Source organism: Temnothorax nylanderi, unplaced genomic scaffold (assembly GCF_030848795.1).
Source record: "Temnothorax nylanderi isolate EJ_2023f unplaced genomic scaffold, tnyl_v1.0 TNYL_tig0066_pilon, whole genome shotgun sequence".
NCBI lineage: Eukaryota > Metazoa > Arthropoda > Insecta > Hymenoptera > Formicidae > Temnothorax > Temnothorax nylanderi.
In genome coordinates, this window is record NW_027249128.1 from 1 (window position 1) to 105,909 (window position 105,909).

The 105,909-nt window shown below is 41.8% G+C and overlaps 7 protein-coding genes across 20 annotated transcripts; 4 read left to right on the forward strand and 3 right to left on the reverse strand.

Moving 5' to 3' along the window:
- Positions 1-10,160: 10,160 nt before the first annotated feature.
- Positions 10,161-25,705, reverse strand: LOC139773688 (uncharacterized). 6 transcript variants are annotated; one of them, XM_071708319.1, is made up of 7 exons: positions 25,566-25,705; positions 18,904-19,071; positions 17,417-18,637; positions 15,188-17,338; positions 14,914-15,095; positions 14,261-14,582; positions 10,161-14,138 (listed from the first exon to the last, which is right to left on the reverse strand). In XM_071708319.1, the coding sequence occupies exons 3-7, from the start codon at positions 18,585-18,587 to the stop codon at positions 13,936-13,938; spliced, it is 4,029 nt and encodes a 1,342-aa protein (XP_071564420.1). In that variant the 5' UTR covers positions 18,588-18,637; positions 18,904-19,071; positions 25,566-25,705; the 3' UTR covers positions 10,161-13,935. The 6 variants fall into 6 exon arrangements, with proteins under 6 accessions (XP_071564420.1, XP_071564417.1, XP_071564422.1 ...); XM_071708316.1 differs by lacking the exon at positions 25,566-25,705 and adding an exon at positions 22,729-22,876; XM_071708321.1 differs by lacking the exon at positions 25,566-25,705 and adding an exon at positions 21,300-21,450 and having other exon boundaries at positions 18,941-19,071.
- On the forward strand, positions 23,952-33,561 carry Inpp5e (Inositol-3-phosphate synthase). Of its 4 annotated transcripts, XM_071708324.1 has the most exons (7): positions 23,952-24,737; positions 25,347-25,853; positions 26,963-27,181; positions 28,080-28,392; positions 28,462-29,021; positions 29,139-29,607; positions 29,719-33,561. In XM_071708324.1, exons 2-7 carry the CDS (start codon positions 25,382-25,384, stop codon positions 29,831-29,833), a joined length of 2,148 nt encoding a protein of 715 aa, XP_071564425.1. In that variant the 5' UTR covers positions 23,952-24,737; positions 25,347-25,381; the 3' UTR covers positions 29,834-33,561. The 4 variants fall into 4 exon arrangements, with proteins under 4 accessions (XP_071564425.1, XP_071564424.1, XP_071564426.1 ...); XM_071708323.1 differs by having other exon boundaries at positions 23,952-25,853; XM_071708325.1 differs by lacking the exon at positions 26,963-27,181 and having other exon boundaries at positions 23,954-25,853.
- A 1,194-nt stretch (positions 33,562-34,755) lies between these two features.
- Positions 34,756-49,534, forward strand: Usp7 (Ubiquitin-specific protease 7). Of its 2 annotated transcripts, none has more exons than XM_071708328.1 (18): positions 34,756-36,360; positions 37,992-38,090; positions 38,367-38,642; positions 38,751-38,869; positions 39,380-39,514; positions 39,591-39,785; positions 39,900-40,071; positions 40,149-40,341; positions 40,498-40,651; positions 41,030-41,224; positions 43,782-44,003; positions 44,415-44,709; positions 44,850-45,069; positions 45,191-45,358; positions 45,462-45,966; positions 46,039-46,110; positions 46,178-46,274; positions 46,432-49,534. In XM_071708328.1, exons 1-18 carry the CDS (start codon positions 35,832-35,834, stop codon positions 46,533-46,535), a joined length of 3,750 nt encoding a protein of 1,249 aa, XP_071564429.1. In that variant the 5' UTR covers positions 34,756-35,831; the 3' UTR covers positions 46,536-49,534. The 2 variants fall into 2 exon arrangements, with proteins under 2 accessions (XP_071564429.1, XP_071564428.1); XM_071708327.1 differs by having other exon boundaries at positions 34,757-36,360; positions 46,172-46,274.
- Positions 49,535-52,694: 3,160 nt separating this feature from the next.
- Positions 52,695-57,325, forward strand: Shmt (serine hydroxymethyl transferase). Of its 3 annotated transcripts, none has more exons than XM_071708329.1 (6): positions 52,695-53,431; positions 54,958-55,151; positions 55,257-55,468; positions 55,544-55,868; positions 55,963-56,462; positions 56,679-57,325. In XM_071708329.1, exons 1-6 carry the CDS (start codon positions 53,255-53,257, stop codon positions 56,843-56,845), a joined length of 1,575 nt encoding a protein of 524 aa, XP_071564430.1. In that variant the 5' UTR covers positions 52,695-53,254; the 3' UTR covers positions 56,846-57,325. The 3 variants fall into 3 exon arrangements, with proteins under 3 accessions (XP_071564430.1, XP_071564432.1, XP_071564431.1); XM_071708331.1 differs by lacking the exon at positions 52,695-53,431 and adding an exon at positions 54,636-54,769 and having other exon boundaries at positions 56,679-57,086; XM_071708330.1 differs by lacking the exon at positions 52,695-53,431 and adding an exon at positions 54,707-54,865 and having other exon boundaries at positions 56,679-57,086.
- Positions 57,326-58,871: 1,546 nt separating this feature from the next.
- LOC139773695 (Golgi to ER traffic protein 4 homolog) lies at positions 58,872-61,890 on the reverse strand. The gene is made up of 6 exons (XM_071708337.1): positions 61,739-61,890; positions 61,567-61,645; positions 61,087-61,321; positions 60,875-61,013; positions 60,570-60,710; positions 58,872-60,492 (listed from the first exon to the last, which is right to left on the reverse strand). Exons 1-6 carry the CDS (start codon positions 61,849-61,851, stop codon positions 60,243-60,245), a joined length of 957 nt encoding a protein of 318 aa, XP_071564438.1. The 5' UTR covers positions 61,852-61,890; the 3' UTR covers positions 58,872-60,242.
- A 1,823-nt stretch (positions 61,891-63,713) lies between these two features.
- On the forward strand, positions 63,714-69,504 carry LOC139773692 (uncharacterized). 3 transcript variants are annotated; one of them, XM_071708334.1, is made up of 8 exons: positions 63,714-64,029; positions 64,733-64,975; positions 65,062-65,446; positions 65,545-65,710; positions 65,825-65,935; positions 66,028-66,150; positions 66,297-66,429; positions 66,519-69,504. In XM_071708334.1, exons 2-8 carry the CDS (start codon positions 64,734-64,736, stop codon positions 66,565-66,567), a joined length of 1,209 nt encoding a protein of 402 aa, XP_071564435.1. In that variant the 5' UTR covers positions 63,714-64,029; position 64,733; the 3' UTR covers positions 66,568-69,504. The 3 variants fall into 3 exon arrangements, with proteins under 3 accessions (XP_071564435.1, XP_071564433.1, XP_071564434.1); XM_071708332.1 differs by having other exon boundaries at positions 63,716-64,029; positions 65,545-65,935; XM_071708333.1 differs by lacking the exon at positions 63,714-64,029 and adding an exon at positions 64,138-64,559 and having other exon boundaries at positions 65,545-65,935.
- Positions 68,371-102,209, reverse strand: LOC139773694 (protein-L-histidine N-pros-methyltransferase). The gene is made up of 4 exons (XM_071708336.1): positions 101,758-102,209; positions 90,227-90,438; positions 72,123-72,335; positions 68,371-70,047 (listed from the first exon to the last, which is right to left on the reverse strand). Exons 1-4 carry the CDS (start codon positions 101,977-101,979, stop codon positions 69,594-69,596), a joined length of 1,101 nt encoding a protein of 366 aa, XP_071564437.1. The 5' UTR covers positions 101,980-102,209; the 3' UTR covers positions 68,371-69,593.
- Positions 102,210-105,909: the final 3,700 nt, after the last annotated feature.

Sequence of the window (105,909 nt, forward strand, 5' to 3'; positions counted from 1 at the left end):
ACTTCATTTGCAGCTGTCATCGTATATTTTGACAGTTGTGTGTATCAAGAAATTAATAGTGTAATAGTAATAGCATAATGTTAAAGCTAAATAGCGCGCGCAAAGCGCGCGTCTGTGGTGCTAGTGTTTCTAAAGGGTTAAAGAGTTAGAGGGGGTGAAAAAAACGCCAGCCCCCAACTTTAAGATATCAGAAAACGCCCAACGCCATTCGAAGGAGAATTGTTTGTACCCGTTTGTACCTCCGTTTAAATCGTTTGTTTCTAAAGGTTTAAGGAATTAGAGGGGGTGAAAAAACGCCAGGCCCCAACTTTAAGATATCAGAAAACGCCCAACGCCATTCGAAAGAGAATCGTTTGTACCCGTTTGTACCTCCGTTTAAATCGTTTGTTTCTAACCAAGAAATATTGGTTAAATTCGAACAAAGATAAACAAACGTTCTCACTAACATAACAAGATAAAAAAATTATACTCATATGACCAATAGTTCTACAATTCGACTTATTTTAAAATAATTCTCGTATAGTTCTGAACTAAACTAAATTTAGAAAATAAACTAACGTAGCGAAGTGTAAACTCTGTCGTCGATGTACAATAATTTCCAAGTAAATTAATGCGCGTCTTCTGCATCTCAGATTATATCTACTAGACTTTCAAACGGAAAGAAAATGCATGGAACGTTTCCGTAATTCAATCAAGTATAATACTTTTGTTCTGCCCGGATGAGCTCCAACGTTGCGTGCGTCGGGTTTCACGGCCGGCTTCTGTGGTGCAGCGGCGAATGTCACGACGCGCGCAGCGCGGAGTACTTAAATCACGGATTCGCGCGATGCGTTATAAAGAGCACGTTAAAATTGTATCGAATACGGGTTTCTCGTGCGAGCGGCGTCCGCTATTATCGCGCTCGTTGCACTCGCGACTTTAGCGCGTACCGTTATACCGCGCCTCGCTCTATTGGCCGTTTTGCGCGGTGAATCAAGGAACAATCGATGCGATCCTTATTCAGGTTCAATCCCCCAAACTCACGCCGGTTGCGAGAAACATTTAAAACAATTCTTTAATGTACTCGAATTAAATTATTCATCATATTATACGCGGAGCGTCGCCTTAGAAGTATATTTCTGTTCCTGATTAGAGCGCAGCATGAATTCTACCGATGTTGCCTGTAAGAAACTCAGCGCGTTTCTTTCGACACGGATGATATCCGTTAGAGAAGAGATGGATGTCGCGACGCGGCACAGTATGTTGACTTTGCTGATTTAATTTTTATCGCGCGGCACACAGGAGAGAGAATTTAAAGCGTCAGCAAGCCCGGCGTAGCAGAGGCTCCGCGCGCTGCACAGAGAAACAGATGGATTGCGCTAGATTCGTAGAAGAAAACGGTACTTTAGAAAATCAAATGGGAGCTCCTCTCTCTGGAGGAGAGAGAGAAAGAGAGAGAGAGACGAGGGAAGAGACTATCATATACCCCCCTCTAATCCACGGAACCGTCACCCGGACCGGTATATACCGGTCAAAAAAGTCTGGATTCCCGCTTACCTACGGTTCGCCGGAGATCGAGTAAGGTTCGAGATAAGAAGATCTCACGAGCGAACGCTCCGTTAACCTTTCCAGCCGCAGCCGACACTTGTACGGAGGCTTTTTGCTTCACCTCGTGGCTCGTAAATGAAGAGTATCGACGACGAAGAGCAATTACATAAATCCGATTGCGGGCAACAATATATTAATATAATTGTCACATCACAAAATCATTTTACTGCGAAAGGATAACATGGATCTAGAAGTTACAGTGTAAGGATATGCCAAATTATTGTATTATTGAAAGCTTTTATATATTCAAGCTTTTACATTTAAATAGGATATTTATACGAAAATGTATGCACTTGTAGAAATTCTAATAATTTTCTCATTATCACTTTAAATTTATATAAATTATGAGAGACGGACTTGTTTGAAGTCCATTTAATTAAATATCTCATTTGAACATCTGAAATATTAATTCTACATTTTAATTACTTGTTGACTAAATGCAATATGTATTATATAGCGACATATTTCATATCGTTATTTCCCAATCAGGCTGCAAATACTAATGATTGGCATTTGTAGGTGACCCAGGAATTAATAACTGTCTGCTAATTAAAAACGACTAAATAACGACGATGTGAGAAATGTGATAATATTTCAACAACGCAAGTGGAACACTTTACAAAGAAAGTTAATTAAATTGTATGTCATAATTGTACATTGAATATTAATTATTTACTGACAAATTGCCTTCATTAGAGATAATTAACCTATTTAAAATTGTTAAACATATGTATATTCATGAGTTGAAACTCTTTTAACACATTCATTAATGATACTTATTAGGTAATATACTCATTAAGGTATAAACAATTTTGTTATTCATTGAATTACTTTACGCTGGGTAAAATCTTTCAAGTTTTACGCATGATACTATAGCTGACGTTACAAGTTAAATACACGTAAAAGATTATTTTTGTTGTTGCGCCCTTAATCCAGCTAATCTTGAAAGTTACGTATTAATCATACTAATTAAGCCAGACGCATGTCTGGTGACTCAACGTGCGGACTAGTGACTCTCCCGGAAATATTGTGCCATTGATAAGCATTCCGCTACGATGATTTTGATAAGTCGTTGCGTTTACCGTTATCTCGAGAAGCGGTAACTTTATTAAAAATTTATAAATTATACGTATAGAATCTGTATTTCATCCTGTTAAACGATGGTTAGAGCTATATTTTCGCAATAGCGTGATATAGACAAGTTTAATCGTCTCAAAAAAGAATACACGATTCAACACACTTTCATAATTACACGAGCGATATTACGTGACCTATTCGCAAAGTTAGGTAACATTTTCGAATCAAGGAGGATCGTTCTCAGAGACGGCCGCGGCGGGGCGGACCGTCACACGGATAATTATCCGAACCGTGAAATACGTGGAATTCCTTTCTTCCTTCCAAGGATGAACGAGCGTTTCGCGTACTTCGTCTTTCATCGGGGCGGTGCTCGCGAAAGTGTTAATAGATCGCGCGCTGCGGGAACATAACTCGTCGCGCTCGTATGCAAAACAATAACCCTCGCAATAACCGGTAGAGCGGCGATGGTACGTGCGATCGGCGTTAATTACGAAAACTCCAGGCCAATCATCTCATCTGCGCGATAATGGCTAACCGGCGTGGCCGTCGTCGATTCGCATTGAGCTCACAGGATGCTGCCGCTCATCATCGTTGGGACGGCGACGTCACGTCAGTGACGCGTGTCGCACGCGGATCCCGGACATGGTGGCCCAGTGGACGCGGCACGGGAATGAGAGAGAGACAGAGAGAGATAAGGAGAGAGCAATTTTGCGTCGGGGAAATGAGCACGGTATAGAGCAATGTAATATGCAGAAAAGCGTATCCGTGAATTGCGCGCGCGCGCCCCGCGAAGAGGAAGGAAGAGGTTGAGGATTGCGAAATTGCGTTCGCGTCAGTAGAAACGGTATCGCAACAATGAACCGGAAACTTTGAAGAGAGTAGTATTCCGCGGCGAACTGTCGCACGATTAAAGCCGGTTACAAACGATCTGCTATTCACCGTCATTGATACAAAACGGCGAACGTTCCATCCTTCGATTCAAACACTTGCGGATAATTTTAAATCGAGTTCTGTCTGTTTTAAAATTATATTTTGAATCTTACTGTGAATCTGGCTTTTAAATCGCTGGGCTATAAATTTCTTATTTAACGTAAAGATAAAGACGAATTTTCTGTCTTAAAAGAGGCTTTATTCTAAAAATATTTTTACTGTAAGTGAAAAAACAATGAAATCTATCATATAGGAGGTATGATCCGATGTGATTAGATACTCGGCAATTCCAGATTTTCCCATTTGTCGTTTATGCCTTTTTGGGAATTTAATCGAGACTTGACCGGAGCGTTTATTTTCCTAATAAAACGACGGTGATCGTTAAACTTTCACTAGTGGAAAATAACTTGGCATTACGCTTACACTATGATTTTAACGAGAGTTCGTTTCAACTGATACTATTGGGTTTCAACTGATCTTTCATGAAATTAATATTGCGTGCAAATCTGTATTTTATACGCGGAACGGAATGATCATTAACGTCTTGGCAAAGAAAAGATAAAAGTGAAAACTACGGCTAGGAAAATTTATATACGTCACGGTGCGACGTACCGTGACAGTGATTAAAGGGGTAAATAGCAAAGAAATCCCTGTGCTTAACGACGCGACGTAAATCGTACTTAAATACAGTTCGCGATCAATGTGGTAAATAAATCTTTATATGAAATATCCAGCAGTTTTCGTACGCGCTGTATTGCTGTTTATATCTAATCCGACGATCGTGGAATAAAGATAGAACTTTCAACGAGTATACATGCCTTCCGTATCTGCAATAGGAAGATAATATACAAAGCGTATGGACTCACTTCGACTTCCGAAGTGCACGAAAGGGTCGAATCCCTTCAGCCGGGCATTCAGAGACTGTACGTTCGAATGAACTTTGGGAGGGTGCGATCGTGCAAATCGCCGGAATATCCTGCCATACAATTTTGCGGCGCGGCCAGGTTCCTACCGGTCGCAGGGCCGTGATCGCGGCTGAGTTTTCTAAGTCGCGTTTGCTCACGGCATGGCACATAGGAGCACGGTCGGGCGAACGCGAAAACGGTTCTCGTCCTTTCACTTCCACAAACGAGACAGACACATCGACCTAATCGCGCTCCGATAGCACCAGTGGCGTAAATAAGAAAGCGAACTTTTCATATCTTCTCCCCCTCCGAGTAAGCTAGACGCAATTATCATTCCGCGATTCACCAAAACGGCGAAAGCTTATTAGCGTTTCTGATCGAAGCAGGATTGCGTCAGTTAATCAACGTAGGAAATTGCATCGAGCGATGGTCAGAGGGTCTTCGAAGGAATAATCTTGCATGAGTTTTAAATGTGCAGCATAAAGTACGTTGTATCCTTCACGAATGCTCAAATAAAAACGTTGCATAATTCCAGCTACAATTGCATTTCGAATTATTTTTATCTTATTTAAGCATAAAGCCACATATCAGTAAGAGACCGGTTTTTCGTTGCGTAGCACGTTTGCCGCGGTTTTTGAAAAATTTCGATTGCGAAAGAAACGACGATGGAAGCTCGCGCTTTACGGATTACAGTATAGATTAAGAAATTAAGAGATCTCGCTGGAGACGAGATCTCTTATCCGTCACGTTCCTAGGATAGCTACAACGTTTTCGCAATCCTTCTCTAGCGTGGCATATTCTACGCCATTGAGCGGCGGCGCGAGCACGGGAGAGGCGAGCAGAGCGGGCACCGGGAGAGGATTTCTGGTGCAATGCACCTGTGAACTCGCGAGAGAGCATTGTGCAACAATTAGCGGTTGAGACGGCTATGCCGACCACCGGCCGATGATGGTCGAGCCACCGCGCTTCGTGCTCGCCTTCAGGAAGGAACGCGGCGTCCGTCACGCGCGAGATCGCGAGAACGCCGCCGCCGCCGTCGCGTTGCACACAAAGGCAGAAATAAACAGAACAGAAACCGAGCGCTCCAAAAAGATAGTCTCCCTCACGCGAGGACGCGAGGATGTTGCTAAAATCATCCGCAGCTACTTGCTCACCCCGTTTTAACATCGCCCTTTTAGAAATTGTCAAATACGCTGGTGTATTATTTCGCGGGAACTCATTAATTATTTAGAGCAGTGGCTTTATTTCGAATAGTTCTATATAGTTCTGAATAGAATAAACATGTGGTTTCTGGCCACTGAAGCAAGAAATTGGAGGAAGGCGCAAACTTAACGTGTTTACATGTAAAGTTCTTAAAAACTTTACATGTTTTTCACGATTAACTGCAACGTTCGTGAAATTTAAAGCGTCTAATAGGCGAGGCGATTGTAATTCAGGAAGTCACGTGAAACACAGAATGGAATTAACAGGTCTGAGGGTGATTACGCATTCCTCCTATCGCGCTCGCGTTTTGTTGACACGCCACGAAAGCGACAAGGATCCACGAACGTGACGCACTTACTGTTAAATTTGTAATGTTAAATTATATTTAATTTGAGTCATTTTTAACCATTCCTATATAGGTCGCCACTATTTCTACTCAATATGTCATTAATTTAACTAAACTAATGAAGTCACAATACTGTTTTGTATTAAAATAATTAAGTACGACACACATGGTAGTTAAAAATAACAAATTGTTATTTAACTCAAGGTATTGGCTTACATTTCATCCTTTAATATTTGACAGTGCTGCGACTCTCGACAGTTATTACGGACGCGAAGTCTCTTAACTTAAGAAGGCACGTAATTAAGCCCTAGAGTAGTTTAAACGCTCAAGGGAGGAGGATGAAGCTGTCGCTTTGAATACGGTATTACTTACGCTAAATGTTGCAGGAGCGAAAACACGCGAAAGAAATTTCGGTGCCAACTGCGATAATTACGCAATTTACTGATATTGAACGGAAAAGTGTCGAAGGTTACTTTCATTCGGATATTTTCCGTGTTGCAAGGAATTGCGTTTAACGTTACATCTGGAATGTAATTTATCTCAATTAATTACCGTTGGTTAATTCAACTCGATTAAAATTTTCGCCCGTATCTCGGAGAGAGAATATAATATATTGCTTTAATATTCTGCGTACTGCAGTAATTCTAACATATAATAGGCTCATCAAGTTAATGAGATCAGGCACTTCTAAGACTCGAGATATATACCGTGAACCTGAAATTATAGCGTCGAAGTTTGTTGATGAAGCATAGTAATTTAATCTCCATGCATGCAACTTTAATGAGACCCTTTAGATACCTATACGCTCCGAGATGCCGCGCTCCGAAACGGATCGTACCTCGCTGCAACGAACACTCGCTGCAATTTTTTCAAAGAAAACGGATCGAGCATGCAAAATTTTTAACGGCCGAGCGTACACCAGGCGCGCCTACCGAACGTATGGAAAAAAGCAGGAGTTAATAATGTTTAATGAATGTAATTAACTGATCTTCGCGTCTCGCGTCTACGTTAACTATCGGTATGCTCGGTAAGTATCTCGAGCGAAACGCGCGTTTTCCCCGATGTATTTCGATAGGGAAATTAAACACGCGATACAGAGATGTCGACTTTACTTGGCACAGTTAAAAAAAAAAAAAAAAAGTCATTTCACGGTCGCGAATTGAATCGTGCGTGATTTTCAGGTTGCGCGGACCGAAGATCGGCGATTTTCCTTTAAGCGCGGCGCAGCATTGTTGCAAAATAATGTTACACGTTCGCGCGCGCGCGTGTAAAAACACGTACAGCACGCGCGTTTTGCACCGAGCGTGCGCGCACGTAATCGCTTCGTATAATCGCTTACGAACCACGAAAACGTAACGTCTTGTGATGTATACAAGACGATCTGTTATTGGTGGCGTAATCGAGAGATCGCGGATAATTCCACGTGAGAAAGCAAGTCGAAAATGTAGGACGAAATCCCGTCGCGCTTTATTTCCGAGAGGCTCGTATTCGAAGTGTCGGATCGGACCATAACTTCTCTCATTTTTCTTCGACAAATTCACGTCAACATATTTCGGAATACCTAAAGAGAAAAATACTGTATTTAAATATGAAAATATCTATTCAAATGCGAAGAAAACGATCCTATTTAAGAAAAAAAAGGAAATCTCTTGATATTTTACAAATAATCCCGTTTGATAGTTTCAAAATTATCTTACCTGCCTCTTTTGTAAAATGTACCTTTTAATTCATACTTCGACAGTCGCCGATGCAAATAACAGTTAAAACGATCCAAATTATTTAAAAATGACACTATTAGTTAACCGATCTTTGAAATATCCACCGTTTCGAAGGGAGCGGTCGTTTTGCGTTCCCGACTTATTTTATCTCCATGCAAGATTCCGGTCCGCATTGTTAGCATGCTTCGGGCCGTCGCCGAACGCATAATTAAACAACCGAAACGTCCGGCTGTGTGTACATACACGCGGCCCCACGTGCGTGGCCGGCCGACGCGACGCGGGGGCATTGTCACGCGAGGCATGAAAACGCGCGGCGATGCGCGTCGCGTCGCGTCACTTACCCGTCGCGTTGTCCTGGGCCAGGCTGTAATCCGCGTGACAGGCGAGGAGGAACGCGGCACCGAACTTCACTAGTAGCGTCGCCAGGTTACCCATTTCTCCGTGTCGACATAATTCCCCGTTGCGGCGGCGAGATATTCACGGCGCGATACCGCGCGAGCTCATAATCGTTCCCTCGTTACATTCGCGAGCGCGCGCGCGACAACACGTCCACGCCGCGCGACGTCCGATGGCAAACTGGCAATGGCGTGGGCCGTGGGCGCTGGGCTGGGAGGGGATGCCGCGCGGCGCGCCGCGAAACGCTCGCGGTACATCGGCGACCTCTCGCGGCTCGCGGCGTCCCGACATGGCACTCCGATCGTCTCTCTTCAAATCATTAATGACCGCGTTCAGGAAACACAACTGTTGAGTGAGCGCTCATTATGATTGGTTCTTACACTTAGATCCGGAGAAGAACCAAAGGTAAGAACCAATCATATTAAAGAATCACTGACCGCTCACTCAACAGTTGTGTTTCCTGAATGCGGCCAATGTTCGTGACACGGAGAAGCATTAAAACGCTATCGACGATTACTTCAACTAAATGCAACATCAATTTTTGATGATTCTAAATTACTTAAGGGGTCATGCCTAGTTGGAAGATGAAAAAATGATTTTCGGGGATTTTTATAAGAAAGTTTAATTTATTTTTTCTTACAACAAAAAGTTGATATCAAAAGTACATATATTGAACAACATTCAGAATTTGTTTTTCAGAAAAATATTTCAACGTGGCAGGACGGTCCTCAGAAACTGAACGTGTTACTCTTCGTTTTATACATACATCTTTGTCCTTTTAATTTAACGCAAAACTATTAGACATTTTATAAAGAACTTTGGGTTACGAAAAAAGGTGAACATGAAATCTTGGAAATTATAATGTAATTATTATGTTAATTAATATATAGTTTGTTACCGTAACCTAAATTTCGCTCTTATAATTTCTCACGTAATTAATAGTTGCAAACAAAATGCTAGATTATTTCCTGCACTTCTTAATACTTTTAGAAATATTTTTAAGAAATATTGAAAATATTTCTATTGGCAAATACGTCAGTAATTTGCGGTAGAAAATATTTTTCACATTAAACAAATATATTCTATGGTAATTGATTTATATTGCAAAAGGCGAAACGGACAAAAGTGGATGAACATAATGATATAAATAGCCATGATAAAATAGTGTTTATTATTCGAATGTTTTCTTATTACTCGATAGAAAATAAAGACAGAGAAAAAAGATAGAATTATAATTAATCTTTTGTCGTTCAAAATGTTGGAAGAAAGATTAGATCAGGAACAATGAATTGTACAGATAGACAGCGATTAAATTAATTACTGATCAATTTAAATTCCAATTAAGTGACTGTTATGCGCTTTTAAATCCTTCATCACGCTTATTGAAAATTGAAAGCAGAAAAATTTAAAATATATATACATTGTACTACATATACGTACCTGACGATCATTTCTAAGGAAGTAACGTGGAAGAGACGAGTCAGACGAGGCCCATCGCAATCAGCATACATGAAAATAATCTCGAAATAAAAGCGGACGCACTTACGTATTTTAATGTTAAGACCCGTGCGAAGTTCCCTTTTGAACGATAAATGATTGCTGACACGATGCGCGTACCGTCGCGACGCGTTCCGTAACTAACGCGATTCGAAATCTCTATCAAAACGCGACGTAGCGACTCTTCTCGAGCGACGCTATTGAAATTGAGCCTCGTTCGATCCGGAAATACCTCTGAACCAGAACCGGAAGGCAATTAACGATAGGGCGTTAGGTGCACGGCGAACTTTTTTTGAATTCGCGCCAACCACGCGCGAAGCCCGTTGGATTATAACAAAAGATTTTGCACTAATGAACAACGCGCGAATCGCCATTACGACCGTGAAAAATTCTCGTTATCACAACAGCAGCAGTCGGGATTTATAATTAGGAGAACTTCGCTTAGACAGCTTACAGCACACGCGCGTACACGCATACACATACACACAGCAGACGCACATATCGTGTTTTATTATTTATTATATTTATATTACACAAAGATGTATATTTTTTTTCTCTCTTAATCGTATTATTGTATTGATCTTCAAATACAATTCGCCGATTTCTCTACCATTCCGTATTATTAAATAGAGTTTAACCAATATCTCTCTTAATAATTATTACATTAAACCAGGTCACAAAAAAGAAAGATTGGGTACATCTATCTTCTATCCGACTCGCGAAAGAAGAGGAATACGACAGGACAGACGAAAAGCCAGAAAGAAGAACGGAGAAAGAGAGACAGATGGAGCGGTGAGAGCCGGTGGGGGGAAAAAGGAAAAAAGTAAACTCTAAAAAAAGAAAAACGAATTAGACTTAAAGTATACGCGCGAAGATCAGGAATAAAGAGATACCTAATCCTCTCGTTCTCGCCCCTAACGATGATGCTTCCGTTTACCTGCTGCCAATTCACGTAGCGACCCTGTCGCTGTCGCGATTATTTTCCCTTTACGTCCACATATGACGCGACACACGTTCTCGTCTCTTACTATACAGATTCGTCATTTTTTTTCTTTTTTTTTTATACAAATTACTTAGGCATCGTGATATTCTCAGGTTTCTCCCTGCGCTCGACTACTTCTCTCGTTTTGACGCCTCAACGCCTACGCCTCTCACTCGTTAACGTGCAATTTACAAGCCGCAAGTATGTCCCATTTATACAAATCGTCAAGATAATAATAATAAACGCGACAAAGACGCCTGTTGTCCCGCAGCGCGCGTCTCGGCGCGCACGGCTCTGCGTACGGAACGAGGGACCGGACGGAGAGGTTTCCTAAGGGATTTTCTTTTCTTTCTCTACAATCTCGGTGATGCATTAACTGCCCTTAGACCTTACCTATCCGCAAGACATGCCTAAGTGACAATGTACACAACGCTATATTACTGACATGCTACAAAAGTTCTACTGTACACGGGGACGCACGCCGCGAACCCCCTCCGTGTATACGCAGGGCCATGTGCGCTCGACGACGAAAAAAAAAACGAGCTGAAATATATATCTCGCTCGTTGTTTTCACTCCGGAATTTGTCTCCTTCCTTTCTTCCTTCCTCTCTTTGTATCACAAGTAATGATTAATATTACAGTTACTCTGTCTAAGATAAAATTTTGTTTCCCTTTCATACACAATTGTAGATTATAAGCGTTTCGTTTACATTTCCATATCTCTCTTATTACATCTAAGCGGTATTTTTTGGCTGCATCCGTCCATTTTATACAAAGACCACCCTTAATGCCGAGGAGTGTCAGAAACCGTCTCGAAAAAGTCTCACAAAAAATAAAATTAGGCTTTATGCATTTTTTCTTCTGAAGTGTGAACGTGTCATTCCTTTTATTACTATTTCTTTAAAACATGATTTAAGCTTCTAAATAAAAGGTTCTCTCCGAGATAGTCTTTCTTTTTTACATTTGTTGCTACGCACTATATATGTACAAAGAATCTTTTTTACGCTCAATAATTTTATCTTTATCTCTGAATATATAGTTACTATTTAAAAATGATTATACCTAATTTATCGTACTCTGTGCTGTGTGGGAGACGTGACGGCTATTTTCAATATGTACTTAATTTGTGTGGTGTATATTTATACATGTATACATACATACATACATATGTATATAATCATACATAGATGCATATATATATATATATATGTATATTATATCATATTATACATGTATATATACTTTTTTCTATGCAAATTAATATTATATATATATATATATATATATATATATATACACACACACACACACACGCACACACACACATTGTATCTTTCTATATAATATTATTTTTATACAATTTTCTTGATCTTTGCTAGTTCTCCCTGATGTAGTAAGAGAATCGCTTGTTATATTCTTACATTTGTCGTAGCGAAAACCTGCCTCTCTTACACTTATAAAATACAATGAGAACGATGATGACGACAACAATGATGACAGCAAAGATGACGACAATAAATTTTCATATTAATATGAAAAAGAAAATTAATATAAAATATACATGTATATAAATCAGCAATATATAATCACTACAATTCCATAATAATCTGTAAACTATTAATTTAATCACTAACAATGAATCATATGTGGGACATTGGATCTGAATCACTGGTTTCACGACCGATGATAAAATGACAGTGAATGTGACGCGATACAAAACGCATCACTGAATGCAACGAGATGTGTTCTTTGTTACATTATATTATATACAGCGGCACTAAAGTCTTACAAGTGTTCTCATTTTAATCATCTCGCTCGATGCGAGTACAAAAATATTTCTCTATAAGAAATTGTCAACCCGTTATAACATGCAAAATTAAATAAAAATTTGATAGGATAAAGTAGCTGCAAAAGAAATATCAATATCAAAGTGTAACGAAAAATAGACTTTATATGGACGATCGTGTGTGCTAAGCTATATATATATGAGCTAATGACTCACGGAGCGACATAAACAAAAAGAAAATCAAATTCTTCAATATATCATAAAACTATTATACTTTGCTACTTGTCGTGAAACATATGTATGTATTATATTTTTTTCCAAAAACAATACATACAAAGTTTTCTAAAACTTCCAAGTATAATCATGATGCTTTAATAATACAATAGTCCCTTTATTCTTGCTATATATACAAACAGTTCTTTTTTTTATATGCATCAGAGAACACTTGCCTTACATTCTGAATCTTCGCGAAAAAGAAAAGAGAATATTCCATTTTCGCTTACATTACTGACTTATTCCGTCTTACTATATTTATAATGCATCCGATTTTTGCTGCCACAATTTTACAGATGTCGATATTATTAAATACAATATGCCCTATTTGTGTATTCCTGCGTACATGATGTTATTAAGAAAATCGGCAATATTTTTAGATCTTCAGAAACATGAATAAAAAAAGCAAACGTCTTTATTTTTGATTATCATTGTTCCTCGATATAGCGATCCGTTTATTCTACAAATTCGAAATTTAAAAAAAAATCTTGCTCTTTATCTCTGGTTTTTATATTAAAGTCGAAAAGGCCACTGTTCAAGGCCACACAGGCCAAGAAAATTAAATTAAATTCAATCACGAAGAAAAATACCTATTTCTTCATTCGTCTTTTTTTCCTTTCTATAATTCTCAGAAACAGAGTTGACAGAGTTTCCGTTTAAACATCTTGTACATCGGAAGATATTTTTCTCGAGCATATTGATTCTAAACTTGATGTCTGGAAATTAGTATAATTGCATTTATGCTTTCATGATACATTTACGCGTCAAATAATATAATGCAAGGAGCAATCTCAAAGCACCTTATAGAACAATTCCAATTCATCGTCAAATAAAAAAATCGATTTAAAAATGGATTTATCTATTAGAACAGAAAAAAATAGAATATCAAATCAACAATAATGTCATATATTTTAGTATTTTAATTTAAATTTTATCTATTTATAAATACGCTGATTACTCTTTCGCATCCGTTATGTACGTTTCGATCGCGACGTAACTTCGTTACGTTACACACAAACTGATTTTCTCGCATGAGGATATTTTGCTCCTTTATTAACTAGAACATACCTTACTAACTAGTAAGGCTATCTTCAGTCATAAACGGATTTATATACCTAGTCTCTTACATTATTGCCCATTATTCGGTGCATCTAATTAAAGCCGGATCTCAGTGTGATATAATGTGAATACGACCTACTTCCATATTAGCCTATGCTCATAGACTCACCGCAGTTTCACGTAACTCGATGAAGATTACACTTAGGTATGTACTGATTTGTGTCGAGGTGCCAGCCTTTCGTCAGCGCGCACGGATAATGCGAGACAGCTTTACAGCCACGTTTCACGCAACCGATATTCGCGCCTGTCAAGCCGCAAGCGTCGCATACTGATTTAGCGGCGTCCCACACAGCTTCTTGCAATCCTGTCACTCTGCCGCCTGCCAAACACAATTCCAATTTTCGTTACATATTACTTATGAGCTGTACGTAAGTATAATTATATTCGCTGCCGTTGTCTTGCCGTTCTACGTGCATCTCCGTCATTCTGATGTTGACTTACCCGCCATGTACACCCCGGCCGCCCATACCGCACACTGCTCGTGAAGCCACACCTCCCACCGTTGTTCCTCTCCGCCGGGATGGAGAGTCATACCCGTAAAAATGGTGTTTGTGTTACTTTCAACGGAATTCCGCTTCTTCTTGCCCATCTTCGCGGAAAACTGGTCAGCCAGACCCGCGTACCTCAAACTCCTCTTGTTCTTGCCGCCTTTCTTTTGTTCCGTTGTAATTTCTTGTTCGTCGGCCGATAAAATGCCATCCTCCAACCGCTCTTTGCCGATCAAATATGGTCCAAATAAATCGCTTAACACGCCGGCTGGAACCTGTCACAGGCATTTACCGTATTATTCGCACCGTTAGTGCGTGACTTCTCGCTTCTAATGGCACGTTGCATTTAGTGTCAAATGTCATTTTTAAAAACTTAGTTTTTTTTATCGTTTGAATATCATAAAAATCGTGATCATGCTCGATATGATATGAGAGAATCAGATAAGCATAAACATAGAATTAAAAATACAATATACAATACGGATAAAGTTTATAAAAATAGGATTTATATCAGATACAGGAATAACGTTTACTTGTCACAAATTAGACGTATCGAGTTGCTATCGTACCGAAGCATTAAGTCATTTAAAAAGAATGTACATGTACCGTGTACGTTCCAGTCGCGATATGCGGTCCGGCCAAATTCGGATGTGGTCTGGACGGATCTCCAGGTATAACAGAATGTGGACCTTGCTTGCAAAATACGCAGACCCAGGTCGAGTCCGTAGTGTGCGCGTCGTATCGCGAAGACAACGTTGAACTGAAGAGACCTGCTCTACTGACTTTACCTGCGGATAGACAAAAATGAGCGATAAAGTAAATCTAAAAATAAACAGTAATAAATTATAGAAATAATTTTTTATCTCGTAGATGTACGTACCCCTGTAATCTAAATCGTTTTGATGACTGAGCCTCTTGCTTCGGCCTCCATTTCCGTTGCCGACGCTTTTCCGCTTCTCTTTGCTCTTCTCCTCCTCCTCTTCCCGTGGTGCATTAACCACTTGGATACTCAACGGACTGTCCCTTGGCCCCTCCACGTGAACCACTGGCCCTCGCGACCTGATCGAACTCGCGTTCGAACCAGAATCATACGCCATCTCCCTCAGGCCGTCAATCTTGGTGTTTTTCTTCGCTTTCTTCGAAGCTTGATCCTGTTTCTTCGAACCTTTGGATGTCCGTCTCTTCTTCACCTCTTTCGGCGGAGAATCGTCCGTCGTGCCAAAAATGTTCTCTGTCGACCTGGAGATCTTTCTCTTACCACCCTGCATCTTGCCTTTCTTACCCCTTTTCCCCGATAGTTTCGTGTCCACCGTGGAGGAAACATCGATGGGATTGCTCTGAACGTTCTGAGAATCTGTCATCGGTAGAATACTATTTTCAAGACCTTCGAATTTCACAGCGGTGCTATCGCCTTGGATCTGCGCGCTCACGAGTTCCGCTTTTGATTCTTCATTTTTGACCTCCGGATCCGCTTCCACGATACCGGCGAACATCTTCGCCAGTTCCGACTCGACCTCGACAAAAGGATTTGTCGTCGCTGTCGCCGTTGTATCCTTTGGACTTATTACTTTCGGGAATTCGGACAATACATCCTCGCTGGATTTTCTTCGTGTTCTCTGATTTGTCAGTGTCGAGTTACTGGCCGTGGTTTCCTCGCTACTACTCCGCCTTCGAATCGGTCGACTTTCTTCTGATCTTTCCTCCGTGATCTCGTCCATTGTTGTCTTGTCCGATATTCTCTCGTCCACTCCTCTGGCGATCTGCTCCTCCGACGTTTTAACGTCGGCCGCCACTGTGGAACTGGTTGTCTCTTCCAATAACGGGTCGATAATCCTCGGTTCCGTCGGTTCCGTGGGCTCAAGTTCCATATCCTCGACCTCTGTTTTCGAGTCCTTGCTCAGCCTCACAGGTTTCTCCAGTTTTCGTTTCCTACGTTGCTTGGTGTTGTCGTTCGAGTCGTCATTACTGAAAGCCGGCGATACGACCTCGTCCTCCCGAGTCGGTGATTTAGACTTCTGCCTCTCCGGCGACATACTTTTAACGCTGGACGTGTCCTTTTCCTCTATCGGCATCACGATCACCGAACCGATATTCTCGGTACTCCCGAGCTTCTTATTCCCCCCTTCTAATTTCTCCAACAGAGAATCGACGCCTTTTTTGCCTCTCTTCGGCAAGTTCTTAGGTGACCTCACGCTCGTTTCCTCGTGTTTTCTGTCCCTCTCAGAAGATGATTCTCGCTTAGGACTGTCCGTGACATCTTTCTCCATCTTGGACGTGAGATTGACTATAACAGGTAAGACGTTCCTTGGCACTTGCGCGATAACACTCAACGTATCCTTAGCTTTTGCAGAAGCTTCGGATTCCTTTTTGTCAGCGACCACCCTCTCTATCGTTACACTCGGTGGCAAATTTATCACTTTCTGCGTAAAATTATCTACATTCATTTCCTTAATCTTATCATGAAGATTCGCGATTCCCTTTAGATTGCTCTCAAAGTTTTTCACCGTTATCTTAGGAGTGGTGACCTCCTTCGTCGACAGCGAGACTGGTTCACTGACGGAGTTCGGCGTCGGTACGGACGAACTGATTCCGCTGTCCGACGAAGTCTCCCCGTTAAGAGGTATCGGTGGTGAGATTATATTTCCGTTTCGACTACCTTTATCCACATTTCTCGCAGTCAAGCTGATGGGAATATCCTGAGTTATCCGAGAGTAATTCTCCGAAGTAATCTCCGATGTAGACGAGAGATCTAAGGTGCTCTGAGAACCAGGCGAATTTCTATATTGATTTTGATTTTGCCGATTGTCCACCAACATTTGTAAATTGAACAGGGGATTGCCCGGCGTGTTCGCCGGCGTGATGCTCTTCGAGGGAACCGTGGGTGTATGCCATGTCGGTGGTGCTTGCGTATGAGCAAGTTGCGGAGTGAGTTGAGACGGTAGATGGGACGCTCGTGCCATGGATGGATGTGTGTAGAACCCGGCTGGACTCAACGTAGCACCGGACAACGCTGTCGGGTGCATATTGATAGCTGAAAACGCAAGCATCATGATTAATTTGTTGCATTAATTAATTTGTCGCATTAAAAATATCCTGAAATTAAAATTACCTTGACCCGGCGTCATAGTGAGATGGTTCCAGACAGTTTGCGGTGGAGGTGTGCCAACCGGTGGTCGGCTATGACCTGGATACTGTCCTGACATTTCGAAACACGCCCAATTGCTTAATCTCGGGTAGCAGGCGGTCACTAGATCGGTATTTTCTGACTTGTGTACCTCTTCCTCACTGCAGCATTCTTTCTTGATATTGTTACATTTGACATTCGACTGTAAATATGTCCAGGACGATGCTTTCGATTTACTGCCACTTAAGCGTGATGGTAATACATGCGTGACGTACTTGTCCAGAACATGCACACTCTCTTGCTTCAAATCGCTGTTTGATATAACCTTCCCATTTACCTCACCACTACTGGCATGCAATTTACCGATGGTCTTGAATAATTCTTTACCTTTGTCCGAATTACATGACAACTCATTTAAATCGGAAAACTTCAATAAACCGTAATCTACTGTCTTGTACTTTGCGTTATAAAAACTCTGTACATTAGGGGAATGGTCTAATTGTCTTAAAATGGCACCATCTGCTGGAAGGGTCTTCTTATCGACACCTGACGAATGCGGATAATCGCAAAGTCGATCTTTCGTCTCACTGTAAGTATGGCTGCGTAGTGTACTTCCTTTCGAATTTACTACTAAATCAAGTGGCTCGTTATCTACAGAAGTGATGCAATTGGGGTCACAAGCTTCTTTACCGTGCTCAATATTGTCCGACGTGACTTTCAATCCAATACCTTGCGTATCGATTGAACGCTTCGACGCACAACCGAACAGGCTAATATTTGCGTCATAACAAATTTCTTTCTGCGATTCGGACAAAATTTTGATTTTATCTTTCACGAACGAATACGTGGGTTCCGTCGTTTTACTGATGGTTAGCGAGTCTGCCCCTTCACCGAAATCCTTCTGGCAGTTGCTCAGCCTATTCTTTTGTTCCTTCTGCAGGTTTCCCGTTATTTTGGATAGTGATTCATTAACTGTACCAGCTAGTACGTTAGAATTCACTATCCTATCATCGTATGGTGTTGTTGGTGATAACTTTGCAGAATATATCGAGTTTAGATTAATAGATTCCGTGGTATCTTTCGTTTTGTGATATAAATCAACAATGTCCTGCACAGTATTATGTGCTACCAATGCTTGCAGGTCGATCCACTGCATAAAATTGTTCGGTAGCGCCCATTGTGGCGCAATGTCAAGTACATGCAGTCCTGGAAACAAAAATTAATCGTGATTCACCATTCACCACAGATCCCATCATAATACAAGACAAAATAACACAAGCTGCTATAATTTAAAATGTCAGGAAGCAACAGATCGATAGACGACAATATTTGCATGAAGATTTATTTTACAATTGGAAATAAATGACGCTGCAATTTACATCGTAACATAGAAACGTTTAATTCTGCGGATTGCTTTGGTCCTAAATAAAGAACATATACAGAAAAATAACGGAACAATAATTGTATTTTACCATTGCTGGAAACAATAGAAGAGTCGTGACAACTCACACCATACTGTAGGTCTGGACTACGTTTATCTCTCTCATTTGTATCTTGACAATAGTGGTAATATCGCTCTATATCCGGAAACCTATCGAACCTCCCTTCTGGCGATATATGCTTAGACGTTCGCAGAGATTCTGTAATCATAACAGAAACATTTCTCTTACCGATCTAGACATATCGCAGGAACTTTTTACTAAAATTCTCACAATTTTCACACGATATTACAAACTCCGACTCGAGCAAGCTGCTAATACACGACACGAGATTCCAGGAATTTAAGCAGCAAATTAAATATAATGGGCTGTGAAATCGGATTTCTGATTTTTATCGATAAGAAAACAAAAGTCTGTCTTTGTATCAATATCCCTTGCGAACAGAACAGGCGAAACAGATCGGAACTTAGCAGCTTGCAGTCTGGGAATGTATATTACATACATGGCTCGTACGAATGAATAAAACGTAACAAACATTTACGCCGTTTACGCTCTCATTTATCCAGGTGAGTATTTCGAGGGAAAGGACGGGAGTCACAGGTAAGAAACACGGGTTATGTTTTTGTGTCTTTCTATTCTGAAACGCACACACAGACACACGATTCACGCTTCCACCTCTTCCGTCAAGAGTACTCGATTTTATTCACACGATCCATTGACGTCTACTATCAAAACAGCTATTAAGTATCCGCCGCGCGTATCGGCGCGTCGTCAGTGATCGACGTACTCCGCGATTTTCCACCTCGCGACGAGCACCAACATCGCGGATTTCTTTTCTCACGGCATCGCAGAGGTGCGTCGAGCTACCTATCGCCGATTCAACGACACTTGTTGGAAAGTAACGTGGCAATCGAGGTATCAATGTCGGAAAGGCAAGAGAGTGAGAACGATAAAGAAGATCCGTAAAAGTCGGAGCAGAAACGTCGCGACGGCGTTCGTTCCCGGAGGGAACGTGCCTAACGGTCCGCCCGCGCCGCGAGGTTGCGGATCGGCTCGTCGCCGTTTTCCGCGGATGTCAACGTTGCTCCTGGTGACATTCAGCCCGGTATATCATATGTTCGCTCGCGATTGCCTGCCTCCGTGAATCGGCCGCGTGCATCTCGCGGATTCCGGCGGCACGCACCGCGCGTACACGCCGTTCGGAGGGTGGAAGAGAGAGAAACTGAGATATCGAGACAGTGAGCGAGAGAGAGAGAAAGAGAGAGAGAGCGAGTACGGCGCATACACACACGGATGTACCTAATGTACACGAAAGCAAGCGACGGCAAACACGTTTATCCCGCACGTATTGTACACGTCGTAAACGTATTGTACACTTGCGCGGTCGTACACATCGATAGCGTCGTCGCGCGGACACCTATATGCACACCGCGCGAGCGAGAAAAAGAGTGATAGGGATGGACAAAGGAGAGAGGGAGGGAGAGGGAGATGCAGGGAGGAGGCAGCACCCGTGCCAGCGGGATCCGCGATCCGCGCCGACGGACGTTTCCGAAGGAGCACCCGCCGCGTGTCACCGTCGGCACGACGTCGTGTCGTCGCGCGAGCGAGCGAGCGGGTGCCGCTCGCGGATTCACCGCGCGAGTAATCTCACCGGGTACCTTATATCGCGGCGACGAGACGGGACGGCCGGCGTGCCTCGCGCTTTTCACGCCGCCCGCCAGCAGCACAGCGAATCCACGTATCACGTATACACATATACATACACACACACATACACATGAGCGTGCACGCACGCAACGCATACAATGCGCGAAGAATGAATGTACGCACGCACGCACGCACGCACGGCGTCGCGTTGCCGCCGGGCGGCACAGCGCGACGACGACGATCACGGGAGCGCCGGCGCCGGAGCGGCGGGAGGAAAGAAGGCACGAACGACGGCGGCAGGGAGGCAGGGAGAACGGAGGCGGCCGCACACGCACGATACGCACGCTCCGATGTCGCGCCGACACGTCGTCGTCGTGATCGTGGGCGCGATCCGGTGTGCGCGCCGCGCCGATCGCGCCAGCGACACAATCCGCACAACGACAACGACGCACCGACGGAACAGAAACGATCCGCGCCGACGGCGAGAGAGCGCGCCGGAACGCGCCGCGGACCCCCTTCCTCACCCTCGCGCACAAATGATCGCGATTTCACTTGCGTTCTTTTTCCCTGGCCGACGGTGGAGCTCGCCACCGTGCCTTCGACGACGACGACGACGACACCGACGACGATGACGACGACGTCGACGAGACGGAGCACGACGGTCGGCCCCCGAGACGTGCGTACCCGCGATATCGTCGGCCCCCCGTTCGCTCGGCACGGTTCGGCGGGCGAGACACGTACGCGGGCGCGATCGCGAGAGCGGAGTTTAACCGCGCACCTACCGCAACGAGGCCCTACCGCCGCGGGCACGGGCGAATTTACGATTTTCGGCCCAAAAATCGTCGGGGCATCAACCAAAGCAGTGTTTCAACAATGGTGGCCGTCCACACAGCGAGCCAGACCGTCGTGCGCCCGGCCCGACACCTAGCGGTGGCGGCGCGACCCACGTTTCCGTTTCTCGGGCGAGCCGACGCGACACGCGACGCGACGCGACGCGAGACGCGATTTGACGCGACGAGACGCGATTCACTGCAGCGATTCACGCGATGAAGACGCGACGGGAGCGGCCGAGCGCGATCGCTTTTCGACGATCGTATCTCGTTTTCCCGCGTTTTTTGCGGGGAAGATATGTTTATTGTAAGATTAATTCGTGGGAAGAAAAATAACGATGTTATTCTTCTAACTGGAACTGCATTTCAAGGAACTTTAGCTGAAATGTTCCGCATCGCGACGCATTCGATCGTTCAAACATATAGATTTGATCTGAAGTTGTACCTACTGATTACCCGAAATGCAAAATCTATTTTTTTTTTTTCGATAATTTGATATATTCAAGACGAATATCACAACAGCATTACAGCAAGTTCGTCTCTCTACGAAGATAATTGATATTTCGCGACAATCGATTTGAAATACACTTTTACAGCATCGGCACTTACAATTAGATTCTATCTCTGCCTTTTTCTTCTTTATTTTAATCATAATAGTCTTGCGACTCGCTTTTTCGTTCGTAAAACTTCTTCATCCTTCTCTTAAATTAGTTATATCGACGTCGGGGGGTCGAGGGTGTAACTTGAAACAAAGTGAAAATTACAAGAGTGAACAGATTTATTAGATTTCGACAAATGTCATAGATACTGTAGTAAATTTCCTCACTTCGGTAATTTTCACCTCGTTTCAGGATACATAATCGACCCCCTGAACGCCAATGGTCATATTCACTGTAAAATCTCAAAGGCTCCGAGGCACAATTCCTTCGATAATACTGCGATACTCACCGAACCGTGAGAAATTATTTGCAAGAAAAGCCATATTCGGCGAATTCGTCGACATTCGATCGAGAACGACAATCAAGGTCGCTTAGGCGGGGCGAGGCTCCGCGCGGAGGACGCACGTGCGTGACAGCTGCTCCTTCTCGAATGTTCCCGGGGGCGCGAAACGGCGCGTCGCGTCAATTGGCGTCAATCACGTTTCCCGCGGGAGTCGCGGGACGTCGATTCGGCCGATCTTCTCAATAGGATATGGTTCTCACGGTCGTCGGGACGCAAACGCGTTGTGATTCCGCGCGAATTCGCGAGCCGGTCCGGCCCGGTTGGCCGGTTGTCGTCGACCGGTATTTCGCGGGAAACGTCTATGATGGAGGGATGCTCAAGCGAGCGTGACGCGGCTCGATCTGACAGCCTTAATGGACAGAAACCAAGAAGGTTCTACCTTTGTATCTGCCACGGTCGCGGGTCGCCGATCCTTCATTCGCATTTTCGTCGAACATCCTAATCGCCGTTGTCGTAATCGCTCTCTTCGTCGCGCACCCGATGTAAACAAAACATCGTTATGGCGCAGCCCGCCACTGGCCACATCCGAGTATGCGGCGTGTGCGCTGGTGCTGGTGTGCACGTCACGTAGGGCTACGTTCGGATTCCCACCCGAGTGCTAAAAATCCTATAGTATATGTCACGTGCACTATAGATTTTCAGCACCCAGGTGGGGAATCGGAACGCACCCTAGTATGTATGTACAACGCGATAGGGTCGCGAGAGAGGAGAGAACGAGACGATCCGCCATATTTGGTCCATCGCGCTACGCGCGAATTTCATTCTCCTCACTCTTCTTTAACCTTCAAAGACCGTTGAAATTGACTTTACGCTGAAGCTACTCGTAATGCAAGTTTATTGCAAGGATATTTAAATTTTAAAAATCTAAATTTTGAAAATAAATTGTATTACGTTATAGAAATAAAGTCAAGAAATATTGAGGATAAAAAGTAATTTCTTTTCTAATTTATATAATAGGCCTGTCCTTTTTAGCTGAACTTGTTGCACGGTTCACCTTTCCTCTTTTACGTTGGAGAGAAAAAGAGAAAAGATGAACTATAATGCAAGAAGTTCAGCTAAATAGAACTGCAGACCTAATTTTGCATTTCCACGACAATTTCATTCTCATAACGAGGGGCCCGATTCTTGAATTTATTCACACGATAAACGTGTGTGCAAATTCCATTCTTACGAAAAATCTACAAGTTGATTGGTTAAAAGACATACGGTAGCCAATCAACTTGCAACTTTTCTGTAGGAGCAGAATTTGCACATGTACTCTTGAAAATAAATTCAATAATCGGGGTCCCAGCTGTCGGGCCGCGGTTGGAGTAAAGTCCCTTGCACAATAGGCGATAGCGACAGCGACAAAGTTGCCGACAAAGCTATACAACTTTGTCGGCAACTTTGGCTGCGTTCGGGGAAACGCGCTATTAGCGTTATTGCATCATTCTATTTTTATCGCTCATCAGGTGTAAAACAAGGATAGAATAAGCAAATAGCGCTAATAGCGCGCTCCCCGAATCCAGCCTTTGTCGCTATCGCCTATTGTGCAAGGGGCTTAAACATGGCGGTCGTGCCGTCCCCTCGCTCGGCGACGCTCGACGCTCGGCATTATAGCTCGCGCTTCGGGATCAATATGGCGGCCGCTCCTCTGTCGTCTGCTCGGTTTGACAGTCGCGCACTCGCTCGCTGATCGCGGATTCCAAGCTTCATCCGGGGCCTCCGGGGGTGCGTCGTCTCTGGTGGATCGCTCGCGGGCCCTCGCGGCGCAGCGCGTTCCATTCCGGGAACGACGACGCCTTCGCTTCGTTCCCCCTGAGTCGGGATCGCCGAGGACCCTCGCCGATCGTTAATCCGACGGACGACCGCCGTCGTCTGCTGCGGAGCGCGGAAGCGACGGCTGCGCGGAATCGGTGCGGGCGGGCGGCGATTGCGGTGCGCGCGAGGGTTCTCTCGCTCCCCCGGAGGGGATGATAAACGAGGGAGGATAGAGAGAGAGAGAGAGAGAAATGAATGCCCGACGCGACTACGCGAACGCGCGACGTGCCCGACGCGTCGTCGCCGTTGCGGGGACGGCGGCCGAGGTCCGGGTGCCCCGTAGACACGTTCGATCGAGTCGCGCGCCCCGACGGTTTGTTACGGATCTCCCTGCGTGAATGACGTGACGGAGAGTCGTCCGACCCCCGAGTCCCGCGAGCGTGGCCAGTAGGACCAAGTAGGACGAGGTTCGACCATCGGCGATTACCTGACCGAGATGGACCGAGACGTGTACGCGGAAACGTGTGAGACGGCCGACGAGGACGCCCGAGGTTCGTTTGGCCAACCGTGATGTCGAGCGAGAAGCTACGCCGTCGCTCGACGTAGCTCGAGTCCAAGCGGGACGTCCTCCTCGCGGAAGGAAAGAGGGTAATAAAGGGATTTCCGCGCGGCCGCGCGGAATCGCGTTGGACGCTCTCGTCGTATTCTAGTCAAATAGTCCAAAGAGTATCGCGCTCGTCGATATCCCCCAAGTACGATTACCTGGGTATCACCATGGATATCCTCCCGCATGACTGAACGTTCGACTTAACAGAGAGAGGGAGATAACAATACAATAGCGTTATGGCCGTGAATACTTAACGGGGGAGACGTTTGTAGCGATTGAGTCCGGCGGAAATTACATGCTACGGCTTGACAGTCGGTGAAGTGCGAGGCGCGACGTAACGATATTCTTAAAACGTCGCCAAGATGTGAGACACTTCGGATATTGAATGTACTTCACTTCGTACAGCTACGGAGGAAAGAGATAGCGCGTAAACCAGCGTAAACTATATATACTTTTTCTATTTATTGAGAGCTTACTGATTATTTGAAATATCGAAGGAATATTTTTGAGAGTTTTTTCTATGATACATTACGACGCGTACTGCGAATAGGGTAGAAGAAATTTTTTTTATAAGCTATAGAGGACGTGAGAATTGATCTTGTGGTCTCCGAGCGGATCGAGGCGTAACGTAAAAGGGTATACACTCGCAGATCCCCCCGCGCTAGATGCCCCAGCCGCGAGTATTATGGAGCAGAGCGAGGGAAACGACGTCTCTAGCGTTTCGAATAAGGTAGAGGTTTCCCCGAAGTCGAAGCAGAAGAAAAAGTCCCTCTGTCGCATGCTCATGAACAAGAAGACCAAGGTCGGCTGCCTGGAGTCCTCGTACAGGGACGGGGATTCGAATAAGAATTCTAAGATAGAGAACTCACAGTACGGATCTCAGACCAGCACCAAGCTGTCCCTGTGCTGCGCCATGACCGAACGTAGCAGGACGCCACCCCAGAGCTTGACAGTCAGCAGACTTTCCCCGACGACGTTGAGTCGTACCTCGGTCAAGTCTGAGATAGCCTCCATCAATGAGGATCGTCAAACGGACGTCCTGGTCGAGAGGGAAGATACGCCTATTGAAAACGATGAGGCTCAGGCGATTCAGGAAACTGTAGTCAGAAGGAGTAACGTAGCGATGGGGAGGGAGCGTCCTAGTACTTATATAGAAGGTAAGCTTGCAAACACTGCATTATAACAATTAAATTATTACTAATTTGTTTATATGTAAAATTTGTATTAAGAATGTCCCATTATGGCAAATAGACTAGTTTAGGAACGCCTAGCGATAACGAGATAATAAGCATTCGGAATAACGGCTGTTAACTTAATAATGCGAAGGAAAAAAATTAGAAAAAAAAAACTTCAATTACCTCACATCTAATTTCAACTGAGCGACACTCCTTCTTTTCCTAAGCGCATTGTGTAATATGGTTTGATGATGATGACCAGATGACCTTGTATATCCCCTCCATCTTACATTCTAAAGCCGTGTGTATAGAGCCGAATATAACGCTTCCAGTGACGCTTCCAGTGTCTTGATAAAGCTGTTGACGTGGAGTTTAGTAGTCTTATCTGCCGAAACACGTGCACTTGTCTCTCTTGGTCGTTGAGTGTGCGAGTAATTCACTGAAAATGTCAAGTTTGAGTAAGAAAAAGAGGAAAAGTTTTATTAAAAAGTTACGTTGCGTATTTACGAGGAACGACGACGAGTCAGGTGTTTATAGCGAGCAGGAAAAAGTACTTGATAGCGGGCAAACCGATCGTTTAGGACGTGCATCTTGTAGCTCAGATGAAAAGGTTGGATCGAAAGCTATTGGCAGTGAAATTCGTGTAACAGCCCCGAGAAATAGTTTGTCTGGAAAAGAAGAGCATAATGATAAGAATTTGTCAGATATGAGAGAAAATTGTAAGAACGTAGTTACTGTAAGAAGTGAAAGTTCCAGGTTTTCTAACGTAGGTGATGATATAAGTGAAAAGCGTCAGAATGTTACAAAAAATGAGCAGGGGGATACCAAGTTAGGATCGGACAGACATATGAGTACAAAAATTGCTTTTCTAAAACAGGATAACGATATAGGCGTAAGTTCTCGGTCATATCTGGGAGATACTGGGAAAGTGCATCACGATAATGGAACGAAAAGTTACAGTCCCGACTGTAAAAGCGCGCTGTTACAATCCCTCAATAATGCTAGCGTTACGAGCGACACGCGCAAATTTTTAGTAAAAGAAACAAAGGCGATTTCCCAAGAGAGTAGTGAAGATAGTGACTTCTCTGCAGACTCGACGGAAGACTCATTCGAAGATGACTCTTCAGAAGATGAGAACGAACTGATTGAGTCTGAGAAAGCTCGAATACACTTTAAGGATGAGTACTTTACAAAGGGAAAATTTATCACTTATTTCTTCCTGGAAATGGAACGGCAATTCTACAATCCTACAGATGTTTACAGTATGGTTCAGTATCATGATACTGCTTGCGAAAAGCCAGATAAAGAAGGTATAAAACGATATACGAAATTTATACGCTGCTTAAAATTTATAATTCTTTATGTTTTTTTTTTGCTAGTATTTTCCATTTTGTTCTTACGGGGTATTGAATTTTTCTCTTTGAAGTGTCAGCATAATAAAAAAATCATTAAATTGGCAAATATATGTGTGTTCCGTATGCATATATTAGTTCTATTTAAGAAATGTGTATATAGTTATTTTATATCTAGATTAGATTAGAAACATAAATGTTAAGTAATAGGCATACGTTTAATGCTGTGATGTTGTTTGTGCGCAGCTATAATTGTTTGTGTTTTATATATCTCTATTTTTCCTATTTAGAATACTAGGAAATATGTGTATATATTTAATAAGGTGACTTTACGTACATAGAATTTATATACCTATGTTTAAGTTAAACATAGGCTATTACCTATGTTGGAGTTAGAAGCACGATCATAGTACTACTTAAAGTTGATCTGATTAATTGCTTGATTCAATTTCACACAGCGCGCGCATTGGCTGTTTTAATTCTATATATATTTATCAAAGAATCAAATGGTTTTATGGCAATGTACATACACATATGTTCAATCATAAGAGACGAGTTCAAGGTATTCGTACCTATGCTAAGCTAAATGTCAACAAATCTCATAATTTCATCGTGTTACGAACTTGCACGTGCCAAGACTGCAATAGGTGGTAATTGAAGCAATTTGGTTTCATTACGGAATGCCGTAATCTCGTTATGAAACTGATTTTTAGGCACGAAGTATATTTGCTCCGTCATTGTATGTTCTTTGCTTTCGAAATAATGGATGATTCTTTTTTTTTTCTTGGCGCAATTACGATGCACGATTTCTATTAATAGAATCTCATGCGTAATGTACAATTCTAAACTGTTTCAGGTGAAAATTCTTCCTCCGGATCGCTATCGCCGAGCATATCGGGACAATTACGTCGTAGATTGCTTCATAGGAGATCCGCGGATAATCTGATCGTGAACTCACCTACAAACTCTATGAGACATTCTAGTCCAGACTCTATTAAAAGTGCACCGATCCAGCATAAGCCACGTTCAACGTCCCACGATGCTCTGTCTAAAAAGAAAGACCGTTACTTTTGTCAAACGACAGGGGCATCTATGGATAGCTTAGCAAAGCAATCGTTACTTGCCGCACAAGTACTTAATTTAATTCCTACTCAAAAGGCACGGGAAAGGTACATTTTCCTCTTAAGAAAATTAGCTGGCATGATTATTATCCGATGACTAACAATTGAATTTTGTAGGAATTTTCTTCACGGAAGAATCGCCGCCAATTCCTTACTCGGGCCAGTGGAGCTTGAGAAAGTATTGCCTAATCGGGAATTGAAAATTTTTATCGGCACGTGGAACATGAATGGTCAAAACCCGCCGAAGGAATTGAACGATTTTATGTTGCCCTGCGACATAGAGACCGTTCCTGATTTGTTAGTTATAGGAACTCAAGAGTCGTGTTCCGAACGAAACGAGTGGGAAGCCGCTCTGCAAGAGACCCTCGGTCCTTCGCACGTGCTGTTAACTAGCAGTAACCTCGGTACACTTCACCTCGCATTATTTATAAGACGAGACTTGATTTGGTTCTGCTCCATTCCGGAGGAGGATAGCTTCTCGACGAGACCCGGAACGGCATTCAGAACAAAGGGCGCGGTGGCTATAGCTCTCATGATATTCGGCACCAGCTTTCTCTTTGTCACCGCTCATTTGACCGCGCATCAAGACAAGGTAAAAGAACGAGTCAACGATATAAAGAGAATCGTTAGAAATCTAGACCTACCGAAAGAGTTACCCACCAGGCATAAAAGCAAAGGTATTAATGTCAAGCGTTATAACTTCGATAGTCTTGCATTTTGTATATTGCGCATAATAAATAAATAAATAAATAAATATATATATATATATATATATATAATCACAATTTTCACAGATGTAACGCAAAATTTCGACTGCGTGTTTTGGTGCGGTGATTTGAACTTCCGTCTAGCGCAACCGAGAGAGGAAGTGATTCAATGGATCACGAACACGTGTTTTCCGCAACAATCACCGATAAACATGCACAAGGATCAATTGAAAAATATCCTAAACGAAGGCGCGGTGTTGCGCGGTTTCGAAGAAGCCCCGATTATATTCCCTCCTACCTACAAGTACGACCCGGGAACGCAGAATTTTGATTCTAGCAGCAAGCAACGCACACCCGCGTACACCGACAGGATTCTCTTCAAGGGAAAAGGTCACACCAGGGGATATATCAGACGCGTCAGCTACGAGAATTCTAATTCGCAGAAGGACGGGGTTATAGAGTGCTTGGTATACGATTCTGTTCCAAGTATTTGCACCTCGGATCACAAGCCGGTCTGGGGAGTTTTTAAAGCCACGCTGAGACCGGGTATCGATACGTACGTGTCTATTATTTATTGACGTTTGAAGTGATGATGGTCGTATAGCTTAAATTCTATACATGCACCAGATAACATGCAATCTATATATGCACTGCTATTTATTTTTAGAATTCCGCTTGGTGCTGGACTTTTCAATCGCGAAGTGTATTTGGAAGGTATCAGAAGGCGTGCGGCGGCGATGGATGATTCTCTGGGAACTTCAAAAGTTTGTTCGATTCAGTAAAGACATTCGAGGCTATTGCGCAAAATGGGTAATGTATTTATAAATAGAGATTTGGTTTTTTTAGTGCGAGAGTATGTCAGGCGTACGAAAGAATGATCGCTTTGTATCGTTCTTATAATAGATACTACGTTTCTTTTGTACGATTTATGTACTCGCTAAGTCTGTCCATTTTTTATAGCGGTGACGGGAAACACTTTTCTAGTAAGATTTGTATAATAGATTACAATTATCAGTGAACACCGTAAAAGTCTAGTCAAGCCAGTGAAATAAATTGCTCTTTTAGTGAGAGAAGACTTAGATGAGAATAAAGATTTTATAAATGTACCGTCGGTATGTCCCCGACATTCGTATTGTGCCACAGTATTAGAGAAGTAAAATGTTATTTGGCTTTATGTGGCCGACATTGTCAAAAGATTACGAAAAAAAATTATATTCTTTTTGTAACGCTGCGAGTTTTGTTAGATAAATTTTTTATAGTAACTCTATATTGCAGTTTTATCAAAACATAACGACAAATATCTTTTAAATATTTTAAAAAATCACAAAAGTTTACATAGTATTCTAAAATAATTTTATAAACGTCAGGACATTTTTATATAATTTGCTGCTACTAATAACACTCGATGTTTACAGGTCAAATTTCTTATAAGATGAATATTCTGACTTTTATGTTTATCTTAGATGTAATACAAATTGTAGACCAAACTATCGGGCCAATACAATATTAGAGGATTAATAGTCGCAAGATTTAGATAATACTTTCGTTTATTAATTCTTTATATTCTTATTTATTGGGACCACCCATTGTGTCAAGTTTTAAAAAAAGGATTTAAAACGGTAGAATATCTTTCCTTAAGCGTTATATATATAACAACTACATTAGCACCTAGATGCTAAATAGCATTGTCGTTTCAAATAGTGTTGTGTTATCGGTTTTAAATAGTCTATAGTGTTAAAAGATAATACTCCTTGGTAATAATCCATAGCGTTAAAAAAATAATGCTCCTTGATAATAGGAGATTCCCTACTTCTACTTTGTTGTAGTAAGTTGTGGGTTATTGATAATGACGGTAAATCATGGCTAATTATAAAACCCCAAATACAATATTGTTACACAATAATAATATGTGCACAAATAAGGTGTCTATACAGTATTAGATTTAACGTTTGCTATACCAAAAATAATTAGCAGCATAAATGTATAATATGTGATATAAATTGTAGTCACGTTATATAATTTTTAAATAATTAACTATGAAACTTCTGTTTACATTATTTACTTAATTATGAGTATTGAAATGATTTCTTAAGTACAAATGCATATTTTTCAATTCGATTATGATTATTACGAATTTGTTATGTCTTTATGATGAATTTATATCGCTGTTACTTTTTGATCATCTTATACTCCACACTATTTTCAAGAATCTTATATCTAATACATAAAATAGACACAATATGTCATGTATCTAGGGAATGCTGTATATTCCTCTCTTCTTCTTAATATACTAATTGGGAAAGAAAACAGTAGCAAAGAGACTACTGCTTGACAAAAAGCAATATGCAAATTATTAACAAGATAATGTAATTATATTTATATGTTGAGATGAACAATATAAACAAACTATATATAAGAATTAAGCTCCACAACAAAATACTTGGAGTGGTGTTTAATACGCTTAAAAAGTTCCATTAAAGATATTATAAAACATGTATAAATGTTTAATAGAGAAGAAAGTGCTTAATTAAATAAACCTAATTAAAACATAAAGTATTGGGAAAAAAGACAGATATACGATGTGCTACATGTTAGGCGATAAGTGATGTTGAACTGTAAGTATGTTAAGGAAGATGTGATTCAATGACTTATCACCTGTATTATTAAAACGCAGGATGTATTCTATTCTATTATTCGATTACGAGCAAAATATTCAAAATCGCAATATAATTGTGGAGTATGCGCGCTCCGAACAAAGGATATAATCAAAGGGTTAATTTCTAATTGGAAAAAAGTACTTCTGTGTGTCTTGATGGAGGCATTTCGTGTCATGCATCAAGTGCGTACTTTAGTGACTTGTGATAACTTCTTCTTTGCAATTGCGTAGACAGGTTGCCAAACGAGGTGCCTAAAAAAAGCATCCTTTACTGTTTCTGAGCCTTCTACAATGAAGCGAGACTAAGAAAACTGTCGGGGTCAAGATCTTTAAGTCTGCCGAGCAGGTTGCCTTAATCATGCCTTACTTAAATCGTTATATATGTAATTATGTACTCTCGATCTCTGTGCGCGTACAATTATCTTGAGATTATATTTCATTCAAATCTCCGCTTCGATTAGAAGAGAAAGGGAAATTGCGGTACAATAAGTAATCTATGTTGCAGTCATTTGAATAAAAATTCCTGGAAAGCGAACATATTTTAATAAATATGACTTGGCTTGTAACATGTTGATTATTTTATCTAAAGTACGTCAATCAGAAGCGGCGAAGGAATAATGCAACGCTCTTATATATATAATCGCGCACAACATAGATTATTCATTACCTATTGTATCTGAAACTTATGAATTTACTTCAATGAGCGTTTGTTAAGTAAAAATAGTTTGATGCATTGCACAGCAAGATTCCTCTTTTTGGATATTTTATTCTTGTAGTGTATGATCTGAATAATGCTACCTGCCCCTTTTACAGCTATCTTGAAACTCTTGTACTGTGATACATTTTCAAGCGTACAAGATCCAGTAGTTGGATCTGACGATCTTTTCGCCTTTGTTGTAAAGAAATGGAAAAATCTAAAGCAACAAGTAACAAATAATCTTTCAATATTGCCATTTATTTGTAAGAATTCAAATCTTAAAATTAAGTAAACGAACACCTGTATATCCAACTACTTGCAATCTTTTATTTAAATTTTTCATTTACTTTATTCAGTAAACTTTGATCCAGATATTTTAGATTTAATTCTCGAATTCGCTGTCGCACATTATTTCTCAGTTGAAAAATATTTTGATCTTTGAACGCTTTTTTCTTGAGGTAAACCTTTATTCATGCCAACAAATTCGAGAAGTAGATTAAATCGAAATTTACTGAATAGATTAACGAAAAATTGTTATGAAGGATTGCCAGGATTTGTTAGATGTGGATGTTCTTATTTACAGGATGTTATTTCTAGAACTTGTCTAATAAATAAATAAATCAATATTGAAAGATTATTTTTCTTATATTATTCTTCTTATATTTTTTTTATGTTCTTCTTATTATTATACAGGTTTCCAAAATTACCATTCCACTTAAATCCAACTCTACAAATCCACGTTCCCTTGAAAGATCATTCCTTTTACTCCTTCATGTTTCGCGTGTGTTACTTTAGACTTTTACCACTCCTTTTACAAGCCTGAAAAGATCGTCGGATGCCGTCGTCGGATTCTGTACATAGCGATGTCCTGTTATCTGAATATACAGCGTGCATCCAATTTAAATTATTGCTGATCGAAAACGCACAGATGGCACGACGCAAAAGTCGCAACAAGCGCAAGGTACACGAGTTCCCTTTCGCCGTGTACCGTATAAAGAAAAAAAAAAGATACGGACGCCTATTCGGACGAGAATCGAATTCTCGTGACGATCGGCCAAGGATTAGCGAACGACAGGAATTCTATTTGAATGTACTCTGACTGTCTCTGACTATTGTTCAGCATGTGCTTGTACGTTTAAATAAACAGTTCAAACCTACCGACGTCGAGGTAATCTGCAATTTCCTCCCCTGTCCGGATCCGCGTCTCCCCGGTCGACTCCGAGCATTTTGAATTTTCCCGCCCGGCCGCGAACGAACGGGTGCACCTATAAGTGCACTCCGCCTCGTCGACGGCGCGACCCGGACCACCCGGACGCAGCTCAATCGAGAAGAGAGAAGGAGAAACAATAACGCGATCTCTGCGATACATGCTAACGACGCGGTCGAGATCTTGGGCCTTGGGGCTCATCTCTCATCTACGCTAATCTACGCGAGCTTTTTATCTTCTCATCTACGACTCGCGAACACCTCCCCCTCCTCTTTCCTCCTTCCGCCCCCGTGCACGAAGAGAATAAATCGGCGATTATGCATTTATGAGTAAACATTGACGTTTTTCTCCTGCCGGATGCATCTCAGCTGTGTCGAGGGAGAAAATTCTCATTGAGATCGCCCAAGAATTTCGGTTTCTTGTAGCTTTCTTATTGCCGCCATATTGAAGCGAGAAATCTCATGGAAATCTTGTTTGCGCCACACGTCGAAGTAAATCGATTGTTTCGTGCCGGCGCTCGCGACTACTCTTTCTTTTAATTAATGAAGGCGTATATACATGCAATTCGATCAACGTGTATCTTGCCTTCTCAATGAAAATGAATCTTACGATCGAGATTTATTATTTAATTGTTATCGATTCAAATTGAAACAAATTTTCGTAGATTTTCGGGGCGACCGATTAATTTGTGAAGTAATACTTGCGATATTTCATTAATATGGGTAGAATTATCAATTTCTTTTAATTGTCTGACATATGAGAAGAAAGTCTAGATTAGGGAAAAAAATTAGTCAGAGTTCGGTCGGAGTAACCCTTATAGAGTATCTAATCCTAATTCATTATAAAAATTTATTTTAAATATATAAATAAATTTTTAATATTTCACCATGTATAAAATTGATTTTATATTAAGTTTTATTTGCGTCCTAATTAATTTTTAGTTAAATTTTAATTTGTTTATAATTACTAGTTTAACCGCGAAACGGAATGGTGAGAATTTGAAAGTTATCTCGAGCGCGCGAGATTATTTTGGCCATTTTGGCTCGGTCCACCGCGTTGCATCGAGTGGACCGTCTACACGAATCTGGCTTGTTCGCGGAGAAGGTCGCTCGCGCGCGAGCGCGGACATGCGCATGCAGTACGTAGTACGTACGTGTATGCGCGTGGAGTCGCGCTGGTACGTGCGCGACCGCGTAGCCGAGCCGCCGCACTCGCCGCCATTTTGTTTATTTTCGCGTGACGGAGAGAGATCCGTGAGCGACCGATCGCGACGTACGGGATCGGCCCGCGCGCATTCGTACGTGTTGTTCGAGTAACGTCCGGCTTCACGGACGCTGGAGAGAGAAAGAGAGAGAGAGAGAGATATAGATAAAGATAGGGAGGAAGGGTAGGAGAATCCGCTGCGTGGACAACGACACAGGTGGGTTCGCTCGCAGACGCAGCCGGAAGTCGCGGTTGAGTCGATCGAGAATCAGCAGTGAACCCGATCGAGATCCGTGGCGGCGACGAGCAGCTACGTAAAGAGAGAGGAAGAGCGAGAGAGAGGGAGAAAGAGCGAAAGAGAGTGAGCGAGAGAGAGAGAGAGAGAGAGAGAGAGAGAGAGGGAGAGAAAGAACGCGAAGTGAGTAACGGGAGCAACGTTGTCAACGTCGTACGCGATCGTCGTTCTCGCGCATCGTCGTCAACGTAGTCGTCGGTGATCGCGTCGTCGACTCGTCGCTGAGCGCCGGTAAAAGCGCGCAGCGGAAACAGTTTTTCACGGATCGGCCGTGCGCGGGAGGAGGAAGGGGGGAGGCGGAGGCGGAGGTGGAGGTCGGTGCGCGAGGCGCCGCGCCGGAACGAGAGGCGAGACGACCGTCGCTGCCGCCGCCACCACTAACACCATCACCGACGTCACCAACACCACCAGCGGTGGGCATCAGCAGCACGCAGCAGCAGCAGCACACAACCACCGCGGACATCGTCACGGACGAGGTCGCCGTCGTGGTCTCTCTCGCTACCGCCAGTCCGCCAGTCCGCCACCGTCGCGAAGATAGCCGCGATCGTAGCCGTGGCTACGGGAACCTTTACGGGACACTACGGGGAGGCGCGCGTCAAGGGGAGTAATCGTGTAAACCGTGTAAGAACACGGTGTACTCGCGGAGTCGCGTATCCAGCGATTTAATAACACGAGGGTGGAATATATGCTGTGGGCGTCCCCCGTGCGAGTGGGGGCACTTGATGGCCGCAGAAATTGGGCGAACTGCGAGCAAACATCTATCGACGGAGTGCGGTAAAGCGACGTCGTTGTCGAGTCCCGGTGGCGACGTGGGCTTCGATAGTAGCCGGGTGATCGTGGAAACGGAGCAGCAGCAACAGCAGCAGCAGCAACAGCAGCAGGAGCAGTTACAGCAATCGCCGCAGCGACAACTTTCGCAACAGGATCGAAACGGTCGCAGATTGGTGCAGGTCAAGAAGTTGGGTAAAACGACGACGACACCACCTCCTAGCCGGAATCGCGTGCCGTTTGCGACCGCGCAGCCAGCAGCGGACAACGATCAGCAGCAGCAACAGCAGCAGCAGCAGGCGCTGATCAACGCGGACAACGTAACCTCGACGGCGGAGGCCGTCACCGAGGTACCCGGCGCCATCAAGACGACCATCAACATCGGCTTCGCGATGAACCACGTAAACGACCAGGAGAACCTCAAGCAGCTCAGCCTCGCGCCTGTTCAGGTTAACGAGGTCGAGGAGATGGACACGCAGGAGGGTGAGTGCGCTATCTATTGCACGATCTATCTCTGAAAATCTATCTGTGCGTCTATTTGTCTGTTTCTTTATTCGTATCCTACTTTTCTAGCTATTTAGCTATATATATAAATTTAGCTATTACACATAGCTATGTATATAACGTATATAATGTGTATATATATATATATATATATATATATATCTTTCGCATCTTGCCTCGCTGCGAACGTAAGTGCGAGTGCTTTCAAGGGGGGAGAGAGAGAGGAGTGAGAGGAGCTCTTTGTCGCGGCGCTTCTCGCCAACTTTCTTCGAATTTTCTTTCCTTTTTCCCGGCCGACGGTAACCGTATGTTCGCGGAGTCGTTTTTATTTTCGGAGAAGGACAAAACTTCTTCGCGCATCCGTAAGATTATTGTACGGTAACGATCTGGAGCAAATTCATTTCGCGCGTTACCGTTGTCCCTGCCAGTGACTTGATATCCTGCAGGCGCTCGCGATTTTATTTCCACGGATGTTGATTCGCGCGACCAGCGATTCGTCCGACTTTTGTTCCACTTGAATTTATATGCGCAAAAACGAGATTCGCGTTACCGACGTCGAATATTAGAAAGTAATTGCAAAAAATATATGTTTACGTACACAAGTCGAGAAAATTTATAAACACTTTTTTTACGATCGCAATAAAGGTCGCGCGACTTTTATAAATTATTCTTTATGGACAAACTGTCGACCGCATTAAATATGTTATTGTGCAAATCGTACTATATATTACATTATTATTTTGTTCCGCGCACTCGAAACTTGTCGAATTTCCCTCGTACGTTTATTCTATTTGAGAAGTGGCGTTCTTTTGCGTAAGAATGCGAAATGCCACAAAAGCGAATCTTGGAAACTACATGCACCGGCAAATCGAATATATCTGATTGTAGATAGATAATATAGAACGAGACATTACGTCACAGTTTCATTATCAGAAATTTTCGTGGATATATAAATGTAATCACCGTTGATAAAGATTATTGTACTACGTACAGCTGTCGAGCGAATAGTCGCTATTTGATTAGTCTTTTCCGCAGTATATGTAGTAATTGGCGATACCTTGGCGAATTTTTGCATTTTTATATAATATTTGAATTTAGAGTGAGACAAATATGTACTTAGTGCGGCTGCGAAGTGCAAATATTAACCTATAACTTCATAATCTTCATCTGGTGATCAATTCGTTTGTCTTCTCTTTGTATTCCCCCCTCCCCCTTCAATCATATTGTAATTATTATTTGCCATTGAAACATTCCACATGAGGTGTCATTCCATAAATTGTAATTTTCATGTTCTTATACAAAAGATCTTTCAGAATTGCCCTGCCGCTTTAGGTAAACTAATTGTTCCACATCAATATTAAATTATATTGCAGTTATTTGTACAAAAATGTGATACTTGTACTTTTAATGTATAACTTGATAGATATAAAAGTGGCATATTTATGTTGCAAATTATTTAATAAAACTGCATAGGCATTTATCGTTCATTGAATCCAGATTGCAAACTATAACTTCTTATTATCATTATTTTGTATGAGTCTTTTTCTATTTTTAAATGTTTGTTAGCTTTATACATTTGACTATTAAAAAATAAACATTAACTTTTGTAGAAACCCCAAATGATGGTGGGGGAGACGGAACTGACAACCGTCCTATAAATGGTGAACCAGAATTAGCATGTATAGTTCAGGATCAAGAAATGGAGGAAGGTATGATGATTCCCTGTTATATACCATGTTCTTTGTTTAAGTTGCTTTATAATTTAAAGATAATCTTACAATATAAATAATATTTTTATTTTTATAACTGATATATCTATAACTTATATTTTCTTTCTTCTTGTTATTATAGAAAAATTTAAGAAATTTGTGCTTTTCAAATAGCCTTAATTTTATTTTTGCCTATTTGAGTTATTTTTATGTATTTATTATTTTTTATCTTTATCACATCTATAAATTCTACATTCCCCCTTTCGTCTATATTAGATGAGGCCAGATCGGAGGCTACTTTTCGATATACTGTTGAGAATATATCTAAGATGAAGGACTCACAGTTGTCCCCTGCATGTTACGTTCGCAATTTACCATGGAAAATAATGGTGATGCCACGGTCAAGTCAGACACAGGAGAGACAGCCACAGCGTTCTCTTGGATTTTTCCTTCAGTGTAACGGAGAGAGTGAATCTACATCTTGGAGTTGTTACGCTGTTGCTGAGCTGCGTCTTCTTTCTTGCAAAGAAGGACAAGAACCATTTAGCAGAAGTAAATGTTATTCCGTTCTTCTTTAATTTGTTACACATTGGCCGGTCTTTAATTTTAATTTTAGAATAATACACATATATTTTTCAATAATGTATCATATTTTTATAGAAATTCAACACCTCTTCTACAGTAAAGAGAATGACTGGGGCTTTAGTCATTTTATGACATGGCAGGATGTTTTAGATCCTGATAGAGGTTTCATAAAAGATGATTCAATCACGCTTGAGGTTTGTAACATACCTTTATTAAGTAACTAACATTTTTAATAGCACTGTGATTTTTTGTAAATATTTCTCATTCTATTTAGTTCCATCAGTTTATTATTCTAGTTATTGTCAAATCAATGTAATTTCACTTTTTTGAAATTTTGTAGTTATGATTACATGTTTACGCAGTTTATATAATTTTTAAATATATTTACAAATATCTAACAAAATGTTTCTTGATTTAACAAGATGTAGGCGCTTTCTTAAACTGAATTTCGACTGAATTGACACATCGACTGCCATATATACGAACAATAATTGCCCTGAAGCATTATTTTAAGTTAAAATATTCTTATACAATTTTTTATTTATAAGAAAACGTGTTTTGCTTTGTGGGAGTTTTTCTTGAAATTGAGTGACGCGATATGAATAACTATGTAGTAGTCAGTGTGTTAAAAAGCACAGTTAATTCCATAGGATATTCATATTGCATATTTATATTAAATTCTTGTAATTTTTGTTCTAATTTAGGTTCATGTAGTAGCTGATGCACCTCATGGAGTCAGTTGGGACAGTAAAAAACACACGGGATATGTAGGCTTGAAAAATCAGGGTGCTACATGTTACATGAATTCTTTACTGCAAACTCTCTACTTTACAAATCAGGTTGGTGAAGGGAGACATTTTTGATAAATTATGTGACACTTTTTTTATTACTTTATCCTTGTTCGTTTTTGTTTAGTTACGAAAGGCAGTATATAAAATGCCAACAGAGAGTGATGATTCGAGTAAGAGTGTTGCACTAGCCTTGCAAAGGGTTTTTCATGAGTTACAGTTTTCCGACAAGCCTGTCGGTACAAAGAAATTAACTAAAAGTTTTGGTTGGGAGACACTGGATTCTTTCATGCAGCATGATGTGCAGGAATTTCTACGAGTGGTAAATATATTATGCACTTTGTTAATAAACTTGTGTATATTATGTTATACATTGTCTATTGCATTTTTAATATATATATATGCGTATATATAAACTAATTTTGTGAAAATTTAGCTATTGGATAAGCTGGAGAGCAAAATGAAGGGAACATGCGTGGAAGGTACAGTGCCAAAATTGTTTGAGGGAAAAATGGTCTCTTTTATCAAGTGTAAAAATATAGACTACAAATCCACAAGAGTTGAAACATTTTACGACATACAGTTAAATATAAAAGGCAAGAAGAACAGTAAGTATCAAGATTGACATCGTCATGTTTTTATGACATTTGAGTAGGAGGGAACTAATAGATTTTTTGTATTTCAGTTTACGAGTCTTTTAGCGATTATGTGAGTACGGAAAGTCTCGATGGCGATAATAAATACGATGCGGGAGAGCATGGATTACAAGAAGCGGAAAAAGGCGTCATCTTTTCGTCCTTTCCACCCGTTTTACATCTACATCTAATGCGTTTTCAGTATGACCCAGTTACAGACTGTTCAGTCAAATTTAATGACAGGTAAAGAACTGAAATCTATTAATTCGCTTACTTCACAATAATTATAATATAATTGTTTTATTTACGGCAAGAAATTACAAATTTCTATAAAGATAAAAGTATAAATATTATTTTATTTTTTAACATATAAGTAATTGTGCAAATTTATTTTTAAAGGTTCGAGTTTTATGAAAAAATTAGTCTCGGCAAATACTTGCAAAACAAAGAAGCAACAAGTGCGGATTACACATTACATGCTGTTCTGGTTCATAGTGGCGATAACCATGGAGGACATTATGTTGTATTTATTAATCCCGCTGGTGATGGCAAGGTAAGTAAAAGATTTGATGTTAATATTTAATGTTAATATCGTATGAATTAAGTATATATTAATTCATAAATCTTTTACATTCTCGATATATGTGATCTCTTTACTATGGATATAATAATTATCGCAAATCTGTCTTTACATTGTAAGCGAACTAAATTGATTTGTCCTCAGTATATTTTTTGCATTTATTTTTATATGTATTCATACTTGAAATAAAGTTCAGAAAGACTGAGTTCAAAAAGGAATATAATTTAAATTATGCAGAATAATCATATAGTATTTTCTTTGTACATTCAATAAAAATTATATAATTTAAATTTAAATTATATTATTATGTTGCAACATCTTCCTGAAACGTTTTGATCTGTTCTGTGGCAGTGGTGTAAGTTCGACGACGATGTTGTCTCACGATGTACAAAGCAGGAAGCTATCGAACACAACTACGGTGGTCAAGACGAGGACATGTCTATGGCTGTGAAACATTGTACTAACGCTTATATGTTGGTTTACATAAGAAATTCAGAGCTGGAAAACGTCTTGCAAGAGGTCAAGGAAGAGGATATACCTCAAGAGGTCAGAAACGTCCTTCAAAGAGAGCTTTCCCAGGAGTTGAGCGACCTTGAACGTGACAAAGACGCGACTGACTCAATTAAAGACTCTCATACAGAGACGGCGACTCTTCGTCCGTGCACTCAAAATCCTCGAAATCCAAATCTCTATATTCATGATTTTTAACCGATAAACGCTGACGGAGAAATAGGTGTAAGGAATTGTAAATTGCTTACGTTGCTTCTCGATCAAACTCTTCCCGAAGTTTCGATGTTATATTGAGCTATTACGAGCTTGTTCATAGCATAGAATTGTCAGGTTCGCACATCACACATTGTAATTATATATACATAATGAGAAAAAAGTCGAGGCGATTTTCGGTCCTCGTTGCGATATTTTGGCTACCACAACATTGATAGTTTAATTTTTGAGATTGTATATGTGTGTACAAATTAGAAAGTTTATTTAATGAAAATATTCGTTTTCGAGCAGTTGTTACTAACTTTGTTTTGAATTTCCTTAACAGAGATTTTACATTGATATCAGCTTTAAGCTGCTATACCGGTAAATGTTAACATTATATAAATCATATACATTTCTAAGTACAATGTTGGATTCAGAATAGTGTAATACTTGTGTAATACTTTGGTACGAAGTATTCAGACGCGCATTATCAGATTTTATTTTTTGGTGTATTTGAATATGCTTCGAAGTAAAGGTGAATCGCTTAACATCGGGAAAGATACAAAAGATGATACATCTGATCACACATGTATATTTGTATGTACATGGATGGAACTATATAATTCATGTTATATAGAGATTTGTTTTATATATTGACAAGGACATTTTTTTGACAGAGGATTTTTTCGGTACGGACGCTCGAGGCATATATGAGAATCATGTGATTTTTTTATTTATTGTCTTATTCATAATTTTATATCAATAACGCAAGGAATTAAAGAGAAAGATCCATGATTAATGTGCGTGTTGCATTTTTGTCACTTTTATCGGAAATACTTTATCTAAGATTGGATAAACTTCAAGTCTGATCGTCAGACTAATATCGTGATGAGCCTTAGGATTATTTTGGGAATGTTTATTGTAACAAACATTGTATAATACTATATAACAAATTTAATCATTGTATTGTAGTATATCGAAATCGTGAATGAAAAATGAACAAACATATCTCAAGAAAAGATTGGATATGTGTGAATAATTGTGTAAGAGAATTAGGGAAAAACAAAAAACAACAGTTATTAGTGAGAATATACTAAGTATCGATTCGAGCTAACAAGGTTCTGTTAGCTCTTGCAATACATACGAGAAAGAGAAGAGATAATCGATAAGTAGTACTTGTGTCAGAAACATCAGCTTCCTTGAAATGTCTTCTTTAGCGTGTTTGCTATTTAACTGGATTGTTTAGTGAGTGAGACATAATGTGATTTATATTACTCACCCTCGCAGTTTTCATCAACTAATATTTAAAGTCGATACAATAATGAGTAAAGTAAGAACTTCGTGTTTCAACAGAGAATGCAATCACTTAAGCAAGTCGTTGATTCATAAAATTCTCTTCATGTTAATAGTAATTATGATCATTGACAGATACTATCTATTTATTTGTTGTTACATATAAATAATTAGGGAGAGAGAGAGAGGGAGAGAGAGAGAGAGAGAAAAAGAGATGAAAGAACGCTAAAATATCATCGATAGAGTAAATACTTTATAATAGCTTTAATCGTGAGAAATACCTTTAAATGCTATATCACTATTTTATATATAAAAATAAAGAAAAAAAGGATAACGAATAAATTGTTGAATACTAGAAAAATTCACAGGCGGAAATCGCGTTAATTTTATTTATTTTTACCGCTATTCTTATCTATCTTATACGATTCAAATAATAGACATAAATCCAAGTTACAAAGCATCTCCACACTACTATAGTTACACATTACATTGTTATAATTATTTGGCATGGGTGGTGGTTACATAGCATTTTAATAGATATATATTTTATATATGCATGTACACCAATGGTTAAGGCACTTTGTTGTTTCGCTAAGATTTATTAATTATTTCTATACTCGGACGATTACCTTTTTGGGTATTCTTGAAATGGTAACACACATTATATAATTAAAGTAAGATTATTACAGAATTTACATATCGTCGTGTTTGTACACTATACATATTTGTGTTATCAATTTATTACCTTTAATTACTAATACTTATATATTTACTGTGTGCTTGTATTTATTAGCCAGGAAGAGATAACTGGGAACCATCACTCACCGCCAAATAATTTTCATTGTGTAATTGTTTGACTTGGTAGTCGATATAGCGGCAGATGAACAAAATTAAAATTACAAAAATGGAAAATGTACCGTCATTCTTTTGATGTTTCGAATACGATCTGTTCTCGAATCTCAAAAGCATGATAATGAGAGAAATGATCTTTTTCTAAAAGGAAAAAGAGAGTTCAAAATCATATAAATTGAAAAGAGTCGAGGAAAAATGATTAATGAGAACGAAATGAGTACACACGTGGATAATTTTAATTTTGTTGGTCTAGCTGGTGGAGAGGCTGCAAGAGGAGAAGAGGCTGGAACAAATAAGAAGAAAGGAGAGAACGGAAGCATACTTGTACATGACCGTCAATGTCCTTCTCGAGGATAGCTTTGACGGTCACCAAGGAAATGATCTCTACGATCCAGAGCACGCTTTATATCGTGTATTTCGCGTACGTAAGCAGGCCACTGTGCACGAGTTTCTCGAGCTGCTGAGTGATAGTCTGGTAAGTGAGTTTGACAAATTGCGCGTTCGGTATTTCTTCCGAAACGTCGTTATATTACTTAAATTATGATTTTGTGCTTATACATGTACATCAGAATTTATTTACAAAGTAAATTGATACTGATGTAATATCTAATACCATTATATCGTTTTTTTTCCTGCTATTATGGGCTATACAGTGTTTTATTAGACTATATTTCCATCACGGTAGGTAATAAAACTTGAAAAGTTAGTATTTCCTGTTTGATGTGTGAAAACGGGAAATAATAGAGAAAACATTTTATTTCTTTGCGAAATAATATGGCAAATGATATTGAAAAATTAATTTTGAAAACAGCTCATATTTCCAATGTTTTAGAAAAATGGTACGGAGATAATTAAAGTGTTTAATATTATCAAATTTATTCTACAGAAATATCCTATAGAACAGATTCGCATTTGGCCCTTCAGTACACGTTCAAATCAAACATGTAGACCTACGTTAATCGAGCCGGATGCTGATCTTCAAAAGCCCATCATCGACTGCGCGGAAAATCACAATCCGTGGAACGTATTTGTTGAACTTGTACCTCCAGACTCTGACATGACAGCGTTACCGCCTTTCGACAAGGACACTGATGTTTTACTTTTTTTTAAACTCTACGATCCCAAAAACAAGAAGATTCATTACTGCGGTCATCACTATATGCCTGTTGTAGCTAAAGTCCGTAAGTTGAAATTTTAATATATATATATATATGTATGTATTTAAATATTGATATACTAGAGAGAAGATATTATATATATATATTATATTTTGAGTGTAATTTAAAAAATGTAATACATATAAATATAATGAATTTTACAGAGGAGCTTATACCAATTTTAAATGAACGTGCCGGATTTCCACCAGACACAGAACTCGCTTTATATGAGGAAATTAAACCAAATTTAGTCGAGAAAATAGACAACCTATCGGAGCCTTTGGAAAAAGTTCTGGAGGAATTAATGGACGGTGACATCATCGTATTTCAAAAGGAAGGAGACAATGAAATGTACGAACTTCCAACGTGTCGAGAATATTTTAAGTAAGTAACAAGTGAACGCTCTAACACTTTCATCTTTTTGCCAATGTATCTTGAGAATCCTATCTTTGAATATCTATAATATTGCAATACGCTTGCTAATCTAACGCGATTTGCATTTCAGAGATCTATTCTATAGGGTAGAAGTAACGTTTTGTGATAAACTGATTCCGAACGACCCAGGTTTTACAATGGAACTTTCGTTAAGAATGACATATGATCAAATGGCAAAGGCTGTAGCGCAACGAGTCGGCACAGATCCGTATCTTTTACAATTCTTTAAGTGTCAAAAGTAAGAATTGATATTCCTGCTTCTTTGTACCAATAATGTTACATTAAAAGTTATTTTAAAGTGCTTTGGGAGAAAGGGTTATATTCCGAGATTCTTTTTGCAGTTACAAAGATTCTCCCGGCCATCCTTTAAAGTGTACATTCGACGGCACGCTCAAAGAATTGGTTGCGTACTGCAAAACGAAAGTAAAGAAATTATTTTATCAGCAGCTCAGTATTAGGGTGAACGAGCTAGAAAACAAGAAACAGTTCAAGTGCATATGGGTAGGGCCGTCGCTTAAGGAGGAGAAGGAGATGATTCTTTACCCAAATAAAAACGGCACTGTTGCTAATTTACTCGAGGAGGCTAAGAAGCAGGTAGAATTATCGGAAAACGGATCGGGGAAACTGAGGATATTAGAAATGACTTGCAACAAGCTGTCACCCGGCCCCGTGGACGATACACCATTAGATCACTTAAACACATCAGGCACCAAGTTGTATAGGATAGAAGAAATACCGGTTGACGAAGTGAATCTAGCAGAGGGCGAAATGCTAGTTCCTGTTGCGCATTTTCACAAAGAGGTTTTCTCAACGTTCGGTATACCCTTCTTCTTCAAGATCAAGCACGTGAGTGATGTTTCGAATTTAAATCCACGCGTAATGTAACACACGAGATATCAATAATCGTCGTGTTTGTAGGGCGAACCTTTTCCCAAAATGAAGGACAGGTTGTTAAAGAAATTAGGGGTCCAGGAGAAAGAATTCGAAAAGGTAGGCATCCTTAGTTAATCTTTTTTGATCTTTTATGAGAATTCATAAAAAAACTTTGAAGTTTAAGTTCGCGGTGGTGACAATGGGGAAGCCACAGTTCATTATCGACTCGCCGGAATCTTGTATCAAAATTGAGGATTTCCTTCCCAGATATACCAGTCAGAGTAAGTAGAAAAAAAAACACCCATTTATCTTTCCTTTTCGAATGTATAACGTAAAGCGAGCGTAGAATCGCATGACTACTATATTTGATATATAGTGTACTGCCGACCCAATGCTAGTGAAGAATAAATTTTCTAGTTTATCCACTTTTAAACGCAGGCACATCACCACACAGGCCTTGGCTTGGCCTGGAACACGTCAACAAAGCGCCAAAACGCTCTCGTATCAACTACCTCGAAAAGGCCATTAAGATTTACAATTAAATTTCCACCACACGAAGAAGAAATTAAATTAGGCAGCCACTCATAATAATTTATACGATTCTGTATAGTAAGAGAGCGTCGTCTGATATATTGAAGGTTGGAAAAATGCGTTCAATGTATTCGTTTCTTCAGCCAGATTACATACGCGATTTTAATACTGCAAGAGCGACATCGGAAGGTAAATCCATGCTTGGTATACGATGGAGTAAAAAAAACTATCGTGAAATGTGCAGTGCTATTTTATGCATCATGAAGAGCGATGATATAGTTCCTCAATTCGAATTTGTAAAGATTTTACGTAATGGCCCGATAGCTTATTTTGGCGTCACTCAGTATGGATTTTCGCCTAGACTTCGAAAACGATTTGATTATGAAATGCACGTATATTGTATCTAATATTATTGTCTGATAATTATCTCTAATAAACTATTTCTTTCTTTTTTTTAATTTTATTAGGAAACTGAGACTTAAAAAATTCCGGTTCTCTTACCCTATCATATAGAAGTTGTATGTAATCGTTATGCCCTAAGAGGTGCCGTATTATATTCTACATGATGTTATATTTAACGCTCATCGGCATCGAGAAAGAAATCGTTCGCCTTTTATGCCGTATCTGCAAGATGTTTGAAATGTAGATTTTTACCATTAAAAACAGGAACAGGGCAGAATTTTTAATTTGCATTAAAGATTTTAAAGGTTTCATTCAAATTTTAATATTTAACGAGTTTATTTAATTTAATTCGAAATGCACATCAAGGTTCTTTCAAATTTTCTTGTGTTTATAAACAAAGCATATAGAATTATGCTGCTATTTTATTTTACGTCACGTCATAAGAAAAATGGAGAAGAAAGTGCATAAATACAATTTCTCTAAATTGCCTTTCAAACATCCTGGAATAATTTTCTTTGCGTTTGAGTGTAATTTTTGTGTTATTTTCTATTATATGTTTTATGTTAAAACTGTGAAATTTTACAAGTATAAAAGTATGAAATAAGAGATCGGCGAAACGAGTGACTTAATTTAGACGAAAAAAAATTCTCGACGAGATGCAAACACTTGTAATAAGATATTCGCGGCTTTTTTCTTTTTTTTTTTAAATTTTAGAGCAGAATGAGCAAAACTGCCGGCCCACTTTTAAGGAATTATGTAGGAGTAACGATTCAATTAAGAAATTATAGCATTCTATTTGATCATAAATTAACGATTTATTTCTCTATTTTATATTTCTAATTTATAACACGGCAAAAGTAGGTGAGTCACTCTCAGCAAGGTAACCTGCGTCTTGTGCAAGATCTGTCGTTTGCGGATCCTTATTTATCGTTTTCTATACTTTACTGTGATCAACTCAACTTAGCCAACAGCATGTATTTAAACACCACGCCGGCTCTCGAACATTTGAAATAGCATAATTGTAAATGTCAAGGAGGATGCTGAGCTTTCTACGTGGATTATTTAATAAATTTCTTTTTAAGTTGAGGAACTGTTTACTGTGGCCGTCTTAAGGTTTTAATGAGATCCGTCAAGTTCGTAAGCTTAGACGTTAATTGAACTATTTTGAATATTTAAAATTATCGAATTACAGACTACGCGAGAACATCGCAAGAGAATCGTTTCGAGGGCATACGAGAGCAAAGTTTGCAGTACGGTAGTATACCGAATAGTATACCGATACATATATATAAACGTGAATTATATGCTAAGGTTTCGACGGATTTGCGCGGCAATTCATCGAAAGCGATGACGAAAGCTTTGCGCTATCTGATCGATTAATAATTCAACCGAGAGAAACCTACACAATACGTAATGATTCTTGAAGAAGACTGGGTGCATAAGTTAAGCGAGAGCGTGGCACACGCGCAAAGTATTTTGTAAAAACAAAACTAAATGTGGCTGTACAGGCTGTTCGATCGTTCGGTGGCGTATAATCGTAATCTCAATATCGTATATCTAAAGCTATTCCAAATTACGTATATCTACGTTTATTATTTACTGCAATCTATTCGGAATAATTTATCGGCATGCTTGTTAAATGAGTTATCAAGGTAAATGCGAGAGAGGGAGAGAGAGAGAGAGAGAAAGAGCGAAAGTGTGTGCGTGCGTATCGTAATGCGTGTCTGTCATAATAAATTTCAAATCGAGCTATAAAGAGCATCATCGAAGATCTAATCACAGAAGAGATATCTCCCACGAACACAGCTGAAATAGTATCTTTGTATGCCTAAAAGTTGGTGTTCGCAGTATCGTTACATCATAACCGCGTATGTTCCTGACTGCATTTCTTTTCTTTACCGCTATCCTTTTTAGGTGAACAAGGGGAAAAGGGATTGATCACTTTACAAAAGGTCTGTGCCGAATAACAAGTGGAAAATATGCTAACGATAGATCTCTTGTGGTAGAAGCGGCGGTAATGATGTTTTATTCGCAAGAGAAAGAGCGGAAGAAAAGAAAGCGAGACAGAATTGCAAGCATTAACGTAGCGGACGATCATGATAGATATCAATATGAGAATCACACATTTTATTGTTTATATTATTTATATAAATATACATATACATATATGTATATTTCGTTGTTAGGTTCCTCGGGGATAATTGCTAACGGCAATCCTGAAGTCGAAGCTGGCACACGAAACGACAAAAAAGTATACCTTTTTTGCAAGGGAAACCAAGAGAAAAGAAATCGTGTTAGATCTATCTGAAATAAAAAGCCGCATTTAAGTTAATTAATTGTACTGTCCACGGTATCGGCGACGCGCGATTGTAACGAGCGGCACGCGAGGGAGAAAACAAGCCGGGACAATCCGGCGTACGACCGCTATATAATAATAGGTTGTACACCAAATATCTTTTGCGTTTTTGTAGAGCTGATCTTATAAAGCAAACTGCTCAACACTGCGATTGTAAATCTGAATACTTGATAGTTCATTTCTAGGGAGGCGAAACAATTAAGTGCGATGCAGGTATGCGTAAGGAATAATAATAAAAGCAATACAACTGCAGGCGTCGTTATTTTTCAACATCACGTCGTCGTTTCTCAGCGAGAAGAGATGTCTTTTAAAACTTCTTTTGTATCATTATCTATTAGGTGTCGACGGTACGCTCAACGAAAACACGAGGTAATATAGTTCAAACGTGGTCATGTGGCGATAAGAAGAGGCATCTCACGGCATCAGCGGGTTAAGAAGAGAGATATTACGATTAAAAAGCTTCGACTGCATTCTTGTAACCTCGTGCTTTGCGGGCGTAGGCTAAACACGTTTGAGTAGATCTCGTTTTTACATTGAGTCAACAGAAATTTATATTTGCTTTGAAAAAGCACAGTGTATGCAAGCGTATCGTTAGTTGACTTTCTCCAACGTTACATTGGAATTTTCTTACGGTCGATCAACTTCCTTTCGCCTAAGTATCACGTTTTGCCACTGGTTCATGATATCATGATACAAATAACAGATTAAGAAACTGTCGAACTGAACACTAAAATTAATTGCGTGACAACGCGTGGGTCAGTGATAATAAGAGAAGTCGATGTTACGTACTCGTCGCCCGCTTTTTTGAAGATTCTTTGTGGCTTTTTCCTTTTAAATTGTACAACCGATATGTGATACATCACCCTCGATATTTAAATGTAATACGAAGTGCGCCTTTTTCAGATATAGGCTACCTAGAAAAACGTATTAAGTTATAACTATTATTATATTGAACGCCAGAGAAAGTCACAAAAAAAAAAACGTAAAAATTGACATCAAATTCTTTATATATTCATATAGGACTCTGTGAACAATTAACAGTAACCACAAGTAAATTTTATAGATAATTGACTGTTATAAACAAAGTCATTCTAACAAACTCAAAATCAACCTAAGTAATCTTATATTGATTCATGTTGAGCATAAGATTGAATATAGAAATGAGGAATTTGTTGAATCTTAATTTTGACTAACGTTTATATAAAAGTTCTACATAAGTTCTCGCATGAAGAATTATGCGAAACTTTCCTGCATTAGAGAGTCATCCTTCGCCGAAAGCGATCTGGACTAAAAAGTATTACTAGTAAGATTACTGGTACTTTCACTTCGGCGGAGAGCATAATTTTGCTACATCGTATTTCAGTCTTTCTCGGCTACGCATCAAGTGCCGCAGTTCGTACACACCGTCGATCCACATGTTATAGTGTTATACTGAACCGCGTCGGCGACTATTCCGAACTCCGAGAGAATAATAGCTCGTCCTATTGTGTGTCCTGGTCGCCCTCGTGTCCGTCGTATCGCCTTATCAGAGCGTCGCGTTATCAGAACGATGTAATTTTCAACTCTCTTCGTTCACGAGTATCTTTTGGACGAAACTATATCGTCAGACACAATAATTGTGTATCTCATATCCTTCGTTATATCCTGTTTTTTTTTTTTTTCAAAATCCATTCTTTTTCTCTTTCTGCCTCTTTCTCTCTTTATATAGACATGTTTCGTTATTGTCTCTATTCTTTTTTCTTTATTTTAATCTGTCCATTCTTTTTTCTTTCTTTCTACCTCTTTCCGTCTTTAGTTAGATGTATTCTGTTATTGTTTCTATTATCTTTTTTTTATTTTCGTCTCTTTCTTTCCTCGGATAGAGACTTCTATAGTCATGGTTCCTGTTCTCCTTTTTTAATTTTAATTTGTGCGTTCTTTTTTTCTTTCTGCTTCTATCCCTCTTTAGATAGCTATGTTTCGTTATTGTTTCTGTTCTCTTTTTCTTATTTCTGCCTCTTTCTTTCCTCAGATAAAGATTTTTATCGTCATGTCGTTTCTGTTCTCTTTTTTTTTATTTCAATCCGTGCATTCTTTTTTCTTCTTGCCTTTTTTCCTCTTTAGATAGATACTTTCGTCATGTACTCATTATATAAAAGAACTATATACATTTTGTTGCAATGAAAAAATACTTTTGTTATGATGTTGTTTGTTCGTTCGTACAATTATTTACTATAGTAATCGACTATAATCGACATTAATATCCACAAGATGTTTCACGACCCAAGTAGCAAAGATGACGTCATTAAGACGTTATTAAAACGTCATTTGACGTCATTTTGCTACTTGGGGAATGACAACTATAGTCTGCATTAATAAAGAATTAATTGCTCGTACACTTCTGCAAGACATATTTTTCTATTCGCGATCGATCCGTTGCGATTACTGTCATACATTTGTTACGCAATTTGCAAATTCGCAAACAAGCTATTCTCGGATATCGGGAATAGCGTGATAAAAAATATCAGAAAAGAAAAACATAACGAAAGAAGGAGGGACTTGATCGCATCTCTTTTCGGAATTTAGTTGGATCGAGGAGAAAGAAAACGAGAAAATCTTTAAAAAAGCGTGCGTCTTATCTAGATCATAAAATATCTCTGACAGGTAAAACGTTATAAAGCGTTTATAAAGCTGAACCGAGAGATCTCCAAATCGACGCGCTCTGTCATCGCTAAAGGCAAATAAGATCTCGGTAAGTAACAAGAGTAACGAGATTAGGAGAGGCAGGCGCGCGTGATAGGGGAAGGCATCCGGAAGTTTGATTTAAAAAAAAACAACGCTGACCGGACTGGCCGGTTTAGACGCGACGGAGAAAAAGTCGTCGATCATGCGCTCGCTTTCGAATCACGCGATTTGCCTTCACGAGACCACAGTATATACTGTGACGGGATCTACACAGCTGTCTGCTGTCCGTCGAAGCAATTTGCTTTGCGTATTGTGCATTGTGCATTGTGTCGCGCGCGTTACACGGTTTTCTTCCTTTCCTTTTGTTTCGCAATGCTGCCGATGGAGCTTTTTTCGTGAAGAACCGAAGATGCTTCGACGGAAATTCCGCCGCTGCCATCCGCGAATTTGAAAAAATAAAATAAAAATTGGAAATCTACGGAAAATCGGTGTTTTATCAGGATATCGTAAACCTAGTGATAACGGTTTGAAACATATTTATCATGCGCGTGTGTCTCGAAAAAATTCATATTGCGTGAGAGTGAAAACGTAAAAAAATAAAATCAAACTTCGAAATAAGTATAAAGGTGAGATAAGTGAGAAAATATCTTCCGTGAAACCTATCAAGCTTAATTCTTAATTTTTAAGTGCGCATCTTTGCATGTCTGTGTCTTTGCCTTCTCTGATCCTTCTTTAATTCTTTCTGGATGGGGAGGTCCAAAAAGTCATTTTTATTTTGAAAAATACTCAGAACGCTACGAAAAATGCGCGTTTAAGGGTGAAAAACACGTAAGAAGCATCGGAATATCAGTTCGAGGGATTCTGGAAAATATCTGAAAAGTGCGGAAACCATAATCGGCGCGCACGCGACGTCGTCGTGAGACACGTGGGCAACTGGGCACGACTCACGAGTCGCGGACGCCTCGCATCTGCGCCTTTATACCGGCGTCCACGAGACGAGACGTGCTTCGTCGCACGATATTTCGCGGCTGTCGTGTCGATAAACGACCCCGGGCGTTCGTGCCTCGATTCTGCGAGCAGAAATTGAGGAATTGCAAATATTGCAATTGGGTCTAGCCAGCCAGCCTCGCACGAAGTAGCGGTCTGTCTACAGGGACGTGCCGACGTGCGAGACACGTGCACAAACACCATCAATCGACCAGTCGCGATCGCTGTGATCGCTGATCGCCGCCGGCTGACTGCGTAGTGCGTGTCGCCAGCCAGTCGCGCACGCACACAATACACATACGCCACGTGCGCGCCACAAAGATGGCCGGGAATTGGTCGAGTTTGAATCGGCGCGGTTTTCAATTGGTCGAGAACCTGCTGCGCGCCCGCGGCCGACATATAAAGGACTTTGCCGATCAAGGACGCCTCGCAGACGCGTACGGCCCTCCGCGTAGCCGAGGTTATCATCTCTCGACCACGTGTTGCACACCGGAAATAGTGAGTATTTTTCGAGTAATCATTAATCAGTAATTATTGTTGATAGTTTTGTTCGCGATCGCCGTAACGATTCATGTGCGATAACCCGCAATTGGCGTGTATTTGCGCTATTTTTCGAGTTTACGAAAGTGAAAATTCCTCTTTCATGGACAACCGGCAGCTTAACAGCCGAAGATGATCCTCGAGATCATCTTCGGATATTCGTGTGAAATCAACGCAAAAGTCGAAACGATTTAAAGCTCTTGCAGTCATGGCTTCCGATAGCTCGAGAACGAGCGTTAGATTAGAATGCGTCTAGCTTCTTTGATTGTACTTGATTAGCATTTTGCCAGGGCCGTAGCTGAGCCGAAGCGAAATGGGAGGGTCCCTGCCGACCGTGAGAAAGAGCGGCAATTTTTATATTAATTATTAAATGAAATAGAATTTTCAGAGATCAGTCTGTGTGTGTGTGTGTGAGAAATTTATTTGAATTCTTTCTTTAAATTTATAAGTTTAATAGTTATATAAGTTTTACTAACATTCTACATTTAAAAGAATAATGCAGGTTTACCTGCATATTATACTTTACTTTCTTATTCGCGGCTTTGAACAGTTTTTTCGTAATTGAACTTTTAAGGCTGAACTTTCGCACATTTCCATATTGAGATATAATTTTAGCCTTTGACAATGATATTACGTGAATGCACTTGAATCGGAATAGATTTTCTCTTCGTCCTTGTAACATCGTAATCGATTAATTGTGTCTTTTTTTTCATTATTAAGATAACAGTAATCTCTTCTTACAAATGAAGAATTTTTCCTGTATCTTTGTTAGTTTATACATTTTATATTTATCTTATCTCTCTATTATTTCATGCGTTTTATAAGATTTGTATAAACATTATGCCTTTACTGTCGTATAAGAATCACGAAGCTGTTTGACGATATTTTTTCCTTAATAGCCTTAATTGATCATTTTTCCGGAACGTAATTTTAATTTACCGCGAATTATTTTATTATAGTCTTTACGTCACGTTGATACGTACATATCAGTATACATATTACATTTATCACGCAGAGAGAGATTGTTTATCCATTATTTGCAACGTCGACAAACGAATCATCGTAACGTTTTACGCTATTATACATCAATATGTTTGTCAATGTAATTACACCACGCATGGGGTTATCGTTGGAAGTATGAACTTTAGTGTGGTATGAGCTAATTCACACGATATTATATATCTACTTGGCGCATTGCACATCGGATCGCAGTCGAAGCAACACGCTACAAATTTTCTACTTTATCGAAACTCTCTTGTACAATTTAATTGATTTCTGTAAATTTATCACATTAAGGTATTGTCGGATCGAGAGAAAAAAAATACTCTGCAAACGCAAGAAGTTTAATAGCCAATTATTACGTTACCTAAATAATTGTCTAACTGTTCACATGTATGATAATATTAGTAGATATAAATAAATGTATAAATGATTAAAATTAATTACAGAGGATATAAACTAAAAATTGTTATGACTGTCGACAGGGCATGGCTGCGATACTTTGTAAGAATATTTGGGAGAGCGATCCCGAGCTCTTCGGGCTGATGAAGAAGGAGAAGAAACGGCAGGAATCCGGGCTGGAGCTGATCGCGAGTGAAAACTTCACGTCTCTCAGCGTACTTCAGTGCCTGAGTTCGTGTTTGCACAACAAGTACAGCGAAGGATTGCCTGGTCAAAGGTGAGATTACGTATCACGTACGATTACTTTTTCATACTGCGTTCCTCTTACGAGCAATTCCCTCGTTCAAGACTGACTATTTTTCTGTTGTTATTGCACTCGTAGGTACTACGGTGGAAACGAATTTATCGACGAAATTGAATTGCTGGCGCAGAAACGCGCCTTGGAAGCCTTCAATCTGGATCCTGAGCTATGGGGCTGCAACGTGCAACCCTATTCGGGAAGTCCAGCGAATTTCGCGGTGTACACGGGCCTGTTGGAGCCTCACGGACGTATAATGGGTTTGGATCTACCCGATGGTGGCCATCTCACTCACGGTAAACGCGAATAAATCAAAGAAACTGCACGTGCATGTTGGGCACTGTTTCGTTTAAACTGCGTTTGTGCGCTAGGTTTCTTCACGGCGACCAAGAAGATCTCTGCTACATCCATCTTTTTCGAATCGATGCCGTACAAGGTTGATCCTACGACCGGCTTGATCGACTACGATGGACTCGCGAAGCAGGCGAGATTGTTCAAGCCGAAAGTCATCATCGCTGGAGTCTCCTGCTATAGCAGGTGCCTGGACTACAAACGTTTTCGCGAAATTGCCGACGAGAACAACGCCTACCTCTTCAGTGACATGGCTCACGTGTCCGGGCTGGTCGCCGCCGGATTAATACCCAGTCCTTTCGAATTTAGTGACGTTGTCTCGACAACTACACATAAAACTTTACGGTATGGAGCCATTTCCTAATGATTGCGAGCATATCTCTTGTCGTAGTGATTATAATAATAAAGCGAGATGTCTTCTTTGTCCAATTCCTCACAGAGGCCCGCGCGCTGGCGTTATTTTCTTCCGGAAAGGCGTCCGAAGCGTCACGAAGGATGGCAAGAAGATTATGTACGACATAGAGAGTAAAATAAATCAAGCGGTCTTCCCGGGTCTTCAAGGTGGGCCTCATAATCACGCTATCGCCGCTATAGCTACCACTATGAAACAGGTGAAGACACCGGAATTCCTCGAGTATCAGAAGCAAGTGGTGCTTAACGCGAAGAGATTGTGCGCCGGTTTGCAAGAGCGCGGTTATAACATCAGCTCCAACGGCACGGACGTCCATATGCTGTTGGTGGATCTACGATCCGCGGGCGTAACCGGCTCAAAGGCCGAGAAGATCTTGGAAGACATTTCTGTCGCCTGTAATAAGAACACTGTTCCCGGTGACAAAAGTGCGTTGAATCCTAGTGGTATCCGTTTAGGAACGCCCGCGCTCACTACTCGTGGCTTAGTCGAGAAAGACATGGATAAAGTTGTGGACTTTATAGACAGAGGTATTACAAATATTTCAGTCTCACAAGAACTCGTTAGTGCTCAGTGACTTCGATCGCTAAATTACGAAAGAATACTATGGCGATTTATATTTGTTATTTGTGACATTTTAATGTCACGAAGAACAGTTTCTGAGCGCTAACGAATCAAACACTGTAACTTAAATACGTATAGCATATAATGAGATTAATAATAAATTCAATATTATTTCTGTATAGGATTGCAACTTTCGAAGGAAGTGAGTGCTATTTCCGGCCCAAAGCTGGTTGACTACAAGAGAGTATTAAATACCGATGAGAATATTAAAGCAAAGGTTGCGGCTCTGAGGGAGGAAGTGGAAACTTTCTCAAGACAATTTTCGCTTCCTGGTCACGAAACATATTAAGCACGAAACATACTTCGCTTAATGCTCCAATTTGAATTTTCATTATGCCATTAATTATAGGTTTAAATTATTGTTGTATTTTTCTACAAAGAGATCTGTTTCGTGACAAAGAGAGATATTATTCGTGTATCTAAAATTGTGAAATTCAACAACGCGACACATTCAGAATCATCTCTATTATGTATAAAGTGTTGCCTTGCTGTTATATAATTCTTTTCTAATAAATAGATCCTTTATTTAAGCAGGCACAAAATAAAAGTATCGTAAAATTCCTCCCAAAATAGTATCTGAAACACTCGAGCTTTCTTCTGGTACAAATCTACCAGTTTTATAATCTTACAGTGTTCTTACGCTCTACTTATAATATGTAAAAAAAATTGCATGCTAAACGAAAATGTAATTGTACAAAAAGAAAATTTATATGATTTAAGTAAGACGATTATAATAATCAGACGTGTTTTCTGATTTGCTATCTACAAATTGTTATTTATTTGATGACGAAAAGTTCGTTATTATTTTCAATATTACTTATGTCTCTCTTCAATATTATTTATGTGACGCGTGGCTCTGTGAGTACGTGGACCCCAGTTGGCAGATGTCAAGTTCGATCTCACATATGCCTCGTTTTTATTAGGTTTATTGAAAAACTAAAGGCTGCAAGTGAAGGAGGCGAAAATGATAATCCATTTTGGGATATGTCAAAAAGATAGAGTGGCCTGACGATACTTTTAAACGTAATAATACATGACTAAGGCTGCACGGTAATACTCACCGCCAGTGAGTAAACTAAAAATCTACAGTTTACGTAAAGTTATGTAAAATGTGGATTTAAAGTACCGGCGCGGCGGTGAGAATGTTGAGTCTAAGAACTAGCGTTTGCTAGTGGGCAATTTTCTTGTTATTTGAAATACAAAGTTCGATACATCTGGGTTTAATAATAACCCTCCGACTTTGTCGGAGCCTTTTTGATTTCTCGGAGACTGTCACGAGGCCATGTTTACATTGATTAAAAATTGCTCACACATTAGCATCAATGGCGTCAGTACGTGTATCCTCGATATTCGCGCAAATTCAAATTCCAGCCAAAAGTCATGCGTTATCATTGTCGCCGTGATTGCGGGATATTGATAAGAGAATGTCTGTCCGGTCTCTTTCCTCCTCCCTGAATTGACGAAACCGCAAGTTGCAACGTTCGTCACACTAAAAATGGACAATCATCGTGTGGTAGTAATATCGCGGGTCAACCATTTCAACACACTTTCGGTGTTTTATCAATTGGGTTCATATTACGTAGCCTTCGTTCTGCGTTATTAAATTGCTCTCGAGTTCACAATAATGCTCTAAGTACATTTCATACTGCGGTAATTAAAGTTAATTAACATAAGCTAGCTACAAATATTTGATTTGTACGTAACAACAAGAGTGATTTTGACCAAATTCTGATTAATTTAATTGATTAGCGTAGTCAATCAAACACTATTTTGCTTATTTAAATACAATACACACACATACATATATACACACACGCATACATCGCATGTATCATATCTTATATATCCCGTCCTCTTATGTTTAGCATTGTTTTTTATTTGTACAACATAATATTGAACATAAATTTTAAATTCTAACTTGTTTTAATTTTTTGACTTTGTTAATATATCACTCTTTTAATTATTTATAATCACTGATTTTGTCATTTCTCTATAACATATATCATCTTCATATTGATCATGTTCGCGAAAATTTTAACGTATTTATCGTTTTTGCTTGACGTTTCCAACATAAAATCGCATAGATATTAGCGAGATAAAAAAATATTTTGTAAAAAATATCACGTCATACGATTTAGAAATAAGTGTTGCGAGTATCGATAAATCCGTTATATTGTGAGATAGTAAGTATTTTAATTAGGAACATGATGACAGAGGCATATTTGCACGTTTCACTCAATTCACATACAGCTATTAAATTAAGTATTTCTATCGAATACACGGAGGAGGAGCTGCTATTAGAATAATATATCGGGTAACCATTATTTGTTATTATTATTTTTCAAGTATATAATTTATACAAATATAATACCTAAGTTAAATCTTCAAAAGACTAATCGCACACATACACATTCCAAAGTATTATCAAACGGACAATTAATATTACATCATTTTCATCAAATTAATATACCTTGCTTAATTTTTTTACAAAAGAACAATTAAAAAATGTAGAATTTTTCGATTATTCTATAATGCAAGTATCAATTATGATTTATCCTATGATGCAAGTATCAATTATAATTTATTATTATCATATTATTATAACAGTTTTGGTTTAAATAATTCTGATAACGTAATAGACAATGAAATATATAATAAAGGATACTCAGTATACATATACATATGTTTCTAGAGAGATATATTTATTACAAAGCTAAATTTATTAGTCGAATGTTGTCTATGGTTCCGTTTTCGTTTTAATACACAGCAATATTATATTACCTTTATTAGTTAATGCTGTGAAGATTTTTATTACACAGTGCGATGGTCATTTTATTTCCTTAGTTAAATATATGAATTTTATTTCTCTATTGTTTTAAATGATTACCCATATCAATATAGAATCCAATAAATAAATATATCGCTCGTTGCTCCGAGTATAATTCTCTTTCTCGATGTCCTAGCAACAAGCAGTCTCGGTAAGCATTCTTTTTTTTTCGGAAGCTACAATTATGTCACATTTATTTGTCCACACGCATTTTAGTTTATATAAAATAAATTTTCGATCCAGCAGTTACACGCAGGTATATATTCATGTGGTTATATGCACGGTATACAGGTTGTAGCTAATGGCAAGGATTTTATTCAAAGTCCAAGTATAATTGCTGAATTCATAACAGTATGTACGGAATGAAAATATTGACTTTTATCACAAGAGTTAACTCATACTCTTTCAAATTTTTACACGCAAATTGATCATTATTACACATTTCAAATATTATTCAATCAAGGCTTTTTATTTAAAATCATGCGTCTCATTATTGCACATGTACAAATCTTACTTGACTAAAAGTAGTATAGAAAATATTAGATATGTATAAAATAATAAAGATGCCTATCTGAATTCTACTATTGTGAATTCAGTGTACATAACTTACAACTTTGATAAATTCCCGTAAGAAGTCGTCCCACGTACTCTCAGGGTTCTACGTAGTTTTCGAATTACCATTTCTTCAAACAGTAATTCTTTTAGCTTTTTTTTCTTTTGTCGTAAACGATAACGTCCGCAATTTGAAATTTCATTGTCGGTTAACACAGGTGCAGTTAGTGAAAGTATTTGGGTCGATGAATAATATATAAAAGTTCGATATTCAGCATCACACTGCACAGTGTTGCCTCACCTTTAATCAATCAAGTTCTTGCGCGGCGTGCGACGTTGAGGCTGTATTTCGTTGCTCGTCGTCCGAATCGTCGTCCTCCAGGCCGTTGAAGAAGGATTGCAATAACGAGCCGAATAATCCCTGATTGCGCGGGCGCGGAGGTGGAATATTGAAAAAAAGTTGGCCTATTTTTTCTAAGTACTGTCGATAACACGGATCTCTGTTTAAAGATATCTGGTACTGTTCACAAAGTACTGTGAACACCGCTAGTTTACCACTGCAAAAATATCAGATCGGAGGAAAATGGAGGAAGTGCTTATATAATGAAAAATGTATATTGAGTATATGACGTACCTGTCAATGGTTTTGAGTAGAAAAAACAAGAAGTTTAATAAAGGAAGAAGATATGGCGGGCCGCTATTTATTTTTGGATGCCTCGAAGTGTAAGAATTGAAGGCCTCTTGCGCCGTTGCTTTGTTTTGTAAACAAAGATACCTGAAAGGTCGATGATTATATGTATGAAACTTGTATAATAATCTTAAATAATTCCAATATTTCTAGTTCCCTAAATCTGCTATATTGTTATATCTATTTATTCTTACTACGATACATTTTTAAGACTTCCAATATTAAAATTGACATAAAGTCGATCAACTTACTGTAAGACTGCTTGAGCTATAAAAAGATCTATTTCGTTCATGTATCCACGCTGCTCGTGAAGTTCGACCAGCATCGCGGCACATCCGGAACCATCTCTACTATGTATAAAGTGTTGCCTTGCCATTATGTAATTCTTTTCTGATCGAAAAATAGATCCATTATGTATAGCGCGTCCAAAACAAGTGTGCGGTAGAAATCTTCACAAAATTACCTCTCCAAAAGACCTGAGCTATCTTCTGGTGTAAATCTGGATGACCAGTTTTGTAATCCGTACCCTTTACGCTCCATTTAAGCGCAGACTGCACAAACACCTCCCTTTCCGGAGACGTAGGGCTCATTAAACTGAACAGGCTCGTGATCTTTTCGAAGAAGCCTTGCACAGGTACCGTTCCAGATTGCATTAAAACGTTGACAAATAAAATTCCTAAGTCGGCTCCACTTGCGTGCTGCAAGAAACGCACAAGTCGCAAACGTGGCGTAAAATATCATCGAAATTGCTCCTCACTTCCCTCGTGACCGATCATATCCGCGATATCGGCGCATCTCTCGGTTATTAATAACGATTTACTTGGAGACACACGGGCCCTACGGGCGTTCGGTCTCGCTGACAAAAATTGCAGAAATCGTTTTACGGGAAACACGTAAAAAAAATCCCTCGACACTCACGACGCGCACGAACAATTACGCGTACCTGTTCGTGCTGTAACAGAAGCATCGAGCCGTTGTAGAGCAATTCCAGGAGCTCCGAGTATTTTCTCTGACCGAGGTATCTGCAAGCGGAGGAGGTTAGAAACGGGCAGGGGTTTTGAAGGCGCGGAGGCGCGCTTCGACCGCGCGGGGCGGCCGGGCCCGCCGAATCTCACCTGAAATATAAAGTTCGATACATCTGATGGGCCTCATAATAGTTTTCGGAATTTATCGAGGCCTCCAATTTCGCTAGAACTCGCTGGACACCGTGACTGTACCGCGAGGCCATGTTTACACTATTTGGGAATCTCCGCGGCCTGCGCGCGCGCGCCGTTGGCACCAGTGTGCGTTTTCCCCCGTAACCCCCGTTCTTCGCGCGTGCGATTTAAATTTCGAAAAAGCCTTGCGTCGCTGGCTCGCTGGAATGAATTGTTACGTATGCGCGCGTATGTACGTGGGCGTGCGCGTTGGATTGATCGGGATATAATTCTGCCCACTGGCTCTCGACGAGACGCGCGAGCGGCGCTAAAAATGGACAATCATCGCTTCCCGTCGCGTTTTAATCTCATGCGCGCTGGCCGCGTCACGCGCACGAGACGGCCAACTATTTCAGTACTTTCGGTCTTTTATCGATTGACTCCGTATCACGTACTTAGCTTCACTACAATGTACACTGTTAAGCTACTCTCAAGTTCGCGCAATGATGCGCTAACAAGTATATTTCATACCGACGTTAATTAAGCTAATTATTATCACGAGCTATGTGACAACGCAGCGACAAGCGTTAAAATAAAAAGTTAAAATGAAAAATTGAAATTCTTATAAGACGATTATAGATTGTTTTATGTATATACGAGTATATAAGATTTGATATTTTTTTTTTCTGTGTAATTTTGATTGAATGATTCTGATTAATTTAATCGATGATTATAATTATCAAGTAATACTTGTGTTATCTTGCTAATACAGATAGAAGTACTAATTGTTTAATGAGAGAGAAGATTAGATTAAGAGAGCAACGAATAATATAGAATTAGTGTTAGAGTTAGAGTTAGAATTAGAATTATTCGAATTATATAGAATTAGAATTGTATATAGAATTTTTGCTTCAAGCGATTCTGCTAATTGAATCAATTGCTGATTAAGTTAATAGGTGGTTAATGTCCATTTTGTTAACGTGGGTAAAATTATTAATTTTTGTTGCTTACATGTAGAAAAAAAGATCACATTAAAAAAAACAACGAATTATATATTTCGAAATTTTGCTGCAAACAATTCCATTAAGTTAATTGTCGATTAAGTTAATCGTAGTTTAATCAAAGTCGCCCTAATGTTCATTTCTGTCAATGCAGATAGCTCTAAGAATTAGGAAAAGATAAAAAGTAAGTTGAACTGAGATTAAAGTTAATCTACATTGGTAGAGAAATGGACATTGAACATAAAAAGATATAAGCTCTGCGCGATTATAAATCAACAATCCACCGTGAGAATAATTGCGTTTCTAAAAAAACTACCATACAATATAAATAAAAAAACCTATATGCGCGTGCGCGCATGATTAACGTTAGTCATCATTAGTAGATTATGGCTGGATTCGGGGAGCGCGCTATTAGCGCTATTTGCTTATTCTATCCTTGGTTTTACACCTGATGAGCGATAAAGATAGAACGATGCAATAGCGCTAATAGCGCGCTCCCTGAACGCAGCCTATAACGTTGCGATATACTGCGTCGTTTCGCGTCAAATCGGAGCCGATACTTCGTAGGAAAATCGGGGATACGTTGGAAGGACAGTTTTCCGGATGATAAGGATCTCTTTTCAATGAGAATAGTGGAAGGAAGAGCGGATGCTTCCCAAAAGGGTTAACGCACGATAACGTTATCTCGGCCTTGCCCCTGCTTGCCCCTCGCGGGGACGTTTACTCGCAGCGGTTCAACGATCGCGCGCGAGTATTCGGCGCCGTGCCGCGATGCGACCCGACGCGACGCGTCGCGACGCACGCCGCGGCGTGCCGCGAGGCGGCGTAATATATCAATTGTAAAAAGTAATATTGATAAATGCGCAAAGTGGCGTCGCGTAAGCGCAGCCGGGCCGCCCGTGTGTACACACACGTCCGCGCGTACGCACACATGTATACGCGCGGCCGAAAAGCGCGTAGAGTGTAGAGCGTAGAGCGCGGTGCGCCGGCGGCGTACACACGCACACGCACACCCACGCGTACGCACACATTTATACGCGCGGCCGAAAAGCGCGTAGAGCGTAGAGCGCGGTGCGCCCCTGGCGGCGGACCGTGCAAGTGAGCCCTCGCGGAAATAATTATCGCGATTTATGTTATTTGCAAATGTGATCCGGGGGTTTAATTAATTAGGCGATGCCGAGGAGCGGCGACTGACGGCAACGGACGGGCTCCTGGGGCTACCCGGCTACGCCGCGAGTGGAGGTGGTGCAGCGACGGCCGCGGCACGGGGTGAGTGCACGTACCGGAGAGTAATGTACGTTCCGCGTTGTACGGCGGCACGTCCCCCCTGCGCGTGACGGAAAGGGGGGCGGTGGCTCGCCCGCTCCGCTTGCTCGCTCGCTCGATCGCACGCGGCGGCGTCGGCGGCAGCGGCCGGGGCACTTTTTTATCGGTTCTCTCGCCGGCCCGCTCGGCGATAACAATGGCCGTGCCCCTCGAGCCGCGAGCGCGCTCGGCTCGGCGTCGCTCGGGGACGAGTCCGACGACGAGCGATCCGCCGACGGTGCCGACGGACGCGGCTCGCCCGAGCGGCCCGAGGCCCGAGCAGGCTTCGGTCATCGGTGATCACCGTGCGATGCTGCGATGAGGCGTGCTCGGTGCGCGGCGGAAGTCCGCGCGCTCTCGATCACGCTCGCCGACGTTCTCGACCGGCCGGAGTTCGACGGCGACTCTTCCCGGAGCCGCGGAGTCGCGCGCGATAATGGATGAACGAAATTGTCGCGACGCGTATCGATCGCTGGCACTATCGGCGTCTATTTGTGCGTTTTTTTCCTCCTCCGTGTATATGTTGTATAAATAATTGACGATTAATCCTTTTGCACCTGATGTATCTGATAAAGATTGTGTATCGAATAGATCTTTGTGTGTAAAGAGATTTTACTCGCAATTTCATTGTGTTAAAAGATTCATGTGTCCGATTGTATGTATGCAGAATGGACCTGGCGGAAACTATGAAGAACATTGTTGCCAAAGGTATGCAAACTGAAATGGGTCCGCCGGGTGGAGGATCGGGTTATTCCGCGACACCGAGCAACGCCGGATACGTCACGGAGAAGATGTACATGTTGTTACAAGCGTATCTGCAAAATAAAGGATGGAATCCCAGTATCGAGCTCCTGCAGTGCTTCTCGGAATTCAAGGATGCCTCCATGATGCCGAGCGCCGCTTATTTACAGTGAGGATAAACGTTGTTTTTTACCAGTTAAACACAGCTTCTTTGCGTTTGTTGCAAAATATTCACTGTGTTTGATATGTTCACAGGATGATGGCATCTCGAGTCGCACTGGATTCGCAGGGAAGATTAGTCCTTAGAGAGAACGGCAAGATAATACTACCCTACGAACACTTCGCCAACGCCGTAATGTTGAAACACATGAATGGGCCGCACGGCTTACATCTGGGCTTGGAGGGTACGGTCAGAGCAGTCATGGAATCTTACACCATTGGGAGAGAGTGCTTCGGGATGGAGAAGGAATTTATTATAGAAGTCGTGCAAAACTGTCCGAATCCAGCTTGTCGCTATTACAAAAATCAGCTGGAGCTCACTCAGAAGATGGGCCACATGGCACCGACTTACATACAGGATAACGAAGCAACCGCGTCCCTTCTGCGTAGCGGTTTTCCACATAGTACAGATTTCCAGGCAGTGAGCAAACTTTTTATACGATATCTCCTACTTGTCGCTTGCTATTACATAAGTTGAGTTTCGTAACATTTTGTTATGTCTGATGTTTATCTCTGTAGAGCCTAAGCAGCGCTAATCCGAATACACACATGGGAGGAGGATCCGCGGCGGATTTATCGGAGATGAGGGGTGCTGGCAACCAAATGAATCTTCAACGTCCTCCAAGCCGTCCGTCATTAAATATTCCGCATCGGCCTGTATCGCAAGAGAAGAAAGTGCCATCCGGCAAGCAGCATTACGAATCTCTAATACCTAATATACCAATCTCCGATCACAAGTTGACGGACTTTTTACGCACCAATCTGGATAACTTGGACAATCTCACTTCTCTCGGTTTAGGGAACTTACAAGGATTAGGGAACGCCAATAAGGACCTATTGGCGTTGCACAACGGCGCATGGCCTTTAGAAAGTGAAAAGGGATCCCGGTCATCGTCTTCAAATTCGGAAGGTGATTAAGAACTCGCTGAATACGCGCGGCGTAATGCACGATTTTAACGTTTAAAATTAAGTTTAAAAATTAACGCGTGAATCTACTTTCAGGTGGTCAAGAGAAGATTGTGCGTACTTTTGCAGAAGTGATGAAGAACATGGCAAGAATGAAAGCTTGCGTACGGCCGGCAATGTGCAAGCCGTACGGCAAACAATCCGAGGCTCTGCAAAAAAGTAATTCTCAATTTTACCAACTGTTTTTCGTTTCTCCTTTTCCTTTCGTTCTCTAAACATTTATTGCACTGTAAAACTTTATTATATAAGTTTTCTTTCTCAAAGTAGTTTACAAAGATTTTCACGTTGCTTGTTCCCAATTGCAGCACTGGTCGATACAATACAGCTTGTACAATCGTTGAGAAGCTTCTTGCCGCCTCCACATATACCAGTCTCGAGCTGGAAAAACGAAGATAAACACCGATTAGATCACACCGGTACCCCTTACCTGTCAACGTTGTAAGTAATTTTACTGGGACTACTGTCTTTAACTCTATTACTAATATATATCTCTCCTACTATATACATTCTATTGGTTTTCTTAACAGAAAAGCTGGCGGGATGGAAGAATTATGCGAGCAGCGTAAGCTAGACTAACTGTCGTCTTCGCTTTACTCGCGACAGACCAAGTTTCGTCTTTTTGCGCTCTATGATGTTCTAGTCACAAGATGTTTATTGATTAGCTGGGTGTTTCGTATCTAAACAACCCGATGGATTGCTCAAAAAAGTTGTTGGCGTTTAGGACTTCAAATACTAAGAGACAAAATGAGTCATGCGTGGACTGTGATAAACGTGGGTAGCGTGAAATAAAAAGATTTATATGTAGGACTAAATTCACACCGCGTCATCTTAGGGATTCTTACTAGCTTTATTTCATCGCTGTAATTTGATTTCATATTGTCATTGCTCTCGATCTGCCTATGGGGCTTATTCGGAAAATAATCTATCGATTAATCCCGCGATTATACCGAAAGCCCAGCGACTGAGTTACGTAATTCACGATTACGTCAATTACATAAACAATGAATATTCGATATGAATAGCATTTATATTTACCGATTTAATAATTTGCCGTTTGTGTTCCAATAATTACTACCTGATTAATAACATATAAGGCTTTTTATATGTATAAAGCTGTTATGTAGGCGTATAAAAACTTAAGTCGAAATGAGAAGCAAAGACTAAATTGGTCTGGTACAAAAGCTTTTGCTACTAATCGATTGCTACTTCAACATTCGCGGCATAGGTGCATAAAGAAAGAGTTGACACTTTTCTCGATTATTGAACTCGTTATTTTGTTTTTAACTTGTTTGTTAAATATATATATTCTTTAGAACTTTGAATTAACATGAATCGAGTTATTCGATTAGCGAAATAATTACTGTGTTCAACTTATGTGTACAATTTATATGTTACACATACATATATGTATGTATACATATTTCCTTTAAAAAGATTTATATATATGCGTTATTATTTATTTTTAAGGGTGAGATGAACATATATTATTGTTATTTCTAGTACTGTTCGTTGAACAAGCATGCGTTACAAATGTTAAAAGATTTGTAATAAGCTCCATGGGCAGTATATGCGGTGTGCACGTAAAAAAAAAGAAATCATTGGTCAATTCATATAGGTATTTTTTAAAAAAGCAAATTATTTCTTAATATATACGTAGAAAAGGAAAAAGAACGAAATTGTTATGAGAAACTTTTAAGGGGGTGTGATTTGCACTGACGCTCAAAGACTTCACCGTGCACTAAGTATTATTACGCAGAAACGTTTTTACTCTTGCGAGGGAAACTGCAAATTAGAGGAATTGCGTTTGTGGCTTCGATCGAACACTTCCTCGGGCAAACGGCATATCGTATCGGTTGCAGGAGTAAAACCGTTTCCTTACTCGGTTGTTATATGCGCATATAAGCGGTATGATAAAATGTTTCCTTCTTTCTCGATAATGTAAAGTTACAAGACGTTCGTCTTTGGATGTAAGCGATAAATGCCGTGTATACCGCGCGAATGCAAGATCGCGCGCGCGACACTCGAATGCGTGAGCTCTGTTTTGCGGGCTGTGTGTATGTGTCTGCAAGAATGCGGAGTTTTGGCTATCAAATAGCAAAATTTTATATGAATGCGCGTATGTTGAAGATGTCTTTCTATACATGTATCTGTTATTATTTACTACACGTATGCAGCGAATGTGCCGATCGATTACCAATTAGGAGTCGGATCCATGATTTGAAAGACTATGCGAATTATTATTTTCTTTCGTTCTTTTCTTTTTTTTGGGACAAATTATTGCTCTCTTTCATGTCGTTTTTTTTATTTCATTCTGTATCCTATTGTGTTCGAAAATGGGAAGCATGCGGAGATACGATGACAATTAACAAGTCTGGGGAATAATTCTCGACAGTGATTCTTTATTTGTTTATTTTTTCCACGGCTATTATAGCTGTTTAAACGAGTGTAGATCCGGCTTCTATAGACTGCGTTTTTGTTGACATACATATATAATATATATATATTGACAAGAAGGCTGCTGCAATATGGTTCATAATTCGACGATAACTTGTTGCACACCAAAGTGTATTTCCAATAACTAGGTGGACTTATTTCTTATAATATTATATATTATTATCAAAAAATGCAAACGTAACGTCGTATGTTTGTATCTCGATCGGTCGGTCCGTGTGATCAACGCAATTAAGCATATCCATGACTAAGTCGTTGCAACTTATGCCAAATAGAGAAAAGGGAGCGCGGAAACAGAGTCTGACGGGAAAAGGGGTTGGTCAAATATACCAAAATAGAATTTTGAAATAGACGTTAGGGGCTGCGTCCGAGATAAATCTTACCTTATCGATGATTTGAATACTACAGCACAATTGTTCAAAATGTGACGGGGAGTTGTGCGTTTATTTTTTTTAAAGCAAAAGTTGCAGCACTGCAGCAAGTTTCTTTATTCTTTGCTTTACATTCGCTGTATTTCGATAGCGTCGTCATACACTTTATATTATAGATTAAATTATTATTAAAGTCTAAAAACATTCGTTTTCCATTATTCGTTTTGCGATTTTACCGCAGTTGCTGCAACTGACGCCATAACGTGCAATAGTTTAATATTCTCCTTTGTATACACCGTCCATTTATACTATTTTAGATAATTAGCAAGATTTGATTTTAAAGGGACGTTCTCTCGAACGGAGTCGATCACATCAGGAAAGGGTTAGAAAAAGGGCAGATTTCGTTTCCGGATCTCGTTACTCTCGCGCCATATCTATACCATAGAGACCGTGTACATGTTTCCGCACCGAATTCGACAGTAAGATGATAAACGATTGTAAAATGCGCACCGTTGTCGATCCGTCGTTCCCTTTTTAAACTCGGATCGCTAATTGATATTCGTACACCAAACGCTAACCGCTGTGTCTGCACATTAAGCTCGTCGTCGCTTGCCAGTATTGCTCTTCTGTATTCTCGCATAATTCTAACTCATGACAGCAATTATTAAAGTTTTTACAAGTGTGAAAGACACGCCTGGTATCACTTTCTTTCTCTCTTTCTCTCTGGCCCCCGTTATAATCATCCTTAAATATTATACACAGCCCGCTCGGTTTCGAGCCCTAAAAGTTCCTTCGCAGCGAAACATCGTCGTTTACCGCCAACTCGCAGGATCGTGTACTAACTGGCTGCGCCTCCAACACGAAGACCACGTCGTCCAGGAAGTAGTACGACTGTCCTAGATCGCCTTCGCACAGGTACGGCAGTTTGCTCCAGGCGAGGCATCGCAGACCCACCGGGGCGAAGACCCGGTCGATCAGACTGGCTATCTGAATCTCGAGCCCGTTCCCTCGCACCGGTAGGTACTCCGACGGTTTGTGATTATTCCTCTCGCCGACCTCGACGTAGGGACTGAACGGCAGTACTAGGGCGACGACCAGCCTGCCGCCGGGAGCCAGCGAGGTCCTCAATAGCCTCAGCAGGGTGTTTGGACGGTCGCAACGATCGAGAAGGTTCAAGCAGAGGATGACGTTGTAAGGACCGGCCTCCTCGTGCCATCTCTCCACGTCGAGTACTCTGCGAAAGAGCGAAGAACTTAAAAGGCACGTTCAGGAAAAGATTTTCTGTATCTTATGCAGATTATTCGGATATTTGCAGTTCTTATATTTCTAGCGTTCCATAGCACTATATACTCTTTTTATTTTATTTTAAAAGGAAATATAGTAAATTATAAGTGTAAAAAGAGGAGGGAAGTATAAAGAATGTTTAGTAATAGAGATTCCCTGCGTTAATCGTGATAATTCAAAATTACTTTTTTAATTGACACCAACTTGATAATTTTAATTTTATAAGTTTTCTGATTTTCGCCCGCTTTCTATGATTCCTAGTCTATCATGAAAAAAATCGACGAGAAGTTTCCCGATGATAATCCGAGATTTCACAAAACGTCGCGAGTCCATCGCGTGTTTGGTAGCAGATGCACGTGGCAGCCGAGCTGAGATTTCTCCTTGGCCAAATAGTTTTTCGGAAATGCAGGACATCGGCTAATTTTACCGCGGAGCGGACGGGGGGGGGATACCCGGAGATAGTCGGGAGTTCTATAAAACGAGTTACGGGGTCCGTCGCGTCCCACGGACGCTCATTTAAAATTCGAGTGGCGACCCGGCGTTGAGAGAAACTCGGGGCGGCGTCCCCGGTAGTGGCGTCCGCTCCGGTCCGCTCCGGGTGTAAAACCACCGTAAACTTCTACTCCAATCAATTCGGCGCAATAAACTTGTTAGTGGCGCATCGTGTTGAGAATATTACGTATCGACACGAGCGTCGACAAGTGCCGCTTTATGCATCGGTCCGTCGCGCCGCGTTGCGACCGGACGGCCGGCTGGCCGGCGCGAACGCGCGACCGGGACCGGCCCAGCCTGCCGATCAATTATCTTATCTCACTTTATAATGAAGCCCACGTTTTTGAGATAACCGTAATAACACCGCCCGTGATGGCCCCTCAATTCGCTCGGGAACGGCGCGCATAATTGCACGCGCTTATATTATCGAGGATCCGTATCGCGTAACCGCGAACCGTGCTCGCCGATCTCTTATTGATCTGATTCGCGCTACGTTGATTTGCATGAATTCGATACCTTCCTTTTTCTCGGCGTATTTACTCTCGTCGTAGATAATAGAGGACAATTATACATTTAATCGCAAAACAAAAGAAAAAAATCACGAAGAAAATGGATGTCGGGAAAGATTCTCGCGATGAAAAGATCGATTCCAAATTGATTACAGTTGTTAATTCATAAGACTCGATAATTCGTAAACAATAAATGTTGGGATTTTAAGTAATTTCCTCCGGGGATTGAAAATGTCGAGGGAAATGTCGTGAATGCGGCGCTTTAAGCTGTGATGAGGATAAAATGTGTCGCGCGCGAATCTACCGAGCGTGTGTCGCCGTTACGAGAAAATGTAAATGCATGCACGTTCAAGGAGCGAAGATTCCACCGCCCACCTTTGGCCGCACGTATTCGATTCAAAGAATGTAATCTGTTTCGCGTTCTCGCATATGCGACTCCGCGCGCTCGCAAGGGAGCTTTGCAGTTGAAAAATTTCCACCCAGCCAGTAAAGATTCCTCAGAATATTCAGATCGAATCGCCTTTGCATAAGCGCGTACAACGGCTTCAATAACGCTTGAATTCGGAAATATTCCCGTTTCTTGATTAGAAATATGCTAATTTTAGGCGAATTAAGTTACACGCCGCGCATTTTGTACATAAATTCCAGATACTTGCTAAAAATAGTAAAAAGAATATATTTACAGGAATCGATAAGCTTTTAAAGCTGGTCTCGGTATGTTACATTTTAATCATCAAATGGACCGTTGTATTCGTAAATTGTATAGTTCGTAAGAATGTCGTACATGGACAAAAAATGTATTAACAGCATTAGATCTAATTGGAAATAATCTTGTTAATTCAATAACAGTATTAATGAAAGAAATACTTATTTTATTAAAACAAGAACATGATATTGAATTAACAAGACTATTTCTAATTAGACTAATGCTGTTAATAACATTTTTTTCATATGTATAATTAAAAAAAAAGTACGGCCGTGGAAGAATAAAGACGGAGCTGCTACTTGATCGAAATTTACATACGTGAACTTTCTCTTCGCCAGAGCCCATTTCATGGGGGGTGAGATATCCGTGGCGTACACCTTCTCGAAGAGATGCGCCATGTGGGCGGTGGTTGCGCCATCACCTGCCCCGAGGTCCACCAAGGAATGCCAGGGACCCGTGAAGCCGCTCGCGTCCATTAGCTTTTGAAATTGCTCGCTGGAGAACACGTGCATGGAACCGCGGCCCAGCAGTCTGCGATAATATGAGAATTTTTCATTATTGTAAAACATCCCTCTCAGAGATAATTTAGTGTGAGCTGTTAAAATTTTACGTCGTGTAATGATATGAATAATATTTAAGTACTTTACAGGACTATTTATATACCTAAGACGTAAATAGCTAACAAAGAAGCTAATAAGGATAATACGTAGTAGATATATAATTTCGTGTGACAATAACTAATAGATTACAAATCTTAATTCATTCTTTTTGTTGTTCAAGTATGTGTCAAATTAAAATTATTTTTGTACTTGTAAAGTAATCCTCATGATACGTGTTTTGCTTTATAGGAATTAAAGCCTTCCAAAATTACATTCTAGCTAATCTCGTTTTACCAAAACAACGGCGTAGAATTTTAGAAAGAGACTGCTTGAAATAATTGTTAAATCTGTCCGCAATATTTAGATTCAAACTTATGATGAGAGTATTAAGGTACAAGTTGTGTACAAGTTGATGCGATATAAGCTCGCTTGACGAAGGCTGTGCTACCAGCGTTATCATTAGGCGCTTTTACTGCATATTACCGGCCGATAATGCATCTTCATTTCGCCATGAAACTTTACGAGCTCGAGCACGGGCTTAATTAGGCTCGTTATGTGCGCATAATCGCCGCGTGTTCCCGTTTACATTCCGTCTTGCAATTTTATCGGAAAGCAGTGTACTCCAAAGATACAAGAGAATCGAAGATTATCGGATTTGTCTTATTTTGTATCACGTCGTAATCAACGTAAGTATATCAAAAGCGATTCTAACTGATACGTATAATTATTTAAAAGCCAACAGCGTAACAGATTAAAAGTTCACGTTGGGGTAAAAAAAATTTACTTCAATTTGACGTACAGAGAATTTCGTCCTTTGAGATAAAAACCGATCGGGCACCGTGGATCCATTTGTTAATATAGCTAGACTTAAATCGAATTAAATTTATTCAAACTTATGTGTGTTTCATTAATTCTTACGATCTTTTACTTCTCGGATACAAACGTACAGGAGGGGGAGGGGAAGCATGTCCCGATCTTGCGGTTCTTCGCTATCTATCGATCGATCCAAAGAACGAACGAGCACCTGCATATAGAAATCGAATCCCCGAGGCATCTCCGCGGCAGCAGGTTGCCCCGCGGAATTCGTCGATGTCATCCGGGATGAATGGGGAGGGAGAGGAGAGAAAGAGAGAGAGAGAGAGAGTAAGAGCTCCGGTGAGCGGAGCAGGGGGGGAGGGGTACGGCTCGCTTCCACCCCTATCCCTCGACTTCTCCTCCGTGTGCGGAGGCATCATGAGGGAAAAAGGGGCGGGTTCATTTGAAAATACCAGAGTCGTCGCCGGCGTTGCGCGGCGCACGGCGATCCATCAATGCCGCGGAACGCGGGATTTTGATCGTGAATTCGGTTACCCCCCCGGCGTTATAAATAAGGCGATGGTGGTCCGCGCGGAGGCCGGTCCTCCCACCCCGCTTTCTCTCCTCCGTCCGATTCCGATTCTGCCTCCCTCCGCCCTTCCTTTCTTTTTCCTCTTTCGCTTTCCTCTTTCCTTCTTCCGCGCCGCTCGGCTATGGCCGGTGCCATCAATTAACGAGCACCTTCTGGCCCCATTGAATAATAAACAAGAATAAGAAGGAGATGGAAGAGGGACGAGAGCGTCGCGGGAGAGACAGAGACAGAGACGGGGAGGGGAAGAAAGGGGGAGACGGAGAGACCCGCGGACCCGGTTGGCGCATTGTTCGTAGTATCGTCCGGCTCCTCTACCTTGTTCCTTCTTTCTGCGGATCCTTAAGTCACCCCTCTCTCTCCTTTATCTCCCTTCCTCCCGTCTCTCGGAGCTCACCTTCGTGTACGTCGCGCACGGTCCTCTCGCTCCTGTTCTTATTCCTGTTTTCTCTCCTCGTCCCTCTTTCCCCTACCTCACCGCCCTCTCGCCTCCTTTTCTATCTCTCTCTCTTTTTCCCCTCTTTGTTTTCTATCTTTCTCCCTTGTGCACATATCCTCTCCTTTTCTGGGCTCGTTTCCATTGTCAGCCATCCAGCACCACCACCGTCTCGGTGCAGTCACATCGTCCTCGCAACTCCTCGCAGCCTCCGCTGCGAGACTCCGAGCGGAAAGGAAGGAAAGAGATGCGAGTATTAGAAGGAGGAAAAGGGACCCCATGCACGTACACGCGTGTGCGTGTGGTCACGGTGATATATACGCGCGGTCCACAAATCAGGTCCGTAGATCGTAGCGGCTTCGTCGGCGGCGCGAGCGACAATTAATTCGCCGCTTTTGCTCTCCCGGTTCCTCTTCCCCCGGGGGCCCCATTGTATGTGCGTACCCGCTCGCATACAACCCTCCCCTTCCTTTTTTTCTCGTCCTCCACGATTCGGAACACTTCCTTCTATCTCTCTCTCTCTCTCTCTCTCTCTCTCTTGGATTCTATCTCTGCGCGTTCTGTTTTATCGGGGACCACTAGGGCCCTTTTTGCCTTGTTTGGACTCGACGGAAGGGATGGGAGGGAGAAGGGCCAGACTCCCGACCCGTAAAAGCGCGGCTTTAATACGGGCCCGGCGTCATGCGGTCTAGCTATGCGGCCATGCCGTTACGAGCCTTAAAAAGGAGCGTCGAGAAACGCGAAGCAATTATATGTCGAGATACGGGGTGGCCGGTATCTCGATCACATCAGCTGTCGGTGTTAGAAACCTGTAGGAGATGTTAAGCTTGTTACAAAGATCTTTTTTAGATTGTAAAAGGACAAATTGTAATTCTTTCATTTTTCTGGAGCGCATGCAATATAATTTTCGAATATTTATGCTGTCTATAATTATCAGGCGAGAAGAGGGGGAGAAGAAAAATATAATCACACATCAATTTCTGACAATTTCAACAATTTAACTTCTTATTATCAAAATAACAAGAGCATATAAATTATGTAAATATTTTCATAAGTACTTCAAAATTATTTCAAGCAATACTGATCGATCGGCACTTTAATGTTCGTAATTAATGATGCAGCTCTATATTGCATATTCGGGAAACCTGTATGCGATCGCGTCCCGAGATGAGAATCAAAATTAAGCTCGACAAACATCCCCTTCATTAATACTCTCGACGCGCGGTCTCCTCACGTGTAGAGAAGCCGGCTGGATGGCGAAATCGATTTAGGAGGAGACGCCACGGACATCGATAGTCCTCGCTCGCCGGCGGCGAGGACAGGATAGCGCCGTGTACGCCCGATAACGATCTCCCCGCAGGACGATTATTTACAATTCCAGCCACCCACTCTAGCGGCCCGGGTCGTGCTTCAATTTTTGTCGCCGAGCCAGGCACACTGTCGGGTGAGAGCTTGAAGCTCGGGGCTTTTATCGGAACGCGCGGCGCGGCGAGAAAGGGGGAGGCCCCCCGCCCCCACGATCGTAAAATAGCCCGGAGGGCGAGAGAGCGAGCGCGAGCGGGTAGTGTTAAAGAGGCGCTCGGCGGAGGATCGTTTACCTAATAATAGCAATAATATGTAAATGCGATGCGTATCGAGCCGCCATCGAGAGAAGGGGCCGCGCGCTACGACGCCATTGTTTGCAAATCCTTGGTCGAACGAGCGATCCAGCGAGATCGGCACCGTTGGAGTCGGGCTCTTCTGCGCTGCTCGCGATGCTTGCGATTTTCTTTTGCGCGCGAACGATATTATCTGCGATCTGCGAGCGGCGCACGGTACATTAAAGATTATTAATTGAAAAGAATGTGTCAAATAAAATGAATTACTATTGTATTGATCGTATGCAATAAATAAAATGAATATATATTCTGAGATGAGATTGGCTTGGAACACCAGAGCATATCTTTTATTTTAATGAAATACATTTTTTTATCTTTCCAATTTAGTTGAGATATATATTTAAAAAAGGCACATGTTTCATATATTTTTCAGTGTTGATCTCGTATCAATGTGTAATACGCAGTACATAGGTATTATATTTATAGATTACGTGTTAAGAACATCGCGTGTTAGGATTATACATTTTAAAGGCTTATAGAAGGTGTGCGTGTATGTGTGTGTGTGTACGTATATGTAGCATGATGATAACTCGATTGGATCTCGTCACGCTCGAGAATACGCGCGATTCGGACGATCATTACGTATTCACGTTATTAAGCGCGCGAACGAAATGTAATTCCGTAATACGGCGCGGGGATGGAACTTTTCAGAGTTCGTCCTGAATGGATTAATGAACCGAGTGACATGGGATCTCTCCTCTCTCTCCCTCTCCTTGATTGGGGCAACACTTAAGGAATCTGGCCAGTCATCTTTACCTTCGTTTGTCGTCGTTCTGAACGAGCAACGAGCCGCATCCTGACCTTTCTCTCTCTTCCCTCCTCTTTTTTTCGATGTCAATTCTCTCGTCGGTTTCTCCGATACGTTCAAATTCCCTCTATATCATCGGGTGAGATTGCTTTTCGAGATCGTTAATGCACTCGCGTTATCGCTGCTTAGTACAAGATACAAAACCGCACACTTGTATTTATCGATGTTATTGTATTCCACGCAGCCGATAATTTTTAGCGAGGCTTAATGTATGAATTATGTAAAGAATTAACATTGATTTTTTGATCAGTGAGATTTGATACATGTTTCGTATCATATTAATGTTTTAATTTTTCTTTATTCTTGCCTTATAATTATCTTCCCGTAATTATGATTTTAGCGTTATATGTCATAGCGATAATTAATCAATATTTTTTTAACTATCGGTTAAACTACTAACTAACTACTAACTATTACGAGTTCAGCGGTAGGACAGTGTTAGGGAGGAGAGAGAAGAATCGCTCCTCTCCACTACATCTTATGCGGAATAAAACTTGGAGCCGGTAAATTCTCGCGATATTACTTTCCTTAGGTGCATTCAATCAATGTCCGCCAACGTGAAAAATGTATTTCGAATCGGAGAAAGCAAAAGGACCGGGGAAACTCGGAAAATTTCATAGATCATTGGCCATCGCCGAATGCAAGAGAGAAGTTATCGGGAATTCCTCTTAAAATATTTCCTTTGAGGTGTAACGCACTTGCGAAACAAGTCATAGCTTTTGCATTGAGAAGTCGAAAAATTGCTAATTATTCTCGCGTTCTCCGGAACGCAAAGCAACGTTCGTTGATGACTTTATTTCCTTCCGCTTGTTAATTAAAACTGATAAATTCGTCGTTTAAAAATCTGAAAATCATGGAGATGGACGTCGTTTTTAAGTTCAACGCTAAACAGTGTAAATGTGCCGGCGCAAAACGTAAGAAGGCAACGTATGGGAATACTCGCGGCAGTTCGCCACGGCGATGTCGTGGGGCTAGGTGAAAGGACGTAAAAGGGATGCGCGCGAAAGAAAACGCACGAGAAAGGAGCCGGAGGATCCTTCGCCCTGATATCATTGCGGCTCATCTTCCCCATCCCTTTTTCTCTCTTTCTCGCCGCGATTATACAATCGACGTTAGCTTCCCCCACGCGCGCATCCGCACACGGACGGAGACGGTAGAGAGCCACACAGACGCGCGTAACAAGAACGACATGCCTCGCGCGACGTGTGCGCTCTCGTAGTGACAATGTAAGTGGAGTCTTCGGCGAACATCGGCCACCTTCGCCGGGTCGACTCGGCGAGGGAGAAGAGAACGGCAAAGAGGGCGAATTTATCTCGCAGGGACCCCTCGCGCGCGCGGCGGGGTCCGGTACCGCGGGGGTGGGGATGTCGCGGTGCGGGAGAAAGAGAGAGAGAGAAATGTGGCGAGACACATGGAGTGATCGCAGAATCGACGGGGAGGGGGATGAAGAGAGAGGGATGGCGAGAGGGAAGCTACGAGGAAGGGAGCGAAGGGAGCGAGAGGGAACCGACGTGTATTTAGCATTCCCCATACCGGCATAGCGTCTCGTTAGCTGTCTTCTCTCCCTCTCTCTCTCTCTCTCTCTCTCTTTCTCCCTTTCGCTCGCGCTGCCTCCGCCGGTCTTTCTTCGTTGATGGAGCACATAGAACGCGCGGGTACGAGTCCGTAAGATCCGAGGGGGTGGGCGCAGGGGTGAGAGGGCGCGCGGAGAGGGAGGTGTACGAACGTCACTCGAAGCTGGGGATGCTGGGTAGGCGTGGACCATGGACCACCCTGTCCACGGCGGCTGGAGGGGAGACCACGCCACCGCGGCCGTCGAACGGGAGGGCAGACGGGCGGGAGGCATCCAGGGATGACGAAGGGAGGGGTGAGGGGCGCCGTGGACAATAATAATTATTATACACGGTGGAGTTTTGCAAATGCTGTCCTTCGAGGGTGGCTGACGACGTGAGGCGGGAAGAAAGGGAGGTCGGTGGACGGAGTAGGTGCCAGGAACGGCCGCCCGCTATCTCGCCCGGTCGCAAGCGGGGGCGGCGGAGGAAGGATGAGTGGCGAGACGCGAGGGAGAGAGGGGGGACGGGGGGAGGGAAGCGAGTGATTCTTAAACGGGATCGTTATGCGAGTCTTTCCCGTGCTCTCTTCCTTCTCTCCCGTGCTCTCTCTACGATTGCCTCGTTCCCCTTCCCCTCCTATTTCTTGCTCTTCCCTCATTCCCCACCCCTGTCCCTTATATACTTGGCCGTTCGTTTCACCCCTTAGACCTACCAGTGCGCCTCTCAGCCACCCCTTCGCTGCACAGTGGACGTATAGTAAGTGGACGACTCTGTGAATCCGTATTGGAAGAAAGTCTACGTATACGTATGCGCAAAAATCGACGTGTGAGAGCCGTGTATCTCTGTGTGTGTGTGTGTGTGTGTGTGTATGTGTGGCGCGGCGCAGATCACACGTCACATATCGAGTCTCGAGAGCAGACGTAGCCCCTTCCGTCCGCCCCCTTCTGACCTGACGAGACGTCCACGAGCGGAGGAAGCCCTTCTTCCCCTCGCCCCGCTTCGTCTCGTTAATTTTGTCAATTTCGTCGGGACGTCTCGAGATTCTTTCATCTTTCTTACCCTTCACCTATTTCTTCATCTACCATATATTTATCTCCTCGTATTTCGTTTAACATGGGAAAATTGCGATAAATGTAATCCGTTGCGAAATTGCAAAATATGGAACCACTTCGTTAATATGATTCCATCTTAATGGAATTCTTAAATAAAATCTAAAAGGTTCAAGTTAGCTTTTACATTTTAACATAATGTGACACGTGTTTTCGACCCAGAGATCAATCCAAAAAGTCTCGACAACGGGGAATCTTTACGATTTTGCAACACAATTCGTCGACATCGGTCAATGTTCTCGGCGATTTCGCGCGCGTTTTAAGAGCGTCGCGTAACGCGGCTGAAAAATATCCAATCGCTTTATTCTTGTAACGTGACAGAGAGGGCGATCGTTAATTTCGGCCGAAGCCACGCGACGCCGTTGGATTTTCCAAGTGGACGGGAAGTCGAAGAGGACGAGGCGCGCGCTATTCGCCAGGGAAACATACACTTTTATAACTCGTTTCTCTCCTCGCCGGCACTGGCAAATCTCTCTCTTGACGGGGACATTTCTGAATTTTAGACGCTTTAAACATCGTGATTTGGCGTACGAGCACCGTGCGTACTGCTGTCGTAAAAGAAGTCGACAGAAAGAGAAAGAAAGGTACGTGCCGTTGATCTCTTCAACGAAAATCACGCGAGTTTTTCCCCCCTCCCCCTCGAAATATTTAAAAAATCGTAATCCTGTTAAGGACGCAAGTTTCTTATATTATAAACTGTATCCGAAAAGCACCTCTGCGATTACGTATTCTATATACTATTGAGTTGAAGTTACAATAAAATCGAGTTCAAGTAAAAGAGAGATATACAAACGAAAGCACGATTGATCACAGGCATATTGTGTATTAAACTAGATATACAGATTTATATGAATTTAAACTTTATAAAGTAATATCGTATCGTATTCTCATCTCACTTGGAGTCGGCCGCCTCGAAGACAGCTGCTCGACAACTAAAGCGATTTAGACTTAAACTTGGCCGTTCCCGAAAAGCATCTTTATGCCACGACCGTCGGGACGACGGTGGCGCGGGCACGTGAATCAGGGGATTTATTATTTAGCCGGACATATTTAGCGGCGCACGTAGTAGACAGGGACGTATCCTTCCTCCACGAGCTGTGCGCTCGTCTCTCGGCACGTATGTACACGCGAACTACACTCGGATGCAGCGGACGGCGTGTGCATTATGCACCGGCAAGCTCGGTGGAGCCGAGCTGGCGACTCGTGCGCCTGCATGTATGCACTTGGCTGCATGCACTTGTCCCCGGGTACGCTTATCCTCATTAGTCACGCGTAGAGGATGAGAAAAATTTATTTCCATAAACTTATAATTCGACTGTATGAAAGATAAGTAAATTATTAACATAGATAACATAGATATCTTACATTCTAGGATTAATAATTTATTAGAATGATACTATATTTAATTTATATATCTATATTGTATTTTTAATATTGTCAAAATGACAGGATCGATATAGTTGGTTGGTATGTTATCGATTACGATTGCGCTGCGATAGTGTACTTTTTTAGTCTAATAGTCTCACCCCTTTCGCAGTACGTCGTAGTTTGCACGCAACGAATATGTGAATCATTACAGTAATGTGAATTTATGTAAGGCAATATGATTGATAGTTGGTAAAACCGTGTGGAAAAGAAAAAAATAGAGCGAAGCAACAATGCTGTATCATTACGCGCATCGCGTGTATTGCAAAGCTAAAGGGTGAATTTTAAAGAGACCCTTTCTTGGAGAGACTTGCTGCTTTTTCATCGCGTCTGCCTGGCGTTTCCCGGAAAGAATGGATTAATACGCAAGTAACAAGGCTTGTTATTGTTGCACGAAAAAGTCTCCACTTCAACTGTTACCTAGCGTACAACCGTATATTCTAGCACACATCCGCAGTGTGTTTACATCGTGTGCAAGATATTGCACAAGCCATAATATTCGATACTCTAAGGAATCTTCCCCCCCAAATCTTCTTTATCGAAATAACAGAATATTCTTGTATCTCCCTATATTCATGCAAAATAAGATTTGGATAAATAAAGAAAATATCTCCATATTTTTCTTATGTATAGAAGATACTAATAAGATACATATCTTCTTTAAGAGGTTCGAGATATGAGAATATTATTGTTTTCACTTAACAATTTGCCGGTAATTATGTTCAATCACGTTCTTACACCTTGTTATGTGCAAACAATAAAGTGACTCCAATAATAGATGTTAATTGACTTGTTGAATTGTGTAGCAACTCCGCATTTGTACGCGTTAACATGCAGTTCTACGAAGACAATATTGAGGCAAATCGATATTGCGCGACTGGTGCGCGTGCCAGTTTCGATGGCGAGCGGTAGTACGATATAATTTTCTGTTATTATAAAATAAAGTACTGTGTAATTTTTTGAAATTAAATAAGCAATATTACGCAACAATTTAAATCAGCTATATTATTAATATTTTAAGTTAAATGGGAGATAGAAGAAACGTCATTTTTCTTAGAAAAAAAAGCAATTATCTTGCTTTTTAATATAAATATAAATACACACACAAAAGTACAAAAAATCGATACAGAAATTGTCAGAATTTGTCATGGCGTGTGGTCGGAATAATCTACACCTCTACACGTAAAACAATGAAGCGAGTCTTTAATTATGTCGGAGAGAAAGGAACGTTAAGAAACGGGAAACACCCCTTTCGCGGCTACGGGAGGATGCGAAACCGCCCCTTTCCTAGCGCGCGTCGCTCCCGGAAGGAGTTAATGAGTAATTAACAGAGCGCAAACGCGCGCCGGCGCGGCGCGATGCGGCGCCTCGTTCTGCGGACCTGGAACGATCCCTCGGGGCACCGCCTCTCTCGTCCTCTTAATTACTGGTCATAACCGAGACCGAGAGACAGAGCGAGATCCTGGGTCGGGTCGAGTCGAGTCGAGTCGGTTTCCCGAGAGGGTGGACGAGGCGGCGCCGATACGGCTTTTCCGCTCGGCGCGCGAGAACTCGCGCCTGCGCCCCGCTGTTAATTACACGGGAGAGGGTTGCCAATCGGAGGAAAAGCCACCCCTCGCGCAAACGCGCTAATGATAATTACTGACCAATTGGGCCGACATCGCCGCGCCGTCGCGGACCAATCGCAGGATGCTGACTGGAAAGAAAGGAAAAGCGAAGGAGAACGAGTAGAGTCGAGGATGGGGTGACCCGAAGGTGGTCGATCGCGAAAACGCAATCACAAACGTAGAAAGTTGCTGACAACTTAAATGACGTCATAGGAAATTTGCCGGAAAATACAATTGTCGTTATGTACGATTTATTATAATATAAACGTTATTAGTTTGATCTAACGTTATTATATCTTTAAGCTGCAATAACAACTAAAACAAAAACGGCTACTAAAAATATTCAATTACTTGCTTGTCTCCTTGCAATTTGAAAATTTCTTAAAAAATATATCAATTTAATGTACGTTAATATTCAATTCGCTGTCTTTTACGAACGACTTATATTGAAGGCAGACAGTTTCGATCTCACGGAACCGCACTTCCGTCGTGCTGCATTTAAACGCCGTCACTTTTCCTTTAACATCGCAGTAACGATTTTTACAGCCGACGACGAGGTCGATGCATCCGGAAAAGTGCATATTGCGCGTTACGCGCTATCCAATGAATGGCGAAGCGGAATGTAACGCTTCGCGTTTCGCTCTTACTGTCGCCCACCTCCCGGTAATTCCTTCCTGGTAACACGTGTTACGAGCGCGGCGGCTCGTTTCCGGAAAATTACCGGTTCGACCGTCAGCGAATTAGGAAAAAAAAAAAGGAGGAAGCTCGGCCCGGTCCCCGTGCATTATTATCCCACACGTGGCTCCTTTTCGCTCATTAAAATCGAATTTACCTCGTGGCGCTCGAACGCGTCATACGTGTCCGCTCGTTTGTCTCGTGTTCGGCGTATAGCGAAAGACACGAACATACGTGACAGATACGAACTTTGACATGAGAACAATGTACTGAGCACAATGGGTAAATCTTTTAGCGTTGAGTAGGTGCAGGTACATGAGAATAAATGGCAATTATCTGGAAATTATATTACTTTTCTACTTCTAAATTGTCAGTAAAGAAGGATGTTTGTTCTCATTTATTTATTAGACAGATTTAAAAAAATTCTCAGGTTTAAGAAAACAAAGCTATAAAGATTTTGGTGTATCTTGTGGTAAATAATAAATAATTTCTTACAAAGAAAGATTATCGGATCAAGAATCGCTTAACGTAGAAAAAAAGTTTGTATAAATATCTTTGAAAAGTTGAAGATTAAATTAAAAGATTAAATATCTTTCCAATCGTTTTAAAAATAGCAGAAAATGTAATGTACATTATTTTATTATTCGCATATTAGTAAAAATTACTTTTGCATATGCTGCGTTATTTTTTCTGCAATTCACTTTGGAATTGGATATTAAAATTTCCTACGGCGCGGCGGCCCGAACGATACACACCGAGTTAATGATTTTTAAAGTAAGCGTGACGAGTGAAACCATGTCGCAATTGTACGCGTATAATTCCTGATGATGGAGTCTTTAATTGTTCTGTACCCACCTCATTATCATATAAATTTCCGTGTTTACTTTCCGTGCGGTCGCCGTTTGATGTAACGACCACCGGCTGATTTGCATAAAACTTATATTTAACGCTGGAGTAATCGAATGCGGGACAGGTATATGTCTTTAGATTCAACTTCAGATACAAGAAATTAACTGTCAGAATTTCCGTGACAGTCTCGGTTTGAGAGTTCATATTTCATGATATTTTATCTTACGCAATATATCAATTAATAACGCGTGAGAAGGTATATGTCATTACATTGTTATCAAACGTAACGATGCATTAAATGAAATTCTTCGGAAATTGACACGTCTTTGTTGTCGTTGGAGTTAAAAATTCTCGAAGCAATCATTCAATAGACTCACGATTATTTATAAAGCGTCTATATGCAAGCATCTGAATAGAAAAGTTAACATTAATAAGAATATTAATAAAAAAAATTAATATCAAGAAGAAAAATGAATGATTTCTTCTACATCATACAAATAAAAAAAATCATGTACACTAGATTTAGCAAATATCTTTGTCAAATGACTCTCGAAGCCATCGCTGAGCGAAGCGGATTATTCGTACGTGGAGAAAAGAAGTCGGGGGGTCCGGTCACCCTTTAGAAGTCAAGTTCAGATAAGAGGGGAGGTCGAAGAGGAGACAGGAAGGTAACAGGTGGTGCGCGGAACTAAATACTCCCTTCTCTCGCCCGCTCGCTCGATTGCCTCACCATCGGAGAGTCTCATCGGTCCCATACAGGTTGAGGCCCTAAGACAAAAACTAGCTACTGGGTTCCGTCTGTGGCCGCAGTACCTGATAATCTCCCTCGCATCCTCCGCTCTTCCCGTCGGCTCGACCACGCTAGAATCTCAGCACGTCATTTTCTCCTCTTCATTTTCTTTTCATGAGTCGGCTACCGAATGATTAACCCTTTGACTGGCGCTCGCGCTATCAATCTGTCCGTTCCGCTAATTCGCGATTTTATGATTTTCTTTGTACCACGTTGATATCGTAAGAATGTTTTATTGCTCAACGGTTCAATTATGAGCCGGTAGCTCTACTTCTGTTCATTTTATAATCGCGAACAATAACTCGTGACTATAAAAGTAATATTATACAGAAATAATAATTATTGTTACCACCTTTGACTATAAAGGTTACCACATTCACAACGTCTGTTAACAAAAACGTTTTTCTACTTTCTTGATTTTTATTTCTCGGATAACGAAACTCGGACTGAAAAAAAGAAGGAAATATGTACCGTATTTCTTGTTTCAGCGTGTATCTTTATTTTCTTACTTCTGCAATCACGATCTCATCTCACCACTCGCGATGCTCTTTTTTCTCGTGGCTAATTAAATTTTTCATGATAAAATTGCAGCTTCGTCGGCGCGCCGACTTGAGGATAAATCTGGCGGGAATCGAGTAGATAGACGAACCGTACGAGGGACAACGGGTGCGAAATTACACGTCGGGACCCTCCCTGATTAGACGATCGAAAAGATCAAATCCAGGATGCATTCGCGTTTCGTCTGTGTGGGCATACTCTCTCGGCATCGAAATGATAATATTAGAACGAAGAGCGGTGGCGGCCGAGCCGGTAATTATGCGTAGTCCCGCGGGAGAGGCGAGGCCCGCGGTATATAACCACCGAATTTGCATCGAGATACAATCGGAGAAACGGGGAGAAATTCCTCTCTCTCTCCCCCGCCCCTTCGTGCGTCGGTTCCATCGCGTCGGGAAAGATTTCCGGGGCCCGGCAATTAGCAGTAATAACCTATTCCGCGCGCCAATCAATGTTAATTGACATCGGCCAGAGCGAGCGGCCCCGCGAAAGAAACGCGAAAGCTCCCGGAATTCTATTCGTGTGCGCGCGCGGGCACACCTGCGCGCTCGCCAATCCGGCGAAAATTGCGCGCAATTTGCGCGAAAATAAAATCAAAATGTGAACGGGCACGACGCACGGCGGATTCGAAAAGGCAGCCCGCTCCGCGCTGCCTTTCGCGAGAAGGTAGGGGGAGAGGAGTAGCCCCCCCTTCGTTCTCGCCAGCGCAGGGCGGATGCACGCTTCGAGTGGCTAATTTTCTTCCTTCTCTTCGCTAGCCCCCCTCAACCCCACAGTTCCTCCCTCCACTTGGTGATTTCCCGTCCTCCTCTCGCACGGTACATCTCTCTCTCCTCTCCGCCGAGGACGAAACGACCAGCGCTTTGATGGAGGACATCTCGCCGCTAATTATGATTAATTTGTGAGACGAGCGAGCGAGGACCTCGAACCCGGCAGCTACCGGGGGCGCAGGGGACCATGGGGATGCAGAGGGGGAGAGGAGGGGCCGGGGGAGAGGACGTAATTAATATTCTCAGCAGGACGGCGTTGCAACGTCACGTGAACGTCACCCAGGTGACTCCGTCGACGATTTCCCCGTTCCGAGTCCGGGAGAGCTTTCTTTCGGTCCAATCGTACGCACGGCCGCTTTGCGCTGCGTAATTACGCGTTCGATATAATTGCGCGATGATTATTCACGACTGGTTATCCCCGCGCGCCTTTAATGCACGCGTTATTAGACGCGAGCGAAGGCGCGGAGTCACGGGGGAATGCACGGTTATTCGAAATGCGAGAATCACGCGCGCATTTAACTCCGTAGTAAATCCCTTCTGTAGATTCTCGAGTCTGCGAATCGATTAAGTCAGCACCGAATTTCAGCAATGGATTTCCGTAGACAAAATTCGGCAAACACGTTGAGAAACACATAAACGCAAAGCAAAGAAAAGTAGCCTTCGGCTCTACATATTAATTTCACGAATGTGCATTAATCTCTTCCTTCTACAGATTTCTCGTTATATCTCGAACTGATGCCCCGTGGATTTATTTCCCTAAGTATGAATATTTTATTCATGTAAATGTATGTACTTATAAAGCGTATTCAAATGAAACAGCTTCTTCCGAATGGGTTAATAGGCACGCGATATGATCTCGCGATGGCTATTCGCGACAACGATCTCACTTTTGTTTAATGCACGTGTTATAAGTGAAAGCGCCTCTGTAAGATTATAAGAGATTGCGCGATTGCTCAAATAGCGTATTTCATTTAATTCTTAAACAGATTTACACCCGACATCCTTGATTCTCGAATCCTATATTAATTCCAAGCTACGATCTTAAAAATCACGGATCTCCGGTTTTATAAACATTTACATTTATAATTGATTTTACAACGATCACATCTTTTATATCGGTATCATATTAATGTTTTAGACATTTGAATTCGTGTATCGATGTGAGAGAAAAGAAAAGGAAAATGAGTGTGGTCTAATAAAAATAAAGTCATTAACATTGATTGAATTCAATATAGTTGCGCGATCATTATTCATAATTGGCCAGCTCGTTTCTTTAATGCTCGCACTGTTAGATAATAGCGTTTCTCGGATTTGTAAAAGAATGCAATATCGTGAGGATTCCGCGCGATGAAAGAGTAGTGATTAGATTAGGCATGTTAAGAACGCTGCGGAAATTAAAATTTCAAACAGATATACTTTACGAAATTGGACGGATATTGTCGGCGATATCATTACAGTTTTCATAATCTTATTTCGATTTCTTGCAGTCCCGCAATGTAACATAATTGCACGTTCGATATAATTGCGAGTAATTATTGTTAATTACTGTTTAATATGAGTTAAATTGTTCTGACGTCACGCAGCGAAGGTTTGATCATTTTTCGAATCGCGTGTGACTGTAATTATAGGTCAAACATAATTATGAGTAATTATCGATAATTATTTAGTAATTCGAGGTCGATTGTCGCTCGGTAGAATTGAAAAACCATTTATAAACTTCTGACAAGCAAATTCTTCATAATTACCAATTTTGCGAAATTACACTGCGCTCGATAGGTGCTGTACTACAAAGTATAATTATCAAGAACAATTTCGAGAAATGTCTAATTAAAGTATCAAGGTGAAAGTTCATAAAAAGAAAAAAATATTTTCATCAATAGTAGACGAAATTAGCACTCCATTTTTACAATTATATGGATGATTTATTTTATTTATCAAATCGAAATTGAGACTGAACTCCTATTCCGTACGAATACGCGTGACCGGTATTATTGACTCGCGATGTGGTATATCGGTGATTATTACACCAATCAATTCGCGTTCCGAAGGAAGGGAGGGTCCATGATGGCGTGGCGAAAGGGTTTAATTACGTGCGTCTCGGCGATGACGAAGACAAATACCTAAGTGTGATTGCCAGTAGTAAACTCGTCGAGTTTTCGATCAGCTGGTACCACCGTGACTAAAGTTCCTCGACGTGCCGACCGCGATGCGGAGAACGCTGCCCGTTACCGCCTGTGGACGTGATTGAGTTGCATCGGATTCGGAAAGATTGTTTCGTGTCATAGCGCCCCGACGATTTAATAAAAAAAACTTTCGTCTATCTCTCGGCTATTGAATTATTCTTCCCTCGGCTAGCGTGAACATGAATTACTTCGCGCTTCTGCGGCACAATGCCAACAATTGGATTTAAATTTGTATTCCGCAATATTTTATGTATCAATGTATGGTATTTCTTCAACAAGTTTTATACATATATACGTATAAGTTACATATATATGTAACTTATATATATGTATAAAACTTGTGGAAGAAATACCATACATTGATACATAAAATATATATATAACTTAGATTTTATTAATTAAATTTACATATATTTTGGTCTTAGATATATTCTTCTGTCCTTCTAATTATTTTATTAATTACATTATTCAAAACGGTAAACTAAAATTATTCTTCTGTAAAGTTATATAGATCAAACCACACACAGAAATTATCATAAATAAAAGAAGAAATCAGATATTGTAACACAGAAAATATTAAAACATGTTTACAAAAAAATTAGCAAAAGGTACTAAGAAAAGTTTTTGAAATATCAAGTGACTATTCGTGAAGAAGATTTCCTATTTCTGCGCTCTCGAAAGGTTTATATTAATCTTTGTTAACTGTAATGAATTCTTAAATTCGCATCCGAATTTAAGAATTAATTCGAAAGTCCGGCGGCTCAAGGGCACTCCTCCTTAGGCAGGACTGTCGATCTTCTACGCTTTCGCTCAGCAATCTGTCTCTCGGAGCCGACAGCGGCGGTGTCACGCCTAGTAGCCGCGGCTAGCCGCGTCGGGAGAAATTTTAATAAACGGTTCCCCGGGTTACCGATGCCCGCATACATATGTAACACGCACGTACGCGGCCAAGTGTGGAGGTGTTGCCCGTTGCCTGGTAGCCGGCAGGACGACGCGGCCGGGGGAGAGAGGTTAATCACCCACGCTGGATTTTAATAAACGGTTCGGGGGGCAAACAAAGCTGGCCATCAATAACCATGGCGCTGCCTCGCTCTCTCATTCTCTCGTTCCGTCTCTCTTCCTCCATCCCAGCACCGGGGGCCCCCACGGCCCACCTCGCCGCCTGACCGACCCGCGGCCATGCCAGGGCCTTTGCCACCAGCTTGTCGAGTCTCGCAGCGGACAGCGAGATAGGCGGAGATTGTATCTCCGTGGTTATTAATTAACCGGCGAGAAGGGAAGGCCCCCTTTCATCACCTCGCAAACGATATCGCCTTCAGCGAGAGAGGGCCCTCGGTCTTGCCCTAGCATATAGATAGCATACAGCTGTAGCTCGGGGACCTCTCGTTTGATACAAGTACTCTGATATTTGCGCGTATACAAGGGGACAGATCATCACGCATAAGAGAGTGGAAGTTTGTGTTACAAATATATTAAATTATTATTTGTCGAAATTATGTGTCATACATATTATTAGACATTACAGAGATTCTACGAGTAACAAGACGCGATCACAACGACGTTCTCGTTCACACTATTTTGCTCGAAACACATAAACGACGCGAAATATTAATTAAATATGAATAGTGTTATATTTTATTTTTTATTCAGAAAGCAAAATAAATATCGGATATAAGGCAAAATAAATATTGTTGTCTTATGACCAAGTTATAATCTGTTACCTTAAAAAAAGTTTTTAATTTTTATCTTTGCGTTAACGAGATACCAGAAGTATTTACATATAGATAAGCAGAGACTGGAGTATATTTCGTTATCAGCTGTTTAAAAATATTATACTTAAATTGTATTAATAATGTAGAGGAAAATAAGACTTAAGCAACGCATGTCGACGACAAACGCGATCCACTTCCTCGTTATGGAATTTGTAGGAGAGGTGAAATTAGATCCAGCAAGATCCGTACATTGCGATATCGAGATATCTCGCGGAAAAATCAATACGAAACGGCGTAATGGGCACTTACCCGTTTATGGACGTTCGACTGATGAACCAGGATAACGCCGACCTGGCTAACGAGTGCCAAGCCTGCAGGGGCAGCGAGTCGGATCTCTCCGCGGATCTCACGAGGAAAATTTCGGCGGCTTTGTCGGGCTGGTCGGCATTGGGACCGGTACCGAGCGGGACCCACAAATCCAGCAGATCTTCTCTGATCTTGGTTTTGTCTACCCTGTACCACTGTAAAAATAAAACATAATTGTTAGCTTCGTTCTTATCTTCATCACGGTTTTGTCTTTGCATTATTAAATATATATAATAAATGAAATTGAGTTTTACTTCAGAAAGATTTTTGCGCAATTCTACACAAATAAAGAACTTTTTGCTCTTATTTCATTGGTAGTAGATAATAAAGCTGATTAATAAAAAATAATCTTTATATGAGCAATGTGATATTGTGATAATAAACTAATAAATATCTCATAAATTTACATATTCAAATTTTAATTTTCTATGATGGATCTTTTGATTTATATAAGATTCTGTAGTATCTATGTACATGTAATATTTTTTTATAACATACCATATAAAAAACTATAATGTAACTAAAAATAAGAATTGATTTTCTCGGAATAATGCGTAATCTCGCAGGCGAAATTATTTGATCGCAAAAATCATCTTGCTACATCAATTTGCGGGAATAAAATTCGTGAAGTTCCAAGTATATATTCCATTAACGTCCCACCGGGCGGGCCGCCAAAAATGTATTTCTCGCTTCATTACGGCCGCGTATTACGGTATTAACGATACGTATATCCCTCGGTCGCGGATCAATTTTCCTTACGAAGCTCTCACACATTTCGAGAGTTTGCGTAATTACGCGCTGCTGGGTTTCTTCTTTCATTTTTTTCCCCCTCGCGTTCTCTCTTGCAAAATACACATATCGTCGTCGACGGGAGGATACGCATATTGCCGATGTCGGTGTGGTTCGGACGGCGCAAAGTTTCGACACGTTAATGCGCGAAAAAATAAAAAATAAAAAAAAACCTATGAAGTCTTATATTTCATTAAAGCGCCGTACGACCGGGAGACGCACGGCACGGTCGCGTCCGTTGAACATTTTTCGCTTCATTATCGAAGCCGCGTATCGCAACATTAACGATTCTTTTCTCGCCTGCCGTCCACGTTCGTGTCCTCGTTCTCGTCCTCGTCCTCGAGGAGAACCGCGAAACGCCACACAGACCGAAAAGCAATTACGTTGACCGGTCGGCCGGTCGGTCGGTCGGTCGGTTGGTCCACCGGGCCTTGCGCTACACGACAGATATCCGATTTCACCGTCAGCTTCCGAGAATGAGAACCAATTACGCGGCCCCGGGGCATTAAGGAATCGATCTAATTTGCGCGCGCGCTCGGCGGCGCGGCGCGGCGCGGAGCGGCGGCTCTTAATGGCGAGAGAGCCGGCCGATGAAATTATACGAAAATGTAATCAAGGCGCTTTTTGTCTCGTTTCGCTCCGAGCGGGGTAGGGGCGTAATTAGGAATGCTTTTGCGCCTCGCGCGACGGGGGACACTTGTTGCTCGCTCCGCTCCTCTCCCGCTCCCTCATTTTCTCTCGCTGCGCCACCCCGCGCCTCTGTCTCACTCCCTCTCCTATTCCTTTTTTCGTCATTTCACCCTTCCTTCCTTCGGTCCTTTTCCTGCGCGCTGTCCCTCATTCTTTCCCGGTCATCTCTCCTCCCGTTCCTTCTCACCGTAAATCTCTCGCCTTCTCCGTCCCGCTCTCGTGCCGGCTCTCCGGTAGTCGAGAGCTCGAAAAAGGATGAAAGAGCCGGCGGGGGAAAAAAAGCCGAGAGATGGAAGGACCTCGCCACAGAAGGAGAGTAATTAACACCAGTGTGGTGCCCAGGTGCGCGGCCCTAAGAAGTCGTTTATGGATCGCTCGGTTGCCGTGGCCGCGTAGCCGGCCATCAATTAGATTCTCTAATTAAAACAGTCCGCTCTTCTCGCCGCGGCGGTGCATTAACTCGGCTTGCCCGGCACGAAGTCCCACCGATCGACTTTGTCATCGTCCACCGGGCGGAGGCGCGACGGATCGTCGCGTTTCTTGTTCGAGGGCCGAGCAGCTTGCCCGGCATTCGATAAGACCCGCGATATAACACTTCGAGTTACTTGCGGTATGAGAATGTCGGACTTTCGCAAAACGCGCTCTCGATCGATGCCGGATGAGTAATCGTGTTTCGAGAACGAGCCTTCTTTGCAACTTCTACGTCTTTCGAGGATGGAACCTTTTTGGATGATTCAAAATATTTTCATAATGCACAATGCACAATGAATCGCGAAATTTAAATGGACGTAATCTTACTTGTAATTGCACTTTTGTAGATTTCATTCGCGAGATTCTATTTTCAGACGTGTAAGTTTTGCTAAAGAAATGCGAGTGGTGACCGTCTTCAGTCTCTTCATAATTTAATCGAATAAAGTATGTTATGTGTAAAATATTTTACACATAAATAGAATACGTTATTATAGAATTAATAATTTACAATAATATTCATTAATAATTATACTAATTAATCGTATCAAACGCGCTAGATCTAAGATAGTTAATTAGAACTTTTAGATTAGGTTTCAGAGAAACAGCGATTATTTTAACCGATCAAAAAAAGAGAGAGCAACCCTTTATCTAAATATACAAATATCTTTATTTCTCTTGATACTGAACTTTTGACTCTTTTATTTTGCTTTTCCTGGAGTAAAAAGCATCGTCGTAGATCATCTCGAGGATAATATCGAAACAAAGCACGTCCGGCGACGCGTGGAAGTGTAAAGGCGAGAACATTCGCGGTGTCCGCGACATGGCGCAAGGAGGACGCCGCGCGTGCAATTTTAATTATGGCTACCAGCGTGTGTCGCTAATTGCAGGTAGCCCGACGCGCTTCACCCCACGTCATCACACTTTGATTCGACTTTTTCCCCCGGGGCATTACAAATGGCTACCGACGTGGTCGCGCGCGCTGCCGGACAGCATTCCTCTTCGTGTCATTAGTGGCGACTTTCTGCGCAGCGCCGGGATCTAAGGGAAGGTAGGAAGGATCCGGGACGTGGCGGAGAAACGCAGACGGAGAATGAGAGACAATCGACTGACTCTACCTCTGTGCCTTCCGTGTAGCCGTGTAGCCACGCACCAATCGCGCCTCTCGGCAACCGACAACAAGTAGCCGACTCGGAAATCGCAGCCATCTAAATCAACGTCGCGCGTTCACCGCGACGAACGGGCGAAATAACGCTGGGAGATCTGACGCCCTCGACCTCGAGATCCTCGCGAGATACGCACCGGCGCACTCACGTCATTAGATGAAGTATGAATTTGGAATTTCACGACAATTTCTATTTTTCATAGCGTTTATTAATACCTAACACGTTGACCGCCGTTGACTACAATTAGGTAACTTCGCCCAGAATTTTTATATCAACATGTTATTTTAATATGCTACTTAATTACTCACTTATCATTCACTATTTATTAAGTTTTATTTATTATTATTGTTACTACTTAATTACAATTATTCTTTATTAAAAATTACAACAAAATTTTTTTTCTCTCTCCAAGCGGTTAAATTAGCGAATAACTGGCGTCCATCTATAAATCGCTAATTACCAATTAATTCGTATTCGGCAGTCAACGTGTTAATTGTCGATTCGAAGAACTAGACAGAAATTGATAAAGAAATCATTCGACGAAAAGATTGTCGTTGAGAATCTTTAGAATTTCTAGTATTTTATCTCATGTGTAAAAAGTTTTGATGGAAATGAAGAATATTACGAAATTGTATCGAGGAACGCGTCGTTAAGAGTGCCAGAGTGAGGCTGCGATTTTACACAATTCTGAAATGTAAAATAACGGAGTAGTTATGTTATTATGCTGTTCGCCTTGCAACAATGTCGAGAGGGAAGTTTCGCTCTATGATTTGAGATCCGCGAGTGGAGTCTGTTGATCATCGCAGAGTTACGTTCGAAGGCGCACTTCGTCCGTGACGGTTATGCGTCGCTTTATGCCGGCACGGAACGATGCATGGGAAAACTTGTAAAACGTAAACTGTAGAAGTGCAAACAGTAACGTCGGGCTATCATTCGGACGATCGGTCCCTGTGTTTTCGTGACATGCGTTTGCTCAAGTGATATGTGTTTACCAAATTGTTTTCGTGCGTTACGTATTGTATAGCGACTGATTTGCTGAGTCTTCATCGTTCTTACAGAATGTAATTTCGTCAGATTTTAAAGAAATTCTTTGCTCTTTTTTTATTTAGATAAAATGACAAATATTGATAAAAACAAATATGTATGATATTTTGGGCATGAATGGAATCTATTCATTTTCAATCTTCATATTGTACATCTTCATAATTAAACCCGAATTAAGATTTTAAATTAAAGTACACGAAACTAATCAAAGAAAAGACTTTAAGCATCAATTGCTAGACATTGTGTATATGTTAAACAGTTGTTATTGCGAAAAATGATAACAGACTTTGACAGCTAGTTGTTAAAGTTAAATCAATGCGTCTTGACCATTTTTGAAACACGCTATTGTGCTCGACGGACTGTCATAGCTCCAGAATCGCTGGCGCGAGCACGTTTCCTTCTCTCTTCTCGAGATCTGTTCCTCCTGTCCGGAAGAAAATTGAGCGGAGCACGCGTAAATCCGGAGCGAACTGCGAACGATAAACAACGTCGTCGAGCGGTTTATGCTTTCCGCGCGGAATACTGGGGATGTTTGGCTGCTCGGCTACACGGGGCTCCTCGGATTCCTGAGGCGTGTTGGATCGCGAGTCAAACGCATTCTCTTCCCGCGCCATTATGTTATTGCTGCCAGGGTGGCGGCGCGGCGGCGGGCCGACAGGCGTTATATCGGCGCCGTGGGAGAGGAACGAGAGCTCCCGTCCTCCAGACGATTTTTTTTCCCCGACGAGAAAGCTTTCTTTCCCGCCTCGGCCGAGGGCACGCGACGAGATTTCGCGCCTTACAAAGGGAGTTCGATCGATCGGGGATCGGAATTAGAACTTATGTTCGAACGAAAGGTCGTCGGATGCTCACACATGGAAGTTGGAAAACATTACGAGGATATTGCTTAGAATTGATCTAGGCAGGTTGGATTTATATAAACTCAAATTATTTCGGAAAATAATTTGCAAGGTCCAAGAGGCTTTAAGTAAAATGTTTCTCTCTGTAATGCGGTATTACTATTCTTGATTGTATATTTTCGATAAAATATTTCATTTCCGTCCTTTGTATTTAATGAATAAAATAATTTATTAAATACAGAAGCTTTAGAGGTGTACTGAAAAATAACACAAGAATTTCTACATCAAGAAACTGATTTGCGAAATTTTATTGAACGTCTGAGGTAAAGTCTGCGAAGTGCGCCAACGAGGAGCAATCGGTGGAAAACTAAAGAAGCGGTGAAAGCGCCAAGCAAGCTGGTACCCCTTTCGTAAAAATCACACGAAGGGAGCGCGAGTGTCTTGATTGGGAAAGCAACGGCGGTGTAACTAACCGTGAGGAGTTTTCATCGAGATCGACAATCGGCTAACGAGGCCGGCTACGCCTAGAATATCAGTTCGTTTGCGCCGAAGAGGCGCAAATGCGATTTCGGGAAACACCTTCCTAGCGACGAAGATGGCCGTGACAAATAATAAGCTTTTTTTTTATATTTTAACCTTAATAGAAATTGAAATATTTTTCTATAATATTGGAGGTAAAATATTTTACATACGTTGATGAATACGTTGATTTATGGCGAAGGTGTTGTCTGCGAGGGCACGTAAGTTATTCTAGTGTCTAGAAGTTTGTATGTGGATTCCAATATTATTTCTCTGTCGAATAAAAATATGAAATAGACCCACGTATTTCCTGTCTTGTGTTTCTTTCTTCACGCTTCACGCTTTCGGATATACAGCACAGTTTCGCAACTATGAAAAATTGCCTTCATAAAACTAAGAGATAGGACGAAATAAAAAGTCCGAGAAAACAGGGCTAACGAGATCTCTCTCATCTCCGCCATTCCGGGGCAAAGTCTGTTGCCTGCTATTTTAAAGTCAGCGCCTCAAAATCCAGGTTTCAGCTTCGCGCGAACTTTCGGCAACGCATCACAAAGCGTATCTTCGCGTCACTTCGCCGGGTATCATTTCCACCCTGGGAACCGGTACTACTTCTCTCGTACGCGCGATCTCATTTGTCAGTCAAAGTCCCGTTTTCCAAGAATCTGTAACGTTACTCGCGGCAAAAGTATCTGAAAAGCTCGTATTCGTTTCGTCAGTTGAATATTAACAAGTTCCGGAGTAAAATCACTTTAATATTGTGAGAGAAAGAAAGAAAAGACGCCTGTGTGGGCTTTCATTATGAGATAACTCTTAATTACGTCCATCTTCGCGACGTCGGCAAAAGACAACCTTCATGTCCGCAGAAATCAGTTTTCTGACGCAACCGGTCCGCGGGCGCGGTCTCGCGTGAGCCACGTGCGATTATGCGGCGCGATAAGCGGGAGATCCGCCGGCTATCCGGATTTATCGTCGGATCCTGCGTCGAGATCCTCCTTCGCGATGACCAAGTCGGCCGGGCGGGCGGATGAGAAGGACGGAGCGCCGCGAGAGAGAAAGAGAATCCGGATTGCGGCGGGTCATAAACGCGCGCGAAGCTTATCATCCGCTCTCGGATCCGCTCTCCCCAAACAATCTTGCGCGTCCCTAACCCGCCGCGATAGCGCATCTGGTCGCAGCAGTTTCCTTTTTTAACGTTCCCGCGAATAAGCCGCGTAATGAATATCATAGGGACAGAGGGCGGGGGAAGTGGACGTCGAGGTGTTATTTGCATCGCTGTTTAGCGTACGCGATCACGCGTCGATAGCCTCGCTTTAACGTCGATATTTACAGCAAGATCGATAGCGTCAGGTACGACGACGTGGGTATATCATCCGAGTCCGTAAAATGTTACGCAAATTGTAATCATATCGTAACAAATCGTTTCATGTTCCACGTGAATACTTCCGCGAAGCGTCGAGCCTTCTTCTGGCACGTTGGAGCATCGACGCAAGTGTAGCGTAACACATGTGTCATAAATTTGCTCGAGGCCATGCGGATTTTGATTGATACCAAGTGTTTCGGATTACTGATGTTAGTAATTCGCCGTTGCAATGGCGGTTGATAAAAAATTATGATATCGAAAAGATTGATTAGTCTGATAAAAAATAGACTTATGGAAGTGATCATAAAAATGGCAGTGTCACAAAACAAAGTAAAACTAATCGTTCTTAAACGTCATATATGTAAAAATTATAAATAATACAAAAATATTCATAAAATAACACGTACACGTAATAAATCATATAAAATGATAATATTAAATAATAACGCGATAAATGTTGGTTATTTTCGTTATCATTGTTTCCTGACAATCGATTATTCTTTCTTTTCCGCTGAACATTATCGCTATAATTGCATCCGTGCATTGAAATTTGAAAGCTAATATCGATTACCATGCTCATACATGACATACTTAAGATACCTAAGAAATGAGAAGCACGCTCGGATAGAAGGGTGCGAGGAAAAAGAAAGGAGCGAAATAAGGGTCGGATGCGAGATGGAAGGGTAAGACAACGGGCGAGGGGCAAACGAGAAGTAACGACGAGATATACTTGTCTTGTACGCGTCCTTCTCCCGGGTCCCTCGCCTCTTTCCTCCCCTCTCAAAAGCCTCATCCATCAGTCACTTAATATTTCAAAGCAGCGCCCTGCGCAACGTTCTCTCCCTCTCTCTCTCGCTCCCCTTCGTCCCTGTTCCGGCGAGATGCGCGGACGTTGTCTCGTGAGTCCTTTTTAAAAGCTTAAAACATCGGAGCGAGGCCGTCGCATCAACACCACTACGTCCGGGCCGGGAGCAAAGTTTTTAGACTTTGCTGGGGGATATTAGAGCGCGACGACGTTCGCCGAACGACGAAGACGACGTCGACTTCGACAACGACGACGACGACGATGACGACGAACGGCGGTGGCGGCGGACGCGGGGACGCGAAGTGATGTCTCGCGTCGATTTCGTGTGGGGGAGAAAACCTCACGGGGCAACCCACCACCTTTTCTTTCCCTGCCGCCACCCCTTCTGCCACCGCTCGAAATTCAAATTTCTCGTTTCACGCGACCGAATGGGATTCTTCCCTTCTCCCGTGAGCACCTGCCCGAGTACGCGTCGCAGTCGTCGGAGTTGAGATCGATTCGCTCTGCGTCTCGCGAGGTAGGTGGCGGGAAACGGGGCCGGGGGGAGACGGTTCTCGCGAATACGGAGATAAAAGCCGCTGTTGTTTTCTTCCCCTCCCCCCATTTTCTCGCTCTTTTTAACGGACGAGATGCGACCGGATTGTCCGATCCGAGTTGAAGATGAGCTCGATCTAAGAATGTAATTTCGACCGTAACTTCATATGTAACTCGAGAGTCACTCTCGCAGAGTGAGATTGCGGAGAGTTTCGCAGAAAAGGCGGAATTTAGTTAAAAGTAGCTCTTGAAGAGAGAAATTTCTCTAGAAAATTTTAAAAGATTGCTGTCAGAGAGAGCAAAACTTTTAAAATTAGCGGTTCAAAACCAAATTTTGTCTAACTAAATAGTTCCTTTCGAAAGTAGTATTGTCGACTTTTATTCCAAGACACATTCGAATCTCAATCTCTATCCTGCGTATTTTATTATCTCAGTATTTTGATAAGTCGCGATATAAGATATACGTTTAATTATTTTGCAGCTTTCTTAATATCTTCTGCTTTCTGGAAACTTTTAATAGAATTTGATGAGAATCCAAGAAAAAATAGTAAAAAACTTTAGAATTTATACATGTAAAGAATAAAGATAAGGCTTTTTTGAAATATTGAAAATATTTCGAGATAGGTATATAATTTAGCGTGATAAATTATTAACGAAGAAGTAAATTACGTGTGTAAAGAGAAATACTATACAGACTTAGAAAATATGATATTAGCCCTCAATTAAACGCTATTATAACTTGAAAAATATTGTCGGCAGTATGTGGTATCTTCCACGCATCGATAACGATATATTAACAGAGATAACGTTATCTCTCGACGGTATTTATGCAGAATTAATCATATAAGCATTCTGTGTACAGTTTCACGTGACAGTTTATCATTTACATCATCATACACTGCATAGACACATATGTAATTGTAATAATAAACATTTGATGACTTGTATTTGCCAATTCCGTGTTTATCGTACGCGAATCGTATTAAAATAAAGGATTAACGATAAAATTAAATCTTTATTCGTATTAAATTATTTCAAATTATGGAATTATATTTTGATATTATTCTATCTCCAACAAACGTATTTATCGACGAAGAATAATACTTATTTGAATTGCGCATGGAAATTTCAAAACATGTTAAATATTACATATACCGTTTTATTTACAATGATAAAGATAGTGACGCAGTACCAATCTCACATCAAACAAGTTATAAGTGCTCTAGAGCAATTGAGTCAATTAGACCTCTCCAGAGATAACGGTTGCAAAAAATAGACAAATAAAAGATCAATTGTACGCACGTGCGCGTAAGTGTATTCGATATTGAAAATTTTCGAGAAATAGACAAGTTTACTTATTCAATGAGCGATAATTAACGATTTATCACTTAACAGCAGAACGCATTTACTGTTTTGCTAACGTATAATATGGATATGTCTATAGATGTTTTTTTACAATTGTTCCAGTATATTGCCATAAAAACGAATAGAAATGAAAAATTCTTATTGTTCATATGTTTAACAAAATCAAAAGTGAAATGTTTAAGATATTACATTTAATATTTTAATATGAGAAGAACGTATGAAATATTTCACATTTTATTCTTTATTCCAAGATTTTTCGCTTTTATTCTTCGATTTCCAGTGACATTTGAAAACCCGACGGAAAAGCTGTTTCCCGCGCTCGTGGCTTCGATCGTAGCCACATCCCAGATCGATAATCCCGAGGCTCGCGCGCGCATTTTTCGCCTCGATCGTCACGGGGACCGGCCGCGGCGTGATCGTGATCGCCGCGAGTTAAATTGGCGTGGACTTCTCTCTCGTCGCCGTAATTATAAATAGGATAGGAAAGCGCGCGGAGAGGACCCCGAGAGTATAGGTACATCGTGGACGGTGCCCGAAGCGGCCCCGTTTCAGGAATATCGAGGACGTAATTATCCCGTAATTACCGAGCGCGGTCTTGACTCTTGAGCAGCTCTACGTCTCGGCGGTTATCCCGAGTGGGGGGAGGGGGGTGGAGGCGGGAGGGGGTAGTCAGTGGTTGGCCTTGTGCGGTAATTGTACTAATTATTACTGCCCTTCCCCCCTCGTCGCCGTGCCAGTGCCCCGATGCGCACCGCCACGACTTCCTCCCCGCCGCCCCCGGCCGCCCAATTACCCCCGGTGGCCCGCGCGAGAGAGTCCGGGACCTCTCTCGCGGAGATTTCAGAACCTCGTTTCTCGGAAAAAAAATCTTTGTTAGCGCCCGGGACATGCCCGCGGGCCGTCGTAAAATTGACGGTGGGAGGTTTCTGGGAAATCGTAATTAATTTACGGCCGCATAAATTAGGGGTAATCGACAGGGGACTAGGCATGCGAGCGCAAGACGGAGCATCGGTATAATTGCGCGTTAAATTTTACGCTGTCACGTGATTGCGAAGAATGAAGAAGCGCGATACCCGTAACTGCCCGTCTTCGAGAAAATACGCGGCTGTTAGCGTAACGTTAATAACCCTCGAAAAAAAATTGCTTATAACTCGAAATTGATCTGAGGCAAATTTTCTTTAAAAAATTCCGTTCGACGCAAAGCGAATAGCGTTCTGCAATAAACAGCACTTTATTCACTACCTATTTGAAATCGTGTGCAAAAAAATGAAAACTTTAATCTAATTTTATGTAATTAATTAGACAATTAATTAGACAATTAATGGTGTCATCTATTACAAAGTGCAGCAGATCGCAAAGACAACTCGCTTAATACATTATTTCGCACATTTTCTTTCCTCCCGCATACTTTTTCTCATTTCATGAATCTTACGAATAATTTGTCGCAGTACTTGTATACATTTCCATGCGAATATACCTTTGCATTGATCTATCTTCATATCCCAAGTATCAGGCATTACCGAGGGCATTACACCGGACATTAGAAAGCCTCATGATTCATCTCGCGGCTTCCACTGCGGTCCCGAGATCCCCGAGACTACTGACGTGACGATTGACCCCGGGACACCGACCTGAGGAGCGACGCGTGGCGCGCGGCGAGAGACCGGGGAGGTAAACACACGGCGAGCGACGGAGCGGAGCGCGGGCCGAAGGCGCACGCTCGTCGAGATGACTCCCAGACTCCCCGACAGCCACCTGGATCCGACGTTCGCGTGACGTCGCCGCGCGACACGTCGCGCCGTTTTAACGGCAAAAACGAGGAAGAATTACTCACGTTTCGCGCGAGAAAATACGGAAATGCAGAAAGAGAAGGAATACAGGAATATCGAGCTTACCTTGCGCTTGTCGTACGTCGCCAGCCACTCGTCCGCCTTCCGCTTGTCGTAGAGAACCCGGGCGAGGCTGCCGTGCGGCCGGTAGCTCCGCACGGAGCGACTCGCCGCCCCGTCGCCGCGTCCGCCGGCGCCGGCGTCGCGGTCGCCGACGACGTCGTGGCAGGTGATGTCCTGACAGCCGTAGGCGCACCTGACGACCTGGGCCTCGTCCGCGCCCGCCATGCCTCTCCCTTATCAGCCGTCGCGCGTCCCGCACGTCGGTCACTCGGCCACTACGCGCTCATCGTCACGTCGCCGTGTTGAATCCTTGAATCACCGCCGCGCGGCGCGGGCCGCCGAATCGGCGCGGCCCCGGTCGCGATTCCACCGGGCACGGCCGTAAATCCGACGTCTCGCCGTCGTGTAAACACCGCGCGTTCAGCACGTGGCCATATTGCGACGGGGGCGCCGCGCGACGCGGCACGGCCACGGCGCGCGCCTCGGACCCAGACTCCCTCGCGGCCGCTGGTAACAGACCGACCGTGGCGCGCCCGGCGCGGCGATCGATCAATGTTCGCCCGTCACCCGTGACGTCACGCCCGTTCGAATCCGCGACCAGCGTCTTCGCTCGCCAAGCTCGCTTTGCCGCGCGGCTTTTCGTGGGCTTAATTCGCGCGGAGTTTCGCGCGTTTATTAGTCGATTAGTAGCGGAGGCGTGGACGCGCCGTGGCCAGGAAACGATGCCGAGATGGAATCGCGTCGGGAAATGTTGGAGGCGACGGTCACGATGCGAGGAAAGTGGTAAGCCGTACTCATTCTCCTCCGCACCTCGCGCGACATCGAAATCGATGGTATTCTCACGAACGCGGATTGCGTTACTGCGAATGATCTCCCCGTCTATTCTGGCGACGAAAGCACGGTGCTCGTCTTGTAACGCGACGTTCAGAAACGATAAAATAGTTTCGGCGACTGTAAACGCGATAAATCCGGAATTTGACTATCCGGAGTTCTGTACAGCCGTGAAAACGAAAGTAGCGCACTGTCAAGATATATCGAAAACGTACTGAAAGTCCATCAAAGTATAATTAGCGGCAAATGTGACGTTGGACGTTAACGTCATTTCGTCATTTGTACGTAACTATCAGACGGGAATGAAATAACGGAGTAAGCGTAATACAGGCGTCCCTCGAATATCACGGTACAGGTCCCCCCCCCCCCCCCGCTATCCGAAAGTGGAGCGTTTTCCTACGGAGCCTCTCGTGATCCAAAATGGCGCAAAGCGAAGAAGCAATTACTATTAATTTGATATGGGAAAATTTTTTTCTCGTAAAAGCGAAAATCCTCTTCGGATTTCTTGCGGTTAGCGAAAACAGGCACTAATTAATGTAGGCCCTTCGTAAAAACGAAGTGGCGTAAAGCGAAGCTTTCGAAAAGCGGGAAATACCTGTGCTTGAATTGCACGATAGTCTCGAATGGCACGGTAAAAAATTGTGACAACCCTACTTTTTAGAAGTTTTTTTTTTCAATAATCCCTTGGAACTAAATTTGAAAAAAAACCCGATTTTATATGGAGTCTTGGATTGCACGGTTTTCAATAGCACGGAACGCGATCTCCAAAACCGTATGAATCCTAAAAGTCTCGAATAACACGGAACCAATTAATCGTGGTATTCGAGGGTTACCTGTATAGTTATACAGATTTATTGAAAAAATAATTGCCATAACGAAATCTATATAGTTATATAAATTTCGTTATGCTAATTATTTTTTGTTTGACGGACCGAAATCAGTATTTTTTTTTAAAATTAATTATTATATTATTGTGTGTGATTACCCTTTATGTGCAAATTATTATTAATTAGTTGTTGCAACAGAGGCAACGGGAGAGGAGAAAAATTGAGTAGATCAGCGTGGGAGAAATCATTCTAATCAGTAATCATGATTCACAGTCGAGATGAAAGAAACAATACTTTGCAATATCGACACGAGACTCACAAAATATTGTCAAATTTAAGAAATCTATTACGCACCTCTCTTGCTGATTTTTCTCTCTTGCGATACACTTTTTGTATCAATAATATATTTTTCTGAAATAATTTTTGTAAACTATTATATCTACTTATATAGCATTAATATGACTATTGTAATTATTTATAATTATTATTTTTTTCTACTTTATTCAACTATATTTATTACAATTAACATTACTAGTTTTCTTAATTCATACTTGTTCATTTTTTTTACCGCAACTTTATACGTATACACGATTGAGCTGCTATTTTTCCTCAATTTTATAATTGTTAGTACTGTTTTTTTCTGTGAGCGTACGCTTTTTTGTATTTAAAGCATCAAAGTTTGAATTCACTTAGAATTACGATTAATCTTCATTGAACGAGGAGCAGGCGATAGTTTCGTATTATTTCCGAGCAAACAGTCAATTTTTGTCGGTAAATGAGAGACGAAGAGATAATAATTCATTAAAATCAAGTCGTTCTCGTCGAACGCGTCTTTTTTACGCTGCGTTGCCGATACCGAGCGTATCGAAAATACGTAAAGTGACCGTCGAAGTCGAAATTTTCAAGGAAGCGTGCCCTAAAGTATCGCACGGTTTACATACCCCTCCGTATCTTTTATCGGCCGACGTCTCTCCCTCGAAGGAAGCTACCGAGGGGGGCATGAAACTTTTAGGCGGGATAAATATGGTGCAGGGAGAGGCCCGGTGCGCACCGGTGCGCGCCCGATGAATATTTTAGATGCCACATTGACGCATCGCGCGCAATTCTCTCTCTCTCTCTCTCTCTCTCTCTCTCTCTCTCTCGCGCGCGCGCGCGCCCTGATAATTCATTAATTTATGATAAGCTCGACCACGCCGCCCACGGGCCGCGCATCCTCCCCCTCCCCCGCCTGCCATAAATCATTTTCGCGTCTGACGTTAATTGCGCGCCACCCCTCGTTACCACGGAGAAATGAGATTTTTTTAATTGGCGAATTTTTCACTGCCGCTGACACCCTGCCACCCCCGCGTTCCTGAATATTCCCGTTCTTCACCGTGGTGCCGTGCAACGCGCGTCAAGGAAAGAAAGATCGGTGAGACGCGGGGTGCGTAATGGCTTTCTTAAATTTGACGATTATACGTCGAAAAGACGTCCATTATTTTATGAGCGATATTGCGAAGTATTGTTTCTTTCACCCTGACTTCGTACCGTGTACCTACTACGATTAGAATGATTTATTCCACGCAATGTTCTTCCTGTTCCGTTGCTTCTGCGGTAATAACTTTCATCTAAATAATTTGTATATAAAGATACAGTGCCTTACGCATTTTTAGATAACACGCCGTTAAATCAATCTCGATAAATAACACGTAAAAAAAATATGCGCCGCGCGTAAGTGTAATTAACAAATCTATTCATACTTGCAGCGCGATCTTTTAAACCTGAGTAAAATCGCGTCGTTCGTGACCTCGTTGCGAATTTGTTTGGGCTATACCCGGCGTTCAACGCCTAAACAACGCGCGTGGCCTTGCGGAAGGCATTGCGTGCGGCCGCCTTGCATTCCTGCGTCTTGATTCCCTAATCTTTTCCCCGGCTAGGCGCTGGTTCCCCACGTATATGAGACGAATCGAGAATCCGAGCACCCCCGGTATCAAAAGATTAATTGCGCAAGAGCGCCGGAGTAACGTCGAAACGGGCGATAAATCTTATTTTCGAGCGCGAACGTCCGGATGCTGCTCGACGTAGGTACGAGATTCCTTGAGCGCGTAAAATACAAATCGCATTAGCAAGTCAAAGCGCGCACCTCCACGTCCCCCCGCGTAGTCGTTCCATTTTGAGACATCGCGGAGACATTCCTACGTAGCCCGGCGCTACGGAAGGGCCTTAACTCGATCAGTCCCCTCGGTACCTGAAGTGAGCTCATAATCGTGAACGAAGCGCGCAACCGCTTATTACAAGCGAGGGCATTGTAAATTTGCAGGGAAGAAGCGGAGGGAGAAGCGCAACACAGTGACGGAGAGCGACGGATGAAGGCGAGAGCGAGGGAGAAGGATGTAAAGATCGAGCGAGGAAGGACAACAGGTACGTCAAGAAAGAAAGAAAGAAAGAGAGAAAGGGAATGAGAGAGAGAGAGAGAGAGAGAGAGAGAGATAGGGAGGAGTGAGAGAGGGAAGAAAGG

What these genes read in the sequence shown, in the direction of transcription:
- LOC139773692 (XM_071708332.1), top strand. Translation starts at nt 64,734, where the DNA reads ATGGACCTGGCGGAAACTATGAAGAACATTGTTGCCAAAGGTATGCAA. An exon ending in ATAGTACAGATTTCCAGGCA is followed by an intron (nt 65,447 to 65,544) that starts GTGAGCAAACTT and finishes TTATCTCTGTAG; the next exon opens with AGCCTAAGCAGCGCTAATCC. An exon ending in ACCCCTTACCTGTCAACGTT is followed by an intron (nt 66,430 to 66,518) that starts GTAAGTAATTTT and finishes TTTTCTTAACAG; the next exon opens with AAAAGCTGGCGGGATGGAAG.
- LOC139773695 (XM_071708337.1), bottom strand. Translation starts at nt 61,851, where the DNA reads ATGGCCTCGCGGTACAGTCACGGTGTCCAGCGAGTTCTAGCGAAATTG. An exon ending in TATCGAACTTTATATTTCAG is followed by an intron (nt 61,646 to 61,738) that starts GTGAGATTCGGC and finishes CTCCGCTTGCAG; the next exon opens with ATACCTCGGTCAGAGAAAAT. An exon ending in CTACTCAAAACCATTGACAG is followed by an intron (nt 60,493 to 60,569) that starts GTACGTCATATA and finishes ATATTTTTGCAG; the next exon opens with TGGTAAACTAGCGGTGTTCA.
- LOC139773688 (XM_071708316.1), bottom strand. Translation starts at nt 22,786, where the DNA reads ATGTTCGACGAAAATGCGAATGAAGGATCGGCGACCCGCGACCGTGGC. An exon ending in TTCTATTGTTTCCAGCAATG is followed by an intron (nt 18,638 to 18,903) that starts GTAAAATACAAT and finishes TTTTGTTTCCAG; the next exon opens with GACTGCATGTACTTGACATT. An exon ending in CACTATGACGCCGGGTCAAG is followed by an intron (nt 17,339 to 17,416) that starts GTAATTTTAATT and finishes TTGCGTTTTCAG; the next exon opens with CTATCAATATGCACCCGACA.
- Inpp5e (XM_071708322.1), top strand. Translation starts at nt 26,317, where the DNA reads ATGTCAAGTTTGAGTAAGAAAAAGAGGAAAAGTTTTATTAAAAAGTTA. An exon ending in ACTCAAAAGGCACGGGAAAG is followed by an intron (nt 28,393 to 28,461) that starts GTACATTTTCCT and finishes TGAATTTTGTAG; the next exon opens with GAATTTTCTTCACGGAAGAA. An exon ending in CACCAGGCATAAAAGCAAAG is followed by an intron (nt 29,022 to 29,138) that starts GTATTAATGTCA and finishes CAATTTTCACAG; the next exon opens with ATGTAACGCAAAATTTCGAC.
- Shmt (XM_071708329.1), top strand. Translation starts at nt 53,255, where the DNA reads ATGGCCGGGAATTGGTCGAGTTTGAATCGGCGCGGTTTTCAATTGGTC. An exon ending in ACTACACATAAAACTTTACG is followed by an intron (nt 55,869 to 55,962) that starts GTATGGAGCCAT and finishes AATTCCTCACAG; the next exon opens with AGGCCCGCGCGCTGGCGTTA. An exon ending in TGTGGACTTTATAGACAGAG is followed by an intron (nt 56,463 to 56,678) that starts GTATTACAAATA and finishes ATTTCTGTATAG; the next exon opens with GATTGCAACTTTCGAAGGAA.
- Usp7 (XM_071708327.1), top strand. Translation starts at nt 35,832, where the DNA reads ATGGCCGCAGAAATTGGGCGAACTGCGAGCAAACATCTATCGACGGAG. An exon ending in GCCTGTTGTAGCTAAAGTCC is followed by an intron (nt 44,710 to 44,849) that starts GTAAGTTGAAAT and finishes TGAATTTTACAG; the next exon opens with AGGAGCTTATACCAATTTTA. An exon ending in AGGAGAAAGAATTCGAAAAG is followed by an intron (nt 46,111 to 46,171) that starts GTAGGCATCCTT and finishes AAAACTTTGAAG; the next exon opens with TTTAAGTTCGCGGTGGTGAC.
- LOC139773694 (XM_071708336.1), bottom strand. Translation starts at nt 101,979, where the DNA reads ATGGCGGGCGCGGACGAGGCCCAGGTCGTCAGGTGCGCCTACGGCTGT. An exon ending in CGACGTACGACAAGCGCAAG is followed by an intron (nt 90,439 to 101,757) that starts GTAAGCTCGATA and finishes TTATTTTTACAG; the next exon opens with TGGTACAGGGTAGACAAAAC. An exon ending in CTGGCGAAGAGAAAGTTCAC is followed by an intron (nt 70,048 to 72,122) that starts GTATGTAAATTT and finishes GCTCTTTCGCAG; the next exon opens with AGTACTCGACGTGGAGAGAT.